This window comes from Gouania willdenowi, chromosome 18 (genome assembly GCF_900634775.1).
Source record: "Gouania willdenowi chromosome 18, fGouWil2.1, whole genome shotgun sequence".
Taxonomy (NCBI): domain Eukaryota; kingdom Metazoa; phylum Chordata; class Actinopteri; order Blenniiformes; family Gobiesocidae; genus Gouania; species Gouania willdenowi.
The window spans coordinates 5,563,082-5,695,716 of NC_041061.1; the positions used below are offsets into that span (position 1 = coordinate 5,563,082).

Sequence of the window (132,635 nt, forward strand, 5' to 3'; positions counted from 1 at the left end):
TTTTGGTAATATTTTTTTTTCCTATTTTCTATAGAAGTTGTACAGTTTGAAATTCAACAATGTCATAACATTTCACAAGTTTTTATTTTAAAAATATTGAATTTGTGTGTTCCAGAAAAGTGTTTACGCCTTTCGCGGCACTCCACCCGTCCCCCTCCCTTCCCTTCCACCTCAGGGAGGTGTGGAGAAGCGCCCCAAAGGCTGCACGCCCGTGCCCCCCAGCGGCTGGATATCCTCTCCCCCTCTTCGTCCAGCCCTCGTTTCCTACACCCTGCCCCCGGACCCACCACCCACTCACACCTGCCCACGTGCTTTGCTCCGTAACTGAGTGACTGTGTTCTGTGTACTCTGAGAGCTTTTTTCCTTGCTTTATACTTTCCTCCCCAATAGGGAAGTCAGTTAAAAGCCAGCTTTTTCCCTTCACTTCTCCTACTGTTGTTCTCCCACTTTTCATTTAAAGTTTCTCCCGTTCTTGTCCTCCCATGTCGTGTGATTGTCTTTCCATGTTTCTTTGGACGGGACGTAACTAATGTTTGTAGAGCACTTTGTGGTTTTTACCTGTGAAAAGCTCTTTATAAATAAAATGTACTGACTTACTAGTACAGAGGAATTACTTTTGCGACTTTCATATTATTCAGAAAATGACCAGATTGTGATGAAAAGTTGCAAAAATTTGTTAGGGGTTTTGAAATTCCATCAAATTACACGTTTTACTGTATTCATGTCTTGGGACTCCCCTTTTTACAAAACAGACTTCAATATAAACAAAACTGAATGATATAAATTGTTACGATTTTTTAAATAAATAAATGAGTCATCATAAGCTGTGGATGTCTTATTTTTGAAACTCCCAACAATGTCCATTATTTCCTTTTCATCAACAACAGGTTTAAGAAACATGGTCATCGGGTTTCTATTGATTGCATTGTAGTTTTATTTCACCACATCAACGAAGAATTCATTGAATTTGTTAACTACCTCTTCCATATGATTTATAGTTTTAAAATGGATAATTAATCATTGTTGACTTATTTCTAATTTTGTTTTTTAATATGTTTCATATACCCTTTATGCTGTTCTTATGATCTAATAAGTTATACATTTTTTAATGATACCTGTCAATTTATTTGTAAACTTTTTGTATTTATTTTCAGATTATTTTGTTCTGTTTTTAATAAATTCTTTGTAGTGTGTTTTTCTAATTACATACATTTTGCCATCCTTTAGAAATCTACAGTATATGTTTCATTTACTCTTCTTTTTACAGGATTTTTTCCTTTGGGCAATTCCTAATATATCATTTTTTTAAATATTTTCAAAAATTTGTCATAGGCCTTATTAGTATTGTTCTCTGTATATTTTGTACTCCACACTTGTTTGATGACGATTGTATATAATAACGGTTATTGTTACAGTGTAGTAATGTAAAACCAAAAGGCACCACCTGAACGTGGTATAGCAGGTTTGAACAAGTTCTATAGTTACATACTGTACACGACATAACAATTGTCAATTGTATTAGAAAAAAGCACAACCTGAAGTAGATGTTTTAGTAGTATTAACACGCTTCAAAGTCAATTATGAGTCATTCTCCTACACTGTGGTCAGCGTTTCATTCATGTGTCTTGTAATGTACAGGTGCTGACTTTATTTCAATGTGTGCCAAACACAATTTGCTGAAAATGCAGTTAGTCTGCATCCTGCAGCCTTCTGACTGAATTATTTACATTTCACTAAAACATTTTAAACCTCCCTAGCATCTCTTCTTCAAAGCTAGAATATCTGCATCCCAGCTGACCACTGGGTTACCAGCACCCTCTGTTGGTCTAAACTACAGTACACTAACTAAAATGAAATATCAATTATGAAATAGATATTAGCTTTCAACTTTTTCATGTTGTAGATTGTAAATCACTAAAGCTTCTGAGTTTCCTGGTTTTACCACTTGGCCATGGTTTCACTTTCATATTTATTTAACTTTTAAATGTAACCAGTAATGGCTTAAGATTCACTAGGATTTGACTTGATTAAAAACTATTGATATTATGTATTTTAACTGTATTTCAAGATTGTGCCTTTTTTGTAAGACTCTACATTTAAATATAGTTAATAAATGGCTTATAATAACTTATAATTTGTCAACTAAATTTTTTTTCCCCCCAGAACACGGTGGGCTTTTCTACCACCACTGATGTTTATGCATGAAACAGACATTGTGTTTGTTAATTGACTAGGGTGTGTTTGGTCTGCAGTGAGAAACTTTATTCAATACAGTGTTTACCTGTGTTCTGTTTGCTTTACATCAATTGTGTGTTTAATTTGTCATGCGTCTATACACAATGACTGCATTATATCGTTGAACAGAGATGTTGCTCCTTTGCTGAGTCATGTTAGATGATCTGCAGTACAGACAGTGTATTCACAGTGCCAGCAACAAACAGTCTCTGCTGAAGGCCTCTCACCAAAAACTCACATTCTTTCACACACACAGATGAGCTACATCTAATCAAGGCCAAACTCACATGTTGATACACACACATTCACACTATCAAGACATATCATTGCTTCAACATCTCCACTGTTGGGAGCATCTGATTCCCTCCTTTTCTGAAACTATTCTCTATCGATATAAAGTTTAAGCTGTGGAACTTTCCAGTAGTTGCTGGGTGCTTACCATTCCTACAGGATGGGACACTCTTTTTTGTACTCTAGTTTATAATATATATATTTTTTTTTTAATAAAATCATGCTTTGACTGGACTTCATTCAACCAGGGCACAAATCATGTCAACCGCAAATTTGCCGTGTCACTATATTACTTGACTTTTGACACGCAATGATTGCATGTTACAAAAAACGAAAGGAATTGCAGATTTTTTGTCTTTTCAGTTTAAATTTAAGTTTGGAACCATCTAGTGTAACAAAATGACAAATAAAATATAGGTTTATATGCACAAAAATGTTTGTTTTACCAAAAACATGTTTGCACGGGCACTATGGGCCCCATATGCTGATTTTGCTTAGGGCCCCCAAATGACCTGCTCATTATCAATCTCAGTACAAGGTAAACTCAGTCCATAACACCAGCTCTCGCAGCCCAATCATCAAACCGGCCCACTGGGAATTGTCCCTGTTCTCCCAATTAGCCACTGTTTGTCACAGGTTGAAGCAAACTCCCAGGCCACAACAACACCAACACAACAAAAGGCAGGTTGATTTGGTAAAGGTATAGATTTATTAGGACTATGAGTTAAAAGTATAAGAAACTCATGATTTAAGTTAAAAGTTCAGTTAAAATGTCAAATCAACAAATCAGCCCTGCAGGACAGCCGCCCCACCAGAGTAGATCCACATTCAGCAAGGATGGGTGGAGCTACTTATCGTGCTATTATCCACGCGTCGTGCTCCGTGCTCTCAACCCGGGGTTGTTGTGTGCAGGCACCGTCCACCAACTGCATGCAGCGTCCCTGGTCCCCGAAGCATCCCTGACGTTTCGCCTCCAAAGAAACTACAAGAGGGTGGAAAAAGTCACTGGCTGCTGCTGCTGCTGCAGCAACACACACACACACACACACACTGTACTTAGCGTGCGTATGGCAGATCAGGACGTCCCATGCATGCATACGTCTTCCAGGTGCATGCTCTCATCCGTTCCAACCTCTGGTGCGTCCCCAACGTTCCGCGTCTCCGGGGGGAATCCCACGAAGCGTGCTGCGTGGAACGCGACCCCTGCGCTCTATCCACCCTCACTCCAAGCAGAAGCCACACAGGTCCACACACTCCCTGCTTCCTCATTAACCCTGGGAGAGAGCTCTGTACTTCCTCCTCAGGTGTTGCCTTTTATAGTAATTAGTGTCAGCACGTGACCAATAGCTGAGAATCTGGCTCATGAGTGGAGAGTTCACACGTACCCACAGTCACAATTGTTCAAAACAATAAGTCCATGCAGAAAGATTTACACACATCCAATCACAAACATCTAAAACTTCACACTATAACACATACTTCTAAACAACTCGTGACATTAATGCTCAGATTGGTCATGATTCTAAATGCTGACATGAATATTGATAATGTGGCCCCTGTTGTGATAGAGTTGCCCTTGCCTGTAATAAACTGACTTTTTACTACACATAATGAAAAACTTTACATTTGAATAAAATAACTGCAATTTCAACCTTGTGCATCACAATTTACAGAACACAGTGGATTATTAATCTATTATTGGACCTTTGTTAACACAGCCACACCAGTTTTCTTTCAGCCCTTAGTTTCATATTCACATACAGTGGAATAACAGAATCCAGAGCGTTTACAGGAAACTACACAAGTGCCTACTTTATTAAACCCAACCAGATTTAATTTGTAATGATGCTGACATCACAATCAAACTCAGGTTCACATTGTGAAAAAGTAATGGAGCAGCCATTTATAGTGGAAACCTCTGAATGAAAAAAAAATGCAAAAACTGATAAAATGATAAAATGACCAAAAAAAAAAAAAAAAAGAAAACCAACCAAAAAATTGTTTTGTGCCAAATTTATTTTCACCATTGGTTTCATTGGTTACAAACACATTTACAGCAAAGTGAAAGAAATCACCAGAACAAAGAAAATAGCAAAATATGAGGAACACTTGTTCTAGTATCTGTAGTAGAACAGAATCAACCACATTGTTTAGACACACAGGGCTCTATTCTCCCATCTGGACTTAAACGCTTCTTTGCACGCCTGCAGTTACAAACTTCTCTCCTACGCGTATTATCCGGTCCAGGCTCCTGACACGCCCACCACGCGTAAGTACAGCAAAGGCGCATATGTGTGAATGAAGGCGGGTTGAAGGAAAGGAGGCGGTGATGTCATTTTTTTTGGCTGTCTAGAAATCACAGAACATGGAGTTTTCTCAACACTTGTAAATGTCATTAAAATCCAATAAAATTATAGAGTTCACTTTTAATTTGAAACAATGTAACAGGTTGATTTGATCAGATCCTTGATCAGATTATTGCAGTGTGACTGAGTCACAGTTAAAATCTCTCTCCTTCATCATCATCATCATCATCATCATCATCATCATCAAGCGTGACTGAGTTCGATGCTGTAGATATGAGGAAATAACGTGGCTACAGAGCGTCCTGCTTTAATACAGAGGGATGTTTACAGTGAAACAGAACTATTGGCTTCCATAATACACAGTTTTAAATATAAATAGTTTAAAGTGACCTGAGCTGAGCCTCATTAAAATATGTGTGGGAACAGTTTCTGGTTCATCCTCATCTGCATATGACAGCTTGTTTCACTCTGTAGTGGATCAAACTGTGACTTTATTTTATTTATGTATATGTTTATTTGATAGGGACAGAACAAGACGCATCGCTACAAGTAACCGATGCCATATTCATAGGCCATATAGCTAACAGCTAATTCGCAGACCTGGTCCCTAAGACATAAAAATACATAACACATTTACATAAATCATTACAAATAAAACAAATTACAAAAGGCAATAAAATATTATACACGTCTGTTGTGTCCACAAGTTTGATTCAGTTTGAGCCATTGTTTAACTTTACTTTTAAACTCGTGCAGGTCTGTTAAAGTTTTCAGATCAGCAGGTAAAGTGTTCCAGATCTGTGGCCCTTGTACTGTGAACGCTCTTTTACATCTGGCTGGTCTGCAGTCTCCACTGACAGCGCCCCTACTGACGATCATTGGACATAGTATGAAAACAGTTGAATCACTGTGACCAACGTGGACAGAAGTCTGCGTCTGTCACAGTTTTAATTAATGCACAAGTCCATGTGGTTTCAAATGTAACTAAGTCCATATTTCTAGTGCAATATAATGTTTCACCTTATGGGGGCGCTGCACTTATTCCAGGGTTAGAAGCGCGTAAGAGGAAAAGGATTTACGCCCACCGGAGAATGCGCATAAAGCAAGATTTGAATGGGAACACCCACATTTCAGGGCTGCTCCACCCACAGTGCGTAACTGGGATGAAGGCGCGCAGCGACTGACTTAAGTACAGGAGAGAATAGCACGCAGCCCCAAACATGTGTGGGCTTTTTGGACTTACGCGCATGGGAGAATAGAGCCCATAGAAATTATTGTGGTTAACACATGCAAATAGCATTTCATTGTTTTATCTTGTTTTATACACATGGATTACAATATACAGAGTTGATTTTAATGATAGTATATAAGGGGAAGGTGTTGTGGGGAGAGCTATTTCGGCTGGTTTTAATATGTTGTGACCGCCAGGGGCATCGGTAAGAATGCAATGTAGAGATGATTCAGAGTTTGTCTTCTTTATCGAACATTTTAAAGGTTGTCCTATTGTGTGTGTGTGTGGTTCTGTAACAGAAATAAACTATATATATATATACATCGTAAATACTTTTGAGAAATACAAATGGGTTTATTATCACGAACTAAAAGATAGAGCAGGAAACAATAAATAAGGACATCTTTTTCTCTGCTTCATTAAATTCTCAGTAGAGGCTTCATTGGAACATTAGATGATCCTCCTGTTTGTAAATCTATTCCAAAACCCTCCAAATGTCCACACCAGCAGACCCATGTCGTAAAAATATAAACACAAATATAGCAAACGAACAAGCGAGGATAGCTTAATTATGTGCTAATGGCTATAAACGGGCCGCAAGGCTGTTAGTACTTGTCCTAGCATAGTTAGCAGATGGCTAAATTAGCCCATTATGTTGTCTGAACACCTTCAACAGCATGCACAAATTATACATATAATATCGAAGCAGTATAGAGCTAACTTGAGGTGGGTGTACTCTTGTTTTCTCACCAATACTCACGGTTTATCATTTACGCACAAGGACACAACCACAAGGTCCGCTCCACGCCCGATAACTAAAGAGAAGTTAACTCTCTGCAGACGTAGCGATTACAACCGAACTGGCTGCAGCCTCACTTGTGATTGGCTACCAAAGAAACCAATGACGCGCTGCAGACGTAGAACTTACTACCAAACGTGCTACTCTCTAGCTTGTGATTGGCTACATAAGAACTGTCAATCAAACTATTAAAGACACGCATACATTGAGTCCTTCTTCACAGAAGGGGTATTCTGTTACATAGTAAACACATTATCTATGGGGTAAGGATAGAGTCAGAAGTTTACAATTCATGCATGAATATTGTATAAATCATACATATAGTACATATGTACGACTTTGTGAACTGAAATCTATTTTCTTATGCACAGTATTTGCATTGAAGAACTTTACTAGGTACGTAATCCTGTGACTGGGCCTATTCGGAACAACCTTTATCTGAAACCTTAGTCTGGCTAGGTGAAACTACATCACTTCGTTTTGGCAAAACAACATATAAAAAAAAACCAATCTAAACATTTTTAGTCAAGGTGAGATGAGAATAACTTGAAATAGAGTTTTGGCTATAAGCGTCACCTTGGCAGAATGAGTACGTAGATGTCTGTAATGCCTATTTTGACTCAGCTGAACTGAATACCAGATATCTCTAAACAATATCCAGGATGACTATTGAATGTTAGAACAACTTTCTATAGGACCAATCTATGCTATCTGTTCTGATTTTGACTGAGGAAACTTTGTACTGGCACGATTCTTGAAAATTTGTCCTTCATTCTGGCAGACTTACATTTTTATAGCCCTGCTTTAACCAAAAACACAATCTCTGATCTAACACCAAAAAAACCAACTGAAACCCAACAAACACCTAAAAAGGAACCATAGATTACAACAGGAACAATTATAAGACCCACATCCCCCCAGGTTATGACGATATTAGTGCCATAGACGGTTGACTTTTAATTATTGTTGCCGATCCAAATGTCATTGACCAAAGTATGCGTAAAAGTCCAGGATGTGTATCTACGCCCTGGAGAGAACTTTCCATCTAAAAATGATATGTTTGATATGTTTGTAATGGTCTTCTGACAGGAATCCCCCAAAAGAGCATCTACAGCCTCAGAATAGACTTTAAAGTTCTGCTGCTGCTGGTGTATAAATGTGTGAATGGGTTTGGTCCAGAATACATCAGTCAGATGTTAGTCAGGTATGAACCCAGCAGGTCTCTCAGATCTTATGCTGCAAAGATGAAGTGGAACTAACTAGTCAGCATCACATGGGAATGTTTTTAAATCAAATTTTTCTCTGATACGTTTGACTGAGAGGGAGAGTTTTAATGTTTTTACAGATGATTTTAGTATTCTTATTGATTTTTAAACTTTTGAATGTTTTCTGTTTCACTTTTCAATCATGTAAAGCATAATTAATAGCCTTGTGTATGAATTGTGCCATACGTATAAATTAGCCCTGCCTTGATCGTCTGCGATGTAAATGAAGGACTGTCTCAAAGGTAAAGCTGATACTGTACCACAGTCCTACTCTCCTGCCCACCTCTAATATCACAGTTTGGACCTAAGTATGGCTGATGTTGTATTGTCATTGCTAAGATCATCTGGATTCTTCATGAATCGTAGATACCAAACAGCAGCAACTGCAGTTACTGTACCAAATACTAATGTTAGAAAGTAAATGTTTTTGTACCACTGCTTTGGGGGTTTCTTCAGCCTGTTAAAGACTATTTCCTTTGCCTGTTTTCTGACTTCCTCTTTTGGTAAGCCTTCTGAAGACTGTCTGATGTTCGCCTCCTCTTGTTCGATCTGCCTCTCTATGTCTCTGAGCTTGTCGTTGGTGTAGAAGCTTCCATCTATCTCCACCATTATCTGGTCGATGCTCTTCAGCAGCTGCTCCAGTTGAAACTGGTTGCTTCGGTACTCGTTCTTTGGGTTGTTTTGCCAGTATTTGTTATCAAAGACGTGGCATCGGCCTCCGCACTTCATCACCAGATCTTTTAGATCTTCACTGTCAGCAATAAAATCTTCAATTTTCGTCTCCTCCCTAAGCTGGTCACCTCTAGTGAAGACCACTATGGAGTATTTCAGGACATCTGCAGAGAAATCCTTAGAGATCTGTGTGACAATGGCCTTCTCCTGCTCAGTGAACTTCTCAACTTTGAAGACCATGAGGAAGACGTGAGGTCCAGGAGAACACTCGGTCTGACAGCTGAGGAGAGAGGTCCGCACTTCCTCCTTTGATCTTCTCATGCCAAACAACCCAGGCGTGTCGATCAAAGTGAGGCTTCTTCCATGAACGACTTTGGTTTCACTTTGAGATAAGATGGTTCTGAAGTCATCGTAATGGTTGACGTCAAATTTGGCTTCTCCCAATATGGTGTTGGCCAGGCTGCTTTTCCCTGATCCAGCTTTTCCAAGGAGGACAATCCGCATTGGTTTAGGTACTAAAGAGAAAAATATGCATATTAATTTCTTCTTTAACTAACATGCAGCAATAACTTTTGGTAACTACAAAGAAGTGTGAACGCTTTGAATGCATTGGAAAATTGTGAGTCCCTTTAAATACTGTGAAGTTTCACTGAATTTGTGTATTTGGAAGGACTGAGTAATTTACAACTGAATTAGATGGAATTTAGTTGGTAAGTTTGCATTGGGGGAAGAGTTTGGTGGTGACAGGGGGAGTATTGCCACCTCTGGTGTTCAAAAGGTTTCATTACAGCCTTCCCAAATTATCATAAAACAGTGACTATACAAAATATATATTCATTCATTTGTTGTTCTTTTAGAAATACAAGTAATTTTTGGCACTCAAGTCATCTGACTTTGTTTTTCTTGTGTTGCACAATTACTGTATTCTTAACAATGTAAATGGATACCTATTCTGGGAAATAAGGCCTGCTTTATTATTGTCTTTATCATAAATATATTACAACTAAAATAAAAGTTAATCATTATAATAAATTATTTACTATTGTTATTTTTTGTCCTCTGGAGACCTATTCTGGAAGATGAGGCTTGTTTCATTAATATTTATTGTTTTTAACTCTTATTAATAAATCATTATTTATTTACTACTGTTAATTATTGTCATCTGGCAACACATTCTGGGAGATAAGGCCTGTTCTCTCTAATCTCTCCACCTTTTATGCACACGTACACACACCCACATTATATATATCTGATTATCAATGATCTGAGCTTTTCTATGTTGTTCACTGTGCAGGTATCTGGCCACAGGTGACTCCTTCAGGACCACAGCTAACAGCTATGGACGAGAGGTCTTCACATCGTACTTGTCTGCAGGAGCTGTTCCATGGCTAGACATATTGCACCAGCACACCCAAAACGACTATTTTAAGAGCCAACCACATACTTCTATAGAGCAAACGTCCTATTGTATTAACATGTGTATAATAAATATGGAAGAATGGGGAGAGAAACATATGTCAGCTTCATTTTTAACCAGAAAGAAATAATCCAAGAAACCTCACCTCTGAAATTAATTTAAGGCATTAAAGGTCTCACAGAGAATCAATATGAGGAAAACATATATTCTTGTATGAACAAAATATATAACCTTGATGTGGTGTACACATTGCTGTTAAGATGCATTCATAGAAATTAAAAAGAAAGCAAAAGTACACTTCAAAATGTGTTTTTAATCAACAATTCTGAAAGAACATGTACATTAACATAATACCTCAATTTTAAACAAACTATTTACTTCAATATTATAATACTTACATAATAAACAAACTAGTATAAACAACTATTCACAATGTGGTTCCTGCCATGCAAGGAGTGCCGCCCATCCCAGCCCATCCAGCCCAATCCAAAACCCAATTAAAATTTTCCAAATTTAGTGTTACCGGATGATATTCAAGAAGTTTAAAACTTTGAAATTTAACGTTCCCTAAATTCTGGTGGCACTTTTTGCAGGATAGGAAGCAGGTCTCTGAAAAACATCTCATCCTCAGTCAGAGCTGGTGGTGAGGAGGTGGTCTCCTGAAGGTCTGTAGGATAAGCTGCTCCACCTCTCTTGGAGAGCCTTGGCTGGACCTCTTCTTTGCTCTTTTTCCTTAAAAATAAACAAACATTATATATATATATATAATAGCTTATCAAGTCACTGTTACTTAAATAAGATCATAGATATATTTTAATTAAACATTAAATGAGGTAATGATCAACATTGTCATCACTGATATACCAAGCATTTATAGATACATTTTATTTATAACAGAATGCAAAACAACTTCTGTCATGTTCATATCAGATGGTTTGGCTGCACTTGTTTCTGCAGGAGATGCTGCTGTAGCACCATCACCATCATCATCATCATCATCATCATCATCTGCTCCCTGAACACTATCTGTTCCCTCTCCATCACTCATCTGATTGTTTACCTCTGAGTGACAGCAAACACAATATATAAACACATTACTATAGATTTTAAATCACTATACTAGATTTAGATCCCCCACTAGAAGAAGCCCTGTGATGTATGAAGGCCTGAATATTAACCTGGTATATATTTCTATATGTCTGCACTGATAAACAAACCTCCAGTCTCTGATGGTTGACCATACTCTGCGGTCCTGTCTTCCTCAACCCTCTGCCCCATGTTGCTGCTTGTCTCTCGCGGTGAAACAAAGGGGTCTATGAAGGACATGACCACAGGGTATTTTCACCGTGTAGATGCTCCTGCAGCTGACCCACTACGGTTCTCCTGACTTTTTTTTCCTCTCATAACCCATAAGTGAAAATAGCTGGTGTTAGCGGCTAATGCTATCATTAGCTAATGCTATCCTCGCTCACTGCCGACTTTCAAAGATGAAAACTACAGAGAGAACATTTACCTGCTGCTCCACCTCCTCGATGATTCTCCTCCACACCAAATCCTTCCTGGTCCCGGTTAAAATAACAGGCCGTGTCATACAGCTCCCGGTGGTCACACACCGCTACCATTAGCTTCTCCTCAATGGTTGAACGGGTGAAAATACTGGTTTCCGTGTTGCCTGCCTGACGTCATTGCCAACAAGGACTCTGATTGGCTTTCGCGCCTGCGCGTCACGCGAAACAGCCGCTGGAGTTCAATATTTTCAACTCAAGCGAACGGCGAATAACGCGAAAATCGGGGGCGCGCTTGCCGCAGCAGCAGGCGTCGCTTTCCACGCGCGAAACAGTCCGCGCCTCCCCACCGGCGAATAATTCGCCTCCCAGCGCGTCTAAACCATTGACTTTGCATGTAATCTGTTCGCTTGTGGCGCAGAAAACGCGTTTGGTGTGAACGCAGCATAGTTATGTTCTAATCTTGTTTTATTGTTTTTAGATTCTGTTTGGTCCTGGCTCAGGGGCTGTAAGGTTTTAGTTGAATGTGTACTTTTAGTATTGATCATTGATTAAATGATTAAAACCTAAATTTTAGTAATAGAAATATTTTATTTATTTATTTATTTATTTATTTATTTATTACCTTTTATGCTTACTCTTGGTCTTAATAAACTCGAATTCCATCTTTTGAAAGCCAATTTTTTTTCACAAACTTATCTGTGTCCTTGGATATTATTATTGCATTAGTTGTTTTTAAGTTCAGTACCTCCCTGGTCACACTATTTAGTTGGTCAAACAGCCCCACCCATGATCTGATGTTAGTCTGAGGCTCTGGTTCCCTTCATTATCTTTCACATCAGATTATGTAAGAAGAAAAACCAGTGAGGAATGTCTTCCTTCACATGTTTTATCATCTCATCTTTACTTAACATTTGAAGTGTTTCTAAACCCTGCATTAGACACCAAATGTTTGACTTACCGTCCATGTTGTGATCAAGTGTGTTCAGGCTCACGGCGTGTCCTTGTGTGTCTTCTTACTTTCTCTTTCTCAAACCCGCCTCTTCAGACGCAGGCTGACGATCAAAAACACACAACAAAGAAACATTACTTCATCAAAACATCCTGATGACTGTGATTGGCAGACATGTTTAGACATAAAGAGCTTTTACTGATTATTAGAAAGCATTGTTCTCTCTTGATGCGCTTAAATATTGTAACGGACTGGGTCCTGTGTTTGTGTGTTCTGCTTGTTGTGTGTTCAATGATTCACTGGTGTTGAGATGTCCGATGGCTTTGAATGCACCATCGTTGCGTGCAGCTTTTCCTCCCAATGTGTATCTTTGTTTACGGGAGTTCTGAGTGGTGATTGGCTGGGAGGCTGGGGTGAGGAGGGGTGTGAGACGGTACCTCCGTCCTGTTGTTGTTTTTTTTGTTTTTTGGCGTCGACTACGGCCCACAGTAGTCGGGTTTCTACTTCTTCATTAAAGTTCACAAAACTTGGATTACGGCTGGAGGCTCGTCATTACAATATTATAGATATAGCTACAGCTTGTTTAAAAAAACAAACCTCAAATCTGGTTCAGTTACTGATGGTAAAGATTAATGTACTCTTCTTCTTCTTCTTCATCAGAGGTGACAAAAGTACTACTCTTCAGTACTCAAGTACAAGTATAGATACTTGAATAAAAAATGACTGGTAAAAGTAAAAAAGTACATGCTATTAAATGTACTTACAAAAAACAAATGTTACTTCCATAATAAGACAGTTTTTAAAGCAGAAAATTCCACGTCTTTTTCTGTTTTTTAAAGAACTTGTATAAAAACTAATACACTATCAAGTTTAATCTGTTACCTTTGAATATCTAGAGATTTTTGTCCTCATAAATCAAAATGCAAATGTTCAATAAACTCAGAGCACCTTTGAGTTTAACATTTTGAAAAACTTGAAAACGTTAATCATTAAACTAAAAGACCTGTCGAACAGAAAAACAACTCAAACAACCAAAATTTTGCATCTTTTTACGTTGTGACGTCATCTTCTAAGGTCTTCAAAGTAATGAGCTTTTATTCAAATGTAAGGAGTAAAAAGTACAGATATTTGTTTAAAAAAGTAAGGAGTAAAAGTAAAGAGTTGCCAAAGAAAATAAATACTTCAGTAAAGTACAGATACCAGAAAAAACTACAGTAACAAGTATTTGTACTTCGTTACTTGTCGCTCCTGTTCTTCCTCCACCCGTTGTGTTCTTAGCTGGGCAAAAGGAAATCCTTCTGTATACATACCAGCATAATGATAGACACGGTTATTGACTGGAAACAGAAGGTTAACTAACTGGTTTGACTGGTCTAGTGTTTAATACTGTACCTGTTATGGTTAGAACTGTAGCACATTCAGCAAAACTCCTCAGCTTTCATTTGGGAATTTATCAAGACAATGAGTCAAAATGTATTCATATATTGATGATTATTTACAGACATGAGGTTTTTTTTTTTTTACAATTTGAATTTCAAGAATACTGTTTCAAAGATTTGAAGTTAAATTTGCTGTTTCTAGGGATTTTGCCTCTTCTGAAATTAAAAGCTCTTCACCCTACTGTAGTTTTCCCCACACATTCCAAGGTGATTAAAGTTAATTTGCATCTTAAAAGAGTCAAAATACGACACATCTATGACTTTGATTGTACATGACATCTTTATTACAAATACTTTCAATTATAAACAGCAAAGCAACATTATTAAGGTCACAAGTATAACACAAATACATCATTATGAACCAGAAGGTTAAAGTTTACTTACTATTTCATCCAGAATCCTTATTCAGAAACTGCATTTAAAATAAAATGTCCATATGATGTAAATGTGGGTAATAAGTGAAAAATCCCACAATATAGTATAAAATCTGTACATTAACAAAATAGTGTAAAAGAGTCAAACTTTGGTCTTTTGAATGAATTCGCATCAGATTTCCATGTGAAATACAGACCAGTTTGCTCTTAAGTTGGCTGCAGATTATAGGTGGGGAAAAAATAACTATTTTAACATCATTGTTTTTCAATATCAGTTCAATTTACATAAATAAAATCTTAATTTTTGTGACCAATTTTTGTGGAATTTTGTTTGTGAGAAATTGCAAGATTTGTGGAAATATTGAGTTATTTCCACTAATTTGAAATTAAAAATGGCTGCATTCATGTGTATAAACAAAGGAAAAATGCAAGCCCCTCAAAATATTGTCTTGTTTCATTAACTTGGTGATTATGAGATATCTACAACTGGATTATTTGGTAATTTACACAATAAAATTCATGTGTTTCCATTACCCTCGGAAATGCGCAAAATCTAAACAGCGCAATAAAAACTGGTGATAAAAACACCCAAATTTCGCACTCAAATATCGCAAAAAAGATTTTACGCTTTCATGAGGAGGTTTTTCAGATGTATCGATATTGGAATGTGTCGCAAAAGCGCTATGGAAACGCTTTTTTTGCAAATACCGGACGTAACGTACCTGGTCACATGACCACTTCTCTTCGAGGAAACAAAACAAGGTAAGTGTAGACAGAAGAGGAGACCGGGACATTTCTTAGCGTTATACTTCACGTTATATACTTATTACTGCCTCATTAGAGGTGAAACATCAAAGGAATACAGAGTGTTCTGACCGTCCGTCTTCCAGCGCCAAAGTCTCGCGGGACGAGATTTCGCAGAAGTTACGAGGCTCCAGCTCAAAACAACGTTCAATAGAAACACGTTCAAAGCCCAATTATACTTTGTCGACATTTAGAAATATTGCTTTTATTTAGCAAAAATCTGTAATGGAAACCAATTATTTTTACTTACTGGTATAAAAGGCTAAAAAAGGTATAAAAGGTATTTCTGCAACAATGTTTATACAACAATTCAAAACCAGTTATGATATTACACATGCATGGTATGTAATTATAAGCACAGGGCAGTCGTTAAATAATACAAAACTAATCAGCAAAATAACCAAAATAATGAATTTAACTGTTCAACTGTGGACATGATTAATTATATGACAAAAGCAGTTGAGTAGTTCATTATACAAACATGCAAAACAAATAAACAGAACCTTAAGTTACCCATAGCCTATATTCAGGTATCTTATCTTGAAAGGCTCAAAGTAAAACTAATGGTCTTTTACTCATTTATGAAACAGGAAGTGGCACCCATAACCAGGAAGTAGTAGCCACTACTATTTTTGACCACCTGTTACTCATTTTTTGCCACTTTACTCATCGCTGTTAACTCTTTGTTTACCTTCTTCATGAAATGTCTGGTTGTGATTGGCTTGATCACCATTCAATCAATCTAACTCGACCAATACTTTTTTTTCCTCTGTCATTTTTAAGCCTATTTCAGACACTGTACATGCTCATCCAACATCTTTTCCACCCGTTGACAATAAACACCATTAATGGAATAAACAATATTGTGGCCTTAATATCATATACTAAATTGTTACTAACACGTTATGCACATTACTAAAATTGAGGTAAATATATTCTCTGATATAAAATAATTGTAGTGCACAAAATTGATATTTAGTGTGCGTTAAATGTACAGGTTGACACTTTCAAGCTGTAGGAGATTTCAGAGGCCTACATTGGCGTTTGACTCTCTGACGTATGTTAACAGTGTCTCAGTCCGAACACTAGCATGACCAGAGTGGTGTCATTTGACACCTATACCTATAAAGTCCAAGCTGGTGTCATTTGGCGGGTGTGAACAACTCAGCTTGTGACCATTGTTATGTTACTGAGGCCACTACTCCCCCCTCAGCTAGGGTGGGGGGGTGGCTAGGTAGGTTCCAGGACACAAAGACCTTTTGTAATCTCCTTTGTGTTTCCCATACAGCAGCTACATAGAGGTTGCAACTTATATTTCAACTTTTGCAACAGAAAGTAGTAAGTAATAATAGTGAGACGGCAACAGTTTGTTTGCATTCTTGGTGAAATTTATTTAATAGAGATTTTGTGAACAATTCTGGCACTGCCACACCTCCTTTATGCATTTGCCACATGCAAACTTGTCACAATACATACAACGCTTGGTGGCACGGTTTTTCCTGCAGCAACACTTCACCTGGCACAATGCCCTTTTCCCCACATCAGGTGTGGGTGGTTGTTGCTGAAGGTTTTGGTCATTCACCTCCTTGGCTGCCATATGAGACTGGGCAAGCTCATTTGCAAGCTCCAGCAAGAAGTCCACCCTTCTCTCCTTGACCCCAGTGCATGCCTGATAAAGCACATGTGCGTTCAGCACTGCAATGTCAATCATGTTGTAAAACACAGCGACTGGCCAACGCCGTGTTCCTGAACGCACAGTGTACTTTCGAACCATCTGGTCCATGACGTCCACACCGCATTTCATGCTGTTGTAGTCGGTGACTGTGTTCGGCTTTTTTTTCCGAGTAGCCTCAGTCTCCACCACGCTGTGCACGCTACTGAGGAGGCAGACAGTCTTCTTTCGTTTGGGCACATAAACAGTCAGTGTGGCACCAGAGGTTGAAAACACTTGTGTGCTGAATTCCTCACGGGCCAAATTCTTTTTAGCTGAATCTGGAAGCTCCCGGCGAATCTTATTGACTGTGCCAAGGAGGGTGGTCTTCCGGCTGTGCAGTCGACGTGCTAGTGACAATGAAGTGAAAAAATTGTCGGTTGTAACAGTTCTTCCTTTGTCCATAAACGGTTCCATAAGCTTCATCACCACATTTTCAGAAAATCTCTCCCCAGGTGGACGACTGGGGTCTTTGCCAAGATATGGGATGATTTTGCACACATACTTGGATTTAAGGTCACATGCCACCCAGAACTTGATACCAAACTTGTCCGGCTTCGTTGCAATGTATTGCAAGAAACAGCAGCGAGTCTTAGTTGGAAAAAGTTGCTCATCTATGGTGATGTGCCTGCCTGGGTTGTACGAAGTGATGCAGTTGGCAACAAAAGACCCCCAAACGTCAGAGATTGCAGCAAACCGGTCAGTCGCAACTCGTTCACCGCGTGTGTCCTTGTCGTCGAAGCGTAGATGCTGCATGATGTCCTTGAAACGGTTTCGAGCCATAATCCTGTTGATCAGGGGCGGGTCCCAGATTTGCTGACCATGCGTCATGCAGCGATGGAAGGCGGACAATCCCCCACAGAAGCAGGATGGCAATGAACGCCATTAGTTCAGGTATGGCCATGAACCAGTTCTCATGTTGTGTCTGGAGTGCATGCTGGACAGTCCACTCCTGAATGGTCCGAAGCATTTCCAGAGTTATGAAGCAGAAGAAACTCTGTAAGCGACTCGTCACCTTTCTTCTGGCCAAAGCAGTTGGCTCTCCATCTGTGACGTGACCTTCAATTGGGCTGTGATGGAGAGGCCTTCCGACCTGTTCTTCACGCCACACTGTGCCGTCTTTTGCCGTCTCTGTCAGCCACTCGTGTGTCTCCAGGCGACCTCTCTTTTCTGAAGGTGGCGAATCCTCCTCATCTATAGGGTGATCATATTTTTGAGATGTGATTAATGAAACATTAAAAACACAACTGCCATAATCAGCAAACAAAAAAAAGGATGTTTAGAAAATCTTACCGGAAGAAATTTCAGAGTCAGAACTCAGATGAAGGGATATTTCTTCTCCATCGGAGTCACAGGGATTGGCGTCATTTAGGATCATCTCCAAAGCCTGCTGAGAGCTGTAAACTTTTGACATCCTTGCTTCTCAGTCGCCAGAGTCAGTGAAATATCTGCCCTGAGTTGGCTATTTTTCACCTTGAGGTGATAAGCCTTTTCAAACTTTCACTATGGTTCAGTACTTCCGGTCAAAGGTCAAGAGGGATAATGTCAGCATAACTGATGGTGTAAACAGAGATTGAGATTGTTTTTCCCTGTTGAAGCATTGATTCTTTGTGCATCTTGTGCACTTTCTTCAAATTTGTGAAATAATAGCTTAATAAAATAATTCATGGACCTGGTTAGTGAATGGTGGACCTCGTGAATTTACCTTTTTAAAGTGAGAACTCAAACAGTCCTTTTCACACTCGGAAATCTTGCTTTACCATAAATAGCAACAATACATTTGATTTATAAGCACAAAAACAATAAAGGTAAATAGTGAAAATACAGGAGTAGGAAACAGGAGCTTGGTTGCTTTATTACTGTTTTTCTTTTCTAATTTTATTTATTGTGGTTTATTAATTGATCACAACACACATGGCTCATATTAATTTGGCCATTCTTATCCAATAATTCCATATAATGTTATTTGGATTAACAACCATCATCTACATGGAAGAAACACTGGTTTCTCAACACTGGCCATCATTTACACCAACCCCCAAAGTTTGTCACTGCCTAGCTGCACATTCCGATCGAATGGCTGCATTTACATAAGAGAGGTGGCCCACTGAGTTGCAAATGAGTGTCATTTGGCGGCCTCTGGGCAGGGCAGCAGGAGTAAGAAAACCTTGGGCATGCTAGTGTTAAGGTATTTGATGTAAGCCAACATTAGCACAGACACAGTCAGAGCCGTAGATATCGTTGCATTGGGACAATTCAGCTTCAGCACCACTGCGTTGTGATTGGTTTATCCGTAGTATCCTGATTTATGGACACCATGCTGTTACTCAAAATCCTTGACTGTGTTATTCTGCTCCCTGTTGGATTGGAGTTCTTTTGATGTGTATCTTCTTTTAAAATGATTCGATTGTTGTAGCCAGAGCTTGAGATGGAACAGAAAAGTCGAGACGACCAATTTCATTCTTCTCTATATTCATCTTTTCTAGTTATTGTGCAGTCCCCTCACGTTGTCTGCCAAAGTGTTGAACTGCTCTCGAGTTTCATCACAAAGAGCTGAGGCTGTGTTTGCTCCAGCCTCGTAGATGGAGTCTGCACTTTGACCTTCCTGAAAGCCCCGGTAGGCGCCATAAGCAGCTCCAGCAACTGCAGAACCTTTGACAAGTGGAATACCTGATAATTTATGGATGGCGACTGTTGCTGCCACAGGTTTCATTTCAGTCAATGAATTGATGACAATCAAAACCATCCTTGGGACACCAAGGAGAGCTCCCACCAGGATTCCAGTGGTGATTCCGGTTGCCGTTATAAGAAAGTTCATAATGATGGTGTTTGCCTGGTCCCAGGGTATCCCATTATTCACAAGCTCTTGCCTTCTTCTTTCCACTTCTTCCAGCGCTGGGTTGGTGTAGTGTCGTCCAGGGTTTAGTTCCGCCATGTGTTTGACTTTGTTGAGCAGCTGTGTCGCCTGAACCTGGTTGTTTCTGTATGGGTGGTCAGGGTTGTTGTTCCAGTATCTATTATCTACCACAAAGCAACGACGGCCACATTTTTTGTAGAGACCACGCAAATCTTGATTGGTTCGTACAAAGTCCTTGATGGTCTCGTTGGGCTGAAGGTCATCACCATGAGTGAAGACAAGAATGGCATGATTGAAAACCTCCTCAGTAAACGTCTCCTGGATCTTTGCTATTATGTCGTCCTCCTGCGATGTGAAGTTTTCCTTTTTCAGTAAAATCAGGAAAGCATGAGGTCCAGGAGAACTCTCCACGAAGCATCTTACCATCTCGCTTCTGAGGTTATCTTCAGATCTCTGTCTGTCAAAAAAACCAACGCTGTCTATTATTTTGAAGTCGGTTCCGTCAATATTCTTGACTGCTGATCTACATCCTGCCGTTGCTGCGTTTGCCGTGTGATCTACTGTAAACACAGTCTCTCCAAACATAGTATTGGCCAGGCTGCTTTTCCCCACTCCAGTTTTTCCCACAATGAGAATCCTCACAGGAGTTGCTAGAAGAGAGTAACCGATAATTATAAACAGCACTCTAGAATGGAGACATTTCTGCTGTCATGTTTCATTCCCCATTATTTCTCCTCATACACAAAGTTTCCTAGACCCTCAAATCCACCAGGGGGCCTCAAAGAGCAATTTATATACTGTATATATATATATATATTTTTTTTTAAAAATATATTAATAATGATGAATAATTTAAAGATTAAACAGTCATTTCAGCGTCGCTCTAGCTGCACATCACAATAAGAGATTATGATATGTTTATTTGGTTCTGCCAAAACAAATAGGTCCACAACTGGAAGGGAGACAAGGCCGTTGCCAGGCAACACATAAACATTTCCTAACTGAAAGGTGACTAACGTTTATTAGAACGCCTGAACAGTGGAGTGATATTGTCTGTAAAAAGTCCCAGGGCCGTTACTCTATATCAGCACTCCTAAAATGTCTCTTGGTCAGAACTAAATGTTGTACAATTTTACATGAGTGACTTTGAACTCAATCAGTTAAAGTTGCTTCACTACATAACTGACATTTGCCAAAGTCACATTTCTGATCTTTTCTCAGATTGAAAGTTATTGACGAAACAAAACGCAGATGTTGACATAATGGTTTCCGCGGAAACACCCAAAATAAAGTCCAAAATCAAAATCATATAACAGGAAACATGATGAACAAAGCAGAGCAAAAATGTGGTTGAGATAATCACAGGAAGAATGAAGTCAAAACACTGTTGGTGTCTTCTTTACATTCTTCTACAGGAATTCAAAAACTTGCACAAAACTTTTCAGATGTTCAAGACTTTATTGTAAGTAAATCCCTATCAGAGGATTTAATAGAACAACTTTTGAATGTTAAACACTGAGGCAGTGGATCTCATCCTTTTCAGTCTGCAACTACAAAAATAAAGGTTCAAGGGACCAGGGACCCCCACTGTAGCTGAAGGTGGTTGAACACAATCATGAACATTGAAGAAAAGTCATGTGGAGACAGGTTCATCTATAAGGGGGGGTAAAGGGGAGAGATTTTTGGGGTCAATCCATAAAGTCAGTAAAATGATGGTTTATTGTTCTATGAATCTGTGAAAACCACATTAATTAATTAATTAATTTATCTATTCATCTGAATAATATCCACTGTTATCCAATAGGTTTATTATTATTTGGGCCTCAGTATATAGTCATTTTAAGGATGTAAATCCCTGTTTTATTCAGAAATAAAATGAGCTAAAAGTGACAAAAATTGGTGGAAAAGGTTGTAAAATAGGATTTTAAAAAAAACCACAGAAACTGGTAATAAGTTGCAAATTAGAGTGGCCAAAACCGGACAGAAAAAGTGGCAAAAAGGGTTCAAAGTGTCAATATTGGCTTAAAAATGGCAGAAAAAAGTTAGAACAATTAGAATAGACTTTAAAGTTCTGCTGCTGGTGTATAAATGTGTGAATGGGTTTGGTCCAGAATACATCAGTGACATGTTAGTCATATATGAACCCAGCAGGTCTCTCAGATCTATGGACACAGGTCAGATAGTGGAGCCCAGAGCTCACAGTAAACATGGTGATGCTGCTTTTAGTTGTTATGCTGCAAAGAAGTGGAACAAACTGCAGCAGAGCTGAAGTCAGCATCACATGTGAACATTTTTAAATCAAGTTAAAGGCACTTTTTTTCTCTACTGCGTATGATTGAGAGAAATATTTTTGGTCATGTATTTGATGTAATGTGTTTGTTGATGATTTGAATTGATTTTACTGATGATTTTAAATGTTCTTATTTATTTTAAACAATTGAATGTTTTATCATGTAATGCACATTGAGTTGCCTTGTTTATGAAATGCGCTATACAAATAAATTTGCCTTGCCTTGCCTTGCCTAGTTTAAACTGGCAAATAATGTGCATGACAAATCATGAATGTGGTTACATTGGCAAAAATAAGCATAAAATATGGTGAAAAGAGGTTAAAATAATGGCAATAATAGGTCAACATATGTGACATGTGGAGAAAAGGCATTGAAGTCTGATGGAGAAGTGGTAGATGGGAATAATGCAGCAAAAATGCATTAAAAGGAGCAAAAATATGGCAAATTGTTTCTTGAAGACATCGGGTGACCCCCTCCCAGTGTCCCGCGACCGCAAATGGGGTCCCGACCCCAAGGTTGAGAACCCCAGTACAGCATTTAAAATGTGAGTTATTTGGTGAAACAGCTTTAAGCTTGCAAACGTGTATTTTCACACACATTGTTGAAGTATTTTGGAGCAGCTCCTCCTGCATGGATCGGTTCGTCAACTGAACACAAAGTTTATTCTGAACAAAAGCCTAAAACCAGATTATATTCATTTATCACAACATTCAGTACCATATTAGTTTAGGCTTCACATTAATCTCTACCTCATTGTGTTTCTCTATAACTTTTTCCTGTTTCAACATCCTGGGAAGTGATGATATGCCTTTTTATAACTTTCAAACAGTAAAGCTTACCTGCCATATTGCTCTCACAAGTCAGTGTCTTCTTTCTTTCTTTCTCTGTTGATCCCAGCAGCTCAACACGCTCACACTGTTCCACAGCGACTGGAGTCAACAGGAACACTGATAAAGAAACCTAAGGGCCGCCTTTTTTTTTACTGCCAAGTTTTTTTTCCAACTCTTAGTTTCGAATTCACTCACTGAGTTACAAGAAGCCAGAGTCTTTACAGGAAACTACACAAGGACACACACTGTGTGTATGTGTGTAGTCTGGTACACTCTGAGTCATTATCACCACAACCGTAACTAACAGTGTATAAGGGAAAGCAGATGTGTGGAAGGACAAGGGCAGAACAGCACAGGAGAGAAAACAAAGAGAGAGCATGAAACAAAGATTAAACAATGACTACCTTTCTGATAGCACGTTGTTGATATGATTGTTGATCGCTTTGATGTGTCCTTGACTTCAGTAACTCCAGCAGTCGAAACATGTCAGGGAATCAAAGTAAACTTCCTGAAAAAAAGTTGTCTGAATAAATTAAACCTTAACATGTTATTCAAAAAGAAGATAAAATGAACTTGCTGGAATAAGTACGCGGAAATCAAGGACACATCAAAGCAATCAGCAGATGCCTCTGAAGAAGACTGGCAGTTGACTGTCAAAATACAGTATGTCAGGAAATCAAAGGAAATCTGCTGAAATAAAATGAAACCATAACATGTTATTCAAAAAGTAGACCAAATGAACTTGCTGGAATAAGTACGTGGAAATCAAGGACACATCAAAGCAATCAGCAGATGCCTCTGAAGATAACTGGCAGTTGACAGTCAAAATATGTCAGGAGATCAAATGAAATTCGCTGAAATAAATGAAACCTTAACATATTATTCAAAAAGTAGACAAAATGGACTTGCTGTAATAAGTATGCGGAAATTAAGGACACAACCCAAGCGATCAGCAGATGGCTCTGAAGAAGACTGGCAGTTGACCGTCAAAACATGTCAAGAGATCAAAGTCAATTTCCTGATAAACAGTTGTCTAAATAAATGAAACCTTAACATAGTATATATAATTAAAGTGCATATTATTACACTAAAATACAATTTATTTCTAAAACACAATGTTTTTAACTCCAGTATTTTGGTTCATAAAAGTACAAAGAGGCAAGAAACCTTTGTATATCTTCTAATGCTAATCACTGTTGTTTTTGAGCAAAAGAAGCTACATGCCACACCATGCTTGAATTGTTTTCGACAGTAAATGATCACAACCACTAACTATCATTATCCATTTGCTACTTTCTAAATGCTACCATCTTCTACCAAACAGGAAGTTGCTTACGTATACATTTTGACTGTGGTGTTTTCTGGAAAAACAACATAGAACAATTGTGGTTACTTGTGTTTCTGTCTGTACAGATTTAGGTTTGCTTCAAAAGTGAAAGTAACTTGATCTGTGGCTTACTCAAAACAAAACTAGACAGTATAAATAGGACCACTGTGGTGAACCGACACAGCCCCTCGGACACAACGACACTTTGACTTCTGCTGCTTACTTGTACCAACAATATGGCAGGTGAGTCTGACTTTCTTTGTTTTATTGTGTTGAGGTTCAAATATGAAGTCTTGAAGATCTTTTTTATCATAAGAAGAATTTTTACAATTGTTGAAGACTTACTGTGGTTTGTAGCATCTGTGCCGATACCCAACCCTTAAGTTTCATTCCAAATGGCAGAAAACTTGAAATGTGCTTTACAATTTGCATGCCACAATACGATATATCCCAATACTAAACAATACGATATACATTGCAATATATTGTGATATTAATAATTACAAATTTCACCTTTAAAAGTACAAAATTCTATTTATTTAGTTTTTTTTAAAGTTGTGAGACCAAGTAAATTGTAACTAACTGTAATTCAAGTACTGACATCAAAAACAAGTGTTTTTTTTGTTTATCAAACTGTCAAATTCCACTTTTCATAAAAAGTTTAACTTCTGCTTCAACAACAGATTCTGATTCTGTTAAATTCTGAAATTCTTTAACAATGTGACCACATGGGAGTGAGGTAGTTTAACAAGGTCTGATGCGGTTCACTGACACGAGTGACCAAGTTTACGTGCTATGCGTATGTTAGCGCAATTAAATGGTTCATTGTTGAAAACCACAATTAAAAAAATCAATTTTTGGAACGATACGATTGTTGTGCGGTGAAATATTGCGATATATCACCAAATCGATTTTTTCTTACACCTTGTCACCAAACCGTGAAAATGAGGATGTCCTCTTCATGTTTTCTTACCTTTCTTTCCTAAGACGTCTTTGGCCCTTGAATGTGTGAGACGACCTGGTTATGCAGAGATCCGCATGGATTGGCTGTGAAGAACCACATGGTTCACAAATGAACAAACAATTTGTCATCACAGAGTCCTACTTTGGTTTTGTATCCAAGAACATCACACCTAATTGTTTTTGGTCGCTCTTTTCTAGCGAACGCCTTGAGGATCGGCCTCCTGGGAAGAACCGGAGTGGGCAAATGCAGCCCGGCCACTGCCCTTCTGAAACAGCCGATGTTTCAGATCGATCGCAGCGTGACCGCCGGCCTAGCTCAACGCCCAACACCAGGGAGCGCCTTGCCAGTACTCGGCAACCCTTGTTTCTTTGGCAAGCAGAGTTCTGGCATCATGCTCATGCATGAGATGGGAGAGTGCATGGTGGATTGCTCCTGCTTTTCTCATGCTTAATCGAGGAGATCACATGGAGGCCCAGCTGTTGCAAAAATGCTGCAAGATTGAAATAGAAAATAGTGCAGCTTTGCTTCATTTAGAGGTGTTTGCTATACTCAACTTATAATCATTTTAACCAAAAGGGTTTTAACAGGTGAGACCAGCAAAGAGAATAATGAAATTTTAACAGTCCATTTAACATCAAACAGGACATTTACCAAACATGTACCAAAGACAAAATATGGCAATGAATTGTGTCCAGACTACAAAAACAAAGTGGAGAAGAAATGCATTCTGGACTATGGGGAACTGTAAGTGAAGACCTGGGAGAAGAACCGTTCCTCATCATTGGACTGACGGGGAAAATACGTGAGCTACGACTGTCGACAAAAGACTCATCAGACTGTCTAATTATCCAAATTGCTACTCAAACCCCAGAAAAAATATGTCTAATTTTAGATTATTTCCAGATTCTATTCAGGTAATAAATACCAATCGATTTCCAACTGTATTCTCATTCAAACTCGCTGTGTAAGGAGGATTATTTTATTACATTAAAGCCAAATATGTGGTCTCCAACTCCTTTGTGTTGTACTAATTTATACTGATTTATATCGACCATGGAGGGAATCTGGAGGGAAACCATCACAGGTACAAAGAAAAGCTGTTGACTACAGATACGTTTCTAAACCTTCTTATCAGGACTGAATCCTGTAAGCTTCACCAGTGCATTCACAGAACTTGATGTAATTGGAAAAGTTAAAAAAAACAAACAAAAAAAACAGAAAAAAAAATAAATATATATATATATCGATATATTTTATTTTTTTTGCTTTTTTCAATTTTTTTTTAAAATGTTTTATAAATTAATAATAAACAACTTTATCATAATTTATCTTTAAATTAACTTGTTTATCGTGGAAATGTATTTAGTGTAAGATAATTTACTGTGAGCAAACTGCGTCACAATGACCACATTTGGTTTGGAAAACTAAAAATAGAGCCCCCCCAGTGGCAAGAATCAGGTACTGCATCAGACTTTCATACTTCTGATGAACGTTTATAATAATAATTGTCTTAACAATGAGTCAGAGCTGCTATCACTCTGACGACATGAACTAATAATACAAAAATAAATAAAGCGTGAAACTTTTTAAGTCATTTTAATTTTCACTCTTTAATGTTTTAAATTAATAGATTATTTCTTAACTGGAACACTTTAGAAACAAAATGTTTTTGATGCCGTTTTTTCGTTTCACACATATTAAATATAAATATAACAGTCAAATGCAGCTCCAAAAGTGAATGCACAAAGTGACTTCAAAAACACACAAAATGACAGAGAAATACACACACAAAACAAAAGCAAAAATACAACAATCTGTGGCAAAAAACAGAGTACACAAAACAAACGCAACAATCCACGCAAAAAAAAAAAACATTGAAAAGTACAGAAAAATACACAAAGCTACTCGACAACTGGATTGACATTTCACCAACAGTCAAACATTTCATGATATGCATCTATTGATGTATGGACTTTTTAAAAATAGAATTTCTCCGAAAAATATGTCTTTTTTTCTTTGTTTACAGTTTATTGAAGAGGTCACAGTTACAGAACAATGAAAAGAAGCAGTCACATCACATTTCCTTCAGTCATTCTCCTGTCCAGGGTCACAGGGCTCTCATTGGACACACAGAAACAGAGAACCTCTCCCTTTGACTCTGACGGGCAATTTAAAGACTCACTTACATGGTTTTATGAAACCAGAGTGCATGGAGGAAAGGTACTCAATGGGAGAACATGCAAACTGGACGACTGAGGTTCTTTGGCACTTAGGAGGAAAGCGGCGCTGGGTTGTTTCTTGGGTTTTGGGTCATTCCATGTCATTTCAACAAAATTCATCCGACGTACGCCTCAGTAAATTCTGAAATTTTCCCCAATTGTTTTTTAATAATTAAGTTGGCACACTGCACTTTTTTAGTTTCATTGAATGAACATTTTTTGAGATATGGCCAATTTAGTGAAGGGGGCAAGTGTCGATTTTCGTGCGTCCTTATTTTTCTTCCATTTTCAGCTTCCAATATCTCAGGAACTACATCACATAGGAAACTGAAATTTGGTAAAGTAATACAGCTCCACCTACTCTCTCAGAATCTACAAACATATCTGCTATACATCCTATCTAGTGGACATGCCAGCCCCTCAAAATTGGAAAAACGTTTTTTGGGGTTTGGGACTGTCACTGGAAGATGTTTGGGTCTTCAGTAAACAACTTACCATATGTCTCAGCTCCCTGTAATTTGATCAGCTTAGAGCTATGAACATAGACTGTTCATATCACTAATGATTAGTCACATATATGCATTGGTTCTTGGGTGACATTCTCTTTAAATCTGAAAAAACACTATTTTTTTTATTATTTTCATTGGCCCACAACTGCACGTGGGAATGTAAGAAAAAAAATCTCTCAATTTTAAGGAGCTGGCATGTCCACCAGATATATCCGAAGTGTGTGGTACATTTTATTTTGTTGAAATGACATGGAATGATCCTTTTATTATCAGGAGACGAGGACCAGTTTGTGTGTTTTCCCCTCAGGGCCGTGACAAACACTAATCTGGCCGTGTAGGCGAGGTCGGCCATGTACAACAGGAAGTTGAGCGCCGTGAGAACCGCGGTGGCGATCAGCTCATTTCTGTCGTTGCGACGAAACTTTCCAAACTGGAACACGGGCCAGATGATGGTGGCCGTCAGGTACATGATGGCGGCGAGCAGCCCGTAGACCGACAGGAACTTGGAGAAGGGGACGGGGAGGTAGCCGTGCACTCGCCCACGCACAGCACCACCACGGCCATGGAGACGATGAGCAGATGCAGTACACGGCCAAGCACCACTTCAGCCCAGGGTGGACGGTCGTAGGAATCCGGGTGGCTGACCTGGATGAAGATGAGGCAGGCCACGAAGGTCTGGAACACCTTCAGGAGGCCGGGCGCCGTGGCCATGTAGCCCGCCACCTCCCCCGGCCTGGCCCTGGACAGGCTCACCTCCCCGATGTAGGCCAGCGCCGCCAGGCAGGAGAAGATAGTGGAGGCGACACGGTGGTCGTGAGCCTCCTGGTACGGGCGCTGGTACCTGAGGAAGAAGAGTGGGAAGATGACGGAGGCGGAGAGGCAGAGGAGGGCGGCGTAGCACGCCACCGTGATGTGGAAGTTGTTCCAGGACACGGGAGCGCGAGCCTGCAGGTGGAACAACCTCCACCGCAGCACCAGCAGCGTGAAGATGAAGCTGGCCACCCAGCAGAAGATGCACCAGTCGGCCATGCCGTCTGAGGGCAGCGCGGCCCCGTGCGCCGACACGCTGAACGCCACGCACGTGAACAGCAGGGCGGCCACTCGCATCCACAGCAGCTGGGAGGTGGGGAAGGCAATCAGAGGCATGATGGGGCACTTTAGGAGGAAAACACGGTTAAAAAGATGTAGAATTCTCTCCAGGAGCGGCCAATCCCACGCTGCAGACTCAGGTCCACATGACCTACAAAAGGAAAGACACAAGTTCAGGGAAACACGGAGAGAGAAAAAGGCAATAAAAGCTGAAATAATTACTAAATAATAAAGGAGGACTTGTTAAAAAAAATCATAATATTCTCAACTTTGGTGGATGCATTTCAGAGGGGGGAAAAAAAGACAAAATCCTAAAAAAAATTTACAAAATGATTTTAAAACAAACAAAAACGCACACAAAATGACAACAACTTGCACAAATATTCCAAAGACATTCAAAATTTCAACAAAAATAATTCACAATATGAAAAACACAAAAAATGACAACATAAACATGAAAATGATTACCAACCTTAAACCAACTGCAAAAATAAACAAAAATACTCAAAAACACACAAAACCTCAACAAAAATATGAAAAATGATTAAAAAGCACAGATACACAGAAGAAGCGCTATTTTGTGCATTTTATGTGCGCAGTATTTCCAAATACGTCATTTCCCTATTTTTTTGACTCAAGTTTTAACAAGTATTTAAGTTGGTAAACAGTTTTTGTGAATAAAGAGAAAAACACAGTGGGTGGAAATAAGTAGCTCCAGTCTTAAAATTACAAAACTTTGGTAAATTGTGCACATTTAACATTTTCTTCGCCGGAAAAGAATGCGTAGTATTTGGAAACGCTGCTTGAAGGATGTGTTAAATCTACAGGCTACCGTGCTATGTGGAGACCTACTTCCTACTACTATTACGACAACAACGGTAGTTGAGACATTTAAGTCGTTTAAAGTGAGCTTATTACATAATTTACTTATACAAAAATAAGTTATCGGTGTTCTTTTGAAATAAAATAAACAAGTTAAACAAATATTCAGGCCTGTAACACACGGAAGTGATTAGGAGGAACAGGATGTAACATGAGCACGAGTAGATTTGTAACACCGGAAACGCATGCCTGACATTTTTAACCCGACCCAAACTAACGGTACTGTGTACAACTATATCATTATTGTTATTATACAGTTTATTAACGACATGCAGGTAAATTAATATTTCAAAATAAACACAAGCAACACACAGTGGCAAAATATTGTGTCGTCATTAACTTTTAAACAATAAATGTAAACTGTAAACTTTTGTTTTTTTAAGTAAACGCGATGTAATCGGAAGACATACTTGGTTAAAGTGGTTTAAAGTGTTTGTTTTTGTTTTTTTTTTAATGATCGAGTGATGATGTGACAATAGCTGAGAACAGAATAGCGGATAAACCACTGCGGTCGATGAGTAACCGCACCCTCCAACGTGCCAAAGGCCAAGATCTCCAAAATAAAAGAGACAACACGAACATTCCAAAACTCACAATAAATATACTTAAAGAACCAGAATCATGAGACTCAACATGTTGCTCACCTGGAGGAAAAACGTCAGGTTTCCGTCCCAAAGTGAGTGTGTCTGTTGAAGCGATGATCAGAGCTGAAGTTTCCCACGCCCCATTGTGTCCTTATTAGGTTTGAACTCAGAGGAAACTCACACATCACCATTCTGTGACTTATTACACTTTGGTTGCCATGGACGCACATTTCACACACTGTAGAAGTGTTAAACTTAAAATAAAATAAAAATAAAATAAAAAATTTAAAAAAAGTTTTCAATATTGGAGAGAGTGATGAAATAACGCAAAAGTTGGGGTCCAAAATAAAAATGAAGAAGTCGTATAAAGATTTTCATTTCATATCCAAAGAAAGAAGAGTAACCTTTATACTATAAATTAAAACAGAGATCAGATTTTTTTCTTACATTCCCACGTGTAGTTATGGACCAATGAACATAGTACAAAAAAAAAACATTTTTTGTTAGAGTAGGTGGAGCTACAGTATACTATACCAAATTTCAGTTTCCTTATGTGATGTAGTTCCTGAGATATTAGAAGCTGAAAATGCATGAAAATCGACACATACCCCCCTCACAAAAATGGCCACATCTTTTTTTTTTTTTTTTTGTCCTGTATGTAATCTTTTAATATATTGTTTTGTGTCTTGCCATGTCTTATTGTTAAGTGTAACATTTTATTACATCAGCCTGTCTAGGGACAGCAGATGGAAATTAGCCGTTGGCTACAATCTGGCATATTTACATTTTTTTGAATGTTCATTAATATGTATTGTCCCTACTTAAATAAAGAAATTAAATTAAAAAAATCTACGAAAAATAATTCATCTGATCAAACAAAAAAATTACAGTGTGTCCATTGAATAATCACAGAACAATTGGTTAAAAAATAAATAAAACATTAGACCAAAGGACTATTTAGTGTTTGTATTTAGACAGAGTGCGTTTTATGATAAAGCTTTAATGTGTGAATAATGTTAGTGTACCTCATAATATACAGAAAAATATACTAAATGTCAATGTCAACTTTATTTATATAGCACATTTAAAAACAGCCACAACTGCCCAAAGTGCTGTACAACAAACATTATAAAGTACAATGTAAAAACAGTCACAAAATATACAACATAAAACAATAATAATAAAATGCATGGAATCTGCTCAGCTTGTGTTGAAGGCCAAAGCAAAAAGATGGGTTTTCAACAATGACTTGAAAACATAAATGGACTGGGCCATTTTGACATTCAGCCGAAATGACTTCGAAAACACACAAAATGTAGCGACGTTGACATTTCAACGTTGATTGGATTTGCAAAATCTAAACTAAAATCAATACGATTCAATATTGGCGAATTCACCTATTGTGAGACGTAGGAATGACGTTGCAATTTCAACCTTGCTTAGATTTTGCAAAATCCAAATAAAATTCAACGGTTATCCAACACTGGCACCTGACATTGATTCAACAGTGACTCGATGTAAAAATGCCAGCTGGAAAGGTATAGTTTTGAAATTGGTCTGTAAATATTAAGTCTTGAGGTTTTATTTTTTAGCAGAAGTTGGACGATTGTGAAACTTGGAAACAAAAAGATGGAACGTAGCCAAACATAGTATCTTTATATCTTGGATTGACGTACATACTGTACATGTCTTGCCTGAGGCGCATTTGTAAGGCAGTGGGTGTGGTTTTAAATCCTGTTTTAAATAAATGGAAGAGGCGGGGCCTTTAAACTAAATTGAAACTGATCAGAGGGATAAAGGTGAAAAGGAAGAACAACCTCCAACACAGTAGACAGTTCATCATCACTGAATGGTAAGAGTATCATTACATTATCACTGTAAACTTATTACTGTCATCCATTCTGCTGATGTTGTTATTCATGTTGTTAATATTGGTAGATTTTTATAGTTTGTAAAAACATTTAAAAATGCATTTGTTCAGTTGCATGTTTTATAGTTTTTTGTACTTGTCTACACATGCTGTCAAAGGTCAACACTACAAGAAGTGTAATCTTTTTAAGACAGCAATGATTGTTTTGTTATTGCAATTAAATAAATCAATTTATTTTTTTGTGTAATTGTGATAATCACCAGCCCTCCCTAAGGACGGGTAAGAAACACTTTATTAAAGGGAGAATATAAAAAGGGAGAGCAGTGTTACACCTAGGTGAGGGGGGGAGCAGGGAGGAGAGACTCAAAGTAGGAATTATAAAGGGTGGGGAAGAGTTGATTATTTTAAAGTGAGAGTGAGATGTGAAGTTGTAGTTGTGTATATTGTGCTTATTGTATTGTATAATCAAGCCAGTCTGGTGACGTGTGAAGCTTAGGTATAATCACACATCACCATTCTGACTTATTACACTTTGGTTACAATGGATGCACATTTCACACACTGTAGAAGTGTTGAACTTAAAAAAAAATTTAAAAAATACATTTAAAAAAAAAAAAAAGTCAAAGATTTTCAATATTGGAGAGACTGATGAAATAATGAAGTCGTATAAAGATATATATGTATATATTTATATATCGTCACTGTTAAAATAATCACCGAAGTCATTTTTTTTGTCAAAATTGTTTTTTTTTTGTTTTTTTTTGCCTAAATCATCTCCTCATGATGACGGTCACCTATGGTAAAATCGCCTACATCCTCAGTTGATCAGATCATGTGATTTTACCCCTTTCAGATAATGGCCTATGTCAAGTGTGTGACACTTTTGGTGAAGTTTTTTGTGTTTCCTGAAAAAATTTTTAAAAATGAGTTCGCCGATTATTTTAACAAGGTGACGACATCAAAAAGAAAGAGTAACCTTTATACTATAAATTAAAAGAGAGATCTTTTTTTTTACATTCCCACATGTAGTTATGGGCCAATGAAAATAGTTTAAAAAAAAAAGTATTTTTTTCGGATTTCTAGAGCGTATCACCCAAGAACCAATGCATATATGTGACTAATCATTAGTGATGCGAACAGTCTATGTTCATAGCTCTAAGCTGATCAAATTACACAGAGCTGAAACATATGCTAAGTTATTTACTGAAGACCCAAACATGTTGGAGCACAAAACCCAGGCAATTTTTTTTTCTCCCAATATACACAAAATGACAGAAAAATATACTTAATGACTTCTAAAACACACAAAATGACAACAGAAATACACACGTTGACAAGAAAGCACACAAAAATATGCAAAACCACTTCAAAAGTGCACAAAATGAAAGGAAACAACATAAAATGAAAGGAAACAACATAAAATGAAAAAAAATACACAACATGAAAGGAAAATACATAAAATGAAAGGAAAATAAGCAAAACAACTTCAGATGCGCACAAAACAACTGCAATAATGCACAAACTGAAAGAAAACTACACAAAATGATGTAAAAATGAATGAATTTAAAAAACATCGCCACACAAAATCACAGAAAAATACACATAAATGAATGACTCCATAGTTATAAACTGAGAAAAAATAGACAACTCCAAAAACACACAAAATGAAAGGAAAATACACAAAATGACAGACAAAAATAAAATGAAAAAATGAAAGGAAAATACACAAAATGACAGAAAAATATGCAAAACAACTCCAAAAGCGCACAAAATAAATGAAAAATGCACATCACAAAAGAAAAATAAACAATTACACACATTTATAGAAAATATTAAAAAAAAATTACTTTAAAAAACCTACACACAAAAACACAGAAAAAATAAACATAACGATTTCAAAATGATTCACTGACAAAAAATAAGACACAGCTCCAAAAACACAACAAAAATAAATAAATAAAGGAAAATACACAAAATGACAGAAAAATAATGCAAAACAACTCCAATATATTTTGTTGTTCAACTTTGTATGGTGATAAATGAAGAAATATGCAGTTTATTTTTGTTTATGAGTTCAAACAGTTTGTAAGGTTATAAGAAAAAATATGTATTAGTTAAAAAGATTCTTGACAATTTAAATAACTAGATGAATAATCTGTATATTGACTAAAGAAATATGATCTATGATTTATCTATTCAATATGAAAAAAGTTATCAATCTTTGATGAGTTTTTTTTTTTTTTTTAATTTGAATCGAATCGTGGAAACAATATCGGGATTCAAATCGAATCGTGAAAGGTACCCATCACTACTACTCACCAGTGTTGAATGGTAATGCATCCATCTGTCTAGGTGTCGCTGTTGTGCGTGTTTTGCATGTTTGATCTTTGAGGACTTGGAGTCTCAGTCACAGCCGGTGAAGACACCACGATAACAACCCAGCAGCAGGATCCACGTCCAGCACTGGAGATCCACACCGGGAAAGGATGTAAACAAAGCGGGGATTCAATGGCACAGCTGCTGGAGAGGTGCGGCTCTCCGATGTGACTCTGGACCAAAGCTGGACTCCTGGCTAACTCGCTAACATGCAACTTTGCGTCTGATTTTTGCACACTAAAAATATCCATTCATCGCTGCCTTCAACGCCAGAACGATCGGCAACTGAAACCATGTCTTCCTTTCCTTTGCCGGACATCGCTGGCTAATCGGCGGGCCGAGCCGCGTCTGGACGCCGCACGTAGAGCGCTGGAAGTCGGCGTAAGCGCGTACGCGATGCCGCTGCTTGGAGGAGGCCTATCGGTGAAGCTAACAGGAGCCACTTTGGCTTTTCCTTAACAATCACAGTTCTGCTTTGGAAATACACTGCAGCTTTTATTCCCCACTGTGCTGCTAAGTACTACTACTGTAACATATAACTGCAGTGCGCAAGGGCTAACCTCGGCTAACTGCTAGCTAACTAGCTCCCGTAGCAAAGCAAAGCTGATTGTAGCTCTGTGCGTTATTTTACACTGTGATAAATCGCTTCCTTTCCACTTATTGTAGTGGTTAAAAGACGCTGCTGACTGGTTAAACTGGTACGTGTTGATTAACTTGCACTGGTTCGATGCATTGGGAGCACAGGTGAGCTATCGGGCAGGTGCATTAGTGTTATTTACACACATGTGTACAGCTTAGTGTGGAAGGATTCACCCAGACACATTGGAAACATGGCTGTTGTTGACCTGGAGAACATCGAGACGTTTCATTCATGATTCATGAACCTGCAAAAAGGAGTTGTCTGTTCTTTATTATCCAACGCACCCAGTAGCCTTCTCCTCCTCCTCCTCCTCCTGCTCCAGGCTTTGTTTACCATACGTGTTTTTAACCCCACTGATGTAAACAAGTGCAGGTAGTAATCAGATTGGGGTGTTAGTTAAGATTGAGCCACATCCTTTTTTTTTTTTTTTTTGCTGGAAAAGTCCATCTGTATGTGGATGGGAAACATGAGGAGGAGAACCCAGTGGAACCAGAAGCTGGAGATCTGATAAGAAAAGCAAGCAACACACAAGCTCCCATTGTTGTGGACTGGAGAGGAAGATGATGGTGAGGATGATAAAGGCCACGACCCAGTGACGGGAGATCATCTTCATCATCAGGAAGCAGAAGAGTGCCAGACATGAGTCTACGTCAGCCCACCTCCACCTTGGACAGGTAGGAGCCTCCCCCTGGGTCCTCACATGTTGGGTGTCAAATGTTCAACATCAAACCCATTGGCAGGTGAAAGTCCTGCATCCGAGGTTGGTGATTGTGTAGTTGAGCAGTGGTTCTCAACCTTTGCAGCCCGCGACCCCCAAAATTAAGGACCCCCACTGTAGCTGAAGGTGGTTGAACACAGACATGAACATTGAAGAACAGTCACGTGGAGACAGGACCATCTATAAGGGGGAATAAAGGGGAGAGATTTTTGGGGTTCATCCATAAAGTCAGTAAAATGATGGTCTATTGTTCTATGAATCTGTGATAAACACATTTATTTATTTATCTGAATAATATTCACTGTTATCCAGGAAGTTTATTACTATTATCATTTACACCATAGTAAATAGTCATCTTAATGATGTAATTCCTTGTTTTAATCATAAATAGAATGGGTTAAAAGTCACCAAAAAATGGTGGTAAAATGGGAAATTGGTTAAAATGCGCAAATTAAAGCCAATTTTGGCTTTAAAGTGGCGAGCTGGGGTTGGGGGAATGTAATTTACAAAGTAGGAACAATTATTTTAAACTGGCAAGTAATTGGCGTTACAAATTGTGATTGTGGTTATATTGGCAAAAATAAGCTTGAAATCTTGTGAAGAGGTTAAAAGTGACAATAATTGGTCAACATATGCAACAATTGGGGGAAAAGTGGTGGAAATGGTTTATATATAAGTTCCAAAAATGTCTTGAAAGTGGAAAAAATGGTGTAGAAAAGGCAGCAAAAATGCATTAAAAGAAGCAAAAATATTGCATGAAAAAGTGATAAAAATTGGTTAAAATAAGGCAAGTTTGGAGTAGTTTCAGAAAAATGGTAAAAATAGGCAAAAATGGGCTCAAATTGTTTCTTGAAGGCGTCTGGTGACCTTCTATAATTCTGTGATAACCACTTTTATTTATTTATCTGAATAATATATGTAGTTCATTATTATTTGCACCATAGTATATAGTCATATTAAAGATGTAAATCCTTGTTTTAATCAGAAATATAATGGGTTAAAAGTGACTAAAAATGGTGGAAATGGTGGTGAAATGGGATTTTAAAAACCACAGAAACTGGGTAAAAGTTTCGAGTGGCCAAAAACAGAAAAAGTAGTAAAAAGGGTTCAAAGTGTCGATATTGGCTTAAAAGTGGCTGAAATGAGGAGAAGGGGGGGTTGGGGTGATGTTATTTAAAAAGTAGGAAGTGTCAAAAAGACAAATAAATCCAGCGCTCTACTCTAACCCCTAATTTCCACTGGATGTGTAACTGCTGCGTAACAACAATTTCTACTACCTGAGTATGCGGTCTGTCACTGTCACAGCTGCGTAACAACGAATAAACGTGTTTTTCATGTAAACCTCAATTCGGAATTACTATCTCCATGTAAACACAAAGCAGAATACCTTAAATCCGAAATACAACTCGTAAAATTGCGTAATAATGCGTGAATTAGCAAGATCTCCTGAGTCCTCGCGACAACAGTTACGCATCCAGTGGAAATCCGGTGTGAGACACAGATCTCTGCCAAAACTTACAGTAGACTGCAATGTTTACCAAATCTGGTCCTGGAGGACTCTGATCTGCACGTTGTACTCCTCCAACACATTCAAACCAATCCTGGACGAGCCCATGGAAGTGGTTCAGGAGTTCATGCTGAGCTTCTGCAGACCTGGATCCATACATTTCAGGATACAAACATGCAGGACAGCGGCCCTCCAGGACAGGAATTAATCCATCGTGTTGCATCCTAACACGTGTGGTTCCCTGAACGCCATCATTTGCATGGATACAAAAAACCAGTTGAAGTAAAGATACACAAAGCAAGTTTAAAGCTGCTGGAGACGATATTTTTTTAAAAATCAGATAAAGACACAGTGTCAACCTCATAGAGCCATAAAATGAAGATCGCTTGCTTGAAATAAAAATGTAAAAGGTTGAAATTGTTTTCATTCTCCGCTATAAAACACTCTAATTGACTTTGTGGGAAACGTTTGGCGCATTGCATTGTGGGTGCTAGCTGTCCGTGCTAACAGTGTTTAGCGTTGAGGTGGTAGCAGATGCTGCAACAGATCTGGTGATCGGCAAATTCTTTCTTGCACAATTTGTTCACAACTTGGCTTTAGTTTGCCATCCGTTGATTTTATGAACTAAAATAAACACCCACGAAACACAGCAACGACTTCTCTTTGGGTTCTCCCATTTCTTGTGTTGTGGTCTGTGCATCAGTATTATGAGTGTACCGGGAACTCGTGAAATGAGAACGGTTCCGCGCTGTTTGGAGTGCAAAAAAAAGTGATTAAATGCTTTTTTTTTTTTTTTTAAACAGTGCGTTATTTTTCTTTAATTACGTTAAAGTCCCAACCCATACATTTATTATAGATGTGTATATAGCAGTGTGTGTTCAGTATCATGTGTGTGTTCATCTGTGTGTTTCCTTGCTCTCTCCACCATCACTGCCTTCACCGCTGTGTCCTTGTGCTCGTGTGCTTCCCTCTCACTGTGTGTGTGTGTCATGTGACGACAGGGAGGCCAATAAGAAAAACACTCACCTGCTCAGGTAGGACCGGTGCTAGGGCTGGTGTGCGTGTGTGTGCATTGTTTACAAGTGTTTGAACGACTCTGCTCTGATGTTTGACTTCTTTAACTAATCTCTTGGGGTCAATTTGTCCCAAAGCTGTTTTAGCTGTGTAAAACTTGTCTGTAACTTGTCTGTGTGTGACCTTACATCTGTTGGTGCAGAGTTAATACTTTTGAGTTGACATGGGGGGTAGGGGGGAGACAATATCCAAATTTTGGAACAGCTCTTTTACAGTAAAAGTAACGTAGAGGAGGATGTATCTGAGACAGAGGACTTTATAGTGAATAACCCCAAAAATGTTACAAGAAAGGAGATAAAAATAAGTAAATACATATCTTTATGAGAGGAAAGGGAGGGTCGCCAACATCAATCATTAATATGGTTCTTTCTGTGAGAATCCTGAATGTGCACCCCAAATTAGAAAATATTTGGATGAAAGATTTGCAAGATACACTAACTCTAAAAGTGAAAGTGTGACCACAACCAATAGGGCTCATACACAAAAATGACTTATTAATGTCTTGAAAAACACATAAAAATGACTCCAAAACAGAAGCACTAAATTGGAAATAATTTTCAAAATGACTCTAAAAATCCACAAAATTCCTCCAAAAACACAAAAATGATGTGGTCATTAATGTTGTCAGTAAATTTGACAATATTTGGATAAAAAATATTCAAGAAAAATTAATTCTAGTTTGAAAGTTTGGCTTTGATGGTGGCGCTAGAGAACAGGTCAAGGTTTCATTATCAAGGTGTTATTTATGCATTCAGCAAATAAACAAAGTGCCTGACACAAAAATTCCTGAAAATTATTTCCTGGAGGCAAATATTCCTGGGGTCAGATTGACCCCAAGGGTAAAATGTCTTAGAAATATTTGAGGATATTAGGAGGGTAAAGAGTATTGAAGCGTCAGAGGCTCTGCTGATTTTCCAGCTTCTTATTCTAAGTTTCCTCTCTCTTTCTCTCTCTCTCTCCGTCATGCTTCACTTTCAGCCCTTTCGCTGCTTGGTGAGTCCCGTCTATAGCTTTCTTGTTGCTTTTTTATGCCTGCACTGAATTGCTTCTATCGTTGGTTTGTTATCCAGTTGTATGCCTCTCCTCGATCCTCTCCTCACTTTTTGTTCATCTTCTTTTCGCCCCCTTTAAAAGCCTCCTCAGAGTGTTTTGAAGTGCCCGTTTCCTCCCAGCTCCTACTGAGCCTCTCTTCCTCTGCTCCACCAATCACAGGCTCAGCAGTCTGACCATCGGAGACTCTGCCAAATCCTCCGCCGTCCAGCAGAAGGAGCCCACAGTCGAGGTGGTCGCCGAGAGCACAGGTGATCCATACTTCTGGATTCATTTACACGACAGGACAGCGGACATTCATCAGGTTCTAACTCGTGTTCTTGCCTCCAGGCCCTGGTTTGGTCCAGAGATGTGTGGTGGTGCAGAAGGACCAGCTTGGCTTTGGCTTCACAGTGTGTGGAGAGAGAGTGAAGCTGGTGCAGAACGTCCGACCAGGTATCATCATTAAACAGTATAGATCACCTTAGACTGAGAACCTAAAAACAAGTTGATGTCCTTCTTAATTCTCACCACTTTAGTCCAAATGGACACTTTCATTATTTAGAATGTTAAGAAGTTAAAGGAGGTATGAAAATGAAATGTTCTCTTTTAACATTATTCGATCAGACATGGGCAACTGGTGACACCAAACCCTTTGCTTGTCTTTTAATATCTGAACCCAATGTGTTCCTGCTCAGGTGGTGCGGCGGTCAAAGCCGGGGTGCAGGAGGGAGACCGAATCATAAAGGTATCACCCACTGTGTGTTTTTGTATCTTTTTAAAATTTTTATCTAATTTTTATCATTATTGCTATTAAATAAATACATACATTTTATTGCATAATTATGACCATCACCAGCCCTCCCTAAGGAAGGGTGAAAAAAATCTTAATTAAAGGCCCCCACATACACACCCGAGAAAGCCCCAGGAAGCTGAGGACCCAGCGCACCCCACCACCCCATCCCAGCACGGTAGCAACCCCCCACCGGCTGAGGCATCAGCAGAGGGGCGGAGGCCCACACCCCGGAGGCAACCAGTGCCATGCCGGACAGGCAGCTAGTGGGCGCCTTGCCGGTGGCTGGACCTAGAGTCAGCAGAGGCTGAATCCAAGGCCAGAGGGAACCAGTCCAGAACCATCACCAGGACGCCGCAATCCGCCCCACCAGTACCCCAGAGCGCTGGCCGAGCACCCCAGGGCACCCACAGGCATGCAAGTTCACCAACCACCAAAACCGCCAGGCTGCCAGCACCTGAGGGCACCCCACCGGCACTGGAAACCCCCAAGCGTGAGCGTCTGTACAAGGCCCCCCAGAGAGGGCCCACCCCGCAAACCGGCCGCCATCCAGCTGGGCTGCACACCCCCAAAGATGGCAGCCCAGACCCCGCAGCCCCCCAGACTGCACGAGTACCAGGGCAATGCCCCCCACTGGAGCGTGACTGATCGACAACCGCCATTGTGAGAAGGAGACGCATCAACAGCACACACCTGATGTTATGCAATAACCAGCGAAGACCACCTCAAAACCACCAGGAGACGAGGCCGGCACTCAGCCTCATAAGAAGAGGAGAGGTACCACCACGCATCGCAAGACCGCTATATGGCACGGAAAGACCCCGCAAAGCGAGTCCCCTGCCACACCCCTTAAAGGCCCACCACCACGCCTGACCGCACCATCTAGATGTATTTGTGCTCTGCATGGTGGCCCACTCATCCACAGAGGGGCAGGGCCCCCACCCGACAGTTGTTTGTATTTTTTGCTCATGTCCTTCATGTTTCCAGGTGAATGGCTCCTTGGTGTCTTCCATGTCCCACCAGGAGGTGGTCAAGCTGATCAAATGTGAGCATTAAACATTTGTTTAATGCTTTCTTTAAGCGCCAAAGTGGCCATATTGCTCCAAGGGGCGTTGCTGATTAAACCTGCTTGTGTCTGCTTTAGCTGGGACGTATGTCGCTCTGACGCTACAAGGACCTCCTCCGTCTGCAGCCACCTTACCCTTAGAGCCCCTCCCCACCGACCTCACACCTAATCAAAGGGAGGCTCCTCCCCCCCCCCCCCCCCCCCCCGCCTCTGGGCTGAGTAGTACCCCTTCCCAACGAATCACGGGACCCCGACCTCTCCAGGTGAGCCCAACGGATTGATCCAACATGGATCAGGTGGTGGTGAGACTGTGTGGCTGGTCCTCCTGTGAACTGAGAATTGTGAATTGTGAACTGTGTGTGCGTGTGCGTGTGCGTGTGTGTGTGTGCGTGTGCGTGTGCGTGTGTGTCAGGACCCGGAGGTACAAAAACATGCCACGCAGATACTCAGGAAGATGTTGGAGCAGGAAGAGGCTGAACTGCAGGTGTGAACATGTTATAAAGCCTCAATGTGCATCAATGTGTGATGTAATGGAATCATCCAAGTTTCTGTTCAACTAAATGTTTAAATGTTTACACACTGCTTTAACCACCCTATTATCCGCAAATATTACAAACACATTTTACCCTTGGGGTCAATCTGACCCCAAAGATATTTCCCTCCAGAAAAAATATTGTGGGAATGTAAGGTCACATACAGAAAGACAAGTTTTACAAAGCTAAAACAGCTCGAGGTCAAATTGACCCCAGAGGAACACCAATGTATGCAATATGTGTTCAGCACATTGAAAAAAAACATCATAATTATAATTTTATGCTTGATAAATTGTACTCATCAAATTCCAACAGGTCATGAAATATGAATTAAAAAATATAAATCAACATTAAATGGGGTCAATTTGACCCCAAGGATAATAGGTGGGTTAAAAGTTAAAGAAATTTGTAATCACGGCAGAATATATGATGAACAAATAATGAGGGGTTTAAAACAAAATGTCGGATTTTCTTCATGCTCTTTTGTTTCCGTGACGACATCTCCTTTAAATCCCATCCCATTGGTTCAGGGCTTGCTGGACGAGCAGCTGAAGAATCCCTCCCCGTCTCTGGAGGAATGCATTGAGAGAGCCAAGAGGAGAGCGCACCAAGTCCGTGTCAAGATCCAACAGGACCAGGTGAACAAAACTATGAAACCTACAAAATGCTCTTAACCTCTTAAGCCCGAGCCGCTTTTCTCCGAAAATCCCTGACCCATTACCAAATAACGTTTTTTTAAGTTTCTACATGACCTACATGGCTAATTTTTGTTCAGATTGAAGTAGGACCCTTAGTGGTTACAGATGATGTGACATTTTGGAAATATATGATACTGGGTGACAATAAATCCTGTTTTAAATACAGAAATCTGTAGTCTGCCCAAAAAAAAAAAAAAACTACAGATTTACATGAAATATAAAGCCAATTCTCAATAGGGAAGGCTAAAAATGCAGAAATAATTTAACTAATGTATGGACATCAACTGCAGCCACTTTGGTGTTTTGGTACGTAACATACCCGACGTGTATATCAGTGGATTCAGCTCGGCCTGTAGTTCCAACTAGGCTATTGTTATTGAGCTCTGTGTTGATTTTATGACTCACAGCTGTGGAAAAATGCAGAGTTTGCGAAAGTCGTAAACTTTTCCCTCTTTGAACATCATGGCCTGGTGTATGTGTTGTTGACTTTTGTTTGGACTTTGTGTTGGTTACAGTTTTAGCTGAGTTTCTTAGGAATACGGAGAGGTCTGGAACATGTGATTTCATTCATTCTTTACAACATTAAGGCCCGTGAAGCTGGAGTTGCCCCCGCCGGCGGGTCCATTAGGGCTAAAGAGGTTAAGTGATCACGGCTCGGGCTGCAATGAATACCTCTATATTTATTTATTTATTAGATTTTTTTTCTTCTTTTCTTTCATCATGCTTTCATTTGTCATCTTAGGTTGACTTCTACTTTGCATCATTTCTATATATGAAATATATGTACCTTTTTTTTGTAAAAAGGAAACAAATTGGTTTGTATGTCTTTAATGCTGTCTTTCTGCTCTCTCAGGATGGGACGAGGGCCGAGTCCATCTCCAGCTACGTCATGGCCGGAGAAGGTTTGTTTTACATTCTAACCACTGACGGATGAAGCGGCTGTTTGTCAGAAATGGTTTGAACTCTATCTCTCTTCTCAAAGGACGGCTGTCGATGGACTCCAGTGAAGGAGACGGAGAGGTAAGATTCATTGACAAGAGTGTGCACGTGTGTGTGCACCTGTGTGTTTATGCATGTGACAGAGCCGCTCACCTCGTCCCCTTGGTCCTACTCCTCCTCCTCCTCCTCCTCCCCAGGCATTTGAGAGTCTCCACTCATCCCCCTCATTTTCCTTCCGGAACCCCTTCCACCGACGGCAGAACTCCGACACACACACACTGTCTGACTCGGTGAGCCGACACACACACGCCTTCGTCTCTGTGTGTGTAAAGAGAACCTCCGTCTTTTCCTGGAATAGATTTGTAGAAAAACTCTGATAAACCTCATGTTTTTCCCTCACTTTTTTCTTTTTATCTTTTCAGAGCTAATTTATATCTGGTGAAACAAAAGTGACTAAATCGAAGATTATATTAAGACATTTTTATGGCTACATTTTGCATCTATTTCCAGCTCCTGCAGCATCTTCAGAATCAGGATTATTGTTTTTTTATATATTGAAATGTCACACAGACACATATTTATGATAATGCAGTTCACGACAAATGCAACTTTAAAAAAAACAAAAAAAACAACTTATATTACAATTAACTTATTTTATCTATTATTTTACATTTTTTAATTTAATGAATTTATTGAGCTTCTAATTATTGTATCTTAGCTTTTGTTTTACTAATCTGTTTTTTCTCCGCTATTCTTTACCTTTTTTTAATGTATTTATTTAATTATTTATAATGATTACTAAGTTTTTTTTAATTAAAACAACTAACTTATTTTAGCTATGATTTGCATTTTTTAAGATTTAACGTAATTTATAGAGCTTTTAATTATTCTATCTTAGCTTTTGTTTTTCTAATAATTTTTTTTTCTCTGCTATTCTTTAGCTTTTTTGATTTTATTTATTTTAATTATTATCATATAACTGGGTTATTCTTTTGCTTTAAAAAAAATACAAAAATAATTTGTTTATTCTCCTAATAATGATCATGTCTTAGCTATTGTTTTTCTATTTTCTACTCTTTTGAAATTTTAAATTATTTTATCTCAGCTATTTTTCCATGTATATTTCTATGTATTTAATTTTTTTTAATTTACATGAGTGCTTCTTTTTTTCTTTTTTGAAACCGATTTTTAAAAAATATAAATTGTTTTGTTTTTAACTGTAAATAAACTATTACAGATAAAAACTGCTGCACAACGTGAAAATAAAATGTTAGTCTTCTTCTTCTTCTCTAATTCATTTTCCCAGGGGACCAGAGCTCAGATCATCGGCCCCGAGGAGGAAGATGAAGACGAGGATGGTTATGCTTTTAATGAGGTGAGCTTTAGTCTCTCTGCCTCTGCAGCGTCCCATTGGTTCCCCTCATTAAAACCATCATGTCCCACCCCACAGATGGAAGGACCCTTTCAGGACATCGACTTGTTGAAGACGCGGCCCGCCCACATGACCGTGTTCATGAGATACGTCTTCACTCAGCTCCTGGACCCCAATCCTCTGGTCAGTGTTAATACTGGTTCTGGTAGAGGGAGTCGCCTTCCATCCCAAGGCTGTTCACACCAGTGTTTTTTTGATTGTTTATGTTTAGCTTGATTGTGATTATCCTATTATCTTATTATTATCCCAAAAGTCAAGGAAACATCAATGCATTCAGCAGATGCCTTTGAAGATGACTGGCAGTTGACAGTTGAAACATGTCAGGAGATCAAAGTAAATTTCCTGAAAAACAATTGTCTGAATAAAATGAAACCACAACATATTATTCAAAAAGTACTTGCTGGAATTATTACGCAGAAGTCAAAGAAACATCAAAGCGATCAGCAGACACCTCTGAAAAAGACTGGAAGTTGACAGTCGAAACATGTCACGAGATCAAAGTCAATGTCCCGAAAAACAGTTGTCTGAATAAATGAAACCCAAACACATTATTCAAAAAGAACTTGCTGGAATTATTAGGTGGAAGTCAAAGAAACATCAAAGTGATGAGCAGACGCATCTGAGGAAAACTGACAGCTGACAGTCGGCACATGTCAGGAGATCAAAGTAAATTTCATGAAAAACAATTGTAGCGTAACCAAGCTGAGGCTAGTTCCATTTAATAAATCTTAAATTAGTTTAGCTAACATTATCTTTGGCTAGTTTTAGTTTCAGTGTTTTTAGCTAAACAACGCTGAGGCTAGTTTAGTTTAATTAATCATACATTTCTACGTGTTTATCCAATGTTATCTTAGGCTAGTTTTAATTTTAGTTTGTTTTAGCTTGACACTGCTGAGGCTAGTTTAGTTTCATTATTCTTGAATTTGTTCATGTTTATCTAACGTTAGCTTAGGCTAGTTTTTATTTTAGTGTGTTTTAGCTTAACACTGCTGAGGCTAGTTTAGTTTAATTAATCATGAATTTGTTCATGTTTATGTAACGTTAGCTTAGGCTAGTTTTTATTTGAGTGTGTTTTAGCTTAACACTGCTGAGGCTAGTTTAGTTTAATTAATCATGGATTTGTTCATGTTTATCTAACGTTAGCTTAGGCTAGTTTTTATTTGAGCGTGTTTTAGCTTAACATTGCTGAGGCTAGTTTAGTTTAATTATTCTTGAATTTGTTCATGTTTATCTAACGTTAGCTTAGGCTAGTTTTTATTTTAGTGTGTTTTAGCTTAACACTGCTGAGGCTAGTTTAGTTTAATTAATCATGAATTTGTTCATGTTTATGTAACGTTAGCTTAGGCTAGTTTTTATTTGAGTGTGTTTTAGCTTAACACTGCTGAGGCTAGTTTAGTTTAATTAATCATGGATTTGTTCATGTTTATGTAACGTTAGCTTAGGCTAGTTTTTATTTGAGCGTGTTTTAGCTTAACATTGCTGAGGCTAGTTTAGTTTAATTATTCTTGAATTTGTTCATGTTTATCTAACGTTAGCTTAGGCTAGTTTTTATTTGAGTGTGTTTTAGCTTAACAACGCTGAGGTTAGTTTAGTTTACTTAATCATGAATTTGTTCAAGTTTAGCTACCGTTAGCTTAGGCTAGTTTCAGTTTGCTCTGATTAAGCGTCAGCCGCTCTTATCTGTAGGTAGATGGGTTAGTTTTTAATTCAGTTCACTAAAGGTTAGATTAGTTGCCTTTAAAAATTAGATGACATATTTTAGTTTTAACTAACGCTAACTGCCGCTAACTGTTTTCTCACGTTTACTGCAGCTCTTCTACCTGTCGGTGGAGGCCTACCTCGGCTCCAGCCCCAAAGACGCCCGAGCCCTCGCCCCTCAGGTTTGCTCCCACTTCCTGGATCCAGACGCAGTGAGTGCATGCTTTTCTTTTCTGCTCTTCATCTCCACCGATGTCCTCACCAGTTTACATGAAAGCGTGCTGCTCTTTCCTTTGCAGCCTCTGAAAATCAAAGTACGAGAGGAGTACATCACAGATATCGGTAAGAACACACAAGGTGAACGACTGCTTTATGAGGCTGTAATGTCTGCTCGTTTGAAGAACACTGTTTAAATCAGCAGTAAAATATACTAAAAACAATTATTTATCATATGATGTTTCTCATCGCTGGGTTACCTTGTTCGGTGTCTTTATCCATGAAAATATTGGCATTGATATTTTTAGTGTGGGAGCGTTAGAGCCCGACATGTAACAAGACTCAAATTATTATTATTTTTGAAATGTAAGAACATGCAAATTGTGAATTGTTAATGCACACCCCTAATTTATTGACTTTTTTTTTTTTTTACTAAAGACTAGTAAAATAAGTGTTTGTTTAAAGGTTAAAACACATTTACTTTCTCATTTACTGTAAGTAAATGAAGGTTTTGTAGCACTTTTTCGTGGATTTGTTATATCTTTCTATTAGAGCAAGGACCGTCTGTCTGTGCGTGGAGCAAATTTCTCCCCGACGCAGGGTCTGTTCAACCTGAAAATGTTTTACAAGCTTGCACACACGCCTAGTGTGTACACACACACACACACACACAATAAGAGGAGAGGTTTTAACAGCACCTTAACACCAAAACCTACAATAAACAGCACTAACTGTAACACACACACACACACACACACACAAAGCACCCCTGCATTAAGGAATGTTAAATGCTAAATATAGTTTCATTCGTACAAATTTATGTCTTTTATCAGATTCTACCTAAACCGCCGCATTGGTGCGAACTTTATTTATTAATTTATCATGTTAATGTCCCATAGAATTAAACCAGGGAAATTGCACACGCTATTTATCTTTGCACCTGCACATATATCCCTTTATAACAGTAGAGTATGTACACCTCTTTGTACATCCAACCTTCAAACACATACTCATTTGACCATAATTGACAACTCTACTTAAGCTCCTCCCACTGTATGAATACATACTTCCAACGGGCACTGTACTAGTATGTAAAATGATCCATATCACAGCTTAACTTATGAAGAGTCTTAACGTGTGGCGTCCCTTCAGAGAGCCGACTTCACGCCCAGGAGGACATCCGAGGGCCGCTGTCTGAGCTGCAGCAGCAGGTGCTGCCGGACATCCAGGACCAGATTCAGGACTACAGGTAGAAAACGCAGCACTCACTCACTCACTCACTCACTCACTCACTCACTCACTCACTCACTCACTCACTCACTCACTCACTCACTCACTCACTCTCTCTCTCTTCCTCTCTATGTTTTGCTCATGTTGACTCTGCATGACTCTGCTACAAATGTGCCACAATCAGAACACTGGACAAGGAGGCGTCAGCTGCCGCTATCGCCTCCTTCACCTGCTCCGTTTCTTCAGGTGTCCGGGCGACATCCGCGACTTTACCTTCCTTTTGTTCCGCGAGCAGCGATCGTATTCCTGTCACTTAGTTATTGGGAAAATGAATAATTTTTGAACATTTATGAATCGTTATTGAATGGTCACGTGTCACATCATGATTAGTCTAATAATCGATGTATTGGCACACTTCAATTGTACAGTAGAGCTGGAATCTCATCACGATACTATACATACTATACAAACTCAATGAGTATATACTGTATACTACATATACTATATACAGGTGCTGGTCATATAATTAGAATATCATGAAAAAGTTGAAAACTGTGAAACTTGTGTATTATATTGATTCATTACACACAAACTGATATATTTTAAATGTTTATTTCTTTAAATTTTGATGATTATAACTGACAACTAATGAAAATCCCAAATTCAGTATCTCAGAAAATTTGAATATTACTTAAGACCGATACAAAAAAAAAAGATTTCTAGAAATGTTGACCAACAGAAAGGTATGAACATGATAATTATGAGCATGTACAGCACTCAATACTGAGTTGAGGCTCATTTTGCCTGAATTACTGCAACAATGCGGCGTGGCATGGAGTGGATCAGTCAGTCAGATTTTCTATGGGGTTAAGGTCAATCAAGAACAGGGATACAATGGTCCTTAAACCAGGTACTGGAAGCTTTGGCACTGTGTGCAGGTGCTAAGTCCTGTTGGAAAATGAAATCTGCATCTCCATAAAGTTGGTCAGCAGCAGGAAGCATGAAGTGCTCTAAAACTTCCTGGTAGACGGCTGCGTTGACCTTGGACCTAAGGAAACACAGTGGACCAACACCAGCACATGACATGGCACCCCAAACCATCACTGACTGTGGAAACTTTACACTCCACCTCAAGCAACATGGATTCTGTGCCTCTCCTCTCTTCCTCCAGATTCTGGAACCTTGATCTCCAAATGATCTCCAAAGGACATGTAAAATGTACTTTCATCAGAGAACATGGACCACTCAGCAGCAGGCCAGTCCTTTTTGTCTTTAGCCCAGGAGAGACGCTTCTGACGCTGTCTCTTGTTCAGGAGTGGCTTAACACAAGTAATGCAACAGCTGAAACCCATGTCTTGCATACGTCTGTGTGTGGTGGTTCTTGAAGCACTGACTCCAGCTACAGTCCACTCTTTGTGAATCTCCCCCTCATTTTTGAATGGGTTTTGTTTCACAATCCTCTCCAGGACGTGGTTATCACTATTGCTTGTACACTTTTTTCTACCACATCTTTTCCTTCCCTTCACCTCTATATTAATGTGCTTGGACACAGAGCTCTGTGAACAGCCAGCCTCTTTAGCCATGACCTTTTGTGTCTTGTCCTCCTTGTGCAAGGTGTCAATGGTCGTCTTTTGGACAACTGTCAGGTCAGCAGTTTTCTCCATGATTGTGTAGACCTACAGAACTAGACTGGAGTATTTTTTGCATACTAAATCTTTTCATACTATCTAATGTGAACTAGTATGAATTGTGACTTAATAATGATTATTATTATTTAGATTTTATTTCCCTTATTTTCCTCAACCAAAGACAAAATTTGGTTCTGAAAAGCAATGCACATCACAAGTCAGTCGCTCTGACAATTTTTGAAGATGCTCAACATGATTTTAAAAAAAAAAGAAAAGAATTCTGGGGAGAAATATAGATTTTTAATATCTGTGTGTGTGCGTGTGCGTGTGTGTAGGAACAAGCAGATGATGGGCCTGGGTTCTCTGTTTGGAGAAGGAGACCTGCAACATCTGGATGGAGACCCAGTGAAGGAGAGACAAGTGGTGGACAGACAGGTCACAGCCCTCTGGGAGATACTGTGAGTCCCCCCCCCCCCCCCCCCCCCCCCCCCTCAGAAAAGAACTCTTAACTCAGAACATTATGTATTTTAATTTTTTACATGTACTTTTTTTCATTAAAGTCTGACGAATGTGGACGATATTGAGAGAAAATAGTTTTCACAAATGAAGAGAACAATGAAGATATTGAATTGTCTTATTTTGAAAAGAATACGCCTTCAAGCCAAAAACCCAAAGAGAAGCAAACACAAAAGTGAAATAATGAAATTAAAAAGGATCAGAAAAATACATTTAATAAGTTTCTTTTTAAAAACTACAATCAATAATCAATTTAAATAATAATAAATAAAATTAAAAAGAATTATTTTAATCAAACAAATGGTCCAAAAACATCTATTTGTTTTTAAATGCATGTGTCCTTTAGAACAGGGGTTCTCAGTACACTGGGAGGGGGTCGCCACATGCCTTCAATAAACTAAGAATATTTTTTGAAGAATTTAAGCCTGTTTTTGTTTATTTTTATTCTTTTTCTGCAACTACACCAAACTTGCCATATTTTAACCTATTTACATCACTTTTTCTTGCCATATTTATGCTCCTTTTAATGCATTTTTGCTACATTTCTGCCATTTCGGACACTCTTTCCACCACTTTTCCACCTAATGTCACATATGTTGACCCATTGTTGTCACTTATAATCTATTTTCATCATATTTCATGCTCATTTTTGCCAATTTAACCATATTCACGTTTTGCCAGTCCCATTATTTACCATTATCATTACCATTATTTTCTGTCAATTTTTGTCCAGTTTCCCATTTCACCTTCTTTTCCACCATTTTTGGTCACTTTTAACCCAATTTCTGAATAAAACAAAGATTTACATCTTTAAGATGACTATATACTACAGCACAAATAATAATAATAATACACTTCCTGTTTAACAGTGGATATTATTGAGATAAATAAATAAATGTGGTTATCACAGATTCATAGAACAATAGACCATCATTTTACTGACTTTATGGATGGACCCCAAAAATCTCTCCCCTTTATTCCCATTTATAGATGGCCCTGAAAAGGTTGAGAACCACTGCTTTAAAACACACGATCATTTATGAATGAATGACTAAATATTTTCTTATACATTGAGTGGATTTATGATGAATGCATCTTAACTACTGTAAGTTTACCTCATTACGCATCTTTAAAGTGAAAATTAACCCTCGCTCTGCCTGCGTTGCTTAGCAACAGCATCGGTTGTTCCCGCTGCAATAAAAGTCTTTAATTACGAAGAGACAGAATAAATGCAATAAAAGGCAATAAATTGTGAAGCGAAGGTTAACAGCTGAGCTGCAAAGCCCAGACACCACATGACTCTCACACACACACACACACACGCACACACACACACACACACACACACACACACACAGGCCTCTTCTTGTGACATGACGAGGACGACACGTTCCGTTTGTCAGTGACTTTATGGAGTTAAACTGGAAATGTGACACGTTTGTATCTTTTCTTTGATTCCTGTAGATCCAAACATGAAGAGGACAGAAGGTGAGGAAACACGCGTCGTTTCTACCTGTTCTCCATCTTTCCTTCTCAGCCTCTAACTCTTCCTCCTCCTCCTCTTCCTCAGCTCTCCTCTGGCCTCGGCCGTGCTTCTCTACCTGCGGCATTCTGGGATCAAGCTCAGAGACTCCAAGGTGTTCCCTGGTCTGAGCACGGAGAAGGAGAAGTGGCTCGCGTTCCTCAAGACAAAGAAGGTAACGACGATGACTCAGCATACAGCATGTGCTTTGTTTTAACTGAAGGTGTTACGATCTGGCTCGTGAACGTAACCTTTGTTTATTGGTAGAATAAAATAAAAAAAAACGCCTCCTACACGTTGATTGCATTTAAAGCAGGGTTTTTCAACCTTTGGGTCGTGACCCCATGTGGGGTCACCTGAAATGTTTTAATTTCAAAAAAATGATTGGAATTACATTTTTTAATGAGTTTTTTTTTTTATTGAAGTTATTTTATATATATATATATATAAAACATTTTAGATAAAAAAAATTTAAAATATTTTTATTTTAATATTTTTATTTATTTAAAATTTTTTCTAATGTAAAACATTTACATTTTAAAATATAATTTAAATCATTTAAAAAAATTTTTTATTATTACTAGACAATTCACGAGACATTATTTTATTTGAGTTTTTTTAATCTGTCCCTATTCTAATTTATTTTTTTTAAATCAAAATATTTTAAAGTTTAACATTTTTTAAATTTGTATTTATCTATTTTGCACAATTTAAATTTATTTTTTTTAAATTTGCATTATCACAGAAATAGATATACAGTGCAGGAAGAGGCAGAAAGCTCAAAAGATGGACCTTAAAAATTAATATTTTTTTTCAAATGAAAACACCCCACACAATCTCAAACTGTATTCTATACTTTCCCTTTCTCAAATATAAATCTAGTTCAAATAAAAGTGTCAAATTTGTGATTTCAAAATGGGGTCAAGACAAGAAAAAGGTTGAGAACGACTGATAAAGGAATAAAATTGTTCGGAAAAGTACTTTTAAGGTGTTTTTTTTCCCCCTTGTTTTTATTGAGCACATAAAACACCCAAGATGATGTTGATGCTGATTGAGCGATGTGTGTGTGTGTGCATGTGTGTTTGTGTGTATGTGTGTGTGTGCAGCTGGGCGGTGTTAGGAAAGAGAAGGATGGAGAGGACAAGAAGAGGAACCCCATCCTGAAGTACATCGGGAAGCCCAGGAACACGGCCCAGTCCAGTCAGTCTCTATGTCTCACACACACATTCTTCTTTGTTTAAAGGGTTCTTTCACATCTATAGTCCTGTGGTCTCAGTTCAGGCTGTTAATTTGCAACATTATTGAATTTTTATTTGGTCTGCTCCTCTTTCACACTACTCTTTGCCAAGTGCACCAAACTTTCTAAATGTCGTCATCAAGTGGGCAAAACAGTCAGTTTCCTATTGAACAGAATACTTTCTTTTCCTTCTTAGTAATTAGACGAAAACAACACTTTGGTCACAAAAAATTTTTTTCCAAAGGAAATCCTAAAACAAACCCCCCAGAAATGTAATTATTAATAATTCAAAATAACCCATAATCTAGAGGCATTAGCTTAGCATTAACCCAGCATTAGCGTAGAAATAGCATTAACCTAGCATTAGCCATAACCTAGCATTAGCCATAACCTAGCATTAGTCTAGCTATCACACAAACTTCCAATTCAAAATAACCCATAATCTAGAGGCATTAGCTTAGCATTAACCCAGCATTAGCGTAGAAATAGCATTAACCTAGCATTAGCCATAACCTAGCATTAGCCATAACCTAGCATTAGTCTAGCTTTCACACAAACTTCAAATTCAAAATAACCCATAAACATTAGCTTAGCTTAGCAATAGCAATAACCTACCATTAGCATTAGCGTAGCAATTATTATTTATTATTATTTTTATTTTACATTTTCAGGCATGTGACATTTAATACATTTCGTGCAATCACATGCATATCCAATATTCCTACACACACACATCCAAAAATATATACATCATAACATGAGCCTAACAATAGCAATAACCTAGCATTAGCATTATCTAAGAACGGAAGGATATACCAACGTTTCGATTCAAATCCCAATTTTAAAAAAATGAAAATAAAAAACTCAAATCAAAGATACAGATGTAATGATGCACTCCTTTCAATTTAAATACATAGATTATATTTTGTAGGAAAAAAATCAGATTATGTTATCAAAATACAAATTATTATTCTTTCATTGAAATTACTTATTGAAACGAATGTGTTTTCTTCTTATAACCTTCTTCCAAACACTTTAACTCATAAAGTGTGTGTGTGTGTGTGTGTGTGTGCAGTTCTTCCAGGCAGCGTGAGGAACATCATTCAGCAGTTTGAGAATCACACAGACGTGCCCGTAGAGGAAGGAGGAGACGGAGGTGAGCCTCAGAGGCTCTCGTCCAGTAGCCTGGGAGACGACAGCATGGACAGGTAGCTGCTAACATTCATATGTTGGGAATAATATCCACTCTTATCCAGGAAGTGTATTATTATTTGTGCCATAGTATATAGTCAGGCCTAAAGATTTAAATCATTGTTTTAATCAGAAATAAAATGTGTTAAAAGTAGGGCTGCACGATTATGGCCAAAATGATAATCGCGATTATTTGGATACAAACTTTAATCACGATTATTCATTATCATTATTGTTAGGAAAAACATCAGTATTTTTATTTAACTATCTTTTAACAAACACTGTATGAAGCGTTCAGAGTGCAAAAGAAAAGTTTTTTGGAAACAATTACAGCATAAAGAGATAAGTTAAGAACATTAGGCTTAAACCTACAGGTTTTGAGCAACAAACAGCAGCCTGTCCACATTTAGAGTGTCCGCTCGATTAATGAATTAATAGTAACTAATTAGATACTTTTGTCGATCAACTCATGGGGGCGTGTCGACACGTGCAACACGAGTGCCCTCACCACCTAAAAAAGCCCTAAAACTCTCCAGTTTTCTCAAATACCGTTTACTTCCACGTTAAGTTAACAGTATCAAGCAGAGTGTGTGCGCCGACACTCACAGGGAAACAAGTGTGTCTACATGTGTGTCTGAACCCTGTCCGAACCCGTCTGGTTCTGTTGGGCTCGGATCTGGTACGATATCCACCCTCTGAGATAATCAGAGGAAAAAGGAGGAGGGAGAGAGATAGACTGTTTTATTTCCACCTGGCTTCATTCATCCCGGCTGATAGCTGAAGTAGAGAGGGGCGGGGCTTATGGTTAACAGACCAGGCTGAGCCCAGAGAATGTCAACATGTTGCTTTTTCTGAATAAAAACCAGTAATAAAGCAGCGCTACAGGTTCTTAGCTCGACATGAGTCGCTCTCATCAGTCTAGTGACAGAGTGACCCGAAGCGTTGCTCCTCGTTATTAAGGTATCTTAACGAAGCCTTAACCATTTGTTCTCCCCTCGGTGGTTGGCTGATTACTGGGGTTGAGTGGTTTGATATGCAGCAGAGCCGCATTTTAAATGTAAGAATCGCACGTGAGTGACCAAAAAACTGTAAAAAGAGTGGTGAAATGGGATTTTAATAAACCACAGAAATTGGTTAAAGGTGCAGTCCGCAATGCTCAGATCCCTCTCTCCCCCTCCCTCCTCGCTGCTCTGTTGCCCTGCCTCCAGACTTTCCAAAGTCCCTCCCTCAGAGGAGCTAACAAGCTAACGTTAGTCCGACAGCAACATCACAGTAATATAACATGCTCTGTTAAAAGCATATTACTGCAGCGCTTCTCTCTCTCAAGGTGCAGACACCTCAGCAACAGCAGTAACACAGTGTCACTTACAGCAGCCCACACGGAGGCTGCTGTGCGCGCACACAAACAACACATGCACCACAGAGTTCTAGTGTAACAATTACAAATCAAACATAATGTAAATCAAGCAGCAGTATTTACCTTTCAAGCAGAAAAGTCACCAATCCCATCTTCTACTCCTCCAGACCATACACGGAAAAAAAAAAAAAAAAATGGCACTCTAGCTTCAGGAAAGGGGCGGGGCCTGTAAGCAACAGCTGTCAGACAGTCCATCAAACATAATCCTGGCTCTGATTGGTTCTTTTTGCTCGGTCGCGGTGCATTCTGGCAATCTGCCAAAGGCAGTAGGAGCAGAAGGGGGACTCAATGAGTCTGTTTTTTTCACACAAACTACTAGTTTGATGTAAAGCTGTCCTTACATAGTGACAGCTTCAGCAAATATGACAAAAAGTTACTTTTATAAGAGTTACGGACTGCACCTTTAAAAATTGCAAATTAGAGTGGACAAAAATGGACAGAAAAAGTGTTCAAAGTGTCAATAAAAGATGGCAGAAATGGGCGGGTGGTAATGTCATTTAAAAAGTAGGAAAAAAATAGTTTAAACTGGCAAATAATGGACATGAAAAATAGTGAATGTGGTTAAATTGGCAAAAATAAGCATGAAATATGGTGAAAAGAGGTTAAAAGTGACAATAACAGGTTAACATTTGGTGGAAAAAGTGGTGTAAAGAGTTTATATAAGTGCTGAAAATATCTGGAAAGTGGAAAAGTCATTGGAATTTGATGGAGAAGTGGCAGAGATGGGAGTAATGTTGCAAAAATGCATTAAAAGGAGCAAAAATATGTTTAGAAAAAGTGTTGAAAATTGGTTAAAATATGGCAAATTTGGTGTAGTTGCAGAAAAAGTGTAAAAATAAGGAAAAATGGGCTTAAATTGTAGTTTTTGTGTTAGTGAACGTGTCTTTTTTGCAGAGATAATATACCTCACAGCTGTGTCACATTTTCAATTTCTACGTTGTTTTCCAAGATGCTTTTTAAAAAAAAACACTAACAAAGCTTCGTGTCTGCAGCCCCACAGTGTCGGTGCGTTTGGCCCGCAGTGAGTCCCTGAAGGCTCAGGGTGAAGGTCGGCGGCGAGGCGTGGCCTCCGTAGTCGAGTCCGTCCCTCGCTCACGCAGCGACGTGGACATGGAGGACTGCGGTGAGGAGAGGGAGGCGTCGGGGTTGAGGCCGCTGCAGCTCAGCGCCTCGTCGTCTGCGTCCAGCAGCTCAGCACGGTACGCTGAGTCATTGTTAACGTGAGCGCGTCACTTCTCCTGTCACTGATGAACACTGGTTTCCTCTCACTCAGGTCTTTAGAAAACCAAACGCCTCCGTACACGCCGCGCTCCAGACGCAGGTGAGTCGCTGTCGTCCCGACTTTACTTTTTAGTTAAATGCTGAGAAAAGTGACTGACTGACTCCAAGCACATCATGTGATAACACGACACAAACAGTCTGAACACAATGTTTAATAAAATGCTTAGAAATTGTTTTTACAGAATTAAACTTATTACATTTTTATTTTGAAGAAGCCACTTCCACATTTTGTAAGAAAACTATCACAACTTAATGCTTTTAGGTTTTAATTTGAAAATAAAGATATAAAAGATGCAGGCGTTATTACATCATGTGGTATTGACTATGATCTTCTTTGGTAGATTTGACAAATACTTGGTTGTTTCACATGAAAACATACTATGGAAAGCTGTATTAGCATTTAATCACTAGGCCTTACTAGTTGCAATTTTAGTTTTCACGAGTCGTGGGAATTAGGAAATGTTAATTTTCAATAATTGGAAAACTTGTTACAAATATATTTTCACATGTAGTAATTACATTTTAGCTATTTAAAGGTTATTTACACATATCAATAATTCCCTTTCCAAATGTAAGAATAACAATTATAGGTATCTACACTTTGATTTCCACATGTTAAAAAAGCAATAACTAGTGAAAATGTATTTTCCCATCTCAGATATTAACAATTGCATTCTGGATAACGAATGTTGGTGTTAATCTGATACGTGGGAGGGATCAGATATCAGTACATGCCATAGCAAGGCGTTTTAACATTTATTCAGATATATTTTTTAACTAGTGTAAAGTCTTTTTTTTTGATATCTTTAATTCAATTCTGACTAGTTATAAAAGGTTGTATATATTGTAGATGTCTAAAATGAAGTTACTTGTAAGAATTACATTTTCACTAGTTACAATTATATTGGAGATATCAGAAATTACAATAATTAAATTTTGACTAATCAGAATTGAGTTTTAGATATCTACAATTCCATTCATGATATTAGTAATTTAAAAACAATTGTAGATATCAACAATTAACATTGTGACTAGTGAGATTTGAATAGTTATAGATATAGATATAAAAAACTACAATTGCATCTCTTCAGAATTATATTATTGATATGTGGCCTTGGAATCACATGACAAAACTATAATTATAGATATCTATGATTTGAATGAAAGTCAATAGAACATTTTGAGTAGTTGTAATGAAGTTTCAGATATCTACAATTGTTGATATCTACAATTAATAGTCTAACTAGTTAGAATCTAATTATTGATCAACAATTGAAAGTGTATGTGGATGTAACGATTCACTCAACTCCCGATACAATTCGATTCACGATACTGGGTTCACGATACGATTCTCTCACGATTTATTTTACAAAATGGGAATGTAGACAAATGATGCCTGAAAAATATTCCTTTATTTTTTTTAGGGAAAAAAATACGGTACTATTTTCCTTTTATATTTAATTGTCAAAAGAATCCCATGATAAACTAATCAAAACAATGCAATTTAACTAAAAATAAATCCTGAATGAAATAAATAAAGGAATAATACAAATGAAGAAGCCTATTCATTTAAATTCTGGTTCTATTGTAAACAATGCAAAATTGCATAATAGTTCTTTTTCTTTTTAAAAGTGCAACTTTTGTTGCACTTTTTGTGCCTTAACAATTGGACTTTAAAAAAACAGTCATTGCACTGTATTTACGGCAGATATTTGTTTGGACCAGCAGAGGGCGCTGGTAACCCAGTGGTCGATTGGCATGCAGATATTCTAGTAGTGAAGAAGAGATGCTATGCTAGCAGACAGAGCTAATAGAAAAACGTGACTTTTACAGACATTCACGTAATATTAAAGATATTCTTTCGGTGCTAAAGGGGTAAGGAATCATTTATGAACATGTTTAAGAGTAGAAGGCGGCCAGAAAGAAAGTAGTAGCAGATTCCGTCCGCCGCCTACGCTTCTGGACAAGAGAAGGATACATAGATAGCGTCTTCTGCTGTTTAAAAAAAGTACTGCGATTCGATTTGAACCGTGATACCTATGAATCGATTTTGAACTGCCTTACGATTAATCGTTACATCCCTAGCAACTATTTAAGATTACATTGTGGATATGTTGACTTGGAATCAGATCTCAAAATTTAATTATAGATTAGAAATTAAATTATTAAACGTTAAAATGGTTTACCATATACAGATATCTTTTCTGGTGTACAGACGGCTAACAAGTAATTAGTTGAATGGGACACTAAGGGTCACGTGTTGTCTGCCATTAAAGAAAAGTTATTATTCTTGATACTTTGGTTAATAAAAGAAGACTATGGCGCTCCATGGCAAATTAAAAGTTAACATTATGATCTGGAATGGATAATCCACCATAGAAACCCTGTTTGCGTTGGTGCATAGGAGTGTGGACTCACCGCTGGCTCTGCTGCCGGACTCGGCGGTCCTGGAGGACGAGGTGTCGGAGGCTCAGAACTGGCAGGACACGGTTTCCCCTCAGCTGCTGCTCTCGCTCAGCCCGAGGGAGGTGGAGAGGCAGGCGGTGATTTACGGTGAGCCCTGGCGTCCACCGCGTCATTCAGAGTCCAGGAAGACGAGGCGCTGATGTGTCCCCTCCTCTTTCCCTCAGAGCTGTTCACCACCGAGGCGTCGCACCTACGGACGCTGAGAGTTCTGGACCAGGTGTTTCTTCAGAAGATGAAGTCCGTCCTCAACGCTGACGAACTGGCCTGTATTTTCCCCAACCTGCACCAAATCTACGACCTCCATGGTCAGTGTCACTGTTATTACTGTCGGTTTTAATTCAATCAAAAATAAGCAAAACACACACAAAAATAACAATTATCACCAGTTTTTTGCATCGTAAATAATTTTTCCTTTATTAATTAAATAAATTTTTTTGTTTGTCATTTTCACGATTCTGTGTTTTTTAATAAATATGCAACTTATAATTGATTTTTAAGAAAATAATACAACTAACGATGCATTAACAACACAATTTTAAATGGACAGTTTGTAAGTTCGATCATACAGTATATAATTAATAAAAGCTGAATGTGTACGTTTTTGTGTGTGTGTTTGCACAATAAACAGTGTGTGTGTTCAGGGCTGTGTTGCTTAGTGAAGAATAATAAGTGAAGCAAATGGTAAAGAAAAGGCCACAGGTTGATCTCAGCTTCACTCACTCAATATTTACACTGGGCTCATTTCTCATCTGTCTGCAGCCGCTCTTTGTGAAGCCATGAAGAAGAAACGAGAAACGCCCGTCGTTCAGGACATCGGAGACGTGATGGTGGCAACGGTGAGAGGATTGCATCATACTGGTGGTAGTGTGTGTGAGACAATCTGTGCTGTAAAGAATAGGGACAGACGCTTGGAAATGAACAGACTGACTGACAGACAGGCATAGCCAGACAAACTAATGCTTGTAGATGGACGGAAGCTTTCAGACGGACGGACGCAGGCTGACAGACAAACGTAGATGGGCAGATGCTTGCCGACTGACAGATAGAAGCTTTCAGATGGTTGGACGCAGACTGATGGTCGGACGCTTGTAGATGGACGGAAGCTTGCAGACGGACGGATGGACGCAGACTGATGGTCGGACGCTTGTAGATGGATGGACACTTGTAGATGGACAGATGCTTGCAGACTATTGAACGGATGCCGACTGACGGACGGCAGCTTTCATACGGACAAACGCTTGCAGATAGACTGATGGATGCAGACTGATGGTCGGACACTTACTGATGGACGGATGCTTGTGGATGGACGGACGCTTGTAGATGGACAGATGCTTGCAGACTAATGAACGGATGCCGACTGACGGACGGCAGCTTTCAAACGGACAAACGCTTGCAGATAGACGGATGGATGCAGACTGATGGTCGGACACTTACTGATGGACGGATGCTTGTGGATGGACGGACGCTTGCAGACTAACGGACAGATGCTTTTGGATGGATGGACGCAAACTAATGGATGGACGCAGACTGATGGACGGATGCTTGCAGACTGATGGACGTACGCTTGCATACTGATGGACGTACGCTTGCAGACTGATGGACGTACGCTTGCAGACTAACAGACAGATGCTTACGGACGGACGAACGTAGACTAATGGGCGGAAGCTTGCAGACTAACGGACCGATGCTTACGGATGGACAGACACAGATTTATGGATGGACGCTTGCAGACTGACGGACAGATGCTTACGGATGGCGATGTACTGACGGATGCAGACTGATGGACGGACGCTTGCAGACAAACGGACAGATGCTTACGGACGGACGGACGGACACAGACTGATGGACGAACGCAGGTGGATGCTTGCAGACTGACGGACAGATGCTTTCAGTGTGACGTACAGACAAATGGACATGAGGATGCTAACAGACTGATAAAACCGACTCTTGCGGACTGACTCACTCACACGCTTCATAAATCCATGGGGTAAATTTAAATGTGTTGTGCTTTTAGTTTGAAGGGGCATCTGGGGAGGAGTTTCAGGAACATGCGTCTCAGCTGTGCGTCCAACAGTCTCAGGCCCGGGAACTCATCAAGAACAAACGACGGAAGGACCCTCGTTTTGCCAACATCATCCAGGTACGCGCACACACACACACACAGACACAGACACACACACACATTGATATGCTGTTGTTGAACCTCCACAATGTGTTCAACGTTCCTTGTGCTCCGCCCCTTCAGGAGTGCGAGGCCAGTCCTCTGTGTCGGAGGCTGCAGCTCAAAGACCTGCTGGTGCTGGAGATGCAGAGACTCACCAAGTATCCACTGCTGCTGGACAACATCATCAAACACACTGAGGGTGAGGAAGGACAGGAGGAGAATACGTAGCGATCACAATCAGATAAATAAGGATTTCAAATACAAGCAAATGAATAATTTCCTCAAACATTCACAACAAAAACAAAAGCCTCTGTTCTCTGGTGTGTTTTCCAGCTGGTTCCTCGGACCTGGCCGCGCTTCAGCGTGCGCAGGCGTGTTGCCGTGGGATACTGCAGGCCGTCAACGAGGACGTGAGAGCGACGGAGCACCGGCAGAGACTGGGACAGTACCAGCGCCGACTGGATGCTGCGCCACAGTTTAAGGTGATCAAACTGTGGTTAAAGAAAAAAGAGCAAATTTGCAGAAAATTTGTTTCCTATTTACTTTTAATTTATGACAAAACCACAGTTTTCTATCTATTCTATAAGAACTCCAGGTATACAGTATATCACTTTAAACACATTCAGCCAATTTAAATATAGTTACTTCCAAAATAATCAAAACGCTTCCTTTTTTTTTTTTTTCATTTTGCGTGTTTTTGGTGTCATATGTATTTTTACTGTTGTTTGTGTATTATTGATATCATTCTCATTGTGTTTTTGTTGTCGTTCTGTATATCTGTTATTTTGTGTATATTTTCTGTAAATTTTGTTTGTATTTTCCTGTTATTTTTTGTGTATTTTTCTGTTATTTCCTGTGGATTTTTCTGTAAATTTTGTGTGGATTTGTAAAGTTGTTTGTGTTTTTGATATCATTTTCTCATTGTGTTTTTGTTGGTATTCTGTATATTTTTCTGTTATTTTTGTGTATATTTTTCAGTTATTTTTGTGTGTATTTTCCTATTATTTTGTGTGTATTTTTCAGTCATTTTACTGTATCTAAGATATTTCCCTCTATCTCTCTTGCTCACTCTGGCTCACGCAAAAATAACAGAAAAATATTTTAAACGATAACAGAAAAATGCACACACAATCATTTCTCTCTCTGCTAAGCTTCCATTACCTGATGATGATGATGATGATGATGATAATTGTTGTATTGTGTCCCAGAGTTTGGACCTGACCACTAAGAGGATGATCCACGAGGGTTCTCTCACCTGGAAAATCAGCAAAGACAAACAGATAGGTGAGTGTGTGTGTGCCCCCCACTCCCCCTCCCTCCCTCCCTCCCTTTGCTCGCTCCCTATCAGCTGCTGTGGCTCCTCCCCCCAGAGATCCAGGCTCTGCTGCTGTCCGACTGCCTGCTGCTGCTGCAGAGAGGCCCTGACGACCGGCTGCTGCTGCGCTTCCCTTCCCGCTGGCTCGGAGGAGGAGGAGGAGGAGACAGTAAGACGTCCCTGAGCCCTCTGGTGAAGCTGGACTCACTGCTGGTGCGCTCTGTCGCTACAGGTACCGACACAGAGGCATCTAAACAATCCGCTTATTCTGCATCTGCATGTTCCACATTTATTACATCCTTCAAATTCTAAAGGTTTCTTTGACTTGTTATGACATTGTTATTTTCCTCCTTCACTTTAATTAGGAGACTCGTTTAGGCCTTCTCTTCCTAATTCAGACTCAATTTAATTTTTTTGGGACTTAATGAGCTAAAAGTAGGACAGAGTGCACTTGAGTTTGAGAACATTTTAATATTTGTTCAATTTTGAACTATTTCAGTAAATATATTCGTCTTTAAATGTTAACGCTACAACTTTTTGTTCTAATACGTTTAAAATACACCGTGTGCTTTAAAAGAATATTTGAATAGTAATTTATATTTTTAATCCTAATCAAACTTAAATTATTTTAGTTAATTTTGACATTGATTTAAATTGTATATGTATTTATTTTAAATATTGCATTTCTGCTAATTTTTCCTAAACTAATACTTAATATAAAAAAATTTATTTTAGGCTTTATATATAATTTATTTAAAAATCTTTTTAATAAAAAGAATATTTTTAATTAAGAAAGTCTTTTGATTTTTTTTAAACAATCTTTTAAAATTTTTTTTTAATTTTTTAAAAAAAACTAAAAATCTTTTTACATTTAAAATTTTTTTTTTTAATTTTCATAAATTTGTTAATTCAATTATTTGATGGTAAAACAAACAGTTATGTCTAACAAATGTATTTTTGAAGTGTACTTTAATAATTTAAATTTTTCTTCTTTTCTTCATTCAAATCTCAATATTTGAATGCAATTTCTCAATCTATTTTAAGAGCGCTTTTCTTTCTAAATCCAGCGTGTGTCATTGTTCTATTATTGATCAAATTTCACACAGACAACAAGGCGTTGTACATTATCAGCACCACAGAGAGGCAGATCTACGAGCTGGTGGCAGGAACGTCTTCAGAGAAAAACAAGTAGGTCAAAAAAACCAGAGCCCAAATGTTTAAAGGTCCAGTATGATGCTATTTTTCACACATATTCATTTGTTCTAAGAACCCCAACAACAACATAATATTTAATGTTTAGTTTCCAAAACTCACCTGTTTTCCAGAGTTTTAGCCTCTGAAAAGTCACTTTCTGAGCAGTTCTAGAAACAGGCTGTTTTAAGGCCTACTTATGCATATTCATGAGAAGGCGTGTCTTTAGACGCTGACTCCACACAACAGCTGATCACTAGCGATTTTCTATAGCTATCCACACACTCTTGTTACTGTTTTCAGCCAAAAAACTGCACATTACAGTAAAACACATGGATATTTAAGCAGCTTTTGTGATTGTGAGTCAGACAAACACTGTTTCAGGATGTGTGTGCGCGCCGTGCGGCATCAGCAGCGGAGTCACTCAGCTGAGTCAGTTGTTTCAAACACTCACGGGAGCTGCTACATTGCTTTCTTCTCATCCTCTCAACTACTGATTACAAGAATAATCCATTCAAGGTGATAGTCCACTGTTTAGTCCAAACGCTGCGTCACATTGGGTCACAAACATGTCAGATCATCTCAAAGACGATATGAGGCGGTATAACGGATACTAAAAATGGAACTGCTCCAGGTTTTATTCTGTTGCTGCTCACTGCTCCTCAGAGAGGGGTTAACCGCAGAAAACAGGTGCTGGTCATAAAATTAGAATATCATGAAAAAGTTGATTTATTTCAGTAATTCCATTCAAAAAGTGAAACCTTTGTATTGTATTGTATTGTATTATATTATAGTGTATTATATATATTATATTATATCAGTGTATTACAGACTGATATATTTTAAATGTCACATTCCTTGTGTCAAGCCACTCTTGAACAAGAGACAGCGTCAGAAGCGTCTCTCCTGGGCTAAAGACAGAAAGGACTGGACTGCTGCTGAGTGGTCCATGTTCTCTGATGAAAGTACATTTATCATGTCCTTTGGAAATCAGATCCCAGAGTCTGGAGGAAGAGAGGAGAGGCACAGAATCCACGTTGCTTGAGGTTGAGTTTTGTAAAGTTTGGTTTAGGGTGCCATGTCATGTGCTGGTCCACTGTGTTGCCGTAGGTCCAAGGTCAACGCAGTCTACCAGGAAGTTTTAAGATAAAGATTAAGATTAAATCGGGGCTTTCGCCTTTAATTGGCCATGTAATGTTATTACATTAATGGAATTTGTCCTCTGCATTTAACCCATCCCCGAGGAGCAGTGGGCAGCCATTTTGCGGTGCCTGGGGAGCAGTCCGGGGTTAAGGGACTTGCTCAACATCCCACAGTGACGGCCCAGGTGAGGCTTGAACCGGCAACCCTCTGATTACAAGCCCAGCGTCCTTAACCCTTAGGCCACCACTTCATGCTTCCTGCTGCTGACCAACTTTATGGAGATGCAGATTTCTTAGCACCTGTACACAGTGCCAAAGCTACTGGTTTTAGGACCATGGTATCCTTGTTCTTGATTGGTCAGCAAACTGGCCTGACCTTAACCTCATAGAAAATCTATGAGGTATTGTGAAGAGGAAGATGTGAGACTCCAGACCCAACAATGCAGAAGAGCTGAAGGCCACTATCAGAGCAACCTGGGCTCTCATAACACCTGAGCAGTGTCACAGACTGATCCACTCCATGCCACGCTGCATTGTTGCAGTAATTCAGGCAAAAGGAGCCTCAACTAAGTATTGAGTGCTGTACATGCTCATAATTATCATGTTTATACTTTTCTGTTGGTCAACATTTCTAGAAATCTTTTTTTATATCGGTCTTAAGTAATATTTAAATTTGCTGAGATACTAAATTTGGGATTTCCGTTAGTTGTCAGGTATAATCATCAAAATTAAAAGAAATAAACATTTGAAATATATCAGCCTGTATGTAATGAATCAATATAATATACAAGTTTCACTTTTTGAATGAATTTACTGTAATAAATCAACTTTTTCATGATATTCTAATTATATGACCAGCACCTGTATATATTCTATATTAAACCGCAGTGTTTGTTTAGGCTGTGAGGAAGTTTGAGAGGGAGGAGCTAACATTCTTATATAGGGTAGGAGGAGCCATGATTGTCAGGAGGCGTCAAGTAGTGAGTAAAATTCAACTGGCCCGTTTGGAGCTGAATTTTTACAAAATGTGTGATAACGAGGGAGGAAACATAACTTTTTCTACTTTGTCCCTCTGAATGAGGCTAAAGGATGTAAATCACCGTTATAAAGTGATTTTTTTCATAATACCGCCACTTTAAAACAGCAATGGATCACGCCTCTGTTCTGTGTCAGCTCTGAGTTTCACCTCTTTGTGGTTTTTTGTTTCCCAGTTGGAAAGATTTACTGGAGAAAACCATCTCGTCAGCTGGAGGCTCGTCTCCGCTCATCACTCACGGATCTTTACACATACAGTGAGTGACTCTTCTCCTCCTCCTCCTTCTCCTCCTCCTCCTCCTCCTCCTCCTCCTCCTCCTTCTCCTTTGTCTCAGCGATGCATCACTCGCTTTGTTTCCCATGTCTTCCAGTACACCCAGTCCTCGCAGTGCGTCTCCAGTCTCCACGGGGAGCAACGTGTTTGGAGGTAAAAACTCATCATTTATTAAAGACATAACATAATGATCAGTGAGTCCATGGAATCTTTCTCTAATTTTTTTGTTTAATAAATACATTTAAAAATACAATATTCTGTTTTTGTATTATTCAATGATTCTTTTATATTCATAATTATTAATATTATAGAAATGTTTTGTAAAATCTGTTTGTTTGATTTAAACAAAATGTAAAAATAAAGATATAAATAGTTTTGGCCTTTTTTCTAAATTCAAATTATTATTTTTGTAATTTATTTACACTAATTATTAGACTTTTTTATTCAAGATCTATTTATCTTGGTTTTTTTAAGTGTGATTATTACTGTTATTATTGTTGAATTCAATAACATTTAAAAATGTTATTATTTTTAATCAAATAAACACTAATTTAATTTTTTTCAGGTAAAAGTTGAATAATTATCTATAATATTTAGATTTTTGTATTTGCTTTTACACATTTTCAATAATTGCACTGTTTTTTTAAAAAATAATTTCATTCATATATATTTTTTCCTCTTTTCTTTTTCCTCCTTTTTCTTTTTTTTTTCTCTGTTTTTTTTTTTGTTCCTCCCCCCTTTTTCATTTTATCTTTTTTTATTTTATAAAAAAATCATTAAATAACCTGGATTTATTTGTATATATTTAAGCGTTTATTCTTTTTCCTGTATTTCCCACTCAGACACTTCCCTGACGGAGGCGTCCGATTCGTTGGAGTCTCATTCCTCTGCTAACGACGTCGCTCTCTCCGACGACGTTCCCAGCGACCAATCAGAAGCCTTCATCTGTGAAGTAGGCGTGGCCAGCGTAGCGGAGGCGGCGTTACAGGACGGTGAGGAGAACCTGCAAAATGCTCACAAACACCAATAAACAAGTGTACTTCACTCTACTTTACCTTTTTTAGGTGTTTTTGGATGTGAAGAAAAAGATAAATCTATTGTGAATCTTTATTTTACTCAGGATTTAACAAAATAAAATATACAATTTCAACGTTTTTTTAATATAAAGAAAAATGAATAAAATCTGTTCTTGGTTTTATGTTTATTTAATTCAATAATAATAATAATGCTTATTATTAATCTGTATATTTTAAAATGGTCAATTTAAAAATACACACAAATGATAAAAGAAACATTATATATCGTTATTATAAATTAAATAATTATTAATAGATTTGAGTAAAATAATTACATTTTGATCCTTAACTCTTGGTGTAACAAAAATAAAATTCTTATTTTTTGATTGTTTAAAGATTTATTAATTACTAATATTAAAATATAAAACACAAAGGTTTTGTTTATTTATTTCATTAATAATAATAATGATAATAATGCTTATTATTATTCTGTATATTTTAAAATGGTAAAGTACACACCAATGATTACATTTTATATATATATATATATCATATTTAAAGTTTAACAAATTAAATAAATATTAAGGGATTTAAATAAAATTACATAAGTGTTTTACTTATTTTTTGGTTTTAAAAAGATTTATGAAAAGATTTACTAACATTAATATCATAAAACATGCCAATATCTGAAAACAAAATTCAAGGCAATAATGTATTCTAATATCATTAATAGTTTATTGTTTGAGGTCTTTCGGAGATTATTTTATTTTGGTTTTCTGATTTTTTTAAATAATTATTGTTCAGTCATTTGAAATAATTGAAACTAGACGTAGTTATTATCTGCTTTATTTGTCTTACTATTTTTATGTGCTCTCTGGTTTTCCTGCAGTGGAAACTCTTCGGCAGCTCATCCTGAACGACCTGGACGACGACGGCTGGAGCCACGCCTCCGAAGACACGCCCACCAACGAGACGCCCAATGAAAAACACTCCCTGGGCGACGGACAGCGAACGGAGTCGCTGGAAAACATGGTCAACTCCGTAACCATAGACGAATGGGGGGCGGAGCAGGTGCAGGAGGAGGCTCCGCCCCCTGACTCGGGCGTTCAAGTTGTGAGGAAAGGTAAACGACTTTAATATTATTTAACAAACAAATCTGTTGTTTTGATTAAACGTGATCAGATCTTTGCATGTTTTCTCCACATTCTGTGTGATTGTCGCATGCAGCATCCACTCTTTGTTTAACGTCTCACTTTTAATCAAATAACGACGCGCTTTGTTAATGATGTGTTGCAATATAAAATGACGTCAAACCTGCATTACGTTTACTAAATAAGTCAAATATTTCAGTTTTAAACGTGTTCACTGTTCAATGGTGAAACAACAGGCTCAATTCATTACTGTATATTTGATTTTTTAGCAAAAAGCTCAGGTTTATTTTGTTTTATTTTTTATTTTTTGCTAAAACAAAAGTATGAAGAAATTTTTTTTTTTCCTTTGTACCACAGATAAATAACAATCATTTTTAAGTTAAATAAGGACAAAAATAAGTGAGTTAGTATGAGAGAATTTAAAAACAAGATTAAAAAAAATAAAAATCATTTAAAGAAGCGCGACAAACAGCCAATCCATCAAAACCATCATATGTAACAAATGGACGAATGCGACAAAATAAAATAAACCAGATGACGGAACAAACGCGACAAAAGAACCAATGAATCCTATGATTAAACGAATGCGCGGAACGAACCCGAACCTGACACAGAAAAAAGTCACATGGTCTGAAACAGTTCTGCGATTTTTACCAATTGTTCCGTGATTATTCAATCATCACACTGTACATTTTTAGTTTGATCGGATTAACACTGTTTGCGATATGGACAATTTAGTGAGGATATTGGAAGCTTGAAAGTGGAAGAAAAATAAGGACGCACAAAAATCGACACATACTCCCCTCACTAAATTGGCCACATCTCAAAAACTTTTCATCAGATCAAACTAAAAATATACAGTTTATATTTATAGTTTAAAGATGGGATATGAAATAAAAACTTTTTATTTTAGACTCCAACTTTGGGTTATTACACCACTCGCAAATATTGAAGCTTTGCCTCTGTGTCTTATAATCATTTATTGTTTATTAGTTTTTCACTATTAACATAAAAAATATAAAAAACACACTTTACCAAGTTTCAGTTTTCTATGTGATGTCGTTCCTGAGATATTGAAAACCGAAAATGGAAGAAAAATAAGGACGCACGAAAATTGTCCAACTGCCTATATCTCAAAATGATAAAATGTACAGTGTGCCTAATAAATAATCACGGAACAATTGGTGAAAAATACTGAATTTATTGAGACCTAAGTGCGTGGGATGTCCTGAAAATGTGTTGAAATGACATGGAATGACCCAGTAATAATAAGAGTAAAGTGGAACAAACGTTTCAAAATAACCAACAAAATCAGCAAGCTGAAAAACTCTCGTGTTTTACACCAACACTTGAAGAGTTAGTGTTATTTTAAAGCGCTCTCTGATGCCTAGTGCCCCCTGGTGGGCAGAGAGCATAACTACACGTATTGTGAGCGTTAATCAGCTGCGTCATTTTTTTGGACCACGCGCTGCATGCTGCTCACCTCTTCCACACTCTTGAACGCACCCTGTCTTTGTCACACATCTATCCTCCTCTGCATAGCTGTGGTTGCGGGTTCTCCTCCTCCTCCTCCTTCTTCTTCTTCCTCTGTTGCTGATGACATCACTGATGATGTCTGCCTCCCCTCGCGTCAATCCGCCGAATCCAGAACCAAGGGTTGGTCACAGACTCAGATTCTGATCTCTGAATGACGACTCTACCCCCGCTCACTGACCTGTGCCCCCTCCTCCCGCTCTGTTGCCTAGGAAATACCTTCTACCTGGTGTTGCCTACTGAGCAAGGGGAGAGTGTCACCGATGACCCCGCCGACCCCCCCACCCCGACCGCCACCAGCTTCCCTCAGGAGGAAGAGACGCCCTCGCTAGAGGAAGAGACGCCCTCGCTAGAGGAAGAGACGCCACAAACCGACCAAACCGAGTCGTTGCCAGGCGAACCAATAGAAGAGAGGAGCCAATCGCCAGCCGCGCACCAGAGTCACGTGATCAAAAACGTGGATGAGATTTTCCACACCATCGAAGGGTTGATGAGCAAACTGCGTCAGCTCAAGGTGGGTTTGAAGACGGACACATGGGTTTTCAAGGCTTCAGGTACAATTCCACACGAGGAAGTGTTTTGGTAATAAAGTTAGTTAAAGTCAATTCTTAAACTTCAACAGAATATTTGAGGAATTTCAGTCAGGCGATCGTTCTCTTATAGGGATGTAACGATTAATCGTAAGGCAGTTAAAAATCAATTCATAGGTATTGCTATTCATTATATATTTTATTATATATAAAAAATAAACTTTTTTTTTGCTACTATACACGTGTTCTGATTTGTAGATTTTTATGTGGAAATGCCACCAGGGGGCGAAAAAGCCAACAATAATGGCACTGCTTTTGTTTTAAACCGTACCTGTAGTGAATTTTACTTGCAAGCTCCATAAGATCATATATGATTTATATCCTGATAATAATACAGTATATATCCCGTTATAATATTTATTTACTTTTTAAATTACATGAAATGAAAGGAAAATTGCTATTCATTTTATATTTATTATACATAAAAATAAATAAATCGCAAAGTAAATGGTACTTCTCCGTTAAGAATCTTCTCAATGAAGGAAGATTCTTGACTTTTGCGACAGACATTGTTGTCACGTGTTCTGATTTGTAAATTTTGTACGTGGAAATGCCACCAGGACGCAATAATGACCACTGCTATTGTTATAAACCGTACCTGTAGTGAATTTTACTTGCAAGCTCCGTAAGATAATACATGATACTCAAGGTTTTGTTAGGTTATATTCTTTAAAAGTCCTTTGAGAGCAGCAGGAGATAAATTAACACTTGTATTTTTGAGACACGTTTGCAGCTATTTTGCTTGGAAGAGTCATTTTGGCTGTAGTGACACAGTTCGTAATCAGACTAACGGATGATTCCGGTTGTTCCGGGGGACCCAATCTGGCTGAAAAAAGCTGAAATGGTTAAGAATAATAACCACTGACCTAAAACATATGAACAAATACAAACATATGAAGTAAACTGTTTAATTCCAGTAGATTGACTGGTCTAAGGTTGACTTCTTGGGTTTAATCCTCAGGATATTGAAGCGGCTCATCAGAAACTTCTAGAAACCCTCCGAGAACCTTCCATCGGTCAAGAGTCAGACGATCAACCGAGTCGCTCAGCCAGCGTCTCAAGGACGCCGTCGCTGGATCGCAGCTCTTTAGACGGTGAGCGGAAAAGCTTCTTTTGTGATAGCGCAGCTTCAAACTAGATAAACCTAAAGCACGTGTCTTCTTTTTACTGCATCAGGCAAAGATGGCAGCGCAACCGAACTTAAAATCCTGTCGACTGGATTCTGAAGTGGCTTCGGGATCAACAGAAGGACCATCGCCTCATTTGTTTCTGTTGTGCTGAAATATAAGGAAAAGAGTCAAGATTCCAACCTCGCGGAAAGAATGAGGGAACCAAGGTGAACGAGTACGAAGGGACGCAAAAGACTCAAAATATCCAAGTAAGAAGAATCGGAGAACCAAATCGAGGAATCGAAGGTGTTAAAAAAAAGAAAGTGACCAAGTTTGGATTTTTGGGACTGAAAGTGACTTTGCTTCATGGGTTGAAGAAAGAAAGGAACCAGAAAAAGTGTGGAAAAGGTTTGTTTAAGAGAGAGGAAAAAAACTAAAAAAAACAATCTGAAGGGACCCATCGCCCCAGCACTTTACCCACAATGCATCTGTACAGAGGACAGATCAGGGACTGGAAGATTCAGGCCTCAGCCGAAGGACTGTGTTGTTTAAATAATTCAGGTTTTTTTTTTTCTTTGCACTGGGAGAGGAAACTAATCACACACACACATACGCACACAAACACAATCAGTCGGGTTTGACACTCTTGTTCATCTTTGTCTTTAAGAAATCTAACACTAAACGTCAGGGTTCAGGGTTTCACTACTGCTTTACTTTCGACCGGAACGTTGGCGACTCCTTCCTTCCATAGTTCATGAATTTAGTCGTGTGAAGAAAATCTACGATCGAAGCTTGAAAAACTTGCTGCCAAACTTTGCGTTTCTACACTTTGGAAGGTCCCACTGTGAATTTTTTGGCTCACTTCAGCGTGTGGTTTGAAAACTGTGAATTAAAAAAAAACGAACCTCCGAAACACTCAGCCAATCAAAAAGCTGCACCAGCACAGGCTAGCTCAAGCTAGCCCGAGAATGTCGTTTGCTTTGTTCCATTTTTGATCCATTCACCTTGCTTTCATTGATGCCGTTTAGCGTAGCATATAAAAACGTAAGCTAGCCATTAAATTGCAAAAAATACCTACTCATCCAAAACGGTACACATTTGGTAATTTGCGTTAAATCGCAAAGTTACACACTAAGTCTTAAAAATTAGAAAATGAGTTAAGCTAGCCCATCCGATAATTGTTAAACGGAATGTCATGTTTCTTTGGCCGATATATCGCACAAATGTAAAGCTTATCTGCTCGCACTAAAACAAGGATTAACAAAAGGAGAAATTTATTTATTCAACTTTTGAAGATGTTTGAAGTGTTTTTGTAGATTTTAGAATGGCATCAATACCCAAATTGACTAAATGGTGGGAATCGTAATCTCGCGATTTGTCGCAAACAAAACACAATTTGTTAGTATTAAAATATTTGAGAGTTACATTAAACGCTACTTTACATAAAATTACCTTTGGTTTTATATATATATATATATATATGTATAAAAATGCAAGCCAGCATTAAATCGCAAAAAATATGCATGCTTTCAAAACGGTACACATTTGGTAACTTGGTAAATCGCGAAGTTACACACAAACTGTTAAAAATCAGAAAATTAATTAAGCCAGCCCATCCGATAATTGTTAAAACGAACTGTTATGTTTTTTTGGCCGATGTATCGCAGGAATGTAAAGCTTGTCTGATCGCACTAAAACAAGGATTTAATAAAAGGAGAAATTTATTTTTATTCAACTTTTGAGGAGAAAATGTCCAGGAAAGGATTTACGTGTTTTTGTCTATTTTAGAATAGCATCAATACCTGATTTGATTTCCAAATTGGTGGTTATCGTAATCTTCACGAAGATTCTAAAATGTTGCAACAAAAACACATTGATTGTAATAAAATATTTGAGGTTTACATAAAACGTGACTTTACATAAAATTAGCTTAGCATATATAAAAAAAGAAAGAAAAAAAACGCAAGCCAGCCTTTAAATCGCAAAAAATATCTACGCATTCGAAACGGTACACATTTGATAACTTGCGTTGAATCGCGAAGTTGCACGCTAACTCTTAAAAATATGAAAATTATATAAGCTAACACACCCGTTAATTGTTAAACTTGTGTAACGAACAAGATTTTCTTTGGCCGATATATCGTAGAAATGTAAAGCTTTTCTGCTCGCACTAAAACAAGGATTTAATAAAAGGATACATTTGTTTATTGTTCAACTTTTGAAGATAAAATGTTGAGAAAAGGATTTAAAAGTGTTTTTGTACATTTTAGAACCGCATCAAAACTCGATTTGATTTCTAACAAAACACATTGATTATAATAAAATATTTGAGGTTTACATTAACGTTACTTTGCATGAAATTTGAGGAAAATTATTTTTTTTATTTTTATTGAGCTTCAGCTTCAGTAATTTTAGTTTTATTTTTTGAATAAATGATGGTATTCTTTGTAATTATATTTAAAGTCATGACGTTATTAGTGACATTTTAAATATTAGAAAGGACTGACACCTTTCTAAAAAATATATGCTGAAACTTTTTTTTTTAATGCTTGTAATAGTTATTTTATTTTTTTTTTTTAACTAAAACATAATTTTACTTTTAGATTTCAATACTACTTGATATTTTGGCTTCACGCTTAAAACTAAAAATGAGCAAAAATCACTTTTGTCCTGTGTTATCCGACATACACTATTAAAATCTACGTCCCAAGAAAACTCAAAACTGTTACATTTATGGCTTTTTATAACTTTTTTTTTTTTTTTGCCTCAAATTCTCCAAAAACTGCACAAAAATGCACTAAAATGAGTTTCTACTATAGATTTTGTAACGACAGCAGAGCTACTGATCTTTATAACTTTTTTTTATTTATCCATACATTAAGGAATTCAAGCTTAAAACAAACAAAACACTCACACCAAATATTGTAATTCCAGCCCTTGGAACTTAATTGTAACACTTTATTTAAACGTGCAGCTTTCGACAGATTAAAGATAAAGCTCCACTTCCACTTTCTTCCTTTATTTTCCCTCCTTCCATTTTCACGCCCCACCTCCTACTTCTACCCATCGCCACTGATCGTTCTCTCTCACCAGCATCCGAGCTTCAAACGGGGTTCTAACAGTTTTTTTTTTTTAAATGTTGCACAAACCCCCCCCTCGCACGGCACAAACTACTGAACACACCCACACACTATAAACTGTCATCTCATCTTTTTAAAAATTTTTTTTTTTTTAATTCCTCGTCTTTGTTTTAAAGAGATAAACCTGTGTTCACTCATGTACTATAAGTGATCGGACCCACTCGTTTTTATTTGTTCATTTTGTCGTTGTAAAGCCTTAGTCATCCTACGTGCTTTTATTTTTGTAGATATGATGAAGAGAAGATGTATAAATTATTTTCCTCTCCTTTGTTTTTTTAAGGCGGGTAAAAAGACAGTTAGAAGGAACAAAGGAGCTTGTGTCTCTGAATTCATCCGTTTTGTGAGATTAAACTGAAACTGTATTAAAAAAAAAAAAAGAGTCCAAATTGTCATACTAGTTATTTCTGTGTCCAGTAAATATATTTTCATGTTTTGTTCTCAGTGGTTCACTGTTCAGTCCCTGTTAATTTAAAAATAAATAAATAAATTGGCTAGCTGAGGCAGCCAGTTCAGTACTGCTACATGTTTGAGTAAAACACATCATTGGACTTGTCTTTTATTTTGAAAGACACTTTTCTTTTGACAGGCATGCTGTGAAATGCATGTTGCACAGGAAAATATATAGATTTATGTTTAAAAAAAAGATTATATATTACGTGTTTTCAACAGCTATTTTTGACAAACTAAATCTTAATTTTAATAATATTTTTTTTATTTTTTATAATAAATACATTTAAAAAAAACAAAACAAAAAAACTGTCACGATTAAATGACCGTGGCAAAATGTAGGTCCCAGGCTGAGACCCCTGAGTTAGACTATACAAAATGTATCTATAATTACATATATGTAAGCATATAAACACACATGAGTTAGACGTTTTTCTTGGTTTCTTTTAAAACACTAAATACTAAGACGTATCTCCACATAAACTGTCTATATATATATATATATAAATGAATAAATGAATGAGGGCTTTTTAGTGTTCAACTCAGGGTGAACATACTCACAGTTGATTGGACAAATGCAGATCAGCTGTTTACCTGGAATAACCCTGAAAGAGAAAAAACATGTGACAGCACAGAAGACACTTCTGAATATGAGGATAATATAAATATAATGTAAGTTTCATGTGTTTTTGTTTTCCTTGTTTATTTTTTTTCTGTGTTTTGAGTCGTTTCATGTATATTTGTTGTCGTTTAGTACAATTCTCTGTTCTTTTTTTGTGTACTTTATGTAGTCTTTTGCAATTTTTGGGTAATTTTATAGATTTCTGTCTGTTTTTATTTAGCTTTTTGTTAATTTTGTATATTTATTGTCATCCTTATGTATTTTTGTATATTTTGTATTTTTATTTCAGTCATTTGGTGTCTTTTTTGTTGTCATTCGGTACATTTCTTCTTTGTTTTTGTGATCTTGTGCTACTTTTGGTTATTTTATGTAATTTCTGTTGTCATATATATATATATATTAGTTGTTTTTTCTCCTGTAAATTCCATGCATTTTGTTGTCCTTGTGTTTTGAGTCATTTTGTGTGTTTTTATTGTCATTGTGTCAACTCGTCATTGTAGAAGATGTTTGGAAAATATTAGAATTTTATTTCTCAAAAACAGCATTTTGAATTTCTCATGTGAACATTTGGAGTCTTTTTTTTTTTGGGTAGTACATTGTGTCGATTGAATCAAAATAGAATATTTCAATCGAAGAAAAAAAAAGTGTTCAAATGCAATTATTTGGGTCATAATTTTTTTTATTTTTTATTTTTTTGCGCATTTGAACACCTTTTTCTTTAATATTTATTTTGATTGAAGTGAATTGTTTTGATTTAATCGTTTTTTTCTATTGAAATTATTTTTCTTTTAATTGAATTATTATAATAACTATTTTTGAATAATAAAGACACAAATTTACATCCATACAGGTAAAAAAAAATAATAATAAATGAAGATAAATACATGTACATTCTCAACACAATTACTACCAATCACTACTACTACTACTACTATTTCTCGTAGTCGTAGTAGTAGTAATAATAATAATTTTTTAAAAAAAACCGTAATCGTGGTTTGTTTTATTGTGAAACTCTGTCCCGGAAGCTGTGATGACCCCGGGGGTCCTAAGCAGGACTTTCTAGTTCAGACCCTCCTCCAGCTTTGTGAGCTCGGTGTGTTCTTGTCTCTACTTCTCACTTAGTTTAAACCAAACCGGAACCACGAAGCGGACTTTTGTGGGGTTCGATGCTCCGTGAACCGTAGACCGTAAACACACACCGGGGGTCGGTGAGAGTGACCCGTGAAGCCCCTTCAAAGCGTCCAAGGAGCGGCTACTGCTCTCTTTGTGCTCCTGGGACAGGAAGGTAAGACCACCGACCTCCACTTCCAACACTTTTTCACCCACAAAGTCTGAAGGAGAAGCAAATATTTCTCATTAAAATATGCAAACATGGACTTTATTTTTTAAAAGTAACTTAACGTGGATTAAAAAAATGAAAAATAAAATAAATATATATATAACAAACACCAGTGATTCACAAACTAACTGGAGCTTAAGTCTCGTTTTCTTTTTTTTGGCTTCACTTTTGCGTTTTTGTGCCAAAACTCCACCGCTTCTTTTCACTGCGTGTGGTCCTGTTTGCTCTGCTTTGTTTGTTTTTTATTTACTATAGTGGCTGTTGGTCGGACCCCTCTGAAGGTACTTTGGGGCCCCCCTGAGGCTCGGAGGCCCCTGGGAGCCTCCACATACTAATCCAGGAATAAACACGTGTGCACCTGTTAGCAGTAGGGGTATGCATTGCCGTGAATTTGACAATACGATATATCCCGATACTGAACAATACGATGTACGTTGCGACATATCGCGATATCAGTAATTATAAATTTCACCTTTTCACGTATAAAATTATGGAAGCAGATTAGGACCAATTATGATGGAGAAAATCATTTTTGGAAAATCAAGATTAAAGTTGTTTTTTTTAGTTTAAAAAGTCATAATTATCACTTAACTAACTCATAATTATGACTTTCTTTCTTTAATTATGAAAATCATATTATGGCTTTCTATCTCATAATTATGACTATTCCTCATAATTGACTTTTTAATCTCATAATTACAAAAGTCATAATTATGAATTTGTATCTCATAATTATGATTTGACAAACACACTTATGATTTTCAATCTTATAATTATGACTTTACTAACTAATATGTATGACTTTTTCCCTCATAATTATAACTTTACTAACTCAGAATTATGACTTGATTTTCCATAATTATAACTTTTTTAATCTCATAATTACAAAAGTCATAATTATGACTTTACTAACTCATAATTAAGACTTTGTTTCTCATAATTATGACTTTACTAACTCATACATATGACTTTGTTTCTCATAATTATGACTATTTCTCATAATTAAGACTTTTTTCTCATAGTTATGACTTTACTAACTGTTGTAGAAGCAAAAGTTAAACTTTTTTAAAAAATGTATTTTTGACCGTTTAATAAACATACCACTTGTTTTTGATATTTGTACATGAATTACAGTTACAGTTACCATTTACTTGTTCTCGCAAGTAAAAAAAAAAAAAAAGAATATCGTACTGTTTAGTATTGGGATATACAAGGGCTGGGTGATTTTGCCTAAAATTAAAATTTAAAGAAAAATTTAAATTTAAATTCGATTTTCAATTATAATTTTTTCCAATGCACTTAAAAATAACTGCAGACATCAGATATATTGTCAAAAGTACAACTTTATTGCTGTGATTGTCCTCAAGAGTTAAATGTATAGAACAATCCCAAAATAAAAAGTAAATGAGGCTCTGTCATTCAACAATTTCAAGCTTTCACCCAGGTTTAAGCAAAAGAGCAACAGCGCCTTCACAGTAGCTTCAATTTTCTGATTAAGAAAACAGAAAATACATATTTTACAACATATAACATTACAATTAAAAAACAAACTCTTCCCTTAGCATCTCAGCATAGTGCAAATAAAACATTAAACATATATAGCCTACTCAAAGGGTAAACAAATGTAAACAAACATCGTTATTGTAACCCACAAGGACGGAAAGCGAAAAAGTCCAAAAAAACTGGTTAAAAATAATAAAAAATAACTTCAAAATAAAATTTATTTTTACAAATCAATTATTTATTTATTTTTGCCAAGCCCTAGGATGTAAGTGTCCATTGCTTCACTGCGTTTCCTCATTGCACGTAGTTTCACACGAAAAGCAGAGAATCAATCAGCTGTAAAACCAGAGGCCTGTCGGTCTGATCGACGTCATTGATTGGAGGGGGGAGAGAGAGAGAGAGAGATCCATTTGTGGTATGACAGAGTGGCTGTAGACCATCACCAGTGATGGTTTGCCTCAAAAAGCCAAATTTCTGTGATTCCAGCTCATTTTTCATCGATTGCGGGATAAATATGACAAATGCTTGCTTTTAACATCATTATCCTGCAGATTGAAAACATCCAGTAAATATCTCCACACTCGGACTTTTTCTACTCTCCTACTTTTTCTGCCCAGGATGTTTTTTCTTGTGTATGTATAAAAACCAGGAGTGGAATGATAATCACACGTAACCTACTCTGATAAACTGGATCATGTTGGAGATCTTTTTTTTTTTTTTCTGCTGCGTGGGAAAAGGAGGTCATCATGATTCCTATTAATAACCGGAGCGTTATCGGACTGGTCTGTAAGTGACTGACTGCTTTTGTTTATTTCTTTTCAGGAATTTAAAAGCATATATATAATGATATTTATGCATTTTTTTAGGTAGAAAGATGTGCAAATAAACAGTGCACTGTTGGTTTAATATAAAGTAGATGGACCAAAACATTTAACCCTGGGGGTCAGCATTTGTCAAGTGGGCAACTGTGGCCCCTAAAGAAAACAATGCACAAATTGACTTCATAAAACATACACAATTACAGAAATATACACAAAAAGATTTAAAAAATACACCACAGTATTAATAATAAATACATAAAAAAGTAAAAAATATACAAAACAACAAAAAATATCTTTTAATTAAATTACAACATAAAGAAAAGTGTAGATCAGACATGGGCAACTAGCATCCCGGGGACCACATGCGGCCCTCGGCCCCCAAAGAAAACAAATGCACAAATTGACTTCATAAAACATACAAAATTACAGAAATATACACAAAATGACTCCGAAAACACACTACATGACTAAAAAAACACACTAAATGACTCCAAAAACACAAGATGATGAAAAAAAAAATACATTAAAAAAAGTAAATATTTACAAAACAAAAGATTATACAAAAAATAGCTCCAAAAACACTAAACAACAAAAATACTATAAACAAAATGAGAGAAAAACACAAAGAATGACAACAAAATACACACTCATTGTTCTTTCCTTTTTTCTGTCACTAAAAAGTATAAAACCTTTTAGGGATACGTGAACGTTTAGTCTGTCATATACGGCACGTAGCTGTTTTCTTTTATTACCCGCTTCACGTTTCGAACAAAATCCTGCGCAGCTGTCTAATTATTACATAGGGCAAGTTTATGAGTGGAATTTGACATATTTGGCCTTTTGGGAGACATTTAGTTGCGCGTAAATGCGTGATACGGTTCCTGTTGCTTTTTATGTTTCAAAAATGTAAATCCTACATTGTTTGTCCTTTTTCAGTCTTCACGGAAAATCGGCCTTCCCTACGATGGGGGTGTCCAGGGCTGCGTTGTAAATATCATACTAACGTACCACTCATACTAAGTCTGACGTATAAATGAATAAATGAGTATGTAGTGCGTTGACATTAGATAGTATGAAAGGATTGAGTACGTAAGAAATACCCAGAGGTATATTGTTTCTGGACATTTTTTAAGTATGCACAGTGGGTACACTAGACATACTCAACCTCCCCATGATGCATTTCAAACGGAATGTAAAATCGACCTGGGACCAGCTTCAAGCTAAAAAACAAACATCCCCTTTTCAAAATAAAAGCATCTCTTCTTGCCTTCCATTAGTTGTTTTTTTTTAACGCTTTTGTAAATAGGGCTCTTGTTTTGAAGTTCACAGGAAATTTTATCAGTAGCACAATGGAGGGTCTGCAAAATGTCAGCATGAGATGTGTGTACGTGGGTTTTACGGATGAAATGAGCACATGTTGATATTCTACTTGGTCACTTTCTCACTTCAAATGTTTTCAGAACTTTCAAAGGTGGAGAATCAACAGAGATATTTAGAATCTGTGTGAACAAGGTTTTTGTCGTTGTAGGATCCAAATGCATCTTGGGAAACTTGGAAGTATACTTCAGTGGGAACGCTCGTCATCCTAATGATAGTTATAGTATATAGTAGACAGTGTATACTCAAATTTGGCTGTGTTCGATATGGCATACTCCGAACTATGCACGACAAACTCAATGAGTATATACAGCCAAATTTGAGTATACACTGTCTACTATATATTATAAGTATGATTAGGATGACGAGCGTTCCCACTGAAGTATACTTCCATGTTTCTCAAAATGCATTTGGAACCTACAATGACAAGAACAGAAAACTTGCGGGAACACATTTCCTTTCTGATATTTTCAGAGACCCTCCATTGTGCTATTGACAAAACTTCAAAATAAGAGCCCTATTTGCAAAAGAGTTAAACACTAATGGAAGACAAGAAGAGATGCTTTTGTTTTGAAAAGGGGATGTTTGATTTTTAGGTTGAAGTCAGTCCCAGGACCATTTTACATTCCGCTCACAATGCATCATGGGACGCTTGAGTATGACTAGTCTACCCACCGTGCATACTTAAAAAATGTCCCCATATATAGTATACATCCTGGTATTTCTCACATACTCAAATCTTTTCATACTATCTAATGTGAACGCACTACATACTCATTTTGTGGCCAAACTTGGTATAAGTCGTACGTTAAAATGCAAGTCTGAACACACCCCCATCGTGATGACGTCATCGTTAGTTCCAGGTGTGTGGGAGACGTCTCAAGGCCGTGTGATTTTCTTCAGGATTTCTTCTGTTTCAGGGAATTCTTTCTGCGACTCAATTGGTTTTAGCCTTGTAGAGATTTTAATGGGAATCACATGCAGAGTCAGCGTGTCTGATGGGTCACGGTAAACAGGGAGCGCGAGGAACTTCCTGATTAGATCATGACTCGGGTATTTTATTCCAGCGCGTCCCTGAGAAAACAGCAGAGAGGAACAGAAATACTGTGATTGATAGTGAGTTTTTGTCATCTGCGTTTTGTAGTTGAGGGGTTTGTAGACAGCGTGGAGATTTGATGGTCTGGTTGCCATGGCAGCTCATACCCCTCCCTGCCTTTTTCTCACCCCGAGACGCCCATTCATCCCCATTGTGGTCGCTGAGCTCTGTTGCCCTCGGAGACCTTGGGGAACTGTTGGGAATGTGTCATTCACTCGAAACCAAACCACTGGCTAATCTGCAGCGTTTCACATCGAATTAATCAAATCTTTATATAAAGAGACAAAATAGATGGGCCGCTTTGACCTTTTTTTGTGAAGGGGTTTCTTTAATATTATAAGAAGTTACAAAACTAGAGCAGTTTTGTTTTTAATGATATATATGAGTCAAATAGCCATAAAGTGACTTCTGTCTGTGTAATGTATTATATTGACAAACGTGATTTTCGTCCCATGTGAGCATTATGGTTTAGTTTTTTTTAGTTAACACAAGTATCAATACATTTAAAAAAACTTTAAAAAATATATATATATTCATCGTCTCATTTTCATGATGTGAAAAAACGTCGTCTACAGAAAACGACGAAATGATTACTGCTTTAATGAACAAGGACGACTCCTCCACATTCCACATTACCAGTTGAGACCATTTCTGTTGGCAGTCGTTGAGCCGCTTTCCTTCTTTGGGTTTGATTAGAGAATGCAGTCGGAAAGTCCTCGTTAACATTTTGGGATAATTTGCTCATCTGTCCAATAACGAAATGCGATTTCCGCACTTGAGCTACTTCGCCAGCAAACATTGTCCCCAACGTGGCCCTTTAGCTTTACTCCAGATCAGTGGTTTCCAACATTTTTTGGATCATGAACCTCGTTTGATATCAAGAATTTCTGGCGACCCTAAATCATTTTTTTTTTTTTTTTTTGCAGAATTGCTTCTTGATCACGTTATTGGGTTGATGACGTGACGCCTAAATATCGTGTCCAACTGCATTCTTTTAGTTAAGAGTTTTAAATTCATAAAAAGCTACCAAATATGAGGTCACTTATGGTAGTATATATGCGCTCACATAGATTTTTTCTTCTTAAATGTTACTTACTAAATTACTTCTGTTATTCAGTGTCAAAATTTCATGTGGTGCAACTGTCTGGCCATGACTGCTGTTTTGAAAAAATCGAATCAAAAAAATGTTCTGCCCTATTTTCGTGATATATTATTAAGATTTCAAAGTATTTCTATATTTATTCCCATTATAATATTCATGCAAACCTTGCCCGATGAAGCTCATTTTATGAAATACAATCGTAACCATAGGGGTGGTGATAGATCACCTTTATTGTTGTCACATATGTATACGTACATACTGTACATTAAATGTGAAGCAGGAGCAGTTATTGTTAATATAAGAGAATGATCAACATCCCACAGTGATGGTCCAGGTGAGATTCGATTATTGTTACAAATTGAATAATATATTATTATTCAAAAATAACTTGCTGGAATTATTAGAACTTTAAAAGTGCAATATGCATTGATTTACTCATAAAGGACCATTACTGTTTTTTTAAAGCATGGTTTATTCAGAAAATAAAAGAGTATTCCTTAACTTTTTTCACACCAAGTCAGTTCATTTCTAGTTTTAACCTGCGTGTCGCTCACACTGGTGTAAACCTGCTACGGTTCAGATCAGACGGTGCTCTTTATTGGCTGAGAAAGCCCTCGGGGGGCAAATCCCCTCACTCATAAAACCTCCCTGAAAACGGAAGAACGAGGCCGACTCCATCCACACCTCTGAGTGCCAGCAGTCTAACAATGCCCTCTCTATTCTCTATTCTTGTTGCCATAGCGTGGGTTGAGATGGTTCAGCTCGAGTCTCACATGACTAATAATAACCCGTCTCATCGCAGGTTTCCAAGATAGATTCCCTCAGAAGTAAAGTGGACTTGCTGCGCCTCCCTCTGACCCTCTCCTCCAAGTCCATCAGCAACTGCAAAGGTCACTTGGGTGTGATCTGGGAGAAAGGCGGCGGCCCGGGGACGGGAGTGGCCCGAAAGCTCCGCCCACCGCCGGCCTCGGACATGGACAACGAGTCGACGTACTCGGGCTACTCCTACAAGTCGTCCCACTCACGAAGCTCTCGCAAACACAGGTAGAGGAAAACCATTCTTTTCCTATTTCCACTCCTTATTGAATGAAACATAAACTTTTTATTTTATGTTTAGTTTAATTCTCTCAAGTGGTTCTCAACCTGTTTTGGGTCGTGACCCCACTTTGATATCCCTATTTTCTGGCGACCCCAGAAACATAACTTTTTGATCATGTTTGTGTTACGAGTTGCACTATGGTGACAAGATATAAAAATATGTGCGCTGTCACATCGGCAGCTCAGCCCATTTTTTATTACATTTTACCTTTTTCTGGAACTACACCAAACTTCCCATATTTGATCCTATTTTCATCACTCTTTATTGCCATATTTTTGCATTTTTGCTACATTACTCCCATTTCTACCACTTCTCCATCAAATTTCAATGCCTTTTCTGCACATTTTTTTTCTAATTTCAAGCCATTTTTGGCACTTATATAAACCCTTTACAACACTTTTCCACCTAATGTGGCATATGTTGACCCATTGTTGTCACTTTTCACCTCATTTCACCATATTTCATGATTATTTTTTAACCACATGCCTATTATTTGCCTGTTTAGACTAATTGTTCCTACTTTTTAAATTACATGACCCCATCCCCCTCTTTTAAGCCAATATTGACGCTTTCAACCCTTTTTCTGCCCGTTTTTTGGCTACTCTAATGTTTTTAGATTTAGATCAGGCCCTACATACTTTTAAAACAGCAAAGAAAGACAATAATAAACGTCAGTACATTGTCAGAGATGCTCATTTTCACATCAGTTTTTAACCACCATGTAGTTGAGCATCCACAGGGGGAAAATAAAAATTAAATATTACAGAGTTATCAGTCCATTAGACTCTGTCTGATTATAGAAGGAATAAAATACTTGTGCCATCAGAAAAGTTTGCAACTTTTAACCAAAGTTTAACCAATAAATCCCGTTTCACCACCTTTTCCACCATTTTTGGTCACTTTCAACCCATTTTATTTCTGATTAAAAGAAGGATTTACATCTTAAAGATAACTATATAAATCAGGGGTCACCAACTTGCTGCCCACAAGGACCAGGTAGCCCGTATGGACGTTGTGAGGGGCCCTCGGGAGGTCTAGTCACCAATGAGCCCCATCTAAAATCTGATTTACTTTCCAGGATTCAAACTCCCAAAGATGCATACATACAACAGTAGTTAGTGCTTAGTACAGTTAAATACTGCTGAGAAAGGTTTAGAATTGAATTAACCATCTTTACATTTTTATTTTCACAGAAACATTGTCACAAATGTTTTTAAATATTGCAGATCTGGTGTATGGTCAGTGGTATGTTATATACTGTATATAATATAATATATAAGATATATTTTTAAAAATGCAAGGTGAATTTTCAATAAAAAGTAATCAAAATGAAACGATTGAAGGAATTGGGAGAAATAAAGTGTTTCATGTTGAAACCTCAACATTTCCTACCTTTTTGACCCTCCTATTATCCTCAGATATTACTAAACACATTTTACCCTCGAGGTCAATCTGACCCCAGAGATATTTGCTTCCAAAAGATGATTTTCAGGTAATTGTTGACCAACTTTTTGTGTCAGGCACTTTGTTTATTTGTTGAATACATACATTTCCCCACAGCTACAACAGCTTGGGGTCAAATTGACCCCAGAGGAACACCAATGCATGCAATATGTGTTCAGCACATTGAAAAAAACATCATCATGATAGTTTTATGCTTTATCAATTGTACCCATCAATTTAGGAAAAGTCATGAAATATGAAGCAAAAAATGTTTGAATGACAAACATTGAATGGGGTCAAATTGACACTGTGGTACAATTGTTTCTCTCCAGAGAACGAAGGGACCGGCACCGCTCCAAGAGTCGAGACAAGTCTGTGGTGATCCAGGCTCCAGGAGAACCTCTGCTGGACACGGAGTCGACCCGTGGAGACGACAGGGTGACCCTTTCTCCCTCTGTTAACGCGTGTAACACTGATGTCAGGATCTCCAACGGTACCGTCTGATTTCAGGATGACAACTGGGGCGAGACCACCACGGTGGTGACGGGGACGTCCGTGGACAGCGTCTCCAACGAGGACCTGACGCGGATCACCAAGGACCTAGAGGACACGTCTCCGCTGCAGTGCCGGCGCTACGTCAGCCCGGCTCTGGGCGCCGTCCTGGGACTCTTCTCGTTGGTGACGCCCCTGGCCTTCCTGGCCCTACCGCAGCTCCTGTGGAGAGACGAACTGGAACCGTGTGGGACGCCGTGCGAAGGCCTCTACATTTCTCTGGCCTTTAAGCTGCTAATCCTGCTCATCTCCACGTGGGCGCTGTTCCTGCGCCCGCCCCGGGCCTCGCTGCCACGTTTCTTTGTGTTCCGCTGCCTCTTACTGGCACTGGTCTTCCTTTTCGTGGCGTCCTATTGGCTGTTCTACGGGGTTCGAGTGCTGGAGCCCAAGGAGACGGACTACAGGGGGATCGTGGGCTACGCAGCCTCTTTGGTGGATGCGCTGCTGTTCATCCAGTACCTGGCACTGGTTCTGTTGGAGGTCCGACACCTGCAGCCTGCGTTCTGTCTGAAGGTGGTGAGGACGACAGATGGAGTCAGTCGCTTCTACAACGTGGGACATCTCAGGTTAACGCACAGACCACGACGTTTTCTACTTAGAGTCGCTTCCTCCTGAGTTCCTGCTGGTGGATCTATCAAAGTTTTAAATACATCACACCTGTTCAATCCCTCTGTTTTTTTCTGACGCTCTTTAGCATCCAGCGAGCAGCAGTTTGGGTACTGGACCAATACTACACTGACTTCCCAGTTCATAACCCGGCTTTGCTGAACCTGCCCAAGTCCATCCTCACCAAGAAACTATCTGCGTTCAAAGTCTACAGCCTGGGAGAAGGTAAACCATTTCATCAACAGGAATACATTCATATCTACTCATAACAGATCAGGGATACATTAACATTCATGTCAGCATTTAGAATAACGACCAATGGACACGGTTACATGACGTTTGTTAATTCAGAATTAATTATATTATATGGAATTAAAGTATTCTGCTTCATGTTAACATGGAAATAGTAATTGCAAATAGGTTTATTAAGGCGGCCATCTTGTATTACATCATTACAGGAGGAGCATGCGCAGAACAACCGAAATTAATTTTAAGCTGAATCAAACTCATAGGAATTATTCTATTTGAAATTAAAATCAGAATAAACCAGCCATTTCATTCCCAATTGGCTATTTTCATTCAGAGTTTGGTGTTTACAAGGTGATTTTAATGAGGATTCCATCTTTATTCTGAATTAAAGGGAAATTAAAGATCTCATGTAAATGTGGTCAATCTGAGCATTACCACAAAAAAGAACAAAGGGTTTAGTCTGTCTTTGATTAAGTGTATCCTTTTTGTTGCCATTTTGTGTGTTTTTGGAGTCACTCTTTTAGTCAATGTGTGTTTTTGAAATAATTTTTGGACCATTTTCTGGCTTTTTTGTGTATTTTTGTCATCTTGTGTGTTTCCTTAGTCACTTTGTGTATTTTACTCTCATTTGTGTGTATTTTTGTAGTTTTTTTGTTTATTTTAGGAATAATTTTGTGCTTTTGACCGGGGGCCACAAATGGCCCTTGAGCCGCAGGTTGCCGATGCCTGATCTAGATGTGTACATTATTATACATATGTGTAATGTGTTTAGTGTTGCAGGCAGTACTCTTCTTCTACTCCACGCTACCATCGTAGTCAATCATCCATCTCTGATTGTGTTTAACCTCCCACAGAGAACGGCACCAACAACTCCAGCGGTCAGTCCAGAGCCATGATCGCAGCCGCTGCAAGAAGACGAGACAATTCCCACAATGAGTTCTACTATGAGGAGGCCGAGGTGGAGCGACGCGTACGCAAACGCAAGGCCAGGTAAGAGCGGCTCAAAGTCCAACGACTGCAGGAAATGCTGCGTCTCTTCTTGTTCTTGGGTTAGAAAGAACAAAACCATTGTTTTTTAGTTTTTTTCACCAAAGCAACAGCACAAAATGACGACAAAAGACACAAAAATGTCTTCAAAAACATAAAATAGAAATACACAGAATGATTCAAAACACACAAAACAAGAACAAGAAAGCAGAAAACGACAGCTAAAATACACAAAATCACTTGCAGCGTCCCCTTGGTGCCCCAGGCGGCTGGGGATGCGGCCATTATCTTTGGGCAAGCTGCTCCCGGTGCTGCTTCTATTCCGGGTCCTTCTGGCCTGGGGTCTGGTCCCTCTTGGCTCTGGGCCCGCCGACGGGTGCCCACTAGCTGCTTGTCTGGCGCTGTCCTAGCCGTCTCCTGGGCTTGGGCCTTAGGTCCTCCGCTGGAACCTTTGGGGCGGGGGCTCTCTGGGCCCTCCCTTTGGGGGGTTGGGTGCTGGGTCGTGGGCATTGGCAGGGGGCCTTGGGGTTGGGGGTTGTGGCCGGTGGCAAGGTGCACTTGGTCCTCGGCTCCTTGGGGCTTTCTTGGGTGTGTGTGGGGGGCGGGGGCTGCCTCTCGGCCTGGGATCTCTGGGGCGTCAGGGGGGGCTGCTTTGTTTATGCCGGCCTGGCTGCATCTTTGGGCTCGGGGCGGCGCTTGGGTTCGCAGAAGCGGTTCTTGCACAAAGACACTGCCTTGGGCCGTGGGATAATACTCATACTGGGCTTAACCTTAGACACGTTGATCCTAAACACCTGCTTTAGGTATTACCACTCACTCCTCCCCTCTGTCCACGGCCACCACCATTTTTCTTCAGCTGGGTGCTGTGTCACCAGAATAGCTGAACTGATTACACAATACAATAAGCACAATATGCACAACTACAACATCACATCTCACTCTCACTTTGAAACAGTTAACTCTACCCCACCCTTTCCATTTGCTACCCTGACTCCCTCTTCCCTGTTCCCTGTACAATTACATCTTTGTGGCCCTTCTGTGATAACAAAATGGTCCAATTCTGATTTAGATTTTCTGTATAACAATGTCCTCATATTTGTTTCAGAGTTTACCCAATTCTACGGGGGAGTTTACATAATTCTTTTTCGTTTCTGTTTCATCGTGTTTCCCTGTGCGTGTCAGATCATGATGTTCATTCAGCGCGCCCACACACACACACACAATAAAAATGTCCACACTTTATGCATTGTTTTAGTTTAAAACCCAATCGTTGCTGTGCTCTGACCTCCCAGACTGGTGGTGGCAGTAGAGGAAGCTTTCACCCACATTAAACGCCACCAGGACGCAGCAGACACGCCCACGTCGTCCCCCAAACACCCCCGAGAGGTAATGGAGCCTCGGGAGGCGGCTCAGGCCATTTTCGCCCCGATGGCGCGGGCCATGCAGAAGTATCTACGGGCCACCAGGCAGCAGTCGTACCACACCATGGAGAGCATCATCAACCACCTGCAGTTCTGTGTCACACACAACATGACTCCCAAGGTTGGCATTGTTACTCTCTCATTTTCATACTCATTATTAATCTCTCATTCTCATACACATTATTACGCTCTCATTCTCATACACTTTATTACGCTTTCATTCTCATTCTCATTATTATACTCTCATTCCCATACACATTATTACTCTCTCATTCTCATTCTCATTATTATACTCTCATTCTCATACACATTATTACGCTCTCATTCTCATACATTTTATTACGCTCTCATTCTCAAACACTTTATTACGCTCTCATTCTCATACACATTATTACGCTCTCATTCTCATACACATTATTACGCTCTCATTCTCATACACTTTATTACGCTCTCATTCTCAAACACTTTATTACGCTCTCATTCTCATACACATTATTACGCTCTCATTCTCATACACATTATTACGCTCTCAGTCTCATACACATTATTACGCTCTCATTCTCATTATTACGCTCTCATTCTCATACACTTTATTACGCTCTCGTTCTCTTACACTATTACGCTCTCGTTCTCATACACATTATTACGCTCTCATTCTCATACAAATTATTATGCTCTCATTCTCATACACTATTACGCTCTCATTCTCATACACATTATTACGCTCTCATTCTCATACACATTATTACGCTCTCATTCTCATACACATTATTACGCTCTCATTCTCATACACATTATTACGCTCTCGTTCTCATACACATTATTACGCTCTCATTCTCATACACATTATTACACTCATTCTCATACACACACATTATTAGTCACTGACTTGGTTACTAGAGGTGTTCCAATCTGATATTGATATTGAATATTGGTCCGATATCAGCCAGAAAATGAATATTGGATTTTATCTACTGCATCTAAAATCACTGATATATGCTCTCCAATAAAATGTTCTGCTCCAACACTTCTATCCATAGGTGACTCTGGTTCACACTCCAACAAAGTAACCTACTATTGCTGACTATTGTTCTCTGTTTGAGTGACATCACTTGATCAAGCCTTTTTTTTAATATTTCACACTACAAAATAAGTAATGAAAGTATGTATGATTCCAGCTGATATCGTATCGAATCAATATCGGTACTGGCCGATACGCAAGGCTGCAATATTGGTATCACATCGGAAGTGAAAAAGTTGTATTGGGACATCTCTATTGGTTACTAGTTTTTTTACTAGTTCTTTCTTAGTTACTTTTTTAATCAACAACTTGGTTACTCTCTTATATATCGATAGAAAACAATACGATATACATTGCGATATATGTCACATTTACAAGTACAAGATGTTATAAAAATTCAATTTATTAAATTTTTTTTTTAAACTTGTGAGAACAAGTAAATGGTGACTAACTGTAATTCAAGTACTAATTCCAAAAACAAGTGGTATGTTTATTGCGATATTGCGTGGTAAAATATCACGATATATTGCCAAATAGATTTTTTCTTACACCCTTACTATTTACTGAAAACGCCCCTTATGTTTAAATGTCTTTGTTGATTATTTGAACCAATCGTCATTTTTTGTTAATAAAGCTTAAAGATTTTCAAAGTAAAATGATGATAAATGGTGTGAAACTGTGCTGCGCAGGCCTTCCTGGAGCGTTACCTGGTGCTCGGCCCCACCCTGCAGTACGTGGACAGTGGCAGTGGGCGCCAGTGGACGCTGCTGAGCGAGGAGGCGGTCACGGCGCCGCTCCGCCGCGGTCAGGTGTTCTCCCTGAAACGCCCCGACTTCTCGCTGGTCGTCACGGTAACGTCTCTGCCCCTCCTGCGCCTCAGCGAGGAGTTTGTCGACCCCAAGAGCCACAAGTTCGTCATGAAGCTTCAGTCAGAGACGTCGGTGTAGGAGGATAAAGACGCGGTCGAATGTCACAAGATTACTGAAGAAACTGTACTTGAAACATATGATAAATGCACCAAACTGAATCGAAATACTTTTTTTTAGTTCTTGTTTTTTGTTGTAACTTTAATGTTTTTATAACGTTAACTTCTCTTTGTTTCATTAACGCGTCTCTTATTCTGTACCGAAACTAAGCTTGTAATACCTGTGACGCCTTTAAAATGTATATTTTATGGATTTACTTTGTGTGTTTTTTCAACAACGAAATTGTCTTTAATAAATAATGAAGTTGTTTACAGCTCTGTCATTTTGATGCTTTTTTTTAAGGTTTCCCCTGCAAATAAAGAGTCGACACTCGCAGTGAGGCAGCAAAAAAAATCTACAAAAGTACCCGCAAGACCAGAAATGGGCAAAATGACTCCAAAAACACACAAAACAGCAAAAACTACACAAAATTAATTTAAAATAAAAAGTAATGTAAAATTGCACAAAAGGACAACAGAAATACACAAAATGACAACATCCGAAACGACAACAGAATTACACAGAATGACAAATAAAAATATACAAAGCCACAACAAAAAGACACTCAAAACAACTCCAAATAGACACAAATTGACCAAAGAAAATGTACATAATGGCTCCAATAACAAAGAAATTGGAGAAAAATGTACAAAATTATAGCTTCTGCGCAGCAATGGTTGGGGCCAGGCAATTCTAAACAAAAACGTAAATGTTGCATGAGCTAAGACTTGAGCTGTTATCTCGCTGAGCTAATTAGCACATGATGACGAAGCCAGTCACCTGTGTGCGAGACAGCAGCTGTTAGCGTTTAAAGGCAGATTTCAAAAGGTCAGCATAATTACACTTAATACAAAAATACAAATATTGCAGATAGAGAAAAAAGTTCCACCCTGATAAGAGGAAAAGGAGGGGTCAGATGCTCTCAACAGTAGAATTGATGAAGATGTAGATGTATTGAGGAAGGCTGGCGCCACTGATATCTGTCTTGATAGTGTGTGTGCGTCGGTTGGTGTGTGTGTGTGATGTGAAAGTGTGTGTGTGTGTGTCTATCTGCATGTGAGTTTGAGTTTAGCCTTGAAGGTTCAGGGTGGTGTCTTATCTGTGTGCCTCAGCTTACATGACTCAGCTGTTCAAAAGTGCAAAGAGTAATGCAGTCATCGTGTATTAAAACATGACAAATTGTACACATGAACACACATTTGATGATATGATGATTAATGTAATAATTCCCATAACAGCCCCAGAGGGTTAACTATGATTATGCCAGCCATTTGAATTCTGCTGCTGTCTTGCACACAGGTGACTGGCTTAGTTCATTAGTGACTTTTCCATCATGTGCTAATTAGCTCAGTGAGATAGTAGCTCAAGCCTTAACTCATGCAACATTTACATTTTTGTGTAGATTTGCCTGGCCCCAACCATTGCTGCGCAGAAGCTATAGTTGTGTATATTTTTCTCTCATTTTGTGTTATTAGTTGGTTGTTTTGTGTGTATTTGGAGTTGTTTTGTGTGTATTTTGTTGTGGCTTTGTATATTTTTTTTTTTGTCATTCTGTGTATTTCTGTTGTTTTTTTGTGTTCTGGAGTCATTTTTTGCTCTTTTTTTTTTTTTTTTTTAAATGTATATTTGTAGTATTGTGTGTTTTTGAAGTAAAACAAATATGTATTTCTATTGTTCTTTTGTGCATGGGTCATTTGTTGAATTGACGCCAATTGTTAGCATGAGAGCTGAAATTGAAAAGGTTTCAGTATCAGGGGGTGGGGGGGAGGGGCTACAGTTTGGTGACATCTGTAGCGGTTGATTTGTGGTGAATCTTTAAAACGTTGAACTTTAGAGACTTCCTGTGACGCTCAAAAGAAGAAAGAAGAAACAGGAGTAAAACACACTCTTTATTGTGCACTGTGTCCGCCATTATTCTAGAGGAGATCATTATCATGATCATGATCATCAAATTGGAGAACTACATATGATACTAGGGGAAGCGGTGCTGCTGCCTCGTGTTAACCCTTCGTTTATGCGTCTGCGGAAGAAGGAAGTGATGCACCATTTGGTTTTGTCCTGGAGCACAGCCGCCATGATGTGTTTTCTACTGGTTCTCTCTCTCTTTCCAGGTACGTGTTAAACATCATGAGCTCATTGTGATTTGTACATTACTTTATATTATATTAAATTATATTACAGTAGAGGGGGAAATATTCACTGCTGGAGTATCATTTAAAATGTTTGACGACACACATACTGTAAACCACGCATCCTCTGAATTGTGAATAAATAATGTAAAATCACAACAACACCTTTAAAACATCTGTAAGGACCCCTACAGATGTTCACCTTCACATCTGGAGCTCAAAGTTAAATGATAATCTACTTTCTACTGAATAAAAAAATAACTGTGTTATCTATAATCTATATTTAACTATATATGTCATATATACAGTGTTTGAGTCAGTATTTTCTTAGTTAAATAACTGACTTTGTAACTGAGTTACCCAATTACTTACTTTATGAATTACTTCCCTTTGTTACAGATTATGTACTTTCTTACTTGACTCTGGTTAAAGTCTGACTGATTCAGAGTCTTTTATCTTCTTAGGGGTTTTCGTCCAATCCCTGGAGCAGGTCAGTGGTTACCAAGGCGACAACGTCACTCTACACTTGGGGGCGGAGCCTTCGTGGACCCTTGAGCACATCGAATGGTATATTTTCACCAACAACACGTGGATCGCCACGTACCGCAATAAAATCCCCAACACTGGGTGGCGGCCCCAGTATAGAGGGAGACTCAGCCTGGACACACACACAGGTGGACACACACACACAGTTCTAGTGTCTGTGTGTTCATGTACTGAATGAACCTGACTCTCCCTGTAGGTGACCTGACGATCCACAACCTGAGGTCCGAGGATGCTTTGGAGTACACCGCCTACGTGCTCAACACTCTGCGTGAGGACGTGGTCAGAAAGATCAAAGTCACAGTCAAACGTAGGCGCACACAGCATTCTATCACTTATGAAAATATGACTAAAACATATATATATGTATATTATGTATAACAATCATTTAATGATAACATTTCATCTCATAATTATTACTTTTATATCTCCATAATTCTAAATTCTTGGCCATAGTTGGTAAAAAAAATTCCCAAAAGTCATCCATGAACATTTTAGAGTTTTATTATTTCTATTATTATTATTAAGGATGCACTGATGGCGATACTTGTATCAGGTATTGGACCGATACCCACGTAATGTACTAATCATTAAAGTTCACCGATACCAAGAACGATACCTATAGCATGCAATCGCTTTAAATGGTGGCCTGTCATTTCTGTTGTATTTTTTGGAATTGACTGACTATTACTGTATGTACTTTCTTAGTTACCTATTATTAGTTAAAGATTGTGCACTTTATTAGTTACTTTTTGGTTACAAATTGTGTACTTTATTACTTACTTTTGTACTTTCTACAGCTTTGGTCGTATTTTATCTGATAACTCTGACTTTTTTTTTTTAATCTCCTTGATAAGACTTAGAAATGGCAAAACTTAGTCTCCATATATTTGTTTTTGAATGTAAGAAGAAAAGGTAAAACTTTTTTAGAAAAATGAATATAAGAGTGAAGTTTAGCTAACCTGAAACACCTACGTTAGTACAGTGATAAAGTGTGTGTACTTGTTTTTCCCTGCAGAGCCTCCACTGACTCCCAGCATACAGACAGTCACTAACATGTCTGTAAGTGGACGCTGTCTGTTGGTGATGCTCTGCTCGTCTCTGGATGAGGACGTTGAGCTGTCCTGGGACAGTGAACCCCCCGCTCAGGGCTTTTATAGGGGCAACCACGGTGGTCCCGGTGTGTCCGTCTTTCTGCTGATGTTCATCAACAGCACGTACGACTCAGCCAGAGTCAACTGCTCCTCCAGCACAACCACGGACAACATCAGGAAGAGCAGCTCGCAGGTTATCAGGCCCACATGTGCCGGTAAAAATATCCTTTTCATATCTAATCAGCCAACAACTCATAACCTTTGATGTACAGGACAACGCAATGATAGTACCGCCCTAAAATGATTTAGGAACTGTCTGACAAATACAGAACAATTTGTGCATCTTAATGGGTGTTCATCTGAGAACAGTGGGTCTCATTCTCAATCTTTCAGCCTGCGACCCCCAAAATAAAGGTCCCACTGTAGCTGAAGGTGGTTGAATATAGACATGAACATTGAAGAAGAGCCATGAGGAGACAGGACCATCTAAGGGGGAATACAGGGGAGAGATTTTTAGGGTCCATCCATAAAGTCAACAAAATGATGATCCATTGTTCTATGAATCTGAGATAACCACGTTTATTTATTTAGACAAATAATACCCACTGTTTATTATAATTTGCGCCTTAGTATATAGTCATTCTTAAGATGTAAATTATTTTTTTAATTAGAAATAAAATGGGTTAAAAGTGACCAAAAATGGGGGAAAAGGTGGTGAGATGGGATTTTAAAAACCACAGAAATTGGTCAAAAGTCAAAAATTAGAGTGAGCAAAAACAGACAGAAAAAGTGATAAAAATAGTTCAAAGTGTCAATATTGGCTTAAAAGTGGCAGAAATGGGAGAGCGGGTTTTGGGGTGATGTAATTTTAAAAGTATGAACAATTACCGGTACTGTAAATTCGTAAATGTAATTAAATTAGCAAAAAAAATAAGGATGAAATAAGGTGAAAAGAGGTTAAAAATGACAATAGTAGGTCAATATGTGTGACATTTGGTGGAAAAAGTGATGGAAGGTTTAAAAGTGCCCAATAGAAAAGAGGTTAAAAGTGACAATAATGGGTCAGCATATGCAACATTAGGTGGGAAATGTGATGGAAATGGTTTATGAGTGCTGAAAATGTCTCAAAAGTGGAAAAAATGTGCAGAAAAGGCATTGAAATGTGATGGAGAAGTGTCACAAATGGGAGTAATGTAGCAAAATGCATTTAAAGGGGCAAAAATGTGGCAAGAAAAAGTGGTGAAAATTAGTTAAAATGTGGCAAGTTTGGTTTAGTTGCAGAAAAAGGGTAAAGATAAGCAAAAATTGACTCAAATTGACCACAAATGGGGTTCTGACCCCAAGATTGAGAATCCCTGATAAAAAAAATCTCAAGTTCTGTGTGGTGTCCCTCAGGGATCAATCCTGGGACTTTTATTATTTTGAATCTACTGTACATCAATGATATCACGGCTGATTCTTATTTACATGCCGTATGGTTTTGCTCCCTAGTTCAGCAGTTTTCGTCTTTAATTACTGAGAAACTCTTCTCCAACTTGGACTGCAAGATTCTCACCATAGATAATGAAAAATATATATGAGTGAATTGGTAAGATAAAAAGTCCTTAAACATCAACCAATGGCAATATATCCTCTTAGAACTCATTTCCATGGAAAAACAAATAAAATAACCTGCTTTTAGCAACGTTGGATTCCTTTATAAAATGCATTAAATCTTAATTTCTAGCCTGACAATCTCGACTGCCACCACATCGAAGCAGTCAAAACATGTCAGGAGATAAAAGTGAATTTCCTTTATAACAGTTGTCTGAATAAATCTTGACATATACAACAAAAGTCTGTACTCTGTAACCATTTATATAGCCTTATACATGTAATAAACATAACTAGCTAAAGCCTTTTTATTGCCCTATCAGTTTATCTTTCGCCACCTTTTCCTCTCCGTCTCCCTCGTTTACTTTCTGCGTCGTGTCGTTCATGTTTACCGTCAATTTCCGTTTTTGTTTTGTTTTAAACATCCATACACGTCCTTTCAAAGTAAACTACCGGGTTTCACAGGAAGTGCTACCACTTTCAAAATCAAAGCGCATAACTTACTTATGTTAACTTTACTTTGGCGTCACTTACACTCGTATTGTTGCTACAACTCAATTCTGATTACGGTGACTGGCATATTCCCCCCAAAAGTCAATAACAATTACGCTTTTAATTACAAAAGTTCAATTACAATTAATGAGCCTTTAATAAGTAACCCCACAAAATGTAACCTTTAGCTTTCTGTTAGCATCTCTTATGATAACTGGTAGATTTTGACCCATGTCTTAAATCAGCTGTAAAATACACTAAACAATATTATATATCATCCAATTTGTTTTTCATCTCACCAATAATTGGTATTAATAATTTTGGTGTGGAGTCTTTTTTTCTGCCAGTATACCCTTAGATTTATTTATTTTTTTATTTTTTTATGGTAAAATGATGCTCAAGAGAACTGAGAGGTAGTGGGAAAAGTTGCATTTAAATAAATTGTAAATGACAGTTTTTAAAGAATGCCCATGCTAATTACAACTGCAACAGATTTTTTCCCAATTACTAACAAAATTATAAATGCGTCATAATTTACACTTATAATTGACCCCCAACTCTGGATCTTACTGGTGTTTTTTGTCTGTCTGTGGTTTCAGGTGAGCAGCAGCCTCCCATCATCACTCCTACCTTCAGGGACAGAAGCTTGCTTTTCTTCTTCCTGGGAGTTTTAGTGGTCGGAGTCATTGTGGTTTTGATCCTGCTCTGCTACAGAGGCCGCTGGACTCACAAACTGTGCTCAAAGTCCCGCAGAGAAACACCGACTCTTTAGTGATGCAAGTACAGGGAGTATTTCAGTTGTACAGTTGTAAAAACGCCCCCATAATCCTGAAATATTACTAATGCCTTTCATCCTTGGGGTCAATCTGACCCCAGGAATATTTGCCTCCAGAAAATGATTTTCAGAAAATTATTGACCAAGCTTTGACCACCATCAGACCAAATGTTTAAATTAGAATTCATTCATCTCGAATGGGTTTCACCCAAATCTTCTCAAATTTACTGACAGAAGATTATGAAGCCCATCGGTTGTGGTGATCGTGTGACCTTTCCTCCTGAGGTTTTCTATCTTGAAAATCTTTCATCCAAATCTTTTGTAATTTGGGGTGCACATTCATGACTCAAAGAATGAACCATTCACGCACAGACAAGTTTTACAAAGCTAAAACATCTTGGGGTCATATTGACCCTAGAGGAACACTGATGCGTGCAATACGTGTTCAGCACATTGAAAACAAATATCATGTTCATTTTATGCTTAATGAATTGTAACCATTGTCGGGGGAAAAAATTGTTAGTTATGTTTATTAACATATTTACTGATAGACCTTATTCTTTTTAAGGCTTTAAGTTGAGACTTTTAATTTCTGCTGTCTCATGTTTTCTGCTCTCTTCTCGAGGTCAGCTTCCCAAAACACATCTTATCCCTCAGACACGGAGGCATCACACAGTCACATGCCTACACACACTCACATAGTCACACATACACACCCAATACACATCCATTCATACACACAAACACCATACACGCACACACCTCCAACACTCACGACAATCAGGAGACACCAGAGAACTGGTTGTTTTGACCCAAAGAAGAAACTGTCTCTTTTCACCCTCTTCTATCACCTCCACCCTGTCCTCTTTATCTCCTGGGGGGAGGAGGGAGGGGGACTGAGGGGGAATATACGTGATGAGGTAGAACTGTGCCACTCGATCATCGGACGTCCGCCCGGGCGGTCACTAATTTTGTCCATCCTTGTACTCTTTTTTACTTAGTTTTATAATAAACCTTTTTTATAAAATCATCAATGCCTCGCCTGGACTCCATCATTCAACCAGAGCAATAAATCATGTCTCCAAATGAGGTCAACCGCAAATTTGCCGTGACACCATAAAATTAGGAAAAGTCAGGAAATACGAAGCAAAAAAAATAAATAATAATAATAGTTAACTATTATTCTTTGAATGGCAAACAATGATTGGGGTCAAATTGACCCCGAGAATAATAACAAGGTTAAAAGGTTCCGTGTTGTTATACTTGTATCATTGTGTTTGGTGCCTCCCGTTGTTATCTGTGTGTAAGTGCATAGTTAATGTGTATCCATGTCACAGGCATAGGCGGAGTTTGAGATTCTTAGTCACGTCATTGAAAATTTGTGTCGACACGTCGTTTAATGTTGTAAATTTGTCATTTTTTCACTGAAAACTTGTACCACACACCTGAGGTAGAACTAACTAAAATATTTGTATATTGTGTACATTATATTAGGAATTTTATTTTTTCAAATTCATTTGGGAAAACTGTCATGAAAAATTTTGACCACTGGGGGGCTTGAGGTGAGGAGCATTTCTCCCCCTGCCCTTGTAAACTCCGGGTATGGTCACAGGTGGATCCCTTTCTCCCGATTTGTCACAAAATGACAACCATAATACACAAAATGAAAGAGAAATTCACAAAATTACCAATAAATTGTAAACAAAATGATAACATAAAATAATATGTCACAAAATGACCACAAAAATACACAAAATGAAAGAGAAATTCACAAAATGAAAGAGAAATTCACAAAATTACCAATAAATTGTTAAAATTATAACATAAAATAATTACTCCAAAAATACAAATCAAGAACAAAAAAATAGATCAATCTTTGCTATTTCCTGCATTAATGAATGGATTGGTCATTATTCTAAATGCTGATATGAATGTTGATAATGTGGCCCTCGTATTGCAGATACAATCACATTTTTGTGGCTCCTGCTGTGATGGAAGTTGCCCATGTCTACAGTAGATCACGATGCTCATCGAGATCTTCTCGAGATCTGCCTTTAAAACAAGGAAATTATTATTACGCTCACCTGCGTTTGTAAAATAGATGTTTATTTACAGAATATACAGTAAAAGAGAGACTCTTTCTATCATGGGCTGCTGGATGTCACGGCAAATTTGCGGTTGACCTCATTTGGAGACATGATTTATTGCTCTGGTTGAATGATGGAGTCCAGGCGAGGCATTGATGATTAAATAAAAAAGATTTATTATAAAATAAAATAAAAAGGAGTAAAAAAGAAGCTTCCATCCTGAAAGAATGAAAGGCAAAAGGCTCGTGGCAGAGCAAAAAGGCAAGACCCACTCTAACTAACAGTTTCACAGCTTAAGTTTTTATACAGATAACAGAAAAGTTCCACCCTAAGGTGAGGATAGGGGGGAGTCAGATGCCCAACAGTGGAAACATTTGAGGATGATGAAGACGTGTATATTATGAGGAAGATTGGGCGCCACTCTTGTCTATCCTTGATAGTGTGTGTGTTTGTGTGTATGGCCTTCAGCAGAGACTCTGTGTTGCACTGAGTACAATACGATCTGTACTGTTTAATCTAACATGATTCAGCTGTTCAAAAGTGCAAAGAGTAATGGAGTCATCATGTATTAAAACATGACAAATTGTACACATGAACATACATTTGACGATATGATGATGAATATAAAAATTGCCATAACATGGATCTTTAAAGAACTTCCTGAAAGGACGAGGCAGGGACATCACGATCAAGCTGGAGCACATCGTAGACAGTGTGGACCTGCAGATACCAAACAAAGGTCAAAGATCAGTTTAAAAGAAGACACAGGAAACTCGGCCAAAAAAATTAAAACAAGCTGCAGGTGAATTGGAAAGTCACACCTGAGATGAATCCAATCAGGTACTTTTTTTGTTTTTGTTTCAAATTGTGTTTTATTTTGTGGTATTTCCCGATCTCTGCCTGTGTGTGGGTTATAGTCCCCTCTTGTTTGTTGTGCTCCTTGTCATGTAGATCTTCTTCTCAGTCCCTCTGTTCTCTTACAGGTGAAGCCCACCTCTTTGATTACCCTCACTATTTAAGGAGTGCTCGTACAGTGTGAGAATGCTGGTGCGCTGTACATTTTCTACTCCTCGTGTCCATGGTGCTTTATGGTTTTTCTGTTTGGGTTCTTTTGGTTTAATGAATTTAGTTTATTGCAGTACTTGTTTTTGATTTTGAGATGCAAACCCAGTTTGTTTTTTCCCAATTTTGAGGGAAAAAATAATCCTCTGCACTTTGAGCTGCGTTCTTTGTATTAAAAGCGCTTTTCTAAATAAAGATTGATTGATTGATACACAAGCTATTGCTCTTTTACATTCAGCTGCTCAGGCGTGACTCTGTTGGTAACAATGTTATTATAAACCCCTTGGAGTTTAAAACGGTGCATTAAAATGACAAAATCAGCTTTACAACACGCAGTTCATTGGATAAGACAGAAATTTACAGACTTACATGTCGCACTACAGCATCATTGATGCTAGCATACACGGAGATGTCGTTTTGGTCACTGCCTGCTGACGGATAAAGCTGTTAGTTACAATGAAACAACACGACCAAATGTCAAAAGTGAGGCCTGGATTCATACATTCATTAGCAGCACGTTTTCCTCTGATAGAACGGAAACAGAAGATCGCTCCGATTAAGATGACGAGCAGTAAAAATCCTCCTGTCACGCTCCCAATAAGGACAACATTTACTGGATCTGCAAAAAAATCATTAAAATAATAATAGCCTCGAATATAAAGTTTAAAATCCAACAATCTGTATGGAAAAATGAGCAAAAAGGCCCAACAGGGAATACAGATGAAGTCTGATTAATACAAATACACATTATGTTTGTTTTTCTGCAGGTATTCAGAAAGTTTACAAAACCTTAGGGTTTCCAGATGCCTTCAAGAAACTAAGACTTAGACCATTTTTGTGCAACTACACCAAACTTGCCGTATTTTAACCTCTTTTCATCACTTTTTCTTGCCATATTTTTGCTCCTTTTAATGCATTTTGCTACATTACTCCCATTTCTGACACTTTTACATCAAATTTCAATGCCTTTTCTGCACATTTTTCCACTTTTAAGACATTTTCAGCACTTATAAACCATTTCCATCACATTTCCCACCTAATGTTACATATGCTGACCCATTATTGTCACTTTTAACCTCTTTTCTATTGGGCACAGATTGTAAAGTTGCCCATGCTAAAATAAACATTTTGCAACAAACCACTTTACAAAACGTGTGTGAATCATTTCATGTTACTTGTGACCAGATTTACAGCAATATTTGTGAAATTTGTAATTTTTTTTTTCTCGTGAAAATGTGTCAGTGTTAAATCTTAATGTTAAATAAAAATCTAAATGTTAAATGTAAATGCTAAATGTTAGATCTGAATGTTGAATTTAAATCTAAATGTAAAATTTAAACGGTTAATTTGCATATTATCGAAATATTTAGTTCCACCCGTGACATTTTGATTTAACATTTATATTTAATTGTCAAATTTACTTTTAACATTGACATAATATTTTTACGAGAAAGAAAAATCCCAAAATTCACATGTGTTTTTTAAACGTTGTTTGTTGCTAAATATTGCAAAAAGTTTATTTTATCATATGCAACTTTAGAATCGGCGTTATATACTTTTCACCATATTTCATTCTTATTTTTGACAATTTCACCACATTCACAATTTGTTATACCCATTATTTGCCAGTTTAAACTAAATATTCCAATAAAAAAAACTTTTTTCCCCACTATTTCTGTCCATTTTTGGCCACTCTAATTTTCAACTTTTAACCAATTTCTGTTGTTTTTAAAATTCCATTTCACCAACTTTTCCACCATTTTTAGTCACTTTTAACCCATTTAATTTCTAATTAAAACAATAACTTACATATTTAAAATGACTATATATTATGCCCCAAGTAATAATAAACTTCCTGGATATTATTCAGATAAATTCAGATGGGTACAGTGGGGGTCCCCAGTCTCTGGCACCTTTATTTTGGGGGTCGCAGCCTGAAAAGGTTGAAAACCACTGGCGTAGAACATTTGATGCCAGCAGCAAATAAACAGAACATGTTGTGCTATAAATACATTTTCTTTTTTGACTTAGGCTGACTGTTATTGGTAAATGGAGCATAAATAAAAATATAAATGATATTAAAACAACAATAGGGTTGATAATATACATAAATATGAGGTAAAACTTTATAACAGTGAGGGCTTTTATCATTATTCATGGCAAACAATATCAATATTTTATTACCAACTTATCTAATTTGACATTTTGAAGTGAAAAATTAGCTCCAAAGTATTGATTAGACCCATTAATAAAATGTACCTTTGCTGCACGTCCACACCATTAATGCTGATTTATGATGGACATCGTTGGAAATCATACAAGAGAAATTGGTTTTTTCTCCTTGTGGTGTGTGGAAGTATTGCAGTTTGGAGCCAGTGGTGGTTTGGTTCCTCATGGTCCAGGTGTAGATGGTTGAGTGGTTAGCGTTTGCGTTGCACTCTAGAAGAACTGTGCACGAGAGGTTTGTGGCCTCCATAGTAAAGTTAACTATTCTCAGAAGAGGCGGCTCTGATAGGACGACACAAGGAGACACAGAAACAAAGAGATGTGGCGTCAGATTTCAGTTAAAACAGTATTTTTAATTTTATTTTTTTGACAAATATCCAGTGGTAAACACTTCTGTCAGGACAATTCTGTGCTTTTAATCTGAAGGGGTCATTTAGTGGTGCTTATTCTACCAAGTACGGTCACTTTGAAATATTTTTTTTCTTTTTAAATCCACAAAATTGTAATGTGGCAAATAAAAAAAAATCAAAACATTTCCAGGAAAAATGGCGTATTTAAAAAAATCTTTATTGTTTTTAATTTGTAATTTTTTCTCAGCCTTGTATATACAGAGTTTACGGGGGCAGGGGTGGAGGGTGGCGAGTCATGACAGTTACATATTACTGTTAGTTTCATTTCACAGATGATAGTTCTACCTCTGGTGTGTCATAAAAGTTTTCAGTGAAATTAGACTTTAGGTTGGTTCTTCTTTACAATATTGTATAAATAGTGTACATATTGTACACCTCTGTACACAGCGCAACTTTAAAAAGGACTATAAAAGTGGAACTTTGCAAAGGTTGCAGGTGGCCTATTATGATGCTCTACATGTGCTGCTCAGGAGGCTGAGATGGTCCAGTGTGAGTGAGATGTTTGTCAGTGCTGGAGTAAACACGCTGCAAGTCACACTGTGGACGCTTATGTACAGTTTTATATTCCGTGTGAATGAGTCGGTGATTACAGTAATTGGGTCCCTGGTTGAAGTCTCCTATAAGGCCATTTGTTATCAGTTGAGGATGTGGAGGCACTGGTATATCTGTCTTTTTAAAGTGACTGTGTAATTGTTATTTCTTGTATTTTTGTTGGTGTTTGTTATATTGTGTCCCTCTGTCTTTTTGGACCTTAAGTCCGTAATAAAGAGTCTTTATTTAGTGTTTATTCTACTAAGTATGGTCACTTTTAATATGTAAAAAAATGTCTACGAACCTGGAATGGGGCAATTTTTAAACAAAATAACCAGGAAAAAAAGCAATTTAAAAAATCTTTATTGTTTTTAATTTGTAATTTTTTTCAGCCTTGTACCAAATGGTACATGGACCGGTTTGGGTCCACGGCCAGGTGATTGGGGACCACTGCTTTAAACAACAATGTTTTCTTTAAGGAAGGAAATGCTCATTTTTTTTTATTGTTTTTCCTCTTTAAAATAAAATACTAGAATAACTTTGAATGGATGTGGGGTGTGTGTCAATGGTAGAGGTGGAGAGATGGTGGAGGGTGGTTCATCGAATCAGGTAAAAGCTCTGCAGATGGTGATTAGTAATGAGTCTCAGCTGTAGCGAGTTGGCTGATGACTCTTCTGCTTTATATTGCCATGAGCTGCTGGAGCCTGTTTGTTAGCGTGTGTGGGGACATTTTAGCTTTGGTTGTGTTAAAACAAAACAGCACAAAAAATATGAACGTCTAAAATGTATTTACAATTTGCATAAGAAATGTACTCTAAGCAACTGATTCTCAATATTTTCAGCCCACGACCCTCAAAATAAAGGTTCCAGAGACCAGGGACCCCCACTGTAGCTGAAGGTGGTTGAACACAGACATGAACATTGAAGAACAGTCATGTGGAGACAGGATCATCTATAAGGGGAATAAAGGGGAGAGATTTTTGGGGTTCATCCATAAAGTCAGTAAAATGATGGTCTATTGTTCTATGAATCTGTGATAAACACATTTATTTATGTATCTGAATAATATCCACTGTTATCCAGGAAGTTTAATATGATTTGTGGCATAGTATATAGTCATCTTAAAGATGTAAATCATTGTTGTAATCAGAAATAAAATGGGTTAAAAAGTTATAAATGTGAAAGACGTAAAGAGTGGCCAAAAACGGACAGAAAAAGTAGTAAAAAGAGTTCTAAGTGTTAATATTAGAACAATTAGTTTAAACTGGCAAATAGTGGGAATGACAAATCACGAATGGCAAAATTAAGCATGAAATATGGTGAAAAGAAGATAAAAGTGACAATAATGGGTCAACATATGTGCAACATATATTAAGTGTGAAAAGTGGTGGAAAGGGTTTAAAAGTGCAGAAATTGCACTGAAATGTGATGGAGAAGTGGCAGGAATAGGACTAATGGAGCCAAAATGCATTAAAAGTTTGGTGTAGTTGCAGAAAAATTGTAAAAAAAAATGAGCAAAAATGGGCTTAAATTGTTAAAAAAAATATTCTTTGCTTCTTAAAGGCATCTGTGTTCAACCACCTTGAGGTACAGTGGGGGTCCCCGGTCTCTGGAACCTTTATTTTGGGGGTCGTGGGCTGAAAAAGATGAGAACCACTGTACTAGATGAGAGGTATTTATCTGATGAATGATAAATGTCTTACCGTGAACCTGTAAAGTGATGGTGATTGATTTTCCTTGTGCACCGTTCATTTCAGGAACAAAAATAAAATTCCCAGAATCATGCACAGTCAGCGCTTTCACTGTTAAACTAAAGTTTGAAGGATTCAAAAACACCTTCTTTGTCAATTGTGTTGGTTTTACTGTGAAATTAGTGGATGCAATGATTCTCTCTCCAAATTTCCAGGAAGCTGATATGATGTCATTGTTGGCGTAGGGTGATGAAAGCTCCACGGTGTCCCCGACTCGTTTATGAATGACCTTCGTTTCACTGGAAGCCTCCACATCTGGAAACAACAGCAGATCATATCTTGCAGTATCTTCTAATAATGTTCATCTGACATGAATACAGGATATTTGACAGTTTTAGAGCCACAGAGAAGCCCCGCCCCCCTCAATGATTGATCTAGACTGAGTTCAAAATCACAAACTAACGTACGAATCATACGAAGTGCGACGTAAAGATGAGTATGTAGTGGGTTCACATTGGATAGTATGCCAGACATACCAGATGTATACTGTAACGGGACATTTTTTAAGTATGCACGGTGGTCACACGAGTCATACTCAACCAACCCACGATGCATTGCGAACGGAATGTAAAATAGTCCTGGGACCGGCTTCAAGCTAAAAATCAAACATCCCTTTTTTCAAAATAAAAGCATCTTTTCTTGCCCTTCATTAGTTAATGCTTTTTTTTAAAATAAGGCTCTTGTTTTGAAGTTAACAGGAAGTTTTGTCAGTAGCACAATGGAATTTTATGGATCAAATGATTACATGTTGATATTCTTATAATCACTTTTTTAAGTTTTCAGCACATTTACAAAATATCATTATGATCATTTACACTAAAAGTCATGAAATATAAAGAGAAATAAAGGGAACTATTATTTGTTTGAATGATAAACCACGAGAATAATAGGAGGGTTAATATTAAAACATCAGTTTTCAGCCATTCTTCAGTAAATATGACATGATGTAAGTTTTACACTGGATGATGGAAAAAGCTACAACTTTCTTATACTTGGCTTTTGTTTACTTCCCGTATTTTAAAATCCAGGTTTGAATGAATATAATGCTGCGTATTAATCATACATTATTGGTCAGAACTTATAGGAAAAGCAATTCTGCAACATATATTAGTGATATTTCATGCATAAAATACATATTTTTTTCAAGTACAAATGCAGAAAAAGACACTTACAGTAACTGCATGATTCCTACATAAAAGGAGTCAATAAAGAATAAAACAAAGATTTACACCAACCCTGATGGATGAGGACCCCGAGGACCCCAACGACGCTGAATGTCAGGAAAGCTCTCAGGCAGTAAAAACGACTGATGGCCATGTCTGTGCAGACTGAGTCTGACTCAGAGCAGAACTGTTAGAACCACTTCCTGTTCATGTAAAATAAACATCAGCCTTAACCGAGAAATGACAAAAACCACGGAGTGAAGTGTGAGAATGGACGTGGTTTAATTAGTCACTACATATAAAAGACGTTTTACACTGAAATGAACAATTGTACAAACGCTTCCTCCACATGTTTTTAGGCTTAAAATCCAGAATTTATTCCTGTTTAAACTTTTCACACTTTACCAAGAAAAACAAAACTCTACAGCACATGTTGTACATTGGTGTGTGATATGAATTGCTTTACTTAATAAAAAAAAATAAATACAAATATAATAATTTCATTTCAAAATGTGATGCAGGTGCTGGCCCGCATCATTCAACGCTGCATTAGCTTAGCATTAGCATTAGCCGTGGTGGATTGAATCATCAGGGAGTATCTTGTGTCATAAAAAAATCCCAATTGTGATAAAAACTCTGATATCTATTAAAAAACTAAACAGATTGTGAGAATCAGCAGGTGTGGGACTAGAAAGGAGTGAAATTTCATGTTTCTAGGGCTGAAGGTGTGACCAGGAGGACGGGAGAAAGAACAGGAATGATTTCAAATTCTAATGCTAAAGAGTTTGTAGACGTGTGGGATCAGGTCTATTTTTAGGCTCAATATTTGAAAAACAGCTGATATTATAGCTAAACACGTGGCATTGTGAGCGGATAAACTTAGGACTGTGGGTGGAATATTATGGAAGCTATGACCTTCTGTTTGCCATCTCGCTGAACGAGTGCTCGACTCTAAAAATCAGCTGAAAAGTCAATGCAGTTGCACAAAAAAATGTATCAGTCAAAAAGTGTAAAAGTTACAAATCACAAAAGTGATGAGCATAAATGTGAGGAACTTTTAAACGTTTTCATAGCTTATTTGTCAAAATCAGACAAACTGTGTGGGAGGAGTTAAAACAATGTATAACATTAAAAGCATGTTCAAAAAACAATCTGAATATCCATTTTATAACTGACTTTTCAGTCCTGATGATGAGTGCGACTTCTGCTGTGAATTGATAGCTAGCTCGCTAGCTAGTGGCTAACCAAAATCTGCATCAGTTCTTTTGACAATAACTTTAAAGTGATTCTTATTATTTAGTCATCATGAATGTGATTTTGTCCAATTTGAAGTGTAAAAGTTCAAATATTTACATGCTGCTTCAAAAAGTAAAACTAACAGTAGCTAATCCAATGCTAATCTTGCTAATCCCTTTGGTTAAGCACGCAGAGATTTCGCCTTTAGAAAGTGATCATGAGGATCGGGAAAAAGCTGGAGAGAAGATATGGATGAATAAATCTTGAAATATTAATAGTAATGGCATCCTATTCAATTTAAGTTTGCTTCTTGGAGGAACTAAAAGAAATAGTAATGGTATTAGCATCTTAACCATCAACTTATTCAGATTTCCACCCAACTCTCTCTTACAGTTTGGTTCTGCATGAATTTCACAGGACTGAGGGCGACACACTTAAAAGAGGAACTGATACAATTGTGCTGACTCAACGCTGACTGCTGAGTCGTGCAAAACGGAAACACAGAAAGTACAGACGTGTTTCACTCTTAATGCAACTCATGGAAAAGACTGGATGATTTGGAAAGTTGGGCATCCGGGTTAGTAGTGAAGTTCCTGCCGAGCAACGCCTGTTGCCATATTTGTTTGGGTTATAATAACGTGTCGACTCCCGTTGTAAGAGAAGAGGTTTCACCAGGCTGTGTGATTGGCTGTTCATCCTTTAGCAAAAATAATTCAAATGTAAAGTTATTTAGAATTCCAAAAGAGAAAAATTGCATAAAACGTTGGCTTTCCTTCATAGAACGCTCAAAAATGCTGGAGTCTGGTGGAGGGACAAGGGTAAAAGATGGTCTCCAAGAACATCTCATGCCTACGTGCAGGTCTTTTGGTGTCCTAGGCAAGAGCAGACAACCTATTTTAAAAATAGAATAATACACTGTAATAGAAACGCCTACAGGTATAGTACCAATGTCCTGAGGGGGTGATGGTGGCAGCAGCAGCAGCAGAAGAAGACAACAACAAACTTCTGCCCTTTCCAATGCTCTAACAGAAAGAAAACTGGGACATCCATATACATACAGGGGTGGACCGGTACGAGTTATTTATTTTATTTGATTTTTTTGACGAGTGAGTGAAGGCAGACATGGTAACGTGGCCAAAAATGGTCCAAAAGTGGCAAAAACGTGGCAAGAAAAGAGGGAAAATTGACTAAAATGGGCTAAAAGCAGTTCAGATTGGTCAAAAAATGGGCAAATAAAGAGGAAGCAGGTGGTATGTAGTGGTAAAGGGGAGCTTAAATGGGCAAAATGTGGCAAATAATAGTTAAAAATGGAAAATATGTGGAACAAAAAGAAGCAAAATGTAGAGAAAAAAAGAAACAAGTGGTATTTATTGAGCAAAAGATAGTTTATTTGGATGGAAAGTGGGCAAATTTTTGTAAAAAAGGACAAAAATTTGATGTGTCAAAATGAACTTGCAAAAATGGACAAAAAAAAAAGGATATTTATTGACAAAACAAGCTAAAGTTTGAAAAGTGTCAGAACTTTCTGAACAGAGGAAGTTGCAAAATGGTAAAAGGAAATAAGTAAAAAGGGGTTAAAATGTTTCCCCCTTTTAAAGTTTTCTGGGGGATTAACAATCAAAATGAAGACAAAGATCCACATGTTGAGAATCACTGACTTAATAACAGCTACATGGTGATAATGGAGTGGACTGGTATAGACACAAAATGCCAGGGATTCATTTTGGTCTCAGTCCACCTCTGTGTACATAACATACAGTATGACTAAAATAGGAACAGCACCACCATGTGGCTAAGTACTAACAACACAAAACCACCAGAAACATGTTCAGCAACAATGGACAACTGGCGGCCTGGGGTCCACATACGGCCCACAGGTCTAATCTTATGCGGCCCCCAAAGTAAACATATAAAAAGACAGAAAAATACACAAAAAAGGAAGAATACATTAAAAAATACAAAGAATTACAACATTGCAGGAAAATACAGAGAAAAACAGAAAAAAACTCCAAAAACATACAAAACTGCTACAAACACTAACAAAACGACAACAGTCATATATTAAATGACTCCAAATAACACAAAACGACAAAAATAAAAAATGACAAAACATACAAAATTACAGAAAATGACAACAAAAGTATAAAAAAAACTCCGCAAACCCACTACTACTAACAAACAAGCAAAACGACAACATAAATGCACAAAATGACTCCAAAAAACACATTTTTACAGGAAACATACACAAAAGGAAAACAGAAAGGCAAAAACTGCAATCATAACAACAACAAACATACACAGAATGGCAGAAAAACATACAAAATTACAATGAAAACTTTTTGTTCTTTCCTGTGTTTGCGCTCAGATTGCTCATTATTCTAAATGTTGACATTGTTACGCTCAGCCTAGGAGCCACTGAACGGCACATGATTACGTCGCCCTACACCAGCCTCAAGCAGCACACCAACACACGTTTACAAAAGCAGGGCTATTTATTTAAGCCTCATATAAGAAAAATAATAATTACCAAACAGGGATACGCAGAACCCAAATGAAAAGAACATAGGTTTTTCTACCCAACTGGGCCAAACCGAAGAAACGTGTTAGAGAACCGCAGCGGTCTCACTGTCACACTGTCAGACGGAAGGATGGAAGGACGTGCTGCGTGCTGGTTGGAGCGTGGGTAGGATGACCCGCCCTCTGAACCACCTCTGGCCCTATCCGACGTCTCCTTGCTCTTTTTCTAGCCGGCCTCCACCGTAGCTCAGCCAATCCAATGTGGACCCGTTACTTCCACAGACCACGTAGGTTGGGCTATTAATAGAGAGACACCCCACCCCCAGCGCACAACACAGAAACACAGGTAGAACACTAACAAAAATGACATACGACAACAGTCGTAACAACATGAATGTTGATAATGTGGCCCTCAGATCAAACAAACACATTTTTGTGGCCCCCGCTGTGATAGAAGTCGCCAACCTTATATAAAGTACCTCAAATACTGCAGAAGCTCAAAATATGATGAAATCTCTTTGGAGGGGATTCTGATAGTAGATCAGGAGGTCCCTGTGTTGAAGTGTCCTTAGGCAGGACACTGAACCCTATGGTATGAAAATGGTCCAAAAGTAGCAAAAACGTGGCAAGAGCAGAGTGAAAAGTGATTAAAATGGGCCAAAAGCAGTCAAGATTGGCAAAATAAATGTATGAAAAAAGAGGAAAGAGGTGGTATGTAATGGCAAAGGTAGCTTACATGAACAAAATGTGGCAAAAAAGGCAGAAATGTGGAACAAAAAGTAAATTGTAAAGAAAAAGGAAACGCATTATTTATTGGGCAAAAGGTAGCTTATTAGGATGAATAGTGGCAAAAAAAATGGTTAAAAAATGGACAGAAATTGGATAAAAGTGTCAAAAAGAACTTGATAAAATGGACAGAAATTTGGCAGAATCTGAAAAAAAAAAAAGGGTAAAATGTTTTGGAAAAGGGACATAAATGGGACAAAGTATGGTAAAAAGGTAAAAACGGGTTCAAAAGACATTAAAAGCTACATGTCGATTATCAGTGGCTTAATAACAGCTTTATTATGGTTTTAGTAAATAAAAGTAGATTCATTAACTAAATCAGAGGGGTATTAAATAAAGCGGGTTAAGTTCAAACTCTGAGTATATTCAGGCTCAAATGAGGGAAACTCTGAGTATCCCAGTCCTAAACGTGAGGTATGTTCTTCTGAGTATGTTACCATGGCAACATTGTCCGTGAACTAAACCTGGTCGCTGGCACGTTTTATCAAAGAAACCCTGGGTTTCTACCTGGCTCCGCCCACCTGGACAAGAGTGAAGTCATGGATTGTCCGTTCATTGCTAATCCCATTGACATAGAAGCTCAAATAATTAGAAATGCTTCACGCCGCGAGAGCTTTTTCCAGCCAAGACAGGATATGTTTTATTTTCCTGAGGAGTATCTTTGGGAACGCTACCGGTTTTCAGGGAACAGTTTCATTTATCTTGATGATCTTCTGGGAGAACACATTAGGAACATTACACACCGCGGACGTGCCCTCACATCCACACAAATACTGTGTGCCGCTTGACGTTTTTTCGCTAACGGTAGCTTCCTGTATAATATTGGGGATGCTGAGCACCTGTGAAAAGCAACTGTATGTAGATCAATAAGGAAGGTTGCTCTGGCATTAAAACGCCGACTTCCTTCATTTGTCAAGTTCCCGGGATACAAGCCTGTGACTAATATAAAGGCAGAATTCTACAGGATTGCAGGTGAGTGATGTACACATTATTTACTGTATTATTAAAATGACATGCATTGTGCTGCAACCACACAGGTGAGTGAGTAGTTTAATGTGCTCTCAGGGATCCCAAATGTTCTGGGCTGTGTTGATGGGACACAAATTCCCATAATTGCTCCATCAGAAAATGAGGCGGACAATGTGAATAGGAAATCATTTCACAGCATCAATGTCCAGGTACAACAGCTGTCACACTCATGCACATGGAAATGTATTTGTAATTCATTGAACATGTCATCCTCTGAACTGTGAAGATCATATGTGATCCCTCCTACCTCATCACCAATGTGGAAGCAAAGTGGCCTGGCTCTGTGCACGACTCCAGAATTTATGGGGAGTGTAGATGAGCAACAGATTGGTGAATGGTAAGGAAGAACGTTTCTTGCACTGTTCTTGATCTCCAGTTTAATTGAAGTTCTGTATATCCTCTTATTACAGGCCACTTTGATGGATACCTCCATATCCTGACCTCCAACTACATTTTAATGTGGCCCACAGCAGGACTAGAGCCCGGGTTGAGAATACCATAGGCATTCTCAAAGCTCGGTTCCAGTGCCTGAAAAAGCTCAGGGTCACTCCAACAAGGGCATGTGACATTATTGTGGCATGTGTTGTTCTCCATAATATTGCAATTATTAGAGCAGAGCCACACCCTGCTGTACAACTGATTCCTGAGGATGACCATCCCTTCATCCTGCTGCTGATGCCCAGGATGGAAGGGCCTGTTATGGCAAATTTGCGGTTGACCTCATTTGGAGACATGATTTATTGCTCTGGTTGAATGATGGAGTCCAGGCGAGGCATTGATGATTTTATAAAAAAGATTTATTATAAAACTAAAGAAAAAAGGAGTAAAAAAGAAGCTTCCATCCTGAAAGAATGAAAGGCAAAAGGCTCGTGGCAAAGCAAAAAGGCAAGACCCACTCTAACTAACAGTTTCACAGCTTAAGCTTTTATACAGATAACAGAAAAGTTCCACCCTGAGGTGAGGAGAAGGGGGGAGTCAGATGCCCAACAGTGGAAACATTTGAGGATGATGAAGACGTGTATAATATGAGGAAGATTGGGCGCCACTCTTATCTATCCTTGATAGTGTGTGCGTTCGTGTATATCTGCATGTGAGTTTGAGTTTTGGCCTTCAGCAGAGACTCTGTGTTGCACTGAGTACAATACGATCTGTACTGTTTAATCTAACATGATTCAGCTGTTCAAAAGTGCAAAGAGTAATGGAGTCATCATGTATTAAAACATGACAAATTGTACACATGAACATACATTTGACGATATGATGATGAATATAAAAATTGCCATAACAGGCCATAAGGGACATTGTCTGCAGGAATCTATGTTAAACTCTTTCCTTAACCCCCCCCCATCACAACATTATATAAAGCAACATTGCTTTGGAAAAAAGGCCCCAGAAATGTTTGCGAAAAAGAAAATACAGAAATGCAGAAACAAATAATTCTTGTTGTGGTGTTCTTTATTCCCTGATAGTACAGGGATAGTACAGATAGTACCAGCCTTCACATATGCTTATGCACCCACCTTAACCGTCGCTGAAGTAACAGGAACATTTTGACCACTAGGGGGCTTGAGGTGGAGGAGCATTTCTCCCCCTGCCCTTGTAAACCACGCTTATGGTCACAGGTGGATCCCTTTCTCCCGATTTGTCACAAAATGACAACCAAAATACACAAAATGAAAGAGAAATTCACAAAATTACCAATAAATTGTTAAAATTATAACATAAAATAGTTACTCCAAAAATACAAATCAACAACAAAAAAAATAGATCAATCTTTGCTATTTCCTGCATTAATGAATGGATTGGTCATTATTCTAAATGCTGATATGAATGTTGATAATGTGGCCCTCGGATTGCAGATACAATCACATTTTTTTTTTAAGGATTTTTTGGGCTCTAGTGGCCTTTATATGACAGTTGCTTGACAAGAAGGGGATCAGAGAGAGCAGGGAATGACACGCAGCAAAGGGTCCCAGGCCGGGAATCGAACCTAGATCGGCTGCAGGTGAGGAACTACAGCCTCTGTACATGGGGCGGGCGCTCAACCCACTGAGCTACACACCACCCCACAATCACATTTTTGTGGCTCCTGCTGTGATGGAAGTTGCCCATGTCTACAGTAGGTCACGATGCTCATCGAGATCTTCTCGAGATCTGCCTTTAAAACAAGGAAATTATTATTACGCTCACCTGCGTTTGTAAAATAGATGTTTATTTACAGAATATACAGTAAAAGAGAGACTTTTTCTATCATGAGCTGCTGGATCTTTAAAGAACTTTGTGAAAGGACGAGGCAGGGACATCACGTTCAAGCTGGAGCACATCGTAGACAGTGTGGACCTGCAGATACCAAACAAAGGTCAAAGATCAGTTTAAAAGAAGACACAGGAAACTCGGCCAAAAAATGAAAACAAGCTGCAGGTGAATTGGAAAGTCACACCTGAGATGAATCCAATCAGGTACTTTTTTTGTTTTTGTTTCAAATTGTGTTTTATTTTGTGGTATTTCCTGATCTCTGCCTGTGTGGGGTTATAGTCCCCTCTTGTTTGTTGTGCCCCTTGTGCTGTAGCTCTTCTTCTCAGTTCTTCTGTTCTTTTACAGGTGAAGCCCACCTCCTTGATTACCCTCACTATTTAAGGAGTGCTCGTACAGTGTGAGAATGCTGGTGCGTTGTACATTTTCTACTCCTCATGTCCCTGGTGCTTTATGGTTTTTCTGTTTGGGTTCTTTTGGTTAAATGAATTTAGTTTATTGCAGTACTTGTTTTTGATTTTGAGATGCAAACCCAGTTTGTTTTTTCCCAATTTTGAGGGACTCACTAAATTGGCCATATCTAAAAAAAAAATTTATTCATCCGATCAAACTAAAAATTTACAGTGTGACTCATTTTTTTTTATTAGTGAAAAGATATGGAAAGAAAAAAACTGAAAAATGTAGAGTGTAAACCATACTGACTGGTTGAAGGTTGGTCTGTTATTTATTACCAAAAATATGACTTATTCTAACCAAGATAGTGAAATTAAAATAAAGTAGAAAAAATAATCCTCTGCACTTTGAGCTGCGTTCTTTGTATTAAAAGCGCTTTTCTAAATAAAGATTGATTGATTGATACACAAGCTATTGCTCTTTTACATTCAGCTGCTCAGGCGTGACTCTGTTGGTAACAATGTTATTATAAACCCCTTGGAGTTTAAAACGGTGCATTAAAATGACAAAATCAGCTTTACAACACGCAGTTCATTGGATAAGACAGAAATTTACAGACTTACATGTCACACTTCAGCATCATTGATGCTAGCATACACGGAGACGTCGTTTTGGTCACTGCCTGCTGATGGATAAAGCTGTTAGTTACAATGAAACAACACGACCAAATGTCAAAAGTGAGGCCTGGATTCATACATTTATTAGCAGCACGTTTTCCTCTGATAGAACGGAAACAGAAGATCGCTCCGATTAAGATGACAAGCAGTAAAAATCCTCTTGTCACGCTCCCAATAAGGACAACATTTACTGGACCTGCAAAAAAATCATTAAAATAATAATAGCCTTGAACATAAAGTTTAAAATCCAACAATCTGTATGGAAAAATGAGCAAAAAGGCCCAACAATGAATACAGATGAAGTCTGATTAATACAAATACACATTATGTTTGTTTTTCTGCAGGTATTCAGAAAGTTTACAAAACCTTAGGGTCTCCAGATGCCTTCAAGAAACTAATACTTAGACCATTTTTGTGCAACTACACCAAACTTGCTGTATTTTAACCTCTTTTCATCACTTTTTCTTGCCATATTTTTTCTCCTTTTAATACATTTTTGCTACATTACTCCCATTTCTGACACTTTTCCATCAAATTTCAATGCCTTTTCTGCACATTTTTTCCACTTTTGAGACATTTTCAGCACTTATAAACCATTTCCATCACATTTCCCACCTAATGTTGCATATGCTGACCCATTTTTGTCACTTTTAACCTCTTTTCTATTGGGCACAGATTGTAAAGTTGCCCATGCTAAAATAAACATTTTGCAACAAACCACTTTACAAAACGTTACTTGTGACTAGATTTACAGCAATATTTGTGAAATTTGTAATATTTTTTTTCTCTCATAAAAATATGTCAATGTTAAATCTAAATATAAATGTTAAATCTAAATGCTAAATATTAGATTTATGAATTTGCATATTAGCTAAATATTTAGTTTCACCCGTGACATTTAGATTTAGCATTTAGATTTAACATTTAGCATTTAGATTTAACATTTAGCATTTAGATTTAACATTTAGCATTTAGATTTAACATTTAGCATTTAGATTTAACATTGACATTATATTTTTACGAAAAAAAAAACATCACAAAATTCACATATGTTTTTTAAATGTTGTTTGTTGCTAAATATTGCAAAAAGTTTATTTTATCATATGCAACTTTAGAATCGGCGTTATATACTTTTCACCATATTTCATTCTTATTTTTGACAATTTCACCACATTCACAATTTGTTATATCCATTATTTGCCAGTTTAAACTAAATATTCCAATAAAAAAAACTTTTTTCCCCACTATTTCTGTCCGGTTTTGGCCACTCTAATTTTCAACTTTTAACCAATTTCTGTGGTTTTTCAAATCCCATTTCACCACCTTTTCCATAATTTTTTGTCACTTTTAACCCATTTAATAATTAAAACAATAATTTACATCTTTAAGATGACTACATACTATGCCCCAAGTAGTAATAAACCTCCTGGATAACAGTGGATATTATTCAGATAAATTCAGATGGGTACAGTGGGGGTCCCCAGTCTCTGGCACCTTTATTTTGGGGGTCGCAGCCTGAAAAGGTTGAAAACCACTAGCGTAGACCATTTGATGCAGGCAGCAAATAAACAGAACATGTTGTGCTATAAATACATTTTCCTTTTTGACTTAGGCTTACTGTTATTGGTAAATGGAGCATAAATAAAAATATAAATGATATTAAAACAACAATAGGGTTGGTAATATACATAAATATGAGGTAAAACTTTATAACAGTGAGGGCTTTTATCATTATTCATGAAAAACAATATCAATATTTTATTACCAACTTATCTAATTTGACATTTTGAAGTGAAAAATTAGCTCCAAAGCATTCATTAGACCCATTAATAAACATACCTGTCACTTTATTCAAAGTCTGATTGCTGCACGTCCACACCGTTAATGCTGATTTATGATGGACATCGTTGGAAATCATACAAGAGAAATTGTTTTTTTCTCCTTGTGGTGTGTGGAAGTATTGCAGTTTGGAGCCAGTGGTGGTTTGGTTCCTCGTGGTCCAGGTGTAGATGGTTGAGTGGTTAGCGTTTGCGTTGCACTCTAGAAGAACTGTGCACGAGAGGTTTGTGTCCTCCATAGTAAAGTTAACTATTCTCAGAAGAGGCGGCTCTGATAGGACGACACAAGGAGACACAGAAACAAAGAGATGTGGCATCAGATTTCAGTTAAAACAGTATTTTTAAATTTATTTTTTTACAAATATCCAGTGGTAAACACTTCTGTCAGGACAATTCTGTGCTTTTAATCTGAAGGGGTCATACAGTGGTGCTTATTCTACCAAGTACGGTCACTTTGAAATAAATTTTTTTTTTAAATCCACAAAATTGTAATGTGGCAAATAAAAAAAATCAAAACATTTCCAGGAAAAACTGCGTATTTAAAAAAATCTTTATTGTTTTTAATTTGTAATTTTTTTTCAGCCTTGTATATACACAGAGTTTGCGGGGGCAGGGGTGGAGGGTGGCGAGTCAGTTTCATTTCACAGATGATAGTTCTACCTCTGGTGTGTCATAAAAGTTTTCAGTGAAATGAGACTTTAGGTTGGTTCTTCTGTTGCGCAATTATTCTTTACAATGTATATGGTGAAGCGAGAGCCTGGGGAGGGTGGCTCAGGGCAGTGAGTAGTGAGTTAGCTGATTACCCCTCTGCTTTATATTGCAGATGTCTTCAAGAAACTATGAATTAAAAGATAATAATAATTTCACCCCATTTTTGCTTATCTTAGCAACTAAACCAAACTTGCCATATTTTAACTTATTTTCATCACTTTTTTTTCCCATATTTTTGCTCTTTTAATGCATTTTTACCACATTACTCCCATTTCTGCCACTTCTTTATCACATTTCAATGCCTTTTCTGTACATCTTTTCAACTTTTAAGACATTTTCAGCACTTATAAACCCTTTCAACAACTTTTCCCAGTGTCAATTAGAACTGTAAACTTTGCACCGAGATATTCTAGTTTTCATAGTCTGTTCTAACTTTTATTCTATTTGTATTTATTCTTATTTCCTAATTGTTATAACTCGTGGGCTGAAAAAGATGAGAACCACTGAACTAGATGAGAGGTATTTATTTGATGAATGATAAATGTCTTACCGTGAACCTGTAAAGTGATGGTGATTGATTTTCCATGTGCACCGTTCATTTCAGGAACAAAAATAAAATTCCCAGAATCATGCACAGTCAGCGCTTTCACTGTTAAACTAAAGTTTGAAGGATTGAAAAACACCTTCTTTGTCAATTGTGTTGGTTTTACTGGCAAATAATTGGATGCAATGACACGCCGTCCAAATTTCCAGTAAGCTGATGTGATGTCATTGTTGGCGTAGGGTGATGAAAGCTCCACGGTGTCCCCGACTCGTTTATGAATGACCTTCGTTTCACTGGACGCTTCCACATCTGGAAACAACAGCAGATCATATCTTGCAGTATCTTCTAATAATGTTCATCTGACATGAATACAGGATATTTGACAGTTTTAGAGCCTTCTTATTTCCTAATTGTTATAACTCCATCCCCTTAAGATGTTTGCTTTTACTCACTGTACATAAGATACCTCTTTTTACTATTTAACTGTCGGCACATTTCTTGTTTATTCTGCACACCATGAGTGATCTTACTGAATGCCAAATGTAACAAGTGAATTTCTCCATTGTGAGATCAATAAAGGATTATCCTATCTTATCTTAATTGTAACCTCTTTTCATCATATTTCATGCTTAGTTTTGCCAATTGAACCACATTCACCATTTGTCAAAGTTTTTTAGCACAAAAAGGTCACAAATGCTCAATATAAATATGTTCTTCGTTAGATTAAAAAAATGTAACAAAGAACATTTTTTGTTACATTTTTGTTACAAGCTGACTCAATGGCCAGAAAACTGCAGTGTAATAATACACTTGAGTTTCGGAAAGCAGTCAGGGCCATGAAAACTAAGGTTTCTTTGCCATGTATGGTTGACGGCATCTCTGGCACTGATAATATATGGGAAATGTGGTGACAACATTCAAATGTATCAGACAATAAAGCCAATGGGTCAGATGGTGTCTCAGCTGAGCACTTAAAGTTTGCGAGTGCAAGGTTAGCTCCTCTGCTCTCCATCTGCTTCACAGCATGGGTTTTTGCCTGATTCTATGCTAACTGTTTTGTTAGTCCCTGTTTTAAAAGATAAATCTGGGAATATTGGTTGTTCAGACAATTATCGACCAATAACATTGGTCGATAATTGTGTCTAAAAGTGTTGAAACAATTCTGCTGGATAAATTGTCAAAGTTTGTTTTGTCTTCAGATCGCCAGTTTAGATTTAAAGCTAAGCTGCACACAGATATGTGTATATAAACTCTCAAAGAAATTATTGCTAAATATAAGAATCAAAACTTGTGTTTTTTAGATGCCTCTATGCCCTTCGACAGAGTTAATTACAGGACATTATTTATTAAGCTAACTTAGAAAGGTGTTCCTAAATTCATTGTGCATGTCTTGACCTACTTGCACGCTCAGCATAAGATGCAGGTTAAGTGGGGGAACAGTGTGTCTGCTCCATTTAAGGTCAGCAATGGGGTCCGACAGGGGGGGATGTCATCCCTGATTCTCTTTAACTTGTATCTGGATGAACTGTCAACAAGACTTAAGGCTTGTAACACTGGATGTACAGCTGGTAACACAGTGTTAAATCATTTGTATGCAGACGATCTAGTGGTCTTCAGTCTGAGCACTGCTGAGCTGCAACAGCTGCTTAACATTTGTTGACGCTACGGCCTGGAGCGTGACGTCACATATAATGCAGTGAAAAGTTTGGTTAGGATCTGTAGAACCATTTGTCTAATACAATGCTTAATGTTACAAACAAAACAAAAATATCTTGGGCAGATATTCACAGAGGACTTGTCTGATGATGGTGACATAAATAGATAATGTAGAACGTTGTATGCCCAGGAGAATAATTGGATTTTGTACGGACAAAGTGAAAATAATGTTTAAATCATATTGTACACCTCTGTACACAGCGCACCTTTAAAAAGGACTATAAAAGTAGAACTTTGCAAAGGTTGCAGGTGGCCTATTATGATGCTCAGGAGGCTGAGATGGTCCAGTGTGAGTGAGATGTTTGTCAGTGCTGGAGTAAACACGCTGCAAGTCACACTGTGGACGCTTATGTACAGTTTTATATTCCGTGTGAATAAGTCGGTGATTCCAGTAATTGGGTCCCTGGTTGAAGTCTCCTATAAGGCCATTTGTTATCAGTTGAGGATGTGGAGGCACTGGTATATCTGTCTTTTTAAAGTGACTGTGTAATTGTTATTTCTTGTATTTTTGTTGGTGTTTGTTATATTGTGTCCCTCTGTCTTTTTGGACCTTAAGGCTGTAATAAAGAGTCTTTATTTAGTGTTTATTCTACTAAGTATGGTCACTTTTAATATGTAAAAAAAAGTCTACGAACCTGGAATGGGGCAATTTTTAAACAAAGCAATTTAAAAGATCTTTATTGTTTTTAATTTGTAATTTTTTTTCAGCCTTGTACCAAATGGTACATGGACCGGTTTGGGTCCACGGCCAGGTGATTGGGGACCACTGCTTTAAACAACAATGTTTTCTTTAAGGAAGGAAATGCTTTTTTTTTTAAATTGTTTTTCCTCTTTAAAATAAAATAATAGAATAACTTTGAATGGATGTGGGGTGTGTGTCAATGGTAGAGGTGGAGAGACGGTGGAGGGTGGTTCATCGAATCAGGTAAAAGCTCTGCAGATGGTGATTAGTAATGAGTCTCAGCTGTAGCGAGTTGGCTGATGACTCTTCTGCTTTATATTGCCATGAGCTGCTGGAGCCTGTTTGTTAGCGTGTGTGGGGACACTTTAGCTTTGGTTGTGTTAAAAGAAAACAGCACAAAAAATATGAACATCTAAAATGTATTTACAATTTGCATAAGAAATGTACTCTAAGCAACTGATTCTCAATCTTTTCAGCCCACGACCCCCAAAATAAAGGTTCCAGAGACCAGGGACCCCCACTGTAGCTGAAGGTGGTGGAACACAAACATGAACATTGAAGAACAGTCATGTGGAGACAGGATCAACTATAAGGGGGAATAAAGGGGAGAGATTTATGGGGTCCATCCATAAAGTCAGTAAAATGATGGTCTATTGTTCTATGAATCTGTGATAAACACATTTATTTATTTATCTGAATATTATCCACTGTTATCCAGGAAGTTTAATATGATTTGTGGCATAGTATATAGTCATCTTAAAGATGTAAATCATTGTTGTAATCAGAAATAAAATGGGTTAAAAAGTTGTAAATGTGAAAGACGTAAAGAGTGGCCAAAAACGGACAGAAAAAGTAGTAAAAAGAGTTAATATTAGAACAATTAGTTTAAACTGGCAAATAGTGGGAATGACAAATCACGAATGGCAAAATTAAGCATGAAATATGGTGAAAAGAAGATAAAAGTGACAATAATGGGTCAACATATGTGCAACATATATTAAGCGTGAAAAGTGGTGGAAAGGGTTTATAAGTGCAAAAAAATGTGCAGAAATTGCACTGAAATGTGATGGAGAAGTGGCAGGAATAGGAGTTATGGAGCCAAAATGCATTAAAAGTTTGGTGTAGTTGCAGAAAAATTGTAAAAAAAAATGAGCAAAAATGGGCTTAAATTGTTAAAAAAAAATATTCTTTGCTTCTTAAAGGCATCTGTGTTCAACCACCTTGAGGTACAGTGGGGGTCCCCGGTCTCTGGAACCTTTATTTTGGGGGTCGTGGGCTGAAAAAGATGAGAACCACTGAACTAGATGAGAGGTATTTATCTGATGAATGATAAATGTCTTACCGTGAACCTGTAAAGTGATGGTGATTGATTTTCCTTGTCCATTGTTCATTTCAGGAACAAAAATAAAATTCCCAGAATCATGCACAGTCAGCGCTTTTACTGTTAAACTAAAGTTTGAAGGATTGAAAAACACCTTCTTTGTCAATTGTATTTGTTTTACTGTCAAATAAGTGGATGCAATGATTATCTCTCCAAATTTCCAGGAAGCTGATATGATGTCTTTGTTGGCGTAGGGTGATGAAAGCTCCACGGTGTCCCCGACTCGTTTATGAATGACCTTCGTTTCACTGGAAGCTTCCACATCTGGAAACAACAGCAGATCATATCTTGCAGTATCTTCTAATAATGTTCATCTGACATGAATACAGGATATTTGACAGTTTTAGAGCCACAGAGAAGCCCCGCCCCCCTCAATGTTTGATCTAGACTGAGTTCAAAATCACAAACTAACGTACGAATCATACGAAGTGTGACGTAAAGATGAGTATGTAGTGCGTTCACATTGGATAGTATGCCAGACATACCAGATGTATACTGTAACGGGACATTTTTTAAGTACGCACAGTGGTCACACGAGTCATACTCAACCAACCCATGATGCATTGCGAGCGGAATGTAAAATAGTCCTGGGACCGGCTTCAAGCTAAAAATCAAACATCCCTTTTTTCAAAATAAAATCATCTTTTCTTGCCCTTCATTAGTTAATGCTTTTTTAAAATAAGGCTCTTGTTTTGAAGTTAACAGGAAGTAGCATTGTCAGTAGCACAATGGAATTTTATGGATCAAATGATTACATGTTGATATTCTTATAATCACTTTTTTAAGTTTTCAGCACATTGAAAAAATATCATTATGATCATTTATACTAAAAGTCATGAAATATAAAGAGAAATAAAGGGAACTATTATTTGTTTGAATGATAAACCATGAGAATAATAGGAGGGTTAATATTAAACATCAGTTTTCAGCCATTCTTCAGTAAATATGACATGATGTAAGTTTTACACTGGATGATGGAAAAAGCTACAACTTTCTTATACTTGGCTTTTGTTTACTTCCCGTATTTTAAAATCCAGGTTTGAATGAATATAATGCTGCGTATTAATCATACATTATTGGTCAGAACTTATAGGAAAAGCAATTCTGCAACGTATATTAGTGATATTTCATGCATAAAATACATATTTTTTTCAAGTACAAATGCAGAAAAAGACACTTACAGTAACTGCATGATTCCTACATAAAAGGAGTCAATAAACAACAAAACAAAGGTTTACACCAACCCTGATGGATGAAGACCCCGAGGACCCCAACGACGCTGAATGTCAGGAAAGCTCTCAGGCAGTAAAAACGACTGATGGCCATGTCTGTGCAGACTGAGTCTGACTCAGAGCAGAACTGTTAGAACCACTTCCTGTTCATGTAAAATAAACATCAGCCTTAACCGAGAAATGACAAAAACCACGGAGTGAAGTGTGAGAATGGACGTGGTTTAATTAGTCACTACATATAAAAGACGTTTTACACTGAAATGAACAATTGTACAAACGCTTCCTCCACATGTTTTTAGGCTTAAAATCCAGAATTTATTCCTGTTTAAACTTTTCACACTTTACCAAGAAAAACAAAACTCTACAGCACATGTTATACATTGGTGTGTGATATGAATTTCTTTACTTAATAAGAAAAATTAAATACAAATATAATAATTTCATTTCATAATGTGATTGAATTTCCACAAGACAATATAAGTGAAGGTGCAGGTGCTGGCCTGCGTCATTCAATGCTGCATTAGCTTAGCATTAGCATTAGCCGTGGTGGATTGAATCATCAGGGAGTGTCTTGTGTCATAAAAAAATCCCAATTGTGATAAAAACTCTGATATCTATTAAAAAACTAAACAGATTGTGAGAATCAGCAGGTGTGGGACTAGAAAGGAGTGAAATTTCATGTTTCTAGGGCTGAAGGTGTGACCAGGAGGACGAGAGAAAAAAACAGGAATGATTTCAAATTCTAATGCTAAAGAGTTTGTAGACGTGTGATCAGGTCTATTTTTAGGCTGGATATTTGAAAAACAGCTGATCTTCGAGCTAAACATGTGGCATTGTGAGCGGATAAACTTAGGACTCTGGGTGGAATATTATGGAAGCTATGACCTTCTGTTTGCCATGTCGCTGAACGAGTGCTCGACTCTAAAAATGAGCTGAAAAGTCAATGCAGTTGCACAAAAAAAATGTATCAGTCGAAAAGTGCGAAAGTTACAAATCACAAAAGTGATGAGCATAAATGTGAGGAACTTTTTAAACGTTTTCATAGCTTATTTGTCAAAATCAGACAAACTGTGTGGGAGGAGTTAAAACAATGTATAACATTAAAAGCATGTTCAAAAAACAATCTGAATATCCATTTTATAACTGACTTTTCAGTCCTGATGATGAGTGCGACTTCTGCTGTGAACTGATAGCTAGCTCGCTAGCTAGTGGCTAACCAAAATCTGTATCAGTTCTTTTGACAATAACTTTAAAGTAATTCATCTTGAATGTGATTTTGTCCAATTTGAAGTGTAAAAGTTCAAATATTTACATGCTGCTTCAAAAAGTACAACTAACAGTAGCTAATCCAATGCTAATCTTGCTAATCCCTTTGGTTAAGCACGCAGAGATCTCGCCTTTAGAAAGTGATCATGAGGATCGGGAAAAAGCTGGAGAGAAGATATGGATGAATAAATCTAGAAATATTAATAGTAATGGCATCCTATTCAATTTAAGTTTGCTTCTTGGAGGAACTAAAAGAAATAGTAATGGTATTAGCGTCTTAACCATCAACTTATTCAGATTTCCACCCAACTCTCTCTTACAGTTTGGTTCTGCATGAATTTCACAGGACTGAGGGCGACACACTTAAAAGAGGAACTGATACAATTGTGCTGACTCAACACTGACTGGTGAGTCGTGCAAAACGGAAACAAAGAAAGTACAGACGTGTTTCACTCTTAATGCAACTCATGGAAAAGACTGGATGATTTGGAAAGTTGGGCATCCGGGTTAGTAGTGAAGTTCCTGCCGAGCAACGCCTGTTGCCATATTTGTTTGGGTTATAATAACGTGTCGACTCCCGTTGTAAGAGAAGAGGTTTCACCAGGCTGTGTGATTGGCTGTTCATCCTTTAGCAAAAATAATTCAAATGTAAAGTTATTTAGAATTCCAAAAGAGAAAAATTGCATAAAACGTTGGCTTTCCTTCATAGAACGCTCAAAAATGCTGGAGTCTGGTGGAGGGACAAGGGTAAAAAATGGTCTCCAAGAACATCTCATGCCTACGTGCAGGTCTTTTGGTGTCCTAGGCAAGAGCAGACAACCTATTTTAAAAATAGAATAATACACTGTAATAGAAACGCCTACAGGTATAGTACCAATGTCCTGAGGGGGTGATGGTGGCAGCAGCAGCAGCAGCAGCAGAAGAAGACAACAACAAACTTCTGCCCTTTCCAATGCTCTAACACAGAAAGAAAACTGGGACATCCATATACATACAGGGGTGGAACGGTCCGGTCCGCTACGAGTTATTTATTTTATTTCATTTTTTTGATGAGTGAGTGAAGGCAGACATGGTAACGTGGCCAAAAATGGTCCAAAAGTGGCAAAAACGTGGCAAGAAAAGAGGAAAAATTGACTAAAATGGGCCAAAAACAGTTAAGATTGGTCAAAAAATGGGCAAATAAAGAGGAACCAGTTGGTATGTAGTGGTAAACGCGAGCTTAAATGGGCAAAATGTGGCAAACAATAGTTAAAAATGGAAAATGTGGAACAAAAAGAAGCAAAATGTAGAGAAAAAAAAGAAACAAGTGGTATTTATTGAGCAAAAGATAGTTTATTTGGATGGAAAGTGGGCAAATCTTTTTAAAAAAGGACAAAAATTTGATGTGTCAAAATGAACTTGCAAAAATGGACAAAAAAAAGGATATTTATTGACAAAACAAGCTAAAGTTTGAAAAGTGTCAGAACTTTCTGAACAGAGGAAGTTGCAAAATGGTCAAAGGAATTAAGTAAAAAGGGGTTAAAATGTTTTCTGGGGGATTAACAATCAAAATGAAGACAAAGATCCACATGTTGAGAATCACTGACTTAATATCAGCTACATGGTGATAATGGAGTGGACTGGTATAGACACAAAATGCCAGGGATTCATTTTGGTCTCAGTCCACCTCTGTGTACATAACATACAGTATGACTAAAATAAGAACAGCACCACCATGTGGCTAAGTACTAACAACACAAAACCACCAGAAACATGTTCAGCAACAATGGACAACTGGCAGCCTGGGGTCCACATACGGCCCACAGGTCTAATCTTATGCGGCCCCCAAAGTAAACATATAAAAAGACAGAAAAATACACAAAAAAGGAAGAATACATTAAAAAATACAAAGAATTACAACATTGCAGGAAAATACAGAGAAAAACAGAAAAAACTCCAAAAACATACAAAACTGCTCACTCTTTCCTTTAACATAAGGAAAGAGTATGTTAAACTCTTTCCTTAACCCCCCCATCACAACATTATATAAAGCAACATTGCTTTGGAAAAAAGGCCCCAGAAATGTTTGCGAAAAAGAAAATACAGAAATGCAGAAACAAATAATTCTTGTTGTGGTGGTGTTTATTCCCTGATAGTACAGGGATAGTCAGAGCCGGATTAAATAAATAGACGACACTAGGCAGGCTGTATTTTTTGGGCCCCCCTCCATCAATGTTATTTAGGAATTGAAATCTGAAACTTACCAAAGTTATTAATAAACGTTAATTCACATTTTACATAACCTAGTCTTTGGTTACAAGTTGGTTGTTTGTATGCCAAAATAAGTCATGTGTTGTATATTAAACAGTCTATCAGACTTTTTTTTTGATATTCATTATTTATACGTCGTTACCCAGCTCTATTAAATGCTATTAAATTATCTTTATCTTATCCATTGGGAGTGTCATTGTTAAGGCAGTAGTACCAGTAAATAACCAATAGGTGTCAGTAAACTATCTAGACAGAGCAAATAAGATTTATCTTATTTGCAAATAAGATTTATCTTGTTTGCTGTTTACATTTAATCAACACATTTAATTAAGATTTTCTGCAAAATGCAATAGCTTACAACATTTATAAATGTTGAAGCTATTGCATTTTGCAGAAAATCTTAATTAAATGTGTTGATTAAATTGAATAATTAAATAAGTAGTCAAATATACAAAGACCAACAAAATTTGAAGTAAGAGAAAGTGTGCTGTAGTAGTAAAGATATTTATTTTCATGGACAAGCATCACCTCATTTCCATTTTGTATTCAACATTCAGCAGCTCAGCTGCTGTTCTGGACTGTTCAGCAGTTCTTTCCACTGGTTTGGATGTTTCAATGGATGGTGTGCTTTAGTAGACTGCATTCTAAAAGATTTAATCACAGAGACATTGTAGAAAAATAAGCAATCATTAAATAACTTGATCCTTATGTTTGAACCAGGAACACATTCTTTCACTTTTCTTTACTAACCTGCTCAGACAGCCAAGGGAAACCAGCCTGTCCCTTCTCCTGGAGCCCATATTCACACCTGTGATTTTTAATAGGAACAAGAAGACAAACATGAACCCATCACATTCATCAAGACCATTTAGAAACTGTACAACAATAAATAACAATGAATAAAACCAGCAGGACTTACTAAGGAAACCATTTAGCACGCTCCACTCTGGGCTACTCTTCAGCTTTCCAGCATCGCAGGCCTCCATCCATCACAGCAGAAATACGTCTGGACGGCATCATCACAATCTTGTGGAAAAATAAAAAAAATGTATACATAAGATGAAAGACAGCTGTTTGAGATTTGAATATACTTGGGTTGTTTCTCATATTTCCTTTTATTATAGTAGAAAGTATAGCCCTATATTATACATTTAATTCATATGCATCTTACATTTGATTTTAATATTCACTTTACTTATTCAGATTTAGATTTTTAAATGTAAAACTTACATTTACAGATGCTTTCTCCTGAGTTTTGATGCGGTGAAGTCCTCGACAATGTCTTCAAAATCCAGGGAAGTTGTAAATCCATTCTCATTTGCCAACAGGGCAAAGGCATTCAGGCTCCTGCTTCAAAACGATATTGGGCTCACCTCTGGCACATCTGGCTGGCTGCTGTTCTTCCATCACTTTGTCCGTCTGTGACGGCGCTGATGTTGACGGCGCCACTGTGTCTTCCACCGCATTTCCCGCCCCGTCTTCGGGCCGTGTCTCCGGGCTTGTCTCGGCCTCTGGCTCTGCTGACTCAGCTTCCCGACAGAAACTTCTGTAAAGCCCCCCGCTGTCTTTTCTTTTGTTCCTCTTCAATTTTTTTCTTTTTACGTTTTGCCGCACCTGAAAGCATCTTGAATGTTTGCCTACTCAAAAAACGACCTACCTGCTAGCTTTGTTGTCCCGCTCTGACCTCTGACCGCGCTGCTGACGTCCCCTCTGATTTAACTGACTGGCGTTAATGTGACGTAATGTAACAGTCTATGGTTAAGATAAACATCGTGACTATTTTTAGTTAATTAAGAAATATTGAAATAAATTGTAAATAGGACATTTGTACATTTTTATTTTTTTTATTTTTAATCTTTTTTTTTTTTTGTCTTGTCTTGTCCCTCTGTCTGGGCCCCATCTTGTGAATCGGGCCCTAGGCACGTGCCTAGTTTGCCTTTGCGTTAATCCGGCTCTGGGGATAGTACAGATAGTACCAGCCTTCACGTATGCTTATGCACCCACCTTAACTGTCGCTGAAGTAACAGGATTTCAAAGATCCGTCTTGTCTATCTTCTTTTGAAGGTAAATCTGTTCCAGTTTGTTTGTATATTTGCTCAATGAGGTTCAACCTGTAAAGTTCTTTGGCTGGTAACTGGGAAACAATGGCCAACATTTAATTATTGCTGTTGGTTAAGCAGAGATATTATTTCAACCTCATATGGCTGTAAAATCTCACTGTATGAAGGTGGGCTGTGGAGGTAGACGCAGGCGTTCCCATGTCCTGTTGAGAGGCAGCACTGTGCAGTTAATTATATTATAATCATTTGACATATGATGTCAATATGCATTACCGTTCTGAAGGATGTTTTTATATTTCATTTTTAGCTGCTGTCAAGTTCTCTTTTCGCCCGTGGGACTCACCCTAAATGAGCGTAACATATTTAATCAATTATTATGACTTATTGACGTAACTGTGTTAGAATTACTGAATTTTCACTTACGCATTCACTCGAGCAGCAATCTCCTCCCACGCACGTATTCTCTCCTTGGCAGCAGCTACGGTGTTACCTTTTTTTTGTACTACCGTCTCGTATTCCCCATACGCCTGCATGAGGATATCCAACTCTGTCGGGGTGAAGTAAGTGGCTCGCTTCCGAGTGGTTGCCATGGTAGCTCGTATAATCTTGGCTCCATTGATGATGGCTTTTTATTAATCGAGCGCGTGCACGGAAGTAACCCAAGGTTTACATATACTCACTGTTAGGGATGTAACGATTAATCGTAAGGCAGTTAAAAATCGATTCATAGGTATCACGGTTGATATCGATTTTCTGAAAATTGAATCGCAGTACTTTTTTTAATCTATCTATCCACAAGTGTAGGCGGCGGGCGGAGTCTGCTAATCCTTTCTTTCTGGCTGCTTTCTACTCTTAAATATGTTAATAAATGATTCATTGCCCCTTTAGCACCGAAAGAATATCTGTAATATTACTTGAATATCTGTAAAAGTCACGTTTTTCTATTAGCTCTATCTGCTAGCAAAGCTTCTCTTCTTCACTGCAAGATATCTGCATGCCAACCGACCACTGTATTACCAGCGCCCTCTGCTGGTCCAAACAAATATGGCGTAAATCAGTGTAATCAGGTTTTTGTTTTTTTTTAAAGTCCAATTGTTAAGGCACAAAATACATTTTCAGTTGCATTTTTAAAAGAAAAAAAACTATTATGCAGTTTTGCATTGTTTATTTTAGAACCAGAATTTAAATTAATAGGCTTCATTTTCATTTGTATTATTCCTTTATTTATTTCATTCAAGATTTATTTTTAGTTAAATTGCATTGTTTTAAATTGTTTATCAAGGAATTCTTTTGACAATGAAAAATAAAAGGAAAATAGTACAGTATTTTCTAGTTTTTTTCCCAAAAAAAAAAAATTTGTCTACAGTCCCATTTTGTAAAATAAATCGTGAGAGAATCGTATCGTGAACCCAGTATCGTGAATCGAATCGTATTGGGAGTTGAGTGAATTGTTACATCCCTACTCAGGGTTGATTGACCCACTTCATACCGGCTGTAATGGAATCAGAGACCCAGAGTTTCCCATCGCTGTGTATGTTGACCCAGAGTTTATGGATAGACTCAGAGTTCATTACCACTCCTTTATGGAATACCCCTCAGGAGTTGATGGTTGCCCCACCCTTAGAACATGCTCCAGCCCTGATTAGCAGACAGAGGATCAGTGTAACAGGTGTCAGGTTGGATTAGTTCAGGTGTGACGACTTCACTAATCAAACCTCTGTCTTTATTTGCAGTGAGTGGCTGGACCTCAGATGAGTTTGTGGGATTGCAGGGGCAACATGGAGCAACTTCAGACTATAAATCAGTGCAACAGACAATAAAATCATGTCATGATGAACACATACCTGGTCAACAGTCTTACCTCCAATAAAATGTTGTAAGGAAAGGCAAAGCAAATGTGCTTTACATGATTAAAAAGTGCCACAGGAAACATTTAACTGTTCAAAAATCAGTAAGATGGATGTACATTTAAAATCAGCATCTACAAAGTAGAGAAACAGTGCCTTAAACTTGGATTTAAAAATGTTAAATGTTAAAAACTGGCTATTAACGGGCGTAACAAACTGTGAATGTGGTTAAATTGGCAAAAAGTAAGCATGAAATATAGTGCAAAGAGGTTAAAAGTGACAATAATGGGTCAATATATGAAACATTAGGTGAAAAGGGTTTATAAAAGCTGAAAATGTCTTGAAAGTGGAAAAATGTACAGAAAGGGATTGAAATTTAAGAGTCAGAAATGGGAGTAATGTAGCACAAATGCATTAAAAG

The 132,635-nt window shown here is 37.8% G+C and overlaps 5 protein-coding genes, 1 long non-coding RNA gene and 1 pseudogene across 10 annotated transcripts; 3 read left to right on the top strand and 4 right to left on the bottom strand.

The window, feature by feature from the left end:
* Positions 1 to 7,728: 7,728 nt before the first annotated feature.
* Positions 7,729 to 23,164, bottom strand: LOC114480047 (GTPase IMAP family member 7-like). Of its 2 annotated transcripts, none has more exons than XM_028473838.1 (3): positions 22,989 to 23,164; positions 12,683 to 12,776; positions 7,729 to 9,314 (listed from the first exon to the last, which is right to left on the bottom strand). In XM_028473838.1, exons 2-3 carry the CDS (start codon positions 12,687 to 12,689, stop codon positions 8,419 to 8,421), a joined length of 903 nt encoding a protein of 300 aa, XP_028329639.1. In that variant the 5' UTR covers positions 12,690 to 12,776; positions 22,989 to 23,164; the 3' UTR covers positions 7,729 to 8,418. The 2 variants fall into 2 exon arrangements, with proteins under 2 accessions (XP_028329639.1, XP_028329638.1); XM_028473837.1 differs by lacking the exon at positions 22,989 to 23,164 and adding an exon at positions 12,873 to 12,989.
* A 4,965-nt stretch (positions 23,165 to 28,129) lies between these two features.
* LOC114480797 (myeloid-associated differentiation marker homolog) lies at positions 28,130 to 29,183 on the bottom strand (annotated as a pseudogene).
* Positions 29,184 to 34,846: 5,663 nt separating this feature from the next.
* LOC114480036 (rho guanine nucleotide exchange factor 11-like) lies at positions 34,847 to 73,690 on the top strand. Of its 4 annotated transcripts, XM_028473817.1 has the most exons (40): positions 34,847 to 34,951; positions 39,951 to 40,039; positions 40,119 to 40,223; positions 40,466 to 40,515; positions 41,548 to 41,605; positions 41,705 to 41,889; positions 42,039 to 42,110; positions 42,690 to 42,797; positions 43,711 to 43,759; positions 43,840 to 43,877; positions 43,994 to 44,086; positions 45,103 to 45,171; positions 45,247 to 45,351; positions 47,040 to 47,138; positions 47,226 to 47,268; positions 48,295 to 48,391; positions 50,336 to 50,458; positions 51,981 to 52,004; positions 52,087 to 52,213; positions 53,145 to 53,238; positions 54,351 to 54,483; positions 56,876 to 57,082; positions 57,157 to 57,204; positions 59,569 to 59,717; positions 59,795 to 59,935; positions 60,390 to 60,466; positions 61,645 to 61,770; positions 61,876 to 61,993; positions 62,128 to 62,276; positions 63,003 to 63,078; positions 63,165 to 63,341; positions 64,216 to 64,297; positions 66,654 to 66,734; positions 66,849 to 66,904; positions 67,594 to 67,743; positions 68,657 to 68,890; positions 70,461 to 70,574; positions 70,664 to 70,965; positions 72,003 to 72,135; positions 72,218 to 73,690. In XM_028473817.1, exons 1-40 carry the CDS (start codon positions 34,932 to 34,934, stop codon positions 72,265 to 72,267), a joined length of 4,251 nt encoding a protein of 1,416 aa, XP_028329618.1. In that variant the 5' UTR covers positions 34,847 to 34,931; the 3' UTR covers positions 72,268 to 73,690. The 4 variants fall into 4 exon arrangements, with proteins under 4 accessions (XP_028329618.1, XP_028329621.1, XP_028329619.1 ...); XM_028473820.1 differs by lacking the exon at positions 70,461 to 70,574; XM_028473818.1 differs by lacking the exon at positions 43,994 to 44,086.
* A 3,704-nt stretch (positions 73,691 to 77,394) lies between these two features.
* On the top strand, positions 77,395 to 92,223 carry LOC114480043 (vang-like protein 2). The gene is made up of 8 exons (XM_028473833.1): positions 77,395 to 77,644; positions 84,400 to 84,641; positions 86,472 to 86,577; positions 86,650 to 87,257; positions 87,386 to 87,522; positions 88,401 to 88,536; positions 89,826 to 90,075; positions 91,665 to 92,223. The coding sequence occupies exons 2-8, from the start codon at positions 84,571 to 84,573 to the stop codon at positions 91,920 to 91,922; spliced, it is 1,566 nt and encodes a 521-aa protein (XP_028329634.1). The 5' UTR covers positions 77,395 to 77,644; positions 84,400 to 84,570; the 3' UTR covers positions 91,923 to 92,223.
* A 1,552-nt stretch (positions 92,224 to 93,775) lies between these two features.
* On the top strand, positions 93,776 to 99,185 carry LOC114480046 (uncharacterized). The gene is made up of 5 exons (XM_028473836.1): positions 93,776 to 94,051; positions 94,534 to 94,743; positions 94,812 to 94,922; positions 95,631 to 95,921; positions 98,391 to 99,185. The coding sequence occupies exons 1-5, from the start codon at positions 93,907 to 93,909 to the stop codon at positions 98,561 to 98,563; spliced, it is 930 nt and encodes a 309-aa protein (XP_028329637.1). The 5' UTR covers positions 93,776 to 93,906; the 3' UTR covers positions 98,564 to 99,185.
* A 1,987-nt stretch (positions 99,186 to 101,172) lies between these two features.
* Positions 101,173 to 107,950, bottom strand: LOC114480798 (uncharacterized). Its single transcript, XM_028475221.1, has 6 exons — positions 107,869 to 107,950; positions 106,586 to 106,888; positions 103,975 to 104,223; positions 102,218 to 102,334; positions 102,085 to 102,143; positions 101,173 to 101,373 (listed from the first exon to the last, which is right to left on the bottom strand). The coding sequence occupies exons 1-6, from the start codon at positions 107,948 to 107,950 to the stop codon at positions 101,302 to 101,304; spliced, it is 882 nt and encodes a 293-aa protein (XP_028331022.1). The 3' UTR covers positions 101,173 to 101,301.
* Positions 107,951 to 115,617: 7,667 nt separating this feature from the next.
* Positions 115,618 to 118,644, bottom strand: LOC114480054 (uncharacterized). The gene is made up of 4 exons (XR_003676047.1): positions 118,527 to 118,644; positions 116,767 to 116,883; positions 116,634 to 116,692; positions 115,618 to 115,704 (listed from the first exon to the last, which is right to left on the bottom strand). It is a non-coding gene; the product is annotated as an uncharacterized LOC114480054 (long non-coding RNA).
* Between the last annotated feature and the right edge of the window lie 13,991 nt (positions 118,645 to 132,635).

Bases quoted from the DNA above. Each gene is read 5' to 3' on its own strand.
- LOC114480036 (XM_028473817.1), top strand. From the start codon at position 34,932: ATGGCACAGCTGCTGGAGAG. The intron at 61,994-62,127 runs GTGAGGAAGGAC...TGTGTTTTCCAG, and splicing joins CATCATCAAACACACTGAGG to CTGGTTCCTCGGACCTGGCC. The intron at 63,079-63,164 runs GTGAGTGTGTGT...TCCTCCCCCCAG, and splicing joins CAGCAAAGACAAACAGATAG to AGATCCAGGCTCTGCTGCTG.
- LOC114480043 (XM_028473833.1), top strand. From the start codon at position 84,571: ATGGACAACGAGTCGACGTACTCGGGCTACTCCTACAAGTCGTCCCAC. The intron at 84,642-86,471 runs GTAGAGGAAAAC...GTTTCTCTCCAG, and splicing joins CGAAGCTCTCGCAAACACAG to AGAACGAAGGGACCGGCACC. The intron at 88,537-89,825 runs GTAAGAGCGGCT...CTGACCTCCCAG, and splicing joins GTACGCAAACGCAAGGCCAG to ACTGGTGGTGGCAGTAGAGG.
- LOC114480046 (XM_028473836.1), top strand. From the start codon at position 93,907: ATGATACTAGGGGAAGCGGTGCTGCTGCCTCGTGTTAACCCTTCGTTT. The intron at 94,052-94,533 runs GTACGTGTTAAA...TTATCTTCTTAG, and splicing joins GGTTCTCTCTCTCTTTCCAG to GGGTTTTCGTCCAATCCCTG. The intron at 95,922-98,390 runs GTAAAAATATCC...CTGTGGTTTCAG, and splicing joins TATCAGGCCCACATGTGCCG to GTGAGCAGCAGCCTCCCATC.
- LOC114480798 (XM_028475221.1), bottom strand. From the start codon at position 107,950: ATGGCCATCAGTCGTTTTTACTGCCTGAGAGCTTTCCTGACATTCAGC. The intron at 106,889-107,868 runs GTTGGTGTAAAT...TGTTGTTTCCAG, and splicing joins CGGGGTCCTCATCCATCAGG to ATGTGGAGGCTTCCAGTGAA. The intron at 104,224-106,585 runs GTAAGACATTTA...TCGTCCTATCAG, and splicing joins CATCACTTTACAGGTTCACG to AGCCGCCTCTTCTGAGAATA.